Here is a 141,905-nt window from a genome sequence, read left to right as displayed (position 1 = left end):
TGCAGAGGACCTGCGTTCAGTTCCCAGTACCCATTCAGGGAACTTAAAAGCCTATAATACCTGCTCCAGAGGATCTGATGTCCTCTTCTGGACTGAGCGGGTACTGGCACCTGGTTGGACAGGACCCTGCCTGCCCTCTCATATACTTAATTAATAATAAAGTAAATCTTTAAAAAACATACCAGTTGGGGTTGGGGATTTAGCTCAGTGGTAGAGCGCTTGCCTAGCAAGTGCAAGGCCCTGGGTTCGGTCCCCAGCTCTGAAAAAAAGAAAAAAGAAGAAGAAAAAAAAAACACACCAGTTTGAATGAAAATGGCCCCTGTGGACTTCTAGGGAGTGGCACTATTAGGAGGCGTGGCCTTGGAGGAGGCGTGGCCTTGTTGGAGGAGGTGTGTCACTAGGGGTGAGCTGTGAGGTCTCAGATGCTCAAGTCAGCCCCAGTGTAACCCTCTCTCCCCGCTGCCTGCCAATCCACATTAAGAACACTGGGCTGCTTCTCCAGCACCACGTCAACATGCTTCCCGCCATGATGATAATGGACTAAACCTCTGAACTGTCAGCCAGTACCAATTAAATGTTTCCCTTTATAAGAGTTGTTGTGGTCACGGTGTCTCTTCACAGTGATAGAACACTCACTGACTAAGACACTGTAGTTCAGTACTTTTTCAGGGAAAAAGTGCATGTGCAGAAGGGTCCCTACCACCCGTTTTGAATAAGTACTCTAACTATAAGAGAAACCTGAGTGTTTAATAATTTATATGTTTTAATATTTAATCTTTTGAATAGCGAGTCCTTCCTGAGTGTAGACCTCAACTCTTTGTTGCCTGGCATTTCTCACCCCTGTCTTTAGGGAGGCAAATGGCCAGTGCACAGCTACATGTCGTCTCCTGAGGGAGCAGAGAAGCAGGCAAGGACCCCACCTTGCCATGCCACCTACCTCCCCCGGAGTCACCCGAAGGGCTGTAACTTGGAGGGGACCATTTGTTTTATCATTTCCCGTAAGAGACAAGCCATAGAGATCTCTATGGGGTGAGAAGAGTCCTGCACACGCCGCTAGGATAACTTTGGAGGCAACAGACTGATTCTCCTGAGAGACTGTCTGTCTCTCCAGAGAAGAGGGGTGGAAAGGAGCAATCAAAGGCAGAAGCTTCAGGCTGCCTGGCATGGTATTGGCAACACCCAGTGACCTTGATGGAGTCCCAGGGAGGCATTTCTGAGGGGGAAAAGAAGGGGCCTCTGGGCCAGATAGTACTGAAATGTCTGACGTGGCATTTATCCTCACAGCAGCCCAGTGGGGAGGATGGTCACAGTCTCCAGCCTGCGATAAAGACATCATGTCTCATGGGACAGCATATTGAGGTCCTATAGCTGACAGGGAGCAGAGCAGAACTCTCCCAGACATACAGAACCCCACCCCCACCTCTAGGACATGAATAGGGGCCACTCTTCAGACATCCTTTGGGTACACAGAGCAGCGGCACCCTGATATCTTTGACAGCTGATATGACAGAGAGTTGGTGAGGTTATGGACCTGCAACACAGTGTAAAACAGGTGCAGGGTGAATCGTGCTCTAAACTGATGTGGGGCTGAGTCGGAGAGCCAGACCTTTCAGCTTGGCTCCAGTGTGATCCCTGAGGTGCTGCTTCCTGACCTCCTTGACAAATGTTTCCTCTCTTGTTTAAAATCTGAAGACAAAAGTTCCCACAGGCGATCTGGCAGAGCCACACTCCCAAGCAGGCTAGTGCCATTGTTCCAGTCTTGACAGGTGACCTGCCTGAGGCCACATGGTTCATCCATCAAGCACTGAGGCTGGAGATGCCAATCCACCCTCTGGGCGGTGCTGCCCTTGTCCCACCCTCTGGGCGGTGCTGCCCTTGTCCCACCCTCTGGGCGGTGCTGCCCATGTCCCACCCGAGGTGATGCAGAAGCAACAGACAGCTTTTCTTTGGACATTTCAGAGTTTTTCCTCTTGGGGGGAAAAAAAGCCAACTGAAAAATTAGCCTCTATCCCTGGGGCCATTTGTTTAAAAAGAATAATAAAAGAAATTTTAAAAAAAGAAAAAGAAAAGTTATCCTCAAAGCATGTATTACTTTTCCCTCTTTAAAATCACAACTGATGAACTCTAACAGTCTAACGCACGTCATCTCCACCTCAAACCCCTGAGCTTACTTCCAGCAACAACTGGGAATGTGTACAAAAAAGACCACATGCGGCTGCTCATCCCAGTCATATTTAGAAGAGAAAGCCAGTGGTGTCAATAAAAAAAACAAAACAAAAAAGCAACAACAAACCAAAAAACCAAAAGCCATTTGGTAGAAACACACACACACACACACACACACACACACACACACGCACATTTTAAAAGATTACAAAAGATTTCTTCAAAACATAAAGATTCAAACAGAAGAGTCTTAACAAAGTTACAAAGGCTTCCAAAGACTGGGTCACTTGTTTTCCAAAGTTAGCCTAAACATGTCACTGAGCGGTGTTTCTTTCTAGAAGATTCTCCCTGGAATACACACATAACATCCCTGATTTCTTCCAGAGGTGGCCCTGTTCCAGCCTTGAACATGGGCAGATCCTTGTTGGCTGCTGGTGAACAGCTATCCAATCAGTGGGACTGTGGAGACCGGAACAGCAGCATCTAGCGGAAGCTCTGGGTGGCTGCCACAGGCACAGCTGTAAGCAGACACTCCTGAGAATGCAACCAGCCAGTACCAAGATCCCAGCTCCAGGGATGAGGTCTCCTTTCCCCACACGCAGTCCCACTGAAGCTCCAGCCACGACTCTGTGGTCTGTAACCCTCCTGTGTCCGTGCACAGCATAGAGATTTCTCTGGGAGAGGACACTGGGACTTCAGTTCTGTCAGACACAAGTGTTGTCCTTTTCTGTGTCCTCTGAGGATTCCCTTTGCCCATCTCCACCCATCCTTCCTCCTCAGGAAGGATGACCCTGGAGACACGCAGATCCCTGACAGGCCAGTCAGGCCAATTGAATTGGCAAGTTCTGGGTCAGTGAGAGACCATCTCCAAACAAAAGGGAACAAGTTGCATCTCTCCAGAGGGTTGACATCTACAGCTATTCCCAGATCTCCATACATACTTGCCCACACACATGTACACACATATCCACACAATGTCTGGGTGGCTTACTAATGACAGCAACTATTTGCAGGCTAGAAATCCAACGCCAAGGTATAGCATGCTTAGTGTCTAGGAAGGGCCCTGTGGCGGTCTGAATAAAAGTGCTCCCCCCACCACCCCATAGACTCATAGAGAGTATTGGAGGTATGGCCTTGTTGGAATAGGTATTGGAAGGTGCGGCTTTGTTGGAACAAATGTGCCACTGGGAGGGGGGGTGGTTTGGGCTTCAGATGCTCAAGCCAGACCTAGTGGCTCAGTCTCTTTTTGCTGCCGGCTGATCTGGATGTAGAACTCTCAGCTACCTCTCTAGCACCATGTCTGCCTGAATGCGGCCATGTCTCCTGCTGTGACAATGGACTAACCCTCTGAACTATCAGCCAGCCCCAATTCAATGCTTTCCATTATGAGTTGTTGTGGTGTCTCTTCACAGCAATAAAACCCTAAGACAGAACCCTTTGTGGTTTATAGATGGAGTCCCCAATGTTTCCTCACATGGACCTCTTAAGCACTCTCTCCACTCAGAAGGATTGTACCCTCACACCCAGTGGAAAGGCTCCTCCTGTCTACACTCTAGTGACCCTTCTCCTCTCCATCCCACTGACCAGTCATGGTGCTTAACGACCATTTGCTAAGACTCCCAGATGCTAATCCTTTTAGTTAAATGGGGTTCTAGTTTCTAATGTTAACCAATGCATTTTAATTCAGGGAAAATAGGTTTCCCTATAAATAACCAGGCCAAGAACAGACCGGCGGCCTGTCCCAGTTACAGGTAGTATTAATGGATTTTTTTCCTGTGGAACAAAACATTTCAGGTCAGTTTGTGACATTATGTCATATATCTTCAAATCCCAAAAGGAAAAAAAAATATACATCTAGTAGTTGGACCTGAGACAACAGTTGAGTGTTGCCATGTAGTTGTTGGGAATCAAACCCAGTTTCTTCTGGAAGAGCAGTCAGTGCTCTTAACCACTGAGCTATCTCTCCAGCACTGATATTTTAATAAACTTAATAAAGCATATACCTCATCAGCGTGCCAGAAACACAGGCGTCTATACAATATCAGCAAAGCTGAAATGTTCAAGTGTCTTAAAGTTTGTATTTCACTCCTCCCCATAGAATTACTCTTGACTTAGAAAAGGAAATGTAAGGTGCTTTAGACAGCAAGGCTGAAAGGGTGGGGCCATCTAAGGTCCATTCAGAGCCTTCCCTTCCTCAGCTCTAATGTTTCCTCGCTGTGCCCCAATCTCTCCCTTTCAGGATGTTGGAAGTTCGTAACTTACCTTTTGATTTTACAGATTACAGCTGAAAGACTGTCGGGAGTCACAGTTTGGATTTTTAAACGGTGTTGAACTTGTGAAGACTATGGGTGTTAGGGCACCAATATTATGAAATATAATGTGGTGAGGGGGTACCTGGTGGGCAAATGCCAAGGTGTGTCTCCGAGTAATTATGCCATGCAACAGATCTGGAAAAAAAGGGGGGGGGGTATTGAGGGAACGGAGAGGAGTGAGGACCTAGGAAGAGGTAGAGGCAGATGAGTGGCCATGTAGACAGGCAGACAGACAGAAGGGAGCAGGGCCATGAGGGCAGAGGAGGAGGTGGGGGCAGTGAAGGACAGAAAGGGGGAGGGGAAGAGATGGGCTGGAGAGAGAGAGAGAAAGAGAGAGAGAGAGAGAGAGAGAGAGAGAGAGAGAGGGAGAGGGGAAGGAAAGGGGAAGAAGAGGGAGAGAGACAGAAGAGACAGAGACACACACAGAGAGACAGACAGATAGAGAAAGAGTGGCAGGGACAGTCCTTTTATACACAGCCCACACCTGGCCCACCTGGTAGAGGAGACAGGTGATGACATAAACTGTTACTAGGTCCCTAGGGAGAGCCTCATGAAATGGCCCATAAGCTAACAATGGGAACTTTCTGAAGTAGCACTAAATGCATTTTGTATCATGATGTGGGCACAATGTCCCCCATAGGCTCAGATGTTGGAAACTTTGTCCCAGTTGGTGTTGCTCTTTGAGGGGAGGGGTTAGAAGGTGCAGTCTTGCTGTGGGAGGTCTATGTCTTGGGGCAGGATCTGAGTGCATCCCTGGGGGCGGGATCTAAGAAGTACATCGCTGGGGGCGGGATCTAGGAAGTACATCCCTGGGGGCGGGATCTAGGAAGTACATCCCTGGGGGCGGGATCTAGGAAGTACATCCCTGGGGGCGGGATCTAAGAAGTACATCCCTGGGGGCGGGAGCTGAGTGTTTGCTGTCTCGCTGTGTTCCTTTCTCTGCTTAGTACTTGCAATTTGAAAACATGAGCTCAATAGGTGTGGGTGGCACACACCTTAGCACTTGGGAGGCAGAGGCAGGCAGATCTCTGAGTTCAAGACCAGCCTAGTCTACAAAGTGAGTTCCAGGACAGCCAGGGCTACACAGAGAAACCCTGCCTGGAAAACCAGAACCAAAAGCAAAACAAACAAACAAACAAACAAACAAACAAACAAACAAACAAGCAGAAAGTGAGCTCTCAGCTTCCTGCCGTGGCCACCATGCCTGCTGCTTGCTGTCACACTTCCCCATCATAACTGACTCTTATCCCTCTGCAGTACAGCTGACATGTAATTCAGTGGTAGATGCTTGTCGAATATGTGTGTTGTGTGGTCCCTAGTGCAGCTCAGCTAATGAAGCAGTCAAACACATTCAAAGAAAAGAATACTTCTGACTATGGGGACCTGGACTTTGAATAGGTCCGAGTACAAAACACATTCTCTGGTAAGGTAGCTGGCCACTCCTTCCCCTGATGCAGAAGGCTAAAGGAGGAGTCAGAGACTCTAAGCCACTAGCGGAGTGACTTTGGGGAGGGTGAGTCTCAAAGGCATCAAGGGTCACATCCCTTATAGTGACTCACACTATAAAATAACGGCCAACACATCAAAATGCCGAACACCCTCCACATTGAAGAAAAGTTACTCATAAATGAAAACCGTCTAAATATCTAAAACAAACCGGAAACCGTGGAAATGCATTGCTCTGCTATTTATGGTCGATGTTTTGTCTCAAGTCGTTCCTCGGGTTAAGATTTGACTTCCACTGTGCCAGCCTTTCCTTCACTAAGTTTCTGGATGACTGAGTTGTTTGGTCATGAGTATGTGAGTCATTTCCTCTGTGAACAGACTGGCCTTGAAGTTAGAGTATCAGCGCTGTCTGACCAGAACGGAAGATTAAAGGCAGAGCCTGGAATCGTGGTGCGGCCATTCTGCGAAGAGATGTGTGGTTCTGGGGGTCTATAGGAGTCGCTGTAAACTCTCAGGCAGGCCATAGGCCACCTAAATCTAAGTCCCAGTTTTTCAAACAGAAAATGGGGTGGAGATAAACACTCTAGGTCTGACTTACAATGAATCTTTCACTTAAATCTGATAAGTACTTAGCAGAAGTCCCGTTCTGATAGAAGCAGGTAGCCTGCGATACTCTTCTCCCTCTCCTAGGCTAGGGATTGAACCCAGGCCCTTGGGCATGACAGGCAGGCTCTCTACCAACTAAGCCACATCCCCTGCCTAATTTCTTTCTTTTTAAAATTGTGTGTGTGTGTGTGTGTGTGTGTGTGTGTGTGTGTGTGTGTGTGCAGGTGCTTGCAAAAGCCAGAGTCCACAGGCAGATGTGAGGCCTCACACAGGCACCAGGAACTGAACTTGGGTCCTCCATAAGAGCGGTGTGTGCTCTTAACTGATGAGACATCTCTCATAGGGTGCTTCTTAATGGGCTTTTGATGGAGTCAGGCAGGAGGTAACAGCTGGCCTCTACCTAGCACTCAGTGTATTCCCCTGCTCCCTTTACCCAGGATAGCCTCGGCCACACCCTTGGAGAGCAGCCCCTAATAACCGCCACCATCCAACACCCCCCCCCTTTCCCCCATGGCAAGCCAGGCTGGGTGAAAAATCCAAAGGAATGAGGCTGTAGTTATAAATGGTACTAAACTCTAAGGCCGACTCAGAGCTGTTTCTAGATAGCGGTTGCAATTGCTTCTCTGCAGAGGCCTCCGTGGGGGAGTCAATACACAGCCTATTCCTGTTCCTTAAGACTTGGCTCAGGAAATGAGAGCCCGGGCCAGGGAGACAGGCTTCCCTCCAGGTGTTGTCTAGGGTTGCTGATCCAACAGTGAGCATATGTGGCAGGGTAAGGTCACCTGTTGGGTACTATCAATGACCCCATGTCACTACTGGGAAACCATGAGTGAGCGGGGCCACTTAGGGAGCCACCGCTGTGGCAGTCACCAGATCTATACTAAAAGGCTTCCATGTTGTAAAACTGTATCAAAGCAGGGCACGGAGCAGCACGCCCCCATCCCCCCTCATTTTCACGGCAAACCAAATAGCATTCTCCTTGGGGAGGGTGCAGATGCAGGAGAAAAGAAGTTAGAAAACGTGAGTGTGAACGGCTTTCAGAAGTACAATCGGCCAACTCTGACACCCATCTTCAAGAGTGTAATCCAAGAATGTTCAGTAAATCCATGAGTGGTGCACCATCCAATATACCCTGGTGGCAAGCCCGGCTGAGTGACAAACTCCAAACGCATGAGGCTGAGGTGACAAATGGCTCTGAACTCTAAGGCTGACTCAGAGCTATTTCTAGACAGCCACGTCTTCTGCAGAGGCCCCAGCAGGGGAGTGGGCATGTTGCCTGGCCCTGTCCACTGCACAGAGAGGTATAACGGTCCCTCCACTTCAAGAATGCAATTCAAGGATGTTTAGTAAATTCAGCAGTGCCATCTAATTCCGGATGAGCTAATTCCGGACATCTTCATCACCCCAAATGCTGCGGTTTTATGGGCTGCTCTGAGCAATCACTATAGCTAACTCACTCTCAGAAGTCTTTCAGCTCTGCCTAAAGGTTACACGGGCTGTCCTTGTGGTTTCCAAGTTTGGGTGCAGAAGCAGCCAGAACACTGCTTCCTCCCTCAGCTGCACTGATATCTCATCTCATGAGAAAGACTCCATGCTAAGTCCCTGAACAGCTTCGTCACATTCTCACCCTAAATGCTCTCCCCCAAATGCTCTTCTGAGACAAACAGTATTCCAAACACCCTCCCTCCCAGGCACTGCTGACCAAGGTTCAGTTCTCCACTTTCGTGAGTTCAGCTTTCGTTTGTTTGTTAGTTTTTGTTTTCGTTTGGTTTGTATTTTTGAGAGAGGGTTTCTTTGTGTAGCCTTGGCTGTCCTGGAACTCCCTCTGTAGACCAGGCTGGCCTTGAACTGACAGAGATCCGCCTGCCTCTGCCTCCTGAGTGCTGGGATCAAAGGTGTGCGCCACCACCACCCAGCCTATTTTGTATGGTACAAGACAAAGTCTGGGTCCTTCTTCCAGAGCACGGACATCCAGATTCGCCAACACCATGTATTAAAGAGACCATCTTTTCCCCGCAGTGCGTCTACATCAAGTGTCAGTGAACTGTGAACGCAGGAGCGTCTTTCTGCTGTTCTCTGCTGTTCCGTTCTGTCCTGCTGGTCCGTGTGTCCGGTTATGTGCCAGTATTTTGCCGATGTGGTCACTGCAGCTTTTCTGTAGGTTTTGGAACCAGGTGGTGCGAACCTCTAGCTTTGTCTGTTAGCTCAAGATTGCTTTGGATCTCCCAGGTTTGTTTGTTTGTTTTGGGGTTTTTTTGTGGTTTTAGTACACATTTTTAGGATTCTTTTTCTATTTTTGTGGAAAATGTCACTAGGCTTTTGATGGATATTGTATTGGTGCTATAAATTGCTTTGGGTAGTGTTGATATTTTAATGATATTGATTCTTAAGAAATGTTTAGATTTATTATGTGTATGAGTGTTTTGCCTACACACACACACACACACACACACTCACACACACACACACACACACACGTTTCCAGTGCATGCAGTGCTCATGAATGCCAGAAGAGGGGCGCTGGATCCCTGAAACAGGAGTTATGGATGGTTGAGCAGCACTAGACGAATGCTGGGAATTGAACGTCCTTGGCTAGTACATTAGAACTGCTGAGCTATATCTCTCCAGCCATGATTTGAATTATTTTAATCCAGGGGCACTGAAAACTTTTCCAGCCACTAGTGCCTTTCTGGAATTCTTTCCTCAATGTTTTATAGTTTTTGATGTATAGATCTTTTATTTCCTTAAACTTAACTCCTAGGTAGTTTTATGGCTTCGGGTAACATTTACACATGTGATTTTTACCATGTTTTCCCCCAGGTAACTCTGCTGAATAAATATCTCCTTAAAACATCGTCTCCAGAAGTGATATTGAGAGAATGTAAAGTGATCCTGTGTTCAAGTCTTTGAGGAAAATCTCTTTCTGTCCCGAACTTGCTTCAAGCAAATGCTCAGAGGCGCTGAACTCCAACGAGCTAACCCTCCTTCAGGTGGGACTTCAATATTCACACCTCACTCAGGGGCTGGACTCTGGGTCATTTGACACTTCTTTCTCCTCCAGCCTACATTCAGTCCCCAGCAAAGCACACAGGCTGTACTGGTGCATTCTGTGGAGGATATAACTTGCCAGCCCTCCTGCTCAACCCCACAGTGGCAGCGACCTCTTCCAGGGCCACCACACCAGCCTGGTCTCCTGCTTCAGCATTGACCACATCCCTCCCATCCTCGTACACTTAGCCTGGGCAAGGGTCATCTTCACAGTGGACAGACGGGTCATTGAAAATCAAGAACCCTCCTTTTCTTGTTTTTTGAAGCTGCTCTTTCTCTGTAGTCCACACTGGACTCAAACTCGCTTATGTAGCATGGCTGGCCTTAGACTTCCTACCTCAGCCTCCCAAGTCAGAAATTGTGTTTGCCACAGGCGCTGGCTGGGACTCCCATTGTCTTTCTATGGCTCCATGATGTTGGCGTGAGTCTAGTCAAAAGTATCTTTGTTGAATGGGAGAACAAGGGAGTAAAACAACAAACAGGTAAAAACAGAAAAGGATGCCTCATTCTGAGGGTACAGTTGAGGCTCCTGGGGCCAGGGTCATGTCAGCCTTTTGGGGTGATCTGTACTATGGCAGGGAAAGAGGACCCAAATAAAACAAGATCCAAAACCTGTGAGCATCCTTTGCAGTCAACCACTGTCAATAGCTAGAAGAAAATTCACTTTTGTTTTAGAAAACTACAACAGAATCTAGAAGATGCCTGTGCCCTGGCACCTGCACCAACCTTGACTAACTCTTAGTTACTTCCTTTGGCCTCACTTCTAAATGAGGCCACAGGGCAGTTAGGAACGCAACAGGAATCTTTGGGGCACAAAGCTTCCCACCATCTCACCACACCATTGCCGGCTTCATTGTACAGATGCAATGGGTGGGTCCCAGGGCCAGGAACATAAGCCACATGTCCTCCACTCAGTAGATAAGTGTACACCACCCTAACCCCTCAGTAGATAAGCACACTTGCCCCCACCCTCAATAGATAAGCACATATCCTCTCCCCTGAACTCGGTAGATAACACACGCCCCCCACAGTAGTTAAGCACATATCCCCCACTCAGTAGATATGGACATATTCTCCACTTAGTAAATAGATACATATCCCCTTCACAGTAGATAAACACATATTCCCCACTGAGTAGATAAGTTTATATTCCCCCATAGTAGATAACCACATATTCCCCCCCCCACAGTAGATAAGCACATATCCACTCCCTACTCAGTAGATAACACATGCCCCCCATAGTACATAAGCCCATATCTCCCACTTAGTAAATAAATACATATCCCTCCCACAGTAGATGAATACATATCCCTCACTCAGTAGATAAGTGCGTATTCTCCACTTAGTAGATAAACACATATCTCCCACAGTAGATACCCCCCCTCCCCACAGTAGGTAAACACACATCCCCAGCTCAGCAGATACAACTGCCTTGCCCTCTGCTCTGTTACCCTATTATCTGGGGATCTCAGAGGAGCGGAGAAAAAGGAAAGAGTCTCCCGTGATGGAGGCCCAGGACTGGCACTAAGGGCTCCATTCTGAGTACTCCTGGACCCTGCTAGGCTGCTAGGAGCACCTTACAAGGGGAGGGGTGAAGTCTCTGACGTCCAAGTGTGTCCTCTCTGAGGCTATGCTGCATCTGCTTGGCTCTACCTCTCATCCACTGCTCACTGTTATTTACAACTCCATTCCCTCCTTCCCACAAGACTTCCCCTTAAAGTCTTTAGTCACTGTTTTTAGCTTGTTTGTTGTTTTGAGACTGGGTTTCTCTGTGCAGGACCCTGGTGGTCCTGGAAGTCACTCTATAGACCAGGCTGGCCTTGAACTCAGAGATCCACCTGCCTCCGCCTCCTGAGTGCTGGGATTAAAGGTGGGCGCCATCACTGCCTGGTGCACTGTTTTAGTTTTTAGCTTTTCTCAACATTTATTGTATGTGTGCATGTGCATGCACGTGTCTGTGAGTGCATGTGGATGTATGCATATATTGTGGCCTGCAATGAAGGCATAGCCTGGGGAGTCAGAGGGCAACTCGGAGTCAGTCCTTTCCTTCTACTATGTGGGTCCTGGGAATTGAACCCAAATAGTAAGTTTTGACAGCAAGTGCCTTTACCCACTGAGCCATCTTGCCAACCGTTAAAAAAGATTACATACATACATTTATTTGTTTGTTTATTTATTTATTTATCTGTCTGTTTGCTTGTATGTGGAGGTTGGAGGCCAATTCCCTTCTATCATGTGGGTCTTGGAGATCAAATTAAGGTAAGTTAAAGAGATCTCTTTAAAAAAAAAACCCACTGAACCATTTCATTGTTTCTGGTTTTGTTTGTTTTGTTTTGGCTACAGGGTCTCTCTCTCTCTCTCTCTCTCTCTCTCTCTCTCTCTCTGTATGTATATGTGTGTGTGTGTGTGTGTGTGTGTGTGTGTGTGTGCGCGCGCACACACGTAACTCACTCTCAACAAACTTACCAGAAACCCCAGTCCAGGCCCCAATCCAGCAGAAATCTTCATGCGGAGATTACAAGGATGAGGCCCGGTACCATGGTGTCTTTACTCATTTTAACAACAGGAGAGGAGGTAAGAAACAAAATTATTAAAAAAAAATAGTAGTAATAAAAGTGTCCCCTGAATGGCAGTTGCACAGGTTCCCCAGGCTAATGAGCTGTGGCCCGCAAAGGTGTTCACTCTCTGCCTTTGGAGTTCTTTTTCAGCACACCCTCCCAAGAAGGCGCTGGGGTGAGGATCCGAGGCAAGCCCTTATTTAGCACGTGAAACCCTGAGTTCCATTCCCCAGCGCTGCCAATGGGAAAAGCCGGGCCACTTGAGCAGAACACTTGCGCTTTGGAAACCTGAAGTTCCATTTCGGGCTGAGTGAGTAAATGAGTGGATTATGAAGTGACAAGCTGGGAGGGTCAAGACAGCCGTCATTGTTTCCACTCATTACATATGACCTTCATTCAAACAGTGGCCCACTCCCACTCCGTGAAGAAGATGAAGTCAGCAGAATGACCTGCCAGGGCTTCTGCGCAGTGGGAGGCAGAGCTGCAGAAGCAGAAGCAGAGGCGGAAGCAGGAGAACAGAGCTCTTCCCTGCTGCTGCACGGGGCGCTTGGGGTGGGGATCGAGGAACTGAGTAGGCCTTGTAGGCAGGAAGGAGGCTGGGAACCCAGGACCACAGTGGTGAGCAGGAGCCTCCAGGGACTTGGCGAGACCCAGAGGCCCATTCACAGCCCAGCAGGGAGGAATTAGGATAAATGGTCAGGGCTGAGAGCCAGGCCCTATAGTGGCCTTCCAGGGAGTCCCTTCAATTCCCTCTCTAGTGGTGACACTAGATAACCCACTTTGGCCACTGACACTAAAGAAAAATAAAAAGCGACAGCACAGAATTACATGCAGATGAGCAGAGTGGTGCATGTCTGTAACCTCAGCCCTTGGGAGGCGAGGTAAGAGGCTGACAGCGAACTGGAGGGCAGTCTGCGATGTGTCGCTGCAGGGGTTTGTCTCAAAAAGTAGATGAAAAGGACTGGGAACTGGTTAGCTGAGCGGCAGAGCGCTTGCCTACTATGTGTAAGTTCTTAAGTTCATTCCCAACACTGAGAAACATGAATAAAAACTGTTACCGAGTCACTGGCAATGCATTCGGGTGGCACGGGCTGTTGGCACAGCCCCAGGATTGCTTTCTAAACTCACTAAACACACCACTAAGATATGAGCCTTATATCCTCTTTCCAGCCTGGGCACTGGGTCAGTAACCTGCTTCCAGGAAACGGAGTTGGGAGAGGGGCACTAACTTCACAGTCCAGGAGCTGGGCATCTGTGTGGCACTTTACTGACTGAACCATCTCCCCAGCCCTGGATTCATAACTTGATGGCACTACTGGAAGGGCATTACTGGGAGGTGATGGGCACAAGGGGCTGGGGTGGAGTCTACTTGGAAGAATACAGGGATGGGTGCCCTGAGAGGGTCCATCTTCTCCCTGGCCTCTTCTCCCAGCCCCCACTTCCTGGCTGTTATGAGTGGGGCAGAAACCCTGCAGCAAGCCTTTCTGCCTTCCTGTTATGCGGTCTGTCTTGTCCACAGGCTGAGACTCCAAGGAGCCAGCTGACTATGGGCTGCGACCTTGGAGACTGTAAGCCAACACAACCCTTTCCTTTGCTTACTCCGAGTTTTATCACTGATTTTTTAAAAAATGAGGGTTGGGGATTTAGCTCAGTGGGTTGGGGATTTAGCTCAGTGGTAGAGCGCTTGCCTAGCATGCGCAAGGCCCTGGGTTCGGTCCCCAGCTCCGGGAAAAAAAAATGAACTAGAATAATTCTAAGCTTAAAAAAGAAAAAAAAAAAAAAACAGAAAGGGGCTGGGGAGATGGCTCAGTGATTAAGAGCACTGATTGCTCTTCCAGAGGTCCTGAGTTCAATTCCCAGCAACCACATGGTGACTCACAACCATCTGTAATGGGATCCGATGCCCTCTTCTGGTGTGTCTGAAGACAGATACAGTATATATATATACATATATATGTATATATGTATATATATATGTATATATATACATATATGTGTATATATGTATATATATGTATGTATATGTGTGTGTGTAATAAATCTTAATTAAAAAAAAAAACAGAAAGAAAAAAGCATCTTGCCTAAAACAGACCGAAAGATCAGTCTGAGGCTAGGGCTTGAGGACAGAATCCTTGCCTTGTGCCAAGAGGCCCAGGATTCCATCCCCAGCACTGGGGGAGGGGAGAGACTATCCTAGCTGACTTTCCTGAGACACATCTTCAACTATATCCACTTTCTGTTTTCCTCTGAGGGGTCCAGCCCACTGCTCCCTCCTATGTATTCTCTTACTCCAGGGGTGCGCAGGGCCTCTCAGAAGCTCCACACCGTGAGAGGTGAAGGTCGGGCAAAGGCGGCTGTTTACTGCGCCTAGCGGGGGACTATTAATACACTGAAATTCCTGCACTTCAAGTGCTTCGCCCCAGCCGGGCAGTCACACAGGGGACTGTTCCATACAGGGTCCAAATGACTTCAGCCCCTGGGTGAGTGCCACCATCTGAGGCAGGAGCCTTCCTGGACACAATGAATGAATGCCTTTTTAGGGTGTGGGATCTCAGCGCTGGCAGTTTGCAAGGCAACCTGATCACCCACACAGCCCTCAGTGAGGTCACAGGCCCCTCCCCTAGATTGTTGGAAAGAATTTTTTTTTCCCCTCACGTGCAACATTACAAGAAAACCAGTGGGGCAATGCCAGGAAAGAAGTCATGAAAACGGGGTATCAGGAATTGTAGGAGTGACGGGTTCAGCGGATTTCTGTAACTATCCCCTCTCCATCCCATCACACGAAGGGGATGAGGTCACAAACTACCTGCTCAAATGCAGTGGACCGAAGCGCAGGCCTGTAGAACAAACACTGTACCTGCTTGATTTCCTAGGCGCCTGGCGCATCTTCAGCTACACACACAACAGTTTGTTCTAAGGAAGTAGAGCCTTCTTAGAGTAAAGATGTTACTTTCTAGAGTAAAGATGTTACTTTCTAGAGTAAAGATGTTACATTGAAGGCAAGGCTAAGTGCACTCATTGGGAATTCATTCCCTCACTGTGCGCTCAGGGACATCTGCTGGGTGCTGAGAACCACTCCCAGAGTGAGGGCCACCACCAGGTTCTGCCTCAGAAAGGTGCTATGATGGGGAAGTCCCTCAGCAGGCAGCTTTTGGCAGCCTCAGGCCTAAGGTCACAGCAACAATCACAACGAATGCATTGCTGAGCAAAAAGAGGCTGCATCGCTCAATGGTGATGCAGGGTGATGGGGATACAGGACGGTCCTGTCCTCCATCCAAACAGACAGCCCTGATGGTCAGGGCTCCTCATACCCAGCAGGTGTACTGCACAGGTTCCACCCCACCCAGGGCTCTGAATCCAACACGTCTAGCTGCTTCCGGGTGAGGGAGACCTTGTGCCTGGAGGCCACATTTTGAGAAGCACTGGGTTAGAAGTGGGAGCCAAGGCTCTAGGCTCCCTTGCAACATGTTTTGCTTTCTCAGAATTGGGCAAAACAACTTTCCAGGCGCTGTCTCAGAGATGCTCCTGTGGCAGCCATGAGGGATGGAACCATCTAGGAGACATACTTGCAACCCATCCCAAGTGGAACACGTGGTTTCGACATGCAATTTACATCTGTATGATACACGAGAGGAGGGAGGGAGGCAAGGAGGGAAGAAGGGAAGGAGAGAGAGAGAGAGAGAGAAAGAGAGAGAGAGAGAGAGAGCTCATGTGTGCTAGGCTCTGGTTGGTGGTGGACAGGACCCTGTGGTACTCATGTATAACACAAGACTCATGCCTTCTTCCTCCTCATTTGGTAAAGACTGAGCAGTCACACAGGAGAAGGAATCCCACCAGGCAACACTGGGGCTTAGAGAGCTTCCACAGAGGCCTGAGTGGGCTGGGGACAGCCCTTCCCTCCCTGACAAGCTGTTATAACCCTGATGTTCCTGGGCATCTGTGGTCACCATGGAGACAGCAACTCCAGTGTATTTCTTCCCCATCTCCACTTGAACCTGAAGGGACCAGGGCCTCCAAGACCAGGGAAGGCCATACGTCAGCATGTACATGGCTTTGGTGTTTCCTGCCATACTTCCAGCCAGCCCCTGCCTTCCTGAGGGACATTCCAGGCCTGGATTGGCTTTTCGGTTACAGGAAAAAGCAATGACCTTGCCAAAGAAGCCTAGAGGGTGTGCTTTGTAAAGAGCAGTGCAAGCTGGGAGTGGTGGCGCACGCTTGTACTCCAGCACTCAGGAGGCAGTGGCGGGCGAATCTCTGCGAGTTCAAGGCCAGTGTGGTCTACAGGATGAGTGCCAGGGCAGTCAGAGCTTTGAGAACAACACAACCCCTAGAGCCAGTGAGCATGCTGTGTCAAAAGACACAGGAGAGCCTGAAACCTCTGGGGCCCCTTAGGGCCCGTATGTGTTAGTCCAAATGTGTTCCCTTTCAGACCCCTGTGAATTCTGGGAGGCAAGCAGGAGGCTGATATTCCCCCTCAAAGATGCCGTTCCCTAAGCCAGTCAGCCTGAAGCCTGGAGCCAAGTCTGAAACCTAAAGCTTGGAGTCTTGAAGGGAACAAGGATTCTATAGATTCTAGAGCAGAACCTGAAGTAGCAGGGCCTGGGTCCTAGAGTAGAGCATTTAGCCAGGAGCCTGAGGGAGAACTTGGATGTAGTAACGTGGAGTCTCAAGGGGAAAGGGGAAACCTAGAATTTCCAGTCTTGAGAAGAGTTTTGACCTGAGGGCAGGAGTCAGCCCTCTACCTCTTTAAGCACGGATAACAGGCAGGTGACCGTTGGATATACACGTCTGTGGCTGGCATGATGTCTGGTGCAGTTTCTAAGGGTGTGTAAGGAGAGGTCCCCTGCTGAGCACTTATGCGTGGATGGCAAAGGGCCACATGTGACATTCACACCAGTTCACATGTACCATGATTTCATTACAGCCTCCATCCCTCAGGAGGGAGCACTGGGGCTCAGGGACCCTGGTGCATGAGAATTGTGGAGCCCAAGGTTAATAGTCAATGATACATTCCCCATGAAAGACTCAGCATGACTCAGGGAGCCTCTTAGGGGGTGTTGCTGGGCTGGGGAGCTGGGAGGAAAGGTTCTCACAGCAAGAAGAGCCCAAAGGCCTTGGCCACAGGGATGACTGTGGTCTCTGGGGTTGCTGGCCCTTTGCTGGTGAACTCTGAGGAAGCTAAAGGGCAGAGCATCTGCAGTTTCTGAGTGTGCTGAGAACTGAGGAGCTGTGACGATTAAGAAGAGGCTAGCCTTCAAAGTCACTCCATCCACCCAAGCATGGACTTTGACAGAGACTGGTAACTTGCCTGAGAAACAAACACTATATTCATAGACGCTCCCAACGGTAGTTAGTGTCCACAAACCAAATAGGAAGTCACTTAGCCTTTGACTGCTGTTCTCCCATAGGCTGCACCTTGGCAGCAGGAGGCCCACCAATCATAGACTGGACAGACTGGAGGGCTCATGGTGATGAGGGGGAGGGGCGAGAGGAGAAGCCCACTGACCAAGGAAAGGAAATTAGGGAAGGGACACATTTTGGGCTAGGTGGGAACTGGGCAGGTCATTAGGCTTTCCAAAGAAGTGCCATGGACCAGAGACCTCAAAGGAGGAAAGCCAGTGGGTAGAGGAGGGAGGGGACCGTGTATTCTTTGAGTAAGACAGACCTGGGCTGTGGATGCACATCAACCATGAACCCTCTGAGTGGCTCCTGCCTTCCGCCTACAGAGGCAGACACTGGAGCCTCCAGGTAGTCAGAGATCCAAGGTATAGACCCAGCTGGCAGAAGAGCTGGGCTCCACTCACACGCTGAGAAAAATGCATCCCCATAGGTCCCTGTGGGGGCTTGCAGAGAAAGCACCAGCTATTGAAGGTGAGGTAGAGGGAGCCTTCCTAGGGGAAGGGTGAGCCTCATCTAAAATTACTCCGAACTTCAAAGAGCAGAATAAAAGCCATGCGGGATTCAGTGACCACCCTGAGGGTTGTGGCCTGTTAACCGTAACCCCCCTCACTCCTGAGGAGCACAGTTTAGAAACTGCTATCAGAGGGCTAGCCGCTGGGATGTAGCCCTCATCCTTTCCCCACAGAACCCAGTAGCACTGATTACGAGCCCTCCCGCTCTATGGAAGGAGCCTTGGAGAAGATATTTAGCCAAGAAAAAGAAACGAAAGCTGAAACAAAATCCAAGGTTTTGTTTGTTTGTTGTTTGTTTTGTTTTGTTTTTTGTTTTTAAAGAAGGGCCAAATCAGCTTCACACTAGAGCTGGGTTTTTAGTCATTGAGATGGAGAGTTGGTGTGTTATTCCCTCTCAATTTACACACAAACACAGGAGCTAAGGGTAAAAGTGACCTGGGTAAATGCGCTAGAGCAGTGGTCCTCAACCTGAGGGTCATGACTCCTTCCACAGGGGTCCCCCAAAGACCACCAGAAAACACAGGCGTTTACATTACAACTCATAACAGCAGCAAAACTACAGTTGTGAAGTAGCAACCAAAATAATTTGGCAGTGGCGGGAGGGGTGTCACCACTGCACAAGAAACCGTATTTAAAGGGTTGTAGCATTAGAAAGGCAGCGAACCACCTTGGTAGAGCATTAAGCCTACATTAAGCACAAGGTCTTCCTGTCCCATTCAGCAGCCCAGGGTGACTGGTATCCCACTGGCTAAAGGAATGGACGGCCCTGGGTAGAGCAAGGGTGAGTCCTCAGCCAGACAGTGCTGTGTGCACAGTCCGGTCTTGGCTAACAGAAAGAGGGGTGGAGGCTGCACGGTACATTCTGGGAATAATGGAGCCATGAGGAAGTTGCCAAGATGGGAGCTGCGGGGACTTAAGGGTGATGGGGAGGGGATTCTGGGCAAGACTGTGACCCAGCATCTATTTTAAGAAGTTCAGCTCTGTAGGAGGCAATGGAGACAATTTTAATCCTGTGGAAAGGTAGATGTCATTGATCATTTGCTGTCCGGTATCTGTGCCCTGCCAATGTGGGTTGAGTATTAACGGCCCTACCCTCACATGTCACGCAGAGTTGGGATGTGTCCCACTTTCCCTCTGCAGCCGTACCTGGATTTCAAGTGGGCAGCTGATGTAGCAGCCAAGGTTGTACCTCAATATGCCTTGACCTTGAACTTGTAGCATCCAGGACTGTGAGCGGCCAACACCCAAGCCACGACCACTCAGCCTGTAGGGATTGCTCAATCGGCCACACAGGCAATGCCACCATACTTCTGAAACACAGCTAAGTGCCATCAAGTTTGCTGCTGGGGCCTCCACTTCCAGGATTCACAGCTGACTTCTAGAACTGTCCAACCTCTCTCCCATCCCACCCCACTCCCTGCCTCCAGGGTCATGGTCCTCTCTTTACAACTTTCCAGAATGTCTGACAGAGGAAATACCCAAAAATGGGTTAGCCTTTCTGCCTGCCCTCCTAGAGAACAGCCATTCACCCTGACAGAGTCAGAGCAGAGCATCCAGGCTTCTATGGTATCTGGGCTCAAGGCACTCAGCAGAGAGGAGGCGATGCCTAAATCAGTGTTCTGCTCCCCCAGGAGCCATCTGACAACGTCTGGAAACGTGTTTCCCTCTCACCACCGAGGAGGTGGAGTTACTGGCATCTGCTAATCAGAAACTAGGGATATTGCTGAGCCTTCTAGGGTATATACAAACCCCACATGAGGGTGTCAGCTGGTCCCCAAAGCCAATAGTACGGAGGCTGAGGAACCCCAAAGTATGAACAAAGACACTGGAAACCCAAATGAGGAGTTAGAAGGCCATCACCTCGTCTCAACCTGTGTGGCAACCACGCTGGCTGGCTGGAGGTGTGGGTTAAAAATAGGGAGGTAATTTGGTAGCTTCTAAGAGGTCAGATAAGCCCAAAGATAAACAGTTGTGAACAAGCCCGGTCTGTAAGGTCCAGGTCTTTAGGAAATCACTCAAGACAGGCCTACTTGAGGATGAAGTCCTACTGGAAACCTGAGTGCATCCTCCTGCTGACTTACACTGAGGACCAAGACATAAAATACTGAACGCCTTTGTGCAAAGGATAGCATCGGTGGGCTCTTGTCCCTAAGACGAAACACCTGCTGTAACAACCTGAAGGAATGAGGGAGACGTCAGGGGAGTTGGGCCATGAGCATTGGGCCATAACACTGAGGACAAGCGCACGGTGGTGGGAGTTTGTGGTCAAGGCTTCCTGCCTCACAACAGACAGGCAGCTAACAGAGAGTAAAAGGCAGAGGAAGACCCTCTGACAAAATACAGCCTCCAAAGACACACCCCATCGCTCTACTTCTTCAGCTAGGCCCCGCCTCCTAAAGCTTCTAAGAAGATCCTCCTCAAACACTACCAGCAACTGAGGACGAACCCTTCAATGTATCCGCCCTTGTGTGTGTGTGTCCATTCCATATCCATATTAAGAGCCAGGGAAGCCCACAGGTGCGTAGACACTAAGATACACACACAGTTAAACTACAGCCGTGGATGAGGCAGTACATGCCTCTAATCCCAGCATCCTGACACAGGAGGCTCCTCACTGCAAGATCACTGGTAGCGAGCGATCCTCAGTCACAAGCCAATGAAGCCACAGCCATTAGCCTTTTGACAGTGAGTTCATTTAACCAGTCCCTTACGCCATCTGCCTCTCTCTTCCTGGTCGAAGGTTACCTTCCTTGTAACTTCCCTCCCACCCTCCCTCTCTATCCTTTTACTTAGGGGGAAGAGTTTCAACCCTGGATCCTTGACCACATCCCAACTGGATGCAAAGCACCAAGGTCGCCTGCTTATCTTCCCGAGCCACATGCAAGCAGGAAATGTCCGCCACCCTTTCAGTACTAGTACCTACTAAGTGCCACACGACACACTCCGTCACATTACTATAGCTACCCGGGTGGTACTATTCCTCTTTCACAGACGAAGGGATGGGACAAAGACTGTGTCCTTTCCACGAGCGTGCTTCAGGCAAAGCGCCACCACAGGCTGCCCCCTTCCCACCTGTACACATTTCCCTCCACTTCTGCTCCACATCGGAGTGATATATGGCTTGAGGAAACTCAATTGGGATTTCAAATTATGGGCTATGCCTATTATAATATGGCTCCATAAGGGATAAATCATTGGTCCAGAGCTCTGGGGCCTTTGCCAGCACAGTGGCTACTGGCTACGTGGCTATTTCAATCAGTTTCAAAACCGATTGAGAATGAAGGTCCTCTGTTGTGCTGCCACACGGCAACTGCTCCAGTGATCAAGGATGGTGGCTCTGGTGATAGCCCTCAGACACAGACAATTCCCACATAGCCAGGATGACCCCAGGCCAGGCTGCTCGGAATGAGAGGAACAAATGTGCCAGAGGCAGTGAGAACTATCTTAGGATATTTGAGATAGCCATGTTCCCTACTCAGTCAGCTTGGGAATCCCACTTCCAGGACTGTCAACCTGGATATCCTTACTCTTCCCAGACGAGGGAAGCCATAGACGATGGTAGGAAGGAAGAATAAAAGAAATCAATGCAGCATGGGAAGGGTTAAAAAGCAGAATGGACAGTGTGTCAGCCCCCGGATGGTGTGTGAGTCCCCGGACGGTGTGTGAGCCTCTGGCCTGGACTGTGTGTGAGCCCCTGGACAGGACAGCATGTGAGCCCCTGGAAAGGACAGTGTGAGCCCCCGGACTGGACGGCGTGTGAGCCCCTGTGGTGTTCTATATAAGCAGATCAAAACTGCCTGGTGGATCATACCAAGAAGGGAGTGGAAATCCTGATGGAGGACACCAGTGGCTCAGTGCTGACTGTTCCTGGCTCTCACAGGCTGCTGCTGACTCGAGAGTTTACCCCTGCCAAGCTGGATCGCATTCTGCCTAAACAGGTGTATTTCAGGTCCTAGAGAACTTGACAAACCAATGAGTGAGTTGATGATTCTCCGTGCTTAATGTCAGAAAAATCTTTTTTTTTCCTTTGCTGGTATTTTGTTGGATTTTTCTTTTCTTTCTTCTTTCTCTCTCCCTCTCCCCCTCCCCTCCCCAATATTATTTTTTGAGACAAGGTCTTGATAGATCACCCTGACCATCCTGTAATCCAAGCTGGCCTTGAACTTGTAGCAATCCTTCTGCTTCGGCTTTTCAAAGGTGTGTGTCCTATTACAGGCGTGTGTCCCTAAATCCAGCTCAAAAATCTTACTTTTAAAACTTCAAACTAATTAGTGATTTATCTGCTTTGTAGGGAAATAGTGAGTTCAAGACAGCCTAGACTACATAGTAGACTCTGTATTTGTGGGGGAGAGAGAGAAGGAGAGGGAGAGGGAGAGGGAGAGGGAGAGGGAGAGGGAGAGGGAGAGGGAGAGGGAGAGGGAGAGGGAAGAGGGCTGGTCAGATGGCTCAGTGGGTAAACACACTTGCTCCAAGACGGACAACTTGCGTTTCACCCCTGGAATGGTGGCGAGAGAGAAGTGACTCCCACACATTAGCCTTTAACATTTGCCCCCTAGGATGCACATGTGTACATGCATGCACATACACACATATATAAATAAATCCATGTGATCTGAGAACAGTGGAACCCACTTCTAATCCCAGCCACTTGGGAAGCAGAGGCAGGACGATCTCTGTAATGTTAAGGCAGATCTGATTTATATCTCACAATAAATAAATGCCCAATAAAACAAAATTAAAAGGAAGAATCACAAAGGGGGAAAAAGGATGAGGAGTAGGAGGGAAACCTCAAGAAATTAAAATTAAATATAGTTCAGGTGTATTTAGTAGCAGTAGATTAACCTGAATTCTGTCCCAGACAATCTAGCAAAAGACAGGCATGTAGACAGGCATGTAGGCAGGCATATAGACAGGCATGTAGACAGAACCAAAGGAAGAGCAATTGTCATGCCCAGAAGAGAGAAGAGGGCTGGCTGGTGGGGTGGGGACAACAGAGACTTCACAGAACTTCTGGACAGTCATTTCCAGATTGAATGAAGCCAGTCCTGCTCAATACACACGGGGAAAGCCTAGGGTAGTAAGGACAGTGAAGGCCACAGGGCCCAGAGAAGGAAAGCAGGTTATAATGTTGAAACCGCAGAAGGGACTAAACTTCTCAGAACAACCCTAAATGGCAGAGTAAGATAGGAAGAGGCCTAAGGTGACGGCAGAAATTCATCTTTAATTTTACTTTCCCCATGGACTTACTGGCTTGGTAGGAAACACAGGCACGTCCTTGACAAACATGCTTGCGCTACCTTCCCACGCTGCTCTTCCGCTGTGGCTCTGGTGTTTGTTCAAGTGAATGCCAACAAATTACAGCCTTTCCCCCACAGAGGACCAAGTGCCACCTTCACTTTCTACACAGGGCTCTTTTCAATTAACAATGCCAATTGGAAACCGCTTCAAAGGACGCAGGGAAACCATTGACATTCTCCGAAACTTATTTTTAACCTAGACCCCTCTATACAACCAGACTACTGATCATGTGGGTGGGTGGGAGGCATTTTTAGATGCACAAATATTTGGAAAAGGTACCCTTGTTCAGAAGGACGTGTTCCAGCAAAACCAAGTTTTGAGCCAAGAAAGATAATTAGAATTCAAGAAACAGGGACTCAGCCCTCCCCCCCCCAAAAAGGCAAAAGGATCGATCCTTCAGAGCTGTAAGAAGGGAGCGAGAGCTGAGGGGGAACAAAGCCCGAGGATACCCAGACCTGACTGGGAAGGTTGTGGGGAGTAATCAGAATTGGATGATGGTCTGACTTGTCTAATTATATTACTAAATGAGACCATAAAGGGTTTGTTCGGACTTTGATGAAATACAGATCATAGATAGGGGAACAGGCAAGCAATTTAAATACGTGTGCTGGCTGGCTCCCAAAGTGACGTCTGGTGTGCAACACTGTCACTTCCACCAGCATTTCCTGAACACTGATTGTGTGCTCTTTGGCCATTGTCCCAAGACCTTTAGTTGACATCTCTGATTATTTGCCCTCATAATCGCCAACCTCATGGGAAATAGACTATTAATATTTCTCTGCTGTATTTATGGGAGGTCCAGGTGCTCATGCAATCACTTTTGTTCATGGAATAAAGGGCAAATCGGAACCCACGAAACCTGATTCTAGCACTCAATACCCTCAACCTGCCATGACAGTATACCAGTGAGTATGTTATTTAACCACAACAATAGAAATACAGGACGAGGATGTGGGGGAATGGTGACCCATCTCCATGGATACCTACTCACAATCTTCAACCCAGGAAGCTGACAGACAGCATCCAAACTAGATAAACCTATGAAGCATGCTTTTTTTTTTTTTTTTGGTTCTTTTTTTTCGGAGCTGGGGACCGAACCCAGGGCCTTGCGCTTCTAAGGTAAGCGCTCTACCACTGAGCTAAATCCCCAGCCCCGAAGCATGTTTTTATAAGTTGCACTTTAATAATGGAACATCTACTTAGATGCATAATATTTGCGAAAACCATGGCACTCGCCAGGCCACTGAGTGACTTAAGGGCCCTTTAAAATATTTGGCTTTTACAGGGCCATGGCAATGCGTTATTTATGAAAATATATATTACATTCTAGAAACTGGAACTGTTGCTGGACCTCACAGCCAATTAATAATATACCTTGAGGTCATGGAAGACCCAAGACTGGCGTCCTACTGTGGACTCCGCCTGTTTGCTTGATCTGCCTTTAAGAAAACAATGTAACGGGGTTGGGGATTTAGCTCAGTGGTAGAGCGCTTGCCTAGCAAGCGCAAGGCCCTGGGTTCGGTCCCCAGCTCCAGGGGAAAAAAAAAAAAAAAAGAAAACAATGTAACAACCAACCTGACTTGCCTTGGATTTCCCATGTGACCAGCTCTGATAACCTAAGCTAATACATAGTGATAGTCTTAAATTATGTATTCTTCCATGGCCCCAGCATGGTGTGTGTTATGCTAATCATTTGCTGAAAACAGTAAATAATAGGTTGAAAATAATCTTATAGACTGAGTACCCACCATTAATGTTGCCCCAGCATTATTGGTATATTGCTTGGTAAAAAATAATGTCTGTACTATTGTCTCTAAGTTGGGGTCAGTTGGAGCCTGTGACTTGGTCCCTTGTAGAGTGTCCTTCTTCCCTCCCCGTGTGAAGTTTTCCATGCTGGTCAATAAAAGACAGAGCGAAGCCCTTTGTGAGACACACATAGAGACCGAGACACAGGGACAGACTCACAGGACAGCATTCAGACAGGCCTAGATTCAGACATGTACCACAGGCAGACAGGGATAACAGAAGACAAGAGAGAGCAAACTAGAGAATTACAGCCTGGACTAGCTCTTGGTTAAAGGACATCAAGGGGCAGTGCTTTGATTTCTATCCTTACTGTGACACTGAGGGAATATTGGCAACTGAGTTTATTATTAGTGCTTTCAAACCAAGACACACAGTGACGTAAGAAGCTATGTTCTCACCAGAGAAGTGCCAGGGTCTGACAAGTATTAAAAGGACAGTTCAGGAAACAGAGACAGATCAGCTGTTGAGACCCCTAACTGCTTCCACAGCAAACCTGGGTTCTGTTCCCGGCACCCGGAATGGTGGCTCACAACCGTCTATAACTCCAGTTCCAGGGACTCCAAAACTTTCTGGTCTCCTCCATGCACATGGTGCACATAAATTCACATAGAAACGCATAAATAAATAAAAATAGAAAAACCCTAAATTTAAAAAACAATCGAAGGAACTGTCCAGCTGTGTTGGTAATGGCCTGCGAACATGAACCATGGTAAAACTGCATATGAGTTTGCTGAGATAAAAATTAACACTTTCCAGATGGAGGCATGAAAAGAGGAAGTCCCGGATATAGGAAGGCAGAAAGCACTAGTGTCTGCCTCATGAAAAGTTACACTGAGGGCTCACAGGTCAGCTGGGGACAGCTGTCCCAGGGATGGGAGAAGTTGGCCTGAATGGAGGCTGTCATCTCCAATGGAGTCTTAGGCCATTAAACAAGTGCTCTACTCTGCTGATGGGACTTAGTACGCTGTGGGCTGAACCTTCTGAGAAGGTTCTCACCACTGTTTCCTTCGTCCTTTTGTGTCCCACACTTTGATGACATTTACAGGTGACAATCTTGACTACAGTCCAGGACTGAGGTCTTCACCATTCAGCCTAAGGTCTCTACAGCCTTTCATAGGGAAGTCCTGACAGTGAGCGTGGAGCTAGGACTCAGTTAGACTATCCACGGACGGAGGAAGAGACAGCTGGCTCTGATAGAAATAGCTATGGGTGGGGCCTGGAGGCCACTAGAGACAGCAGGGCGGTCCCGATGAGACTCTGACTCCTCTCTAGCTTCTCCCATCTTTTGGAAATCACATCAACAGTCTAAGCACACAGGCCCAGGAACTCATTTTGACCACTCATAATCCCTTACAGATGATGCCCATCCCCCCAGATCTGTGTCACTCTTAGGAGGGCCACCCAGGATGGCTACATGAGTATTGAGGTAGGGCAGTTCTTCACATTGGACAATGAACAAACACATGTTCTCCCACCCTATGGATGGTGGGGTACCACCACTTCCTGACTGCACAGCAGTAGCCTAACCACCCTGGGTGGCACAGTCAGCCAGTGTCCACTGGGTTTTTATGAGTTGAATAGTCTCAGGAAACAAAGGCATAAAGAGGATGAATGAAAAGGCCCTGGGTTCGGTCCCCAGCTCCGAAAAAAAGAACCAAAAAAAAAAAAAAAGAGGATGAATGAAGTTAAGTGACTGGGTGGCAAAAGGCACCACCACCCTCTGTTGAATTCAGGCAGTGGCTGGCCCCAGTGTGCTGTCACAGCTGGGGAGTGAGACATGGAGATTATGACAGAGGCCAGGAGTCTGTCATGGTAGTTGAATTCTTCCCGGATCCCTCAATCCAAGAAAGCCAGGTCAGCTTGGTGTTAACAGTAGTAGAGGTAAGGGTCTAAAATGAGCTAGACCCACGAGCACACCCCAACCTATTCAAATGGCAATGGCCTTGAAGCTTGAGCAAGCAGATGCATAGACAGTCTCACTTCACACAGGCTGAGTCCTGAGGCCTGCTTGGAAGGAGAAGCAGACAGCATAGGGAAGGAAGATCTCAGTAGGACTGCCCAACATAGAAGTGGTGCTCACAGCAGGTTTCCCAGGAGAAGAACCCACAGTTGGCCTGTGGCTGCTAGCGGTTTCCTGCAGGAGCCCTAGAGGCAAGCAGGATAGAGATGGGCTCAGCAGGGTAACATAGACGTGTACCATTAGCCTGTGAGGCTAGGACTGGAAGTCACCAGAGTGCAAGAGTAACGTTCTCTGTCCTCACATGTATGAGCTAATGGCTGCCGGCTGCCTCTCCCAGGGGCTCTGCTGGGGATGGAGGAGACATCTTCTGCATACCACGAACTTTGGTCCAGTGAAGGTGAAGTTGGGGGTGAGCTCTGAGCTTTCGGCTTTCAATGCTCCTGGACCACATGCTGGGAGGATTCACTTACAGTGGGTTCCTTGGACAAGAGGCTTCAGGGAAATTAGGGGTCAGAGATCCCCCTCCCTCTTCCTGTCTTGCTCTGCTGACTATGGAGAGGCATCTCATAGAGGCCACAGAGGGAGGAACCAACTTAGGACCCAAGGAGATGGCTCTGCTACCTCATGATGGACAAACCCAAACGAAGCCAGCCGCGGTGACTGTGGCATTGGAAAGGCCCCAAGAGGACACTGAACAGCCTTGGACAGAGCGCTGAGGGGAGGTCCAGCCACCCCCACCCTCACCCCCTAACCCCCGTCCCCTGGCAAAGTCCCTGGCAGAAGGTCTGTGTGGGAGGACGGAAGACTCAGGCTTGAGATGTACCTTCTGAAGATGTCAGTGACACTTCTGCCCAGATGTGAGACCCTGCCTCCTAGAAGGCCATGTCTCACTGTCTGGAGAGTGTTGGCAGAGCCCTTCCCCCAACACCATGCTAGAATTTCGCCTCCCAAAGACGAGCCAATCAGTACTGATATTAAAGGCATATTAAATGACAACCTGTCTACTTGCTGGGTTGGAGCCAGATAGAACCTGTGCGAATGGGAAGAGACAAGGCAGGCACAGAGGAGGCACTGAAGGGCTCTGTTCCTTCTCAGAGAACTTCCGAGCCCCAGGAGGATGGGATTTCTATTCCACTCCACTGTGTGGGTCCCATGGGTGGGTCCCACGCCTCCTGATGACCTTGACCCAGAATCTCCACTCATCTTTGTGATGGCAACCTTTCTCCTGCCACTCATAAGTGCTCCACCACGTCAGACCTATACAACTTCCTAAAGGATTCGGGGAAGGGATGCCCTTGTCCTTAGTTGGTATGTGCACAGGACAACGAGCTCTCCCCAGATCCAGGCCAGGCAGGGATGGTCCTGTCTCCTTTTGCAACGGGGGCTTCGTGGGAGCCAGTCATCTGTGGTCTCAGAATTTGGAGCAGGAGAACTCTAGAGACCTGCAGGGGTTCCTCAGGAGCCGCTCCTCCCAGTTCTCTGGAGAGAGGCAGACAGAGAAGACTATAATTCATCCATCATGGAATGATCCCTTCGCTGAGGCTAAAGTCAGTGAACTTCCACACAGCACCCCTGCCTGTGGACGGGGTCAGCATATAGGAGACTGTAGTATTGGGACACAAGTACTAGCATTCTCTCCTGGGATTTCCACACTCTGCTGCTATGTGTTCCTTGTCTAGGTCAAGTGGTCAGGGCTTTTGTCCTGGTAGCCAAGCCATCTGGCTGGGAGATACATCCTTCAAGAGCTCAAGATACCCTTTCCTCCAGGAAGCAGCCTCTGATGTTAGCTGCTAGCTGGCATCCTCTCTCATTCCAAACCTTCAGGCCCTTCCATGACCTTTCCGATCAGATCGGGTCTTCTACGACGGGCACTGCTGATCTACAGGCTCCAACCCACTCGTCTTTTTTTGTGAGGTAGAGTCTCACTTTGTAGCCCAGACTGGCCTCTGAGTCTGCATGCATCCTCCCAGCTCAGTCTCTCCGGCGCTGGGTTGACAGGATAACTCTACCCATATTACCAGACCCCTTTTGATCCAAATCCTTGCCAGTTTTCCTGCTAACTCTTGGCTGTTTAGGCTGGGTGTTGGGTACCATGATCATGGATTAAAGAGTGACTTGGAAACCAAGCCCGAGATAGTTTTGCTAATGTTCATAAGAACATTTGATAATTCAGGGGATAGATATTTGCCATCTGAATACTGATTTAACTTCACAGTTGGCTGACAGAATCCAATTTGTATCGAGACAGCATCACCTGCTCCCTCTGGTCTTTTCACTGAATGCCACCAGGTCTGGGTAAGGGCCACATCTGTGGCTGAGTTCCACTAGGGGTTGGTCTTATCCAGGGCACACTCATTTCACATGTTGGTTGGAAATCTTTTGCCTGCTGTTCCTTTGTGTGTCCCCTCCAGGGCCTCAGGGAGTCTGCCCCTCTTTCAGAGATGAGAACTGGGCTGAGGGGGGCTGGGAAGCTGGCTTCCCTAGACCAGCACAGTTAGTACAGAGTGGTCCGGTCTGTCTGGAAGCTCAGGTCTGACTCCTGCCCGTCTTTATAACTGCTGACTGCAGCTCTCTGGGTGCAAGGCAGAACCATTCCCTGGCCTCTGCTTCCAATCTATTTTTATAACAACCAGCCGATAAGAGGCTGACTTATGGGACTACCAATCTTCTCATTCCTTTGTTCTGCAACCACCGGGATTTGTGGGACACTCTGGCCCTCCTGGGGACACTTGTTTGCTGGGTAGTCAGAGACCTGCAAAGGAGACTGTTGTAACCAGGAAATTATATTCAAACCACTACATTGAGCAAGTGTCTGTATTTAGCCAAAGGTCCTGTAACCAACACCATTAATCACCCACTGTGCACCTGTCTCTAATGAGCTCTTGGCATAAGATATTGCCTGCCTGGGTGATGCCTTCTATAGGCAACCGACTAATCTGCACATTCTACCAACTTGCACCAGGTACAGGCCTTATGCCTAGGGTGACACGGGAGAGCTAAGTATCAAAAGGGCTAGAAGAAGACAGAATTTGTACACCGGGCTTCAGGGGATGGGTAGGAGTTTGCTGAAAGCCCTCTCCTGTCTTGTACAGAGAAACCGTTTCTTTACACAGCGTCCTGCAAACACGGACCCACGGATCAGTAAAACTGAAGTCAGGCATTCACTACTACAAACAAGAAGGCCACAGCCACTACTTCTCCAATATAACCGCAGCCTAAACTGCTGGGAAGCTTTTCCACGCGGAAATAATATGCAGGCTAACTCTCCATCACAACCTGCTCAGAAGAGAGGGGAGGAGACTGGATTTCACCTGCATGGAGATTTTAATTTTTTTTAATTATTATTTTAGTTAGTATGTGCACAGGACGCTCAACTCAAAGGGAACAAAAAGGCAATAAAATATCTCTGATTCCTTTGTCCACCCTAGGTCTTAACCAGTCAGCCCCCTCCCCCAGAGCGGCTGCTACCAGTTTGCTCTAGTCTTTCCACGTGTCACGCATGCTGCCGCAGCCTAAAGGTTGCATCTTTGTGGGAGAAAACCGGGCGTTTGTGCAGACACGCACACCCATGCGCCCTCCTTTGCCACACGCGAAGTTCATTAGCGAACACGTTTGCCGTTGTAATGAACTGTCCAGGAAACTTTTATCAAACGTCCAAACATGCCCTAGCTTGCTTTCCGGCTGGTCCAGACACGGGACCCCTAAGTTACTCCCAAGCTGATCCCTGTTTGGCAATGGTCACCAACCAACTAGGGCCATTTCAGCAAGGCCATGTGGCTTTTAGGGCCGCCACTGGTCATCAGGATTGGCCTAACCTCCTTTCCCGGTACAAGGAAGGGTACTGGATCTCCACTCGACTGGGACCCCGCCACCTTGAGCTCCAGGTGGCCCGATTGAGTCGGTCCCCGGGACTAGCGGCCCACAAGGACCAGGGTCTAGAGCTGAAGCCAGTAGCGCCACCGGCGTGTGGCGGGTGGCGAGTGGTCCGTAGGCCGTGGATGAAAGCCGGGGCCCAGCGCTCCTGGGGCCCGGCCCAAAGCGCGGCTGCTGGGGACCACTGGGGACTGCTGGGGACCGCGGGGGACGCTGACAGCTGTGGCCGCGCCTTGCTCACCTCACGCGCGATCTGGTTGAGCGCGTCGTCCTCCGCCGTCAGCCGCTCCCGGTTGGGGAGCCGCTTGCGCCCCGATCCCTGTGTGCCCATGTCCATCGGCCACGGCGCACAGCTGCTGCGGGACCGGTCTCGGAGCCGCGCTGGTCCAGCCGCCCGCTCCGCCCCTCGCTCCGCCGCGGCGTCATGGCGTCAGCGGCGCGGGGCTGGGGACGCGGGGGACGCGGGGGACGCGGGGGACGCGGGAGGCCGGGGCCAGGACTTCGGGGATCCTCGGGTACCCGGGAGACCGCGAGGTGGGACGCAGGGATTCAGAGTAGAGATGGAGATGCTCAAGTAGTGGCGGCGGGTAGCTGGGGACAGGGACACAGGGACCCCGGGTGGTCCTCAGTGCCAAGGCTAGGCAAGACCGAGACAGAGGAAAGTGGCTGAGACCCACAAAGAGGCTCCCTCATAGGGGCAGGCCAGAAGTTAGGGACCTAGGAGTAGCAGACTGTGGAGGTGAGGTGTTGGAATACCAGGATACTGGGGACACTGGCACATGAGGGGATACTGTGAGACCAGGGGAGCTGTTGGTGTTTAGGGACGTGAGTTGTAGAGGGCAAACTGCTGGGGTCTGGCATGCCCACCATTGGAACAGTGGGTAGCTGAGTGGAAACTTCTGCTTCTGTCATACAGAGGTTTTCAGAGGATTGGATGGCCCAGAAGAGTTTGCGTCGAGGGATGGACCCAGGTTATAATTTAATCGGGCATCCCTATCTCGGCCAGTTGAGATAAAAGTCCATCCCCAAGGATTGAGAGCCTTGCTCTGGAATCAGGTCCGGGTGCCTTCTGATGGCAGCCCAGGTACCCAAGACTCCAAGCACTGCGAACCGTTCTTTGAGAGGACACAGTTCGTTCCCCTGTCTTTCTGCTCACATTGCTGGCTGCGGTGCCTCCTGACTGGCCACTTGACTCCAGCGTCTGAGAATGGGCCCGACATATTTACTGCCATTCCTGTGTCCTTGATATTTGAAGCTCTCTATGGGAACCACTGGGAAAGCTAGAAGGCTGCCCTGGGGCTAGGCAAGGTGAACAAAGTTCTCATGTCTCTCCTTGTCTTCTGGATCTTAGTTGACTGTTGGGTATTAAACAGGGCACCAGCAGGCTGGCAAAAGCACTGGAGTGTCTGACGTTTGGCTGAACTTCAAGGTGGCTGGGCGTGGGGAAGGACAGGAGGGAGGATGGCACAGAAGGAAGGACAAGCCTTATGAAGTCATGGGTAGCAGCTCTGTCCCCACTGGGATCGGAATGGTCAACATAAAATGTATTTCCAAGCAAGTTGTATGACCAAATGCGTGTGAGCCCTTAGAAACATCATGCGGAAACTTTAGGGGACAAGAAGCAGACCCCTCAGTTACAGAGAAGCTGTTGGAGGTGTAGGCCAAGGAATAGATGGTGAATGGACGGACATGGGAGGGGCGAGAGATTCTGGTTACATTGCTAGGGTTACAACCTGCTTGGCACACTGTAGGCAGGAGGGAAACACCTGTGAGCCAAATCTCCCATGCCATGATCACACCATGGGGGGAGGATACTCCTTAGTGATGTAATCCTGCCTGGAAATGTCTTAGGCATCATCATTACCCAGGCCAGCTGGGGGCTGTTCATCCTCTCCTTAGCCAAGGGGCATTGAGATGATCCTATATCCACCAAGGCTGTGTCTTGCCAACCTGTTCCTTCACTGACATCTGCTCCACACCTGCCACCTGTCAACTGATTGCCCAGGGCTCTTAGACACAAAAGTAAAGGAGGCAGACTGTGTTGCTGCCCTCTTAAGGCTAAGGAAATAATGTCTGCTTCTTATCCAAAGTCAATTCCAAGATCCAGCGTCTTCCTTCTGGGAGAAGCCTGCCTGATGCTTAAGACCTTTCTCTCTATGTAGGATTCTTAGCCCTGCCCACCTAGCATCCTAGGAATCTGGTCCTTTTTATTCTAAGGGGCATTCGATCAGCTTGGCTGTCACAACCTCCATCCAGTAGCTGTCTCCTGTACCACACAACAACACCAGAACACTGTTTCAGAGCATTGAGAGAACACTTGATGACCAGGGCTACTGTGTTCATCTCCAAGACCATCTCTGAGATCCTCCTTAAATGCAAATGCCACCTTTAGAAAGGATCCAGGGAAAGAGAAAAGGAGACAAGGGCAGTCTGGGTAAAGGACACTGTATGTACAGTTGACTGCTATAGAGTTTCCCTCCCTGGACTTATTTCTTTGTTCACAGGGCAAGCTCTGCAGGGGGCTGGGAAGTTACAAGGGATCCAGTCTGGTTAGTGTGAAGACTCAGAGCTTCTGGGGGAGAGGCCCATAGGAGCTGTCAGAGAGATCAAGCTGGACGCATTAAGTCATCATGGGGTCCTACCTGGCCTCCTCTACTGCTCTCCACCTGCAAAGGATGGAAATATATATTATTGGACTATAATGGAGAGAGCCAGGGTGAGCTACAGTCCCTCCTAGGACAACTGGCAGAAGGGAGCAAAGCCTCTTGTGGTAGAACATGGGGCCAAGATTATGGGCACCGGTGGGGACTAAGAACAAGTTCCATGTCCTGCCAGGGGGGTTGGTGGCTTGTCTCCCATGGCCAGCCAGCCATTTTCAGCAGCTTCTTTCAATGGCTCATATACATATTTCCAAAAGAGTAAGTGGTTCAACTCACTCCAAGTGGCTTTCTTAAATACCTGTGGACAACCTATTATAATTAGGATTTCTACTGCTGTAAAGAGACACCATGACCACGGCAACTCTTATAAAGGAAAACACTTCACTGGGGCCGGCTTACAGGTCAGAGGTGTAGACCGTTTTTTTTACAAGTTTAGGATTTATTTATAGTTTATGTATATGAGTGCACTGTAGCTGTCTTCAGACACACCAGAAGAGGGAATTGGATCCCATTACAGATGGTTGTGAGCCACCATGTGGTTTCTGGAATTGAACTCAGGACCTCTGGAAGAGCAATCAGTGCTTTTAACCACTGAGCCATCTCTCCAGCCCAAGACCATTATTGTAAGGGTGGGAAGCATGGTGACAAGCAGGCAGCCATGATGCTAGAAGAGCTGAGAGGTCTGTATCTGAACCCACAGGCAGCAGGAAGAGAGACACACTGGGCTTGGCTTGAGCACAGGAGATCTCAAAGCCCACCCCCAATGACACACTTCCTCCAACAAAGTCACACCAGTCCAACAAGGCCATACCTCCTAATAGCATCACTCCCTACGACCAAGTATTCAAACCTGTGAGTCTGTGAGGGCCATTCCTGTTCAAACCACCACACACCATTTCCAACAAACTTCAGGTTTGGTAGAGGAAACACTTGGGGGTTGTCTCAGGCTCTTTCTTGTATTCCCGCCTAAACCCAACCAGATGCCCACACTTGTCTTTTTCCTTCGCCTCTGATCATTTTTCCATTCTTTCCCTTCAACCACGGTTCCCAGTTCAGTTATAGCCCTCTCTTGCTGGGGTTGATAGTTTCCTGAGTGGACTGCATGAAACAACCATAGGAGGTTCTGTAAGAAAAGACTAGAAGTCCTATTAATAACCAAACTGGAATATGTGAAGAGACTACAAGGGTATGATGCAAGCTTCTGGGTTTCTCTTACAGGGCAGGCCAGGGGCCCATGGACATGGAGTCCATGTAAGACTCCAGTGACTTTATTATGAGGTCCAGCATGGCTGCCTGAATGTCACCGACACTGGTGCCATTCAATGTGCCATTTAAAGCCTTCCTCCATCAAGCTGCCCATTCGGACCTTTGGAACAACATCGCTGTGACTGTCAGAGAAATCCTGGAGGGACCCAGTACTAAATGTGACTGTGTCGCCACTAACTTGTGACTAGTTAGAATGCTGAAGTTCTCAAACTTATTTCAAGTGTTGTTCCCGTGGGATCGCACACTCCCAAGTGCCACTTAGGTCAGGAATTTTCTACCGACAAGGAGGTGGAGTGGGAGGGTGATGCTTGGACATGCCATGTGTGTTTCTGGGCACCTGTCCCACCCCCTCTGTGTGTGTGTGTGTGTGTGTGTGTGTGTGTGTGTGTATGTGATGCTTGGACATGCCATGTGTGTCTCTGGGCACCTGTCCCACCCCCTCTGTGTGTGTGTGTGTGTGTGTGTGTGTGTGTGTGTGTGTGTGTGTGTATGTGATGCTTGGACATGCCATGTGTGTCTCTGGGCACCTGTCCCACCCCCTGTGTGTGTGTGTGTGTGTGTGTGTGTGTGTGTGTATGTGATGCTTGGACATGCCATGTGTGTCTCTGGGCACCTGTCCCACCCCCTCTGTGTGTGTGTGTGTGTGTGTGTGTGTGTGTGTGTATGTGATGCTTGGACATGTGTGTCTCTGGGCACCTGTCCCACCCCCTCTGTGTGTGTGTGTGTGTGTGTGTGTGTATGTGATGCTTGGACATGCCATGTGTGTCTCTGGGCACCTGTCCCACCCCCGTGTGTGTGTGTGTGTGTGTGTGTGTGTGTGTGTGTATGTGATGCTTGGACATGCCATGTGTGTCTCTGGGCACCTGTCCCACCCCCTCTGTGTGTGTGTGTGTGTGTGTGTGTGTGTGTGTATGTGATGCTTGGACATGTGTGTCTCTGGGCACCTGTCCCACCCCCTCTGTGTGTGTGTGTGTGTGTGTGTGTGTGTGTGTATGTGATGCTTGGACATGCCATGTGTGTCTCTGGGCACCTGTCCCACCCCCTCTGTGTGTGTGTGTGTGTGTGTGTGTGTGTGTGTGTATGTGATGCTTGGACATGCCATGTGTGTCTCTGGGCACCTGTCCCACCCCCTCTGTGTGTGTGTGTGTGTGTGTGTGTGTGTGTGTGTTTGTGTGTGTGTATGTGATGCTTGGACATGTGTGTCTCTGGGCACCTGTCCCACCCCCTCTGTGTGTGTGTGTGTATGTGTGTGTGTGTGTGTGTGTGTGTGTGTATGTGATGCTTGGACATGTGTGTCTCTGGGCACCTGTCCCACCCCCTCTGTGTGTGTGTGTGTGTGTGTGTATGTATGTGATGCTTGGACATGTGTGTCTCTGGGCACCTGTCCCAACCCCTCTGTGTGTGTGTGTGTGTGTGTGTGTGTGTGTGTGTGTGTATGTGATGCTTGGACATGTGTGTCTCTGGGCACCTGTCCCACCCCGTGTGTGTGTGTGTGTGTGTGTGTGTGTGTGTGTATGTGATGCTTGGACATGTGTGTCTCTGGGCACCTGTCCCACCCCCTCTGTGTGTGTGTGTGTGTGTGTGTGTGTGTGTGTGTGTGTGTATGTGATGCTTGGACATGTGTGTCTCTGGGAGGAGGAAAACTGTGGGTGGCAGTTCTTCACAAAGCTAGCTATCCAGGAGACCTTTGTTCTTCTCTTCCCCTTCCTCTTCCTCTTCCCCTCCATCCTTCTCTTCCTCCCCTCCCTCCTCCTCCTGGGCTTTGGTCAAAGTCAAGTCCTTGTACCTACAAGACATGTTGCCTGTCACCCTTAGGGCATTCTTCTGTAGCTGTCTCAGGGCAGCTCTCTGAAGCCTAGGACCAAGCTTGCCTTCTATTCTCCCAAGAGCTTCCCTTGTTTAGGGTTGTGGCTCCACAAGTGTTTAGAAAATGTGCTTGAGGGGCTGGATAGACAACTCAGCAGTTAAGAGCATTGGCTGCTCTTGTAGAGGACCTGGATTCAGTTCCCAACACCCATGTGGTTGCTCCCAACCATTTAGGACTCCAGTTCCAGGGTTCCAATTCTCTCTTCTGACCTCCTTGGGCACCAAGAATGACCATGATGTACATACACACAAAGATACAGACAAACGGCTCATACCTATAAAACAAAATAAATCCTTTAGAAAGACAATTCACTGGACCACGTAGAGCCTTTTCTATGTTGCTGTGTAAAGTAGGATATAAAAACCAATGCTCTTTTTACTTGTGGCAAAGAAATGCTACAAATGCTTATTGATTAGACATAGAATCAACTTTCCTCAGTGTGGTATTTATTAGCTGTTGAATCAGTTGGCTTAAACACACACACACATACACACACACACACACACACACACACAGGTACACACACACAGGTACACACACACGGCAGGTACCTTCAGGTCCTAGCCATGAAGGTGAAGCTACATCAAAAACCCATTCTTCCTACAATAACGATGCTAAACCTGTCTGTATAGAAAGGAGCCATTTGTGAGTACCAGGGAGTCAGAGGCCAGACGAGAACCCAAGTAGACATTTGCATAAGGGACACAAACGAGGTGACATCTTCCCAGTGAGCCATTTGTCATCATTGAGCTATACCAGGAACAGGTCTCAAGATGGTGGACCGAAGAGTTACATGTCTGAGTCTGGGGCTACAAAATCAGTGGGGAAAAAAATGGGAAAACCATGAGGAAGGAAGTTTCAAGATGCTAAATATCCACTCTATATTGAGTCCTGAGCAGCATGTGTGGATGGTTCTCCAAGAAACCTAGAAGAAGGCAGCAGCGAGAATCCTGAAAGAGCTGAGCAGAGGTTGTTAGCACCTGCCTAGTGCTTGGGAAAGAGTTCGGGTCCAGCTGAGTTAATGGGGCATGGGGCTGTGGTTTGGAAGTATCTCCCAAAGGACCATGTTTTGAAAGCTCATCCAACAGCTTCCTACACCATTAAGGTTGTGCAGTTTTGTCAAGTTGAATCATCTGGGAAGAGGGAACCTCTGTCGAGGAACTGCCTCTATCTGATTGGCCCATAGGCTTGTTTGTCAGGCATTTTCTTGACTGGTGATTAATGTGGAAGGGCTCAGCCTACTGTGGGAAGAACCAGTGCTGGGCAGGTGGTCCTGGGTGGCATTAGAAAGGATGAACAAGACATGGAGAGCAAGCAAGTAAGAAGCATTCCTCTACGGTCTCTGCGTCGGTTTCTGCCTTCAGGTTTTTGCCCTAACTTACCTCAGTGATGAACTGTGTCCTGGGAGCTGTAAGATGAGATAAACCCTGTCCTTCTCTAAGTAGTTTTGGTCAGAGATTTATCACAGAGATGCAAACTATAATGCGGATGGTGGAATCTTTAGAAAGCCGGACCTGATGAGAGGAAGTTAGGTCATTGGTCCATGTTCTTGAAAGGAATAATGGGACTGGACCCTTCTTGTCTTTTCCTTTGCTTTTGATTACTATGAGGGGAACAGTTCTGTCTAAGCAAGATGTGACGTTGCCTTGCCACAGGCTCTAAACCAACAGAACCAAATGACTATAATTTGAAACTTCTAATACCACGAACCCTAAGAACCCTTCCTTCCTTCCTTCCAAGTTGTTTCTCTCAGTTGTTTTGCCACAGTGATAGACTGTTGGCTATTATACCTGGCAGACCTTGAGCTCTCACTGAAGTGCCAAACACTTCTAAAGAGTTATGCTACTTTTTTTGGCTTGAAAATATAATAGGAAAACCCCAATAGACACACTGTGGCAAAACCTAGAACCAAGTCTCCATAGGACCAAGTTGACAGTCATGGCTGTGGAAAGTTAACTTACTGTGGGGATTCTACACTCTTCAAAAGAAGACAACAGAACCTAGAGTCTGCAAAAACAATATCCTCACTGTACACCATCTTAAGGAATTACTGGGCTAGAAAGAGATTCCCAATTAAGAGACATATAGTCAATTGGGGGAAATTCAGAGGTGACATAAAGGTTGAATTAATCAGAGAGGCAGTATAAGATAACTATGATGGACATGGGTATAAAGGATGAAGACAGGGAATGCAGAAGATACTTGGGAATTCTAAACATGAATGCACCAAGACCCCATGCCATGTGTAGACATTCCCATTCCTCATGAGCTCAAGTGTAAGACTTGCTTGAATCTGTGCTTGTGTGCATGCATGCCAAGTAAAGTATAGGTGCCTGTGAGGGCCAAAAGAGGGTATTGGGTGCCCTGGAGTTACAGGCAGTTGTAAACCCCCTGATGTGGATCTTCTGGGAGAATAGCAAGCACTCTTAGCCACTGGGTCATCTCCTCAGCCCCAGAAAAGTATCTTTCAAAAAGGTATATGGTATAGTATTATTAATAGGCTGGATAATATCCAAGAAAGGACTTGAGGAATGATCAACACAGTTACCTGAACAGAACGACACAGACAAATTAAACTAACAAGAGTGGGTTCGGGGGATTTGGGCTCCCATAGTGGTCAATGCATTTTCAACGTAGGCACTATGGGAATTCAATGAGGAAGAGGCACTGGAGCCACAGGGAATCTATATGGGTGGGGGTGGGTGACTTGAATTTTACCTTCCCTCACAGCATACGCAATTACATTACACTGCATAATCATAGTTCAAAGTTTCTAGAAGAGAGTGTTACAGAACAGCCTTCAGAGCATATAAAGAGCCAAAATTTCATAGACAGTATCCAGAAATCGCAATCATGAAATGGAAATCGATAAAAAAAATCTTTTAAAAAGTTAATTTAAGACTTCCGTTATGACAATGAGAAGCAGAGCCACAGATCCAGAGGCAGTTTCCACGGCTCACCATGGCTCTAAACAACAGCGGCGCACCTGCTTCCAGCTGGATTTTCACACTGAAGGGATACACATGCCAAGAAGTAACCAAAAGGCGTTTGCTGTCATTGTTGTTAGAGAGGTAGAAAATAAGAAGATAGTACCAGGCTCCTTAGAACATCTGACAAGGCCAAAGGGCAGGGGTGCTGAGCCAGGGTGGGCATAAACCACGCAGCCACTTTAAAAGGCTGCCTCACGGTTACGTAGAAACACTGCATTAGTTCCTTTTCTCGCTGTTGTGACAATACACCTGGCAAGAGCAACTTAAGGGAGGAGGGGTTTATTTTGGCTCACAGCTGTAGGGATGCAGTCCGTCAGAGCTGGGGAAAGCATGGTAGCAGGGTTGGAGGCACCTGTCGTCAGTAAGGAGAGAGAGAGAGAGAGAGAGAGAGAGAGAGAGAGAGAGAGAGAGAGAGAGAGAGAGAGAGAGAGAGAGAGAGAGAGCACAGAGCTTATCTTGCTTGCTGCCTTTTCCTCAGTCAGGGAATAGAGCCACACATGTTTAGGGCGTGTCTTCCCATCTCACTTAACCCAATCTGAAAACTCCCCTGGAGACTTTCCCAGTGGTTTATCTTCTAGATCCTCTCAATTTGATGGTAGGATCACACATCAACTGTCATATGATGCAGCCTTTCTACTTCTAAGGATTTACCCAAGACACTATGCCCCCCAGAAGACACACACCAGAATGTCTGTGGCTGTTCCAGTCATAGCGGCAAGAGGCTGGGACCAACCGTCTGTTGACAGGTGAATGGACAGAATGCAATGTAGAATACACAGACCTTTTCACTAACACGAACATACTAATATAGACAATGATGATAGGTTCTAGCATGACTGCCTTGCTACTAATCCAAGGTGGTACCACACGTACAGGGATTCCCATTGTGGGCTGGCTCTCTCCATCCTTAGAGCATCACACCTATCTGCACATCTGGATACAAACCCGCCATCCCTCCAAGGCGTCTGGGTACCCATCACCAGTGAAACTGTGCCCAGGGCATCACAGTATTTACATGCAAAGGACCGTCCTTATCAGTCACACAGCCCTGTCCTCCACAATGGAAACAGAGCACAGATGTTTCAACTCTCTTTTCTGGGTCTGGAAGATGCTTCTCGTATTTTTGGCAGTGACTTTTAAAGCACGTCATGTCCTTGATTTGGCAATTTTAAAATAGCACAAACATTTCATCAAGTTTTTTTGTTCGCTGAATAATGCCCTGGAGACTTTTCTTTTTGTGAGAAAAATCACTGGAAATTTCCCTGCATTAAGATAGTTGCTGACTGTGCAACCACTCTGAGAGGCTTGCTCTGCCTGGTTTCTCTCAGCCTAACTCCAGGGAAGGTCCGAGGTGAAGCATTCCACGCCAGCATCCAATCTATTTTAAGAACATAACAAAAAAAAAATAGCTCCTGGGTCTGGAGAGATGGCTCAGCAGTTAAGAACATTGACTGCTCTTGTTCTTGTTCCCAGTACCCACAGTGGGGTGGTGGGGATCACAACTGTCTATATCTCCAGTTTCAGGGGATCTGATGTCCTTCTGGCTTCCTTGGGCACTGCATATGTATGGGCCATTTATCCACAAGATAGATAGATAGATAGATAGATAGATAGATAGATAGATAGATCTTTTAATAAAAGAAAAATAGTTTGTCAGCTATTCATTTGTACAGGATATTCAAATTGAAATTTCTTGTAGTCACATCTCCAGACCCAGAATGGCTCATAAAATCCGCAGTGATTTATCAAATTTAGAACGACTCAGAGAAGTAGGAAGGTCATGGGGGCTCTCTGCTGCAGAAGGCTTTTCTCACAGTGGAGCATGACAAAATGCAAGGTTGAATTACTGAGGGAATCTTGTGGGAGTAGAATTATCTGAAAATATCTCATGCCTTCAGAAATCGAATGTTTGCCAGATCTTGTCATTCAGCTCATAATATGCCTGAAAATCATTTAAAACTATGTACTGGGTCTGTTTAAATTGTATTTAAGGAAACAATGTAACCAACCTTACTATGCCCTGGACTTCCTATGTCATCAGCTTTTACAATCTCAGCTAAATACGTGGCTTGAATTTCTTCCATACTTACTCCTGGTTCAGAAGTGTGTGAGTGTGTGTGTGTGTGTGTGTGTGTGTGTTGTGGTAATCATTTGCTGAAAACAGCTAATGGGTTCAAAGGAACCTTAACATGTATCCACCATAACAGCTGGAAATAGGTTGGCAACATTTGTTTCCAGTTTTGAGTGCTTTTCTGTGTCAGTTGGGGGATGGTAAAATGGCTTCCTCCCTTGAGTGACTGAACAGGATATCTGTAGAAGGAGAATTCATCCTCCCCTAGCGCCATGCTTTCTATGTTGTTCAGTAAATACAGACCCCCTTTGTTGGGGACAGAGGATGGATAGACATCAGACACATGTGATTGACAACTCACAGGTCACACCACAGATGACAGACATATGGAAGGCACAGGGAAAGAAGTGAAGACTTCATATCTGGGCTCATTCTTGTTTTGAAGAACTTCCAAGAGGAAGGAAGACTCATTCTTTTTTTTTTTTTTTTGGCTCTTTTTTTCGGAGCTGGGGACCGAACCCAGGGCCTTGTGCTTCCTAGGCAAGCGCTCTACCACTGAGCTAAATCCCCAACCCCTCATTCTTTTTTTTTTAAAGATTTATTTATTATGTATACAGCGTTCTACCACCACGTGGTTGCTGGGAATTGAACTCATGACCTCTGGAAGAGCAGACAGTACTCTTAACCTCTGAGCCATCTCTCCTGCCCAAGACTCATTCTTTAATGCTGCATTAACATAGGATCTGATAAAACTAATCCTATCACATCTCACTTGACCCAGAACCTCCCACACTGTAACTGCACATCAGAGAACCTTGTGTCTGGGATGAACATGGTACATATGTGTCTTCAGTGTGTCTCAAGGTATTAAAGCAGAGTTATATATGTGGAGAATTGGAAATGAGCCCTTGCTGGGGAGAGGGTCAGGGAGACTCTGAGGTAGGAAAACATACACTGAAATCTTGGGTTTACCTGGTTCTTTGTACCTGGCTTTTCTTCCTTACAGTGGAATTCCTAAAACTTCGTGTCCCAGATCAGGTCTTGGTCTTTTCAAGAAAGCTGGTCAGAATCCTTGCTCAGCCTGACACCCCAGCTGATGCCCGCCACTTCGACTGCTCTGAAGGAGTGCAGAAGAGATGTCCTTTCAGGAAGAGAGCTGCTGGCCTTGGAGCAGAGCTAGGGTAGATGAGGAGGAGCAGGCCTGAGTCCAGGGAAGAAGATGGCCCTTCAACAAGCCAGATAAGAAGATGAAGACATAAAATTAATGAATTAATGAATTAATGAATTAATTAAATTAAAGAAAAAAGGTGAAGACATATCAGTTCCCAGATAAGAAAGAGAACACACTGGGGTGTGTGTGTTTATGTGTGTGTGTGTGTGTGTGTGTGTGTGTGTTTGTGTGTGTGTCTATGTGTGTGTGTCTATGTGTGTGTATATGTGGTGTAGGTATAGTAAGTCTGCTTCTTCTTTGTGATCAAGAGGTTGCTCTGTTGTCTCTTGGTGACTGAGGAATGAGCAGGCTGTGGGGAAACCCTGACAGTGCATGAAGCGTCACTCTTTGACCCACACACTCCCTCCTAGAGCCACTTTGCTCTGCATCAGGCCATGCACACTTCCGTGGGAATTCTAACTTTTGATATGTTTTTTACACACCCACCTGTTCGCTCACTTCCAAATTCAACAACTGTTTTCTGAATGCCCTGGGAACAAGACAGAGGCTTCATCCTCTCTCAGCCAAGTTCAAGGTGAATGGACACAAATTCGAAAACCATCTCTTCCTCCCAGTCTGTCATTAAAATCAATCCTGCCTCAGTCCTCCAAGTTCTGGGGTTACATATGCAAACAATCATTCTTAGTCTGCTTTTTTTTTTTTTGAGAGAAGCTCTCCCGTTGTAGTCCAGGTTTGCTGAGAACCCACTATGTAGCCCATGCTGGCCTCAAACTCATAGCTGTCACCCTTGACAAGCTTTCTGAGCTCTGGAAATTCAGGGGTAAACACCACACCTGGATTTTCCCCCAAGGGTCCACCTGGGCTTGGACTTGGGGGATCTTCTTCAACTCAGGACAGGTCCTGAGAAATGCAAAACCTTCTTCTCCAGCACACAAACCCTCAGAAGACAGACCTTGGGAAATGTGCACATGGGCTCATCTTCTCATGAATATTGAACACATCATGAATATTTATCAATGGAATTGTGTCTCCCTAAGATGATCTCATTTGAATTCTCAACATGCGTCCTTTAGAATGTGACCAGGACCTGAGACAGGGACTTTTCAGAGCTAACCAAGTAATGACACAGTCACTAGGGTGGCCCTCATTGAATAGGATTGGTGGTGTCTGTCACAAGAGGGGAAGTTTGGGGACAGACACCAGCACAGAAAGCTGTGTGAAGGTGAAGGTTGACTTTGCTTTGACCAGTCAAGGGTGCCAGGGTTGCTGACAGTATCCAGGGAGAAGGATGGCTGGCTACTTCCCAGATCTTCCAGACACCTTGATCTTGGGCTTCTGGCCTTCTGTCTGTGAAGGGTTGGAAGGGAAAGCACGGACTCTCTGCAGGACGTGGGGCTTCCTTTATTCCTGACCTTTTTTCCTCAGCCCTTTGTGGCTTTCTATGACCTTGGCTGTGAGCCTCTTTCTTGGAGGAGCCCTTGGGTCCACTACTGTTCTCCATGTGGCTATGGGCACAGCAGCCTTGGCTATTCAGGAGTGAATGTAGCTCTTTCTATCCATTCTCCAGGTTTGGGAGGGTCGCAGGTGTTCGAGAAGGCCCACTCCAGAGCCAGCCTGCTAGGTAGCTTGGTATGTCAGTGCCTGTGAACTGAAGGCTCAGACAGTCATCCGTTCCTCCATCTAGTTCTCAGGTGATGGCTGCCACCCAGCTGGATCCGAACTCCCACTCTGCACCCCGCTGGGCTCCCTGCACTGAGTTTCCAAAAAGGTGTTCATAATGCATGCTTTGTCAGGCTGGCATGAGGGTGAGCAGTGCTGCAGTCAGCATTAGGGAAGCTAAGAGCATCAAAAGAACCAGAGGACTGAGTCACTGTGCCTGCTGGCGCTTCCGGATGTGCTTGAGAGCTTGACCGCGGACCGAGTGATGTTCCTCCCTGGGTAACTGCTGAGTCAAAGGCTGCATTGTTGCTGGAGTCCATTGATGGACATTCCTGTGTGCCTCTCGGCAAACAGCTGCCCTGGTGTGTGAGCCGCTGCTCGTGGAAGTGCCATGTGCCCGCTCCCTTGCCAAGCTTGGATACGACCGGTCTGCTGATCCGCTTTCTGTGGGGGCTGTACCAGTACTGCGCACACTGGGAAGCTTGCGTCCTGACTGCCCGTCTCTGAGAGTTCTCAGTGAATTGGATTTTTTTTTCTTTCAGGTTTATAAATTAAGGATTCAAAGCAACATCTCTACGGAAATTATTTCACCCAGGATTTCATATGAAGATGGCTTTGATCGTCAGGAGCTCACCCTGCCCCGCCAGACCCCACCTCCTGGGTGTGGTATAGTAGCTATCAAAGGTGATGTAGCAATATAGGGATTTCTTGGAATGTTGTGAGGATTCTCTTCACAATTTATGTCAACACCGAGCTGGGGAGGTGCCAGTGGGCACGAATACACGACGCCTTCCCTATTCTCTGACCGTAATTCAGCAAGTCTCGCTGTGGATCTACCATGGTTCCCTAGGTTTCTTGCAAACAGGACTTCAAGGCAAAAGTGCTGGGTATGGAGGTAAAAGGAAGAGAAAAACCAAAGTTGCTTGGGCAGCTCGTTTGTGCCTTCTTGACAACAGCGTTGGGCAGGGGCGTTAGTGTGGAAGTGAGCGGCAAGGAAAATGAGACCATGACCAAGAACAACACAGGGTGTGATAGAGCGCTGGCCCTGCAGGGACCAGGCCCAGGGTTCCAGCTTCAGCACTGCAAGACCAAAATCAAAGCCAGAAACAAAGCAAAGGAAACAGACCCACAAACCACACAGCCACCGTTGCTGGATAAGGAATGTGAAATACCACATTCCGCACAACAGCAGTAGCAACAAATGTAAGGGAAACGTATACACAGCAGGCAAATAAGTGGATTTCGGGAGAGATTTAGCAGCCCGTGAACAGAATCGTACAGAAATAACAAGAGTGAAAGCCTGCAGTATGGTTCACCCAGGAATCCAGTAAGGAGGTGGAATGGACAGAGGGATACTTAGTTACACTAAAAGGCGAAGGAAAGGAAGAACAAAAGATTAGACTCCGAGAGGATGGTTGCTGAGCTCTGATAGTTGGAGGTCGGGTCTCCTTTGCAAGGAGAAAGGGCTCAAAGTTGGCCTTGCAAGCCTTTGTAGCCCTTGACAACCGGCAGCAGGGGACAGTGGCAACAGGCCCTAGGGAGCAGTTGCAGGTGGCTCTTTCTAGCATTAGAATGAATGCTCTTGTGTAGATCTAGGATGTCAGGACATTTTGCCATTGTGTAAGCCCAACATAGGGTTCTTCTGAGGCCAGTGTTAGATTTCTCACCTCAGGCCTGGGCTCTTTGAGGCCCTCCACCCTAAAGACTTGACAACTCTCCAGAACTGCTTCCCATTCTATTCTCTGGCTCTTTGAAGCCAGTGTCCTTCAGCTGTGTCTCTCTTCTCTGCACGCTGCCGTCCCTCTCATTCTGACGCTGGTTTCTGTCTTCAGTTGTTTGGTTTTCTCCAGTTGTTATGGCCACTGTCACAGTCACTGCCGCTTGAGCGGCTGCTGCCCGTCTGCTGGTTTTGCTGCTGTGAGTGCAGTCGGGCTGTTCCACTGTTCTCCTGCCAGCTTAGCTTTGCCCTTTAGCCATTAATTAGCCATGGCTTTACCCTTTCTGTGTCTTGGTCTGTTGTCTCATCAGCTATGGCTGACACACTACTGTCTCCACCACTTTTCTGTTTGAATGCCCCCATGCGTGCTGGCTAGTTTTATGTCAACTTGACACAAGCTAGAGTCTCTGGAGGAGCCAGTGTCTCACTTGAGAAAATGTCTCCCTAAGATCAAGCTGTAGGCAAGCCTCTAGGGCATTTTCTTAGTTGGTGATTGATGGGGAGGACCCAGTCTGATGTGGGTGGGGTCACTCCTGGGCGGGTGGTCCTGGGTTCTATAAGCAAGCAGACTGAGCAAGCCAAGGGAAGCAAGCCAGTGAGCAGCTCTCCTCCATGGCCTCTGCATCAGCTCCTGCCTCCATTTTCTTGCTGTGTTTGTTCCTGCCCTGTCTTCTTTCAATGAAGAGTAAGACAAATAAATGCCTTCTTCTTCAAATTGCTTTGGTTACAGAAGTAGAAACTTTAAGAGTAACGAGGAAAAGACCACTCCAGAGAAGCCTTGTATTGGGTTTAATGTCGTAATATCAGGGGATATGGTAGCACAGGAAAGCATCCGTCAGCCAGTTCATTCCGTCCATCAAGCACTGTGCTTGTGTAGCTAGAAAGGGACGTTTGGATCAATGGCAAACAACCCCTCGTGCAAAGGAAGGACTACGATGGTAGCAGCACAGCATTGTCCCCTTTACCTCAGTCACAACGTCCCCGTGAGTGACTGTCACAGGGAATGCTCCCCACTCTGGCTAAGATAGGATGATTTCAGAGTCATCTAGAGTTCACCAAAGGGTGTGAGAGCAGAGAGTCCTGTACGGACTGACACAGTCCTGGCTTGGACTGTGCCTTGGGAAACTGGAGCATCATTGTCGCTAGTGATAGTGACTTTAAAACAGACTTTAATGCCCCTAAACGTTGCCAAACATCTGTCCAGTGACCCAGGGAGAGATCACACTCGCTGATCGGTCTTATTGGAAGCCTTTTCAGAGACACGACGGTGGAACAGGTTCCAGAGTGACTGGGAAGACAGGCACGGGGGCTGAGGGCAGAGGTGAGTCTGAAGGCATTGGGAGGGAACTGAGGCACATGTGGCTGCTCTGGAAAGGACATTGGTCATGCAAGAGAGAGGTCAGCGCAGAGAGACAGCTTCTCTCTCAGACTGCTTGTGTAGCCTGGCTGCAGTGGAGGAGTGTGTGCACTCTGGGAGAGAGCAACCTTCTGCATCTTCTTCCACAGGCCTCACAGCAGGGCAGAGCAGGCCAGACCACCCGCAGGATCAGAGGCACCCCCTCCTCTCACTACAGGGTTCTTGCACTTTTTGTTTTTGTTTTGTTTGGGGGGGGTGGGGGCGGGCTTAGGTCAGTCTGGGTTTCCGTTTCCTCATCTGGGAAATGAGATGAAAGAGTTGACTACCGTCCTCCAGCACTGATAGGGCCTGAGTGCAAATGGCGGCCCAGACACCCAGAATGTAAAGAGTTAACAGCTGCACACAAAGCTGAAGGAACCCTAATGACGGACCACACCCCAACGCTCCCCTGCCAATATTGTTGGTTTTGATGTCAACTTGCCACAAATCAGTGCTCCCTGAGTAGGGTCCTCACCTGACGCACCGTCTTGACGTCTCAGTTGATGCGGATGGCATCATCTAATAGCAGTCCAGATTAAAAAAGAGCATGTCAGAAGGAAGACTCATCCTTAGCAGGACTGATCCTCCCTTGTCTCCTCAGATCTCCCTCTTGGAGATGACCTGATCCATTCTGTTGTTCTTGACTCTTCACCGGTATCACCGATCCCAGAACCAGCATTTCTGGGCTTCCATCATGGACAAAGGGCCAGGGGCTCTCCAGGTTTTCGGCGCTGGATTGGGACTGGCAAAACACTCATTCTTGGGGACTGAGCCACTGTGGAGTTGTCGGTCTCTCCAGTGAGAGACAGCTGCTGTGGGATGACTCCCACAGGTGAGGCACTCAGCCTCGGGGACTGAGTGACTACTGGGTTCTCTGTCTCTCAGGTGCAATTCAACTGTTGTTTGTAGGATGCTGTCATTATGCAGGTGAAGGCAGGTACAAGATAGAATGAGGCCTGTCATTGGACAAGAAGGAAGGATGGGCGGGAGGAAAGGTTTAGAGAGGAGGAGGAGACTGGAGCAAAGAGAGAGAGAGAAGCAGCAGAGAGAACATGGAGGCTGATGTTAAGATTCCTCTCTGTGTATTTACAGGTTGTTATGAATGGTCTTAAGGGATGGATGTGCACAGGGCTTTGTGTGTCTAGGTGGACAATTATATCTTATCAATTGGATCAGAGGTTATTGTGTTGTGTGTTCTTTCATGTGGCAATTTAATTCAAGAGAGTATGTGGTGGCTAAACACACTGGCCCGCCACATAATTGGGATGTGCATGTTTGGCATGGTGGCAACCTGCTTTGGGAACTAGATGGGTAGAGAGATTGCTGCCTGGCTCAGAGAGTAGCCATCGGCAGTGTGATATGGGATGGACCAAAGTGGGTGAGAGGCTTTGCTGACTGAGATTAAGATATCTACCAGGTATCTTGGGACACTATGGTGCCGGATCTAGTGAGAGATAAAGGAAAGCATTTTTTTTTTTATAATTTTACAGCAAAGGTTGCTGCTATTTTAATATACGCTGACTTAATAATTTCTCTCTCTCTCTCTCTCTCTCTCTCTCTCTCACACACACACACACACACACACACACACACACACACACCCTCTTGATTCTACTCTTCTAGAGATCCCCCTTACTACACCCATCTGCTCTCTTACCACCAAGAAGCCCAGGCTTGTATTTATAACCTTGGAGCACTGGTCTGGGTGGGCTAGGCTGGCCTTACTCCTACCTTCCTTTCTTGCCAGGTCCATCCCACACCAGGATAAACATGTAGGTGCCTTGCTGCATATCTATGCTCTAGGTACACTCTTACCCATAGCTCCTTGCTATGACTGACCATGATGATGCTTTGGGGAGGGTGAACCCAGGGTAGGGCCCCCGAAGGCGCCAGAAGTGCACTGGGAACTAGTTGCATGGGAAACTCGTTGGTTCCAGCAAGTGGAAGCATGATCTGGAATTGTGTTCTTTGGTCCCAAGTACTCTGTACCCATTTGCTCAGAGCATCCCTTGGACAAACTGTCAAGCTTGGACAAACTGTCTGGGCCCATCTTTGCCACCTGCCCTTCTGCCTGCTGCATGCTGGGATTAAAGGTGGGCGCCAGCACAGCCCAGCTGCCACCTGCCATTCTCGTTGCCCGCTCAGTTCTGCCTGTTGATGGCATCGCAGTTGGTCTTACATTACTCATTCTGCTCCCGGGAAGAGGGCACCCCTGTCCTCTTGACTACCTACATCCGCATTTCCTCCTGGGAGAGGTCTTCTCTGGCCTGGCCTGCAGTGTTCCTCTCCTGCCTAGGTCCCACCGAACCCTGGAGAATGACCTGTCACTCTTCAGGCCTCTGTCTCCCCCTGCTGGGATTACCTGGGACAGGACCTGGCTTCCTTTTCCTGGCTTCCTTCTGCTGAGCTGGCTGTTAGCCACAGGTGTCAACGTTCGGTTAGTCACAGTTAGTCAACATTCGGAAATCACTGTTGGAATTTTACAATGAGATAAGCAGGGTCAATGTTTAGGGTCAATGTTTCAGGGGGAGAGACACTCCCCAGCTCCTGTTTATCTCAAGGATAGGAGATTAGAACACTGCAGGAGAGGGGAATGCAGATGCTTATCAGACTGTCCTTAGCCACAGCTCTGCCAGGAAGCCCAAGGAGTGGCTCAGCTGCCCCCAGGGGAGCACCAGTATGCCTGGCTGACCAGAACTGGGTCATCTGATTGCTTCTGCAGGAAAACTGGATATATTGGCAGTGGGGCCCACAGTCATGGGCTGTGCACACAGACCAGGGGCACAGGTCTTTACGAGCAGTTAGCTGTTTTGTTGCCAGCCCAGAGAACTGCTTGAAAGTCACACACAGAGGTAGCCAATGAGATGGCTCAGTGGACAAAGACACCAAGCTTTGTGGACTCCATCCCTGGAATCCACGTAGGGGAAGGATTCCCGCAGGCCATCCTTTGACCTCAGTAAGTACACTGCGGCACATATGTACATAAACACGCATGTTCACGCATATATGATGAAAGAATAAAAACGTAATAAAGAGGGCTGGAGAGATGGTTTAGGGATTAAGAGTGTTTACTCCTCTTCCAGAGGGCCCGAGTTCAGATCCCAGTAACCATGTTGGGCTTATGACATCAGCTGTGGGGGACCTGAAGCCTTCTTGCTGGCCTCGGCAGAACTACATGCACATGTGCAAACCCACCCAGAGACACACATCTATTTAAAAGTACAGTAAAAAGCGCTCACAAAACTCACACATGTTTAACCAGCAGTAAGTTTGGCCGCCCCTGTGGGGAATGGGGTAGGAAGCTCTGGAGATCATAGGACAGCAAGAAGCTCTCACGGGATAGCTGCCTACGGAAATAGAAAAATCTCTGTCACGCAGTGTTTGAACAGAGGTCGAGAAGGGTTTGCTTAGGGTCCTTGTAATTATACTCAGCTCTATGATTTTGCCTTTAAAATTTCTTAAAGATTTATTTATTTATTTATTTATTTATTTATTTATTTATTTATTTATTTATTACATATAACTACACTGTAGCTGTCTTCAGACACACCAGAAGAGGGCATCAGATCCCATTACAGATGGTTGTGAGCTACCATGTGGTTGCTGGGAGTTGAACTCAGGACCTCTGGAAGAGCAGTCAGTGCTCTCAACTGCTGAGCCATCTCTCTAGCCCCTGACTTTTTTTTATTTAAAAAATAAAGATATTGTCTCACTATGAACCCAAAGCTGTCTTACTCCCCGCCCCCCAACCCTTTCTCACTCCCTATGTGCTGGGATTGCCGGCGTGTTCCACCAAGCCTGGCATAGTTCTGACTTCTTTTGAAAGGCGAATGTGTGTCCTGAGAGTTACATGCACGTTCATGTGACATGCTAACCTGGCTTAGTGAGAATTCTTGTCAGTGTCCAAGGTTGATGAGCTGTCTGGAATTCCAAAAAGTAGCAGTACTCAATAAAAACAATGCTAATTATGTCCACACACAGGAATTACTAGGGAACCGCTTTGTCTTGTTTCCATTGATAGCAGCAATAGCTCTAGTCACAATCTGAATTTTGGAGTTGTGGGTCCTCATCAACCCTGAGGTAGAGATTGTCCCATGCAAGCCGGGAAGGACACATCCTTTGGTTCATAGAGACCTGTAACTTTCTCTCTCAGCAGGCAGCTTTCGGCACCTGAATGACTTAATCACACAGGCCAGCCAGGCAGACCTGGGGCAGCCTGGTCCAACCTCTGCCTTCAGGAGTGAACAGACGGGTGTGCGGTAGGAGCTGACTGGTCCAAGAGAGGGTCTTGCAGGAGAAGACCACCCAAGTGACTTTTAGTTTGGGGTAACCCCAAACACAGAGAAGGAATACACCCCCAGATCTACTCAAGTGTCTGTATTCTGGAAATGTTCCCCTCCTGGGAGAGGATCAGGCCTGCTCAAATGTCTGGATTCTGGCTTATTCTGGTCCCCCCTGGGGAGAGGATCAGGTTGCTTGAAATCATCCGGAACACCAGTATACTCCTAGACACAAGCCCAGTGTTAATGGGGGAACCCAGACTGGAGATAGCAGAATCCTAGGAGGAGAATTTGGAGCATATAACTTCTTCCTGCTCAGAACTGGTGATTCCATGGGCTTTGGTCTTCAAGTAAGGTCGTGTTACAGAAAAAGATGTAGATGTGTTATTAAAGTCATTGGAACCCTTGTCAGGTGACCCTGAGGTGAACAAAAAGAAGATTAGGCCTGTCTCTACCAGGCAAGCCCTCTGAGAGAGGTCAGAGAGAGCCTCTTCTGACGTTGAGAAGGTGCTATGGGAGAGCAGCCAATAAAAATGGGGTCTCAGTACTTCTATCCCATGGACCTGTGGGTTCTGTCAACATCAGGTAGCTCAGAAGAACGGTCCTGATTGCCTTATTTGTGTGGGAAGACCTGCCCCAGTCATGGGCAGCTCCTTCTGGTGGCAGCCTGTACATAAAGGACACAGCAGTGGGAAGAGTTTTTGCCTTTTGCTCTACTGGCCTTCCCTCTTGTCGCTGAATTGACTCGTCTCCTTGCAGCTGTTTCCTCCACTGATGTCAGAACCAGCATTTCCAGCCTTCTGTTGTGGACTAGGCACCAGCAGTTCCCCAGGAACCTTCCAGATTTGCAGCACCACCCTGAAGATATACAGCTACTCGGCCTGCCGAACTGAGCAAATACTGGGTTGTTCGCCCCTCCAGAGAGAGACGGTCACAGTCGGGTTGCATCCCACTGTTGAGGCAGTCAGCCTCAAGGACCAAGGGCCCCTGGAGTCTCAGTCTTTCAGTGTGGTTCAGTGCCTGTTACTGTTTTTATGTAGGTTGACTTATACATTCAACAACATGTATGCTCTTCCCACTGCTTCTTGTAGGTGAGAATTTCTAGAAGGAAGCCAGCTGTGAAGGCTGAGAGAGTGATCAAAACTGCAAAGATATGGGGGAGGTCGGGATGTTGCAGTTCTGGAGCCTGATTACAATTTACCTGGGATGATCTTTAATCTGAAAACAATCCAGTCATTGCCGGCCCACCTCTGCGTCAGACCTAACACCCTGCGACTAGGCAGGCCTAATATCCAGACGACAGCTAGAACACTTTGAAATAGACCAGCACGGAAGACCTCCATTGTCTACCCATCAGAGGGCTAAGAATGCCACCAGCTGAGACTCCCCACCTTCCTGTGACTGTCCTTTTAATGTTTCCGCCAGCGCAGTTCAGAGTGGCCTTCACATGGGCTGGAGGGATGGCTCAGCAGTTCAGAGCACCGACTGCTCTTCCAGAGGTCCTGAGTTCAATTCCCAGCAACCACATGATGATCTGTAATGGGATCTGATGCCCCCTTCTGGTGTGTCTGAAGACAGCGACGGTGTACTCACATACGTAACACGAATTAATAAAAATTATTAATATTAAAAAAAGAATTGCCTTCACTGACAATCTTCTTTGTTCGGTTATAAAACTTGAGGAAAATGCTTCTATGCTGTGAGACATGGATTGTAGCCTAAACCTATGGTCCCTGGACCGATGATTACTCCTGTCAATGATTTGGCTTCTGAATAAACTATCCCTTAATCCCTTTGAGGCGAGAACTGTGTGTTTTGTATCAACACACTGTTCTTCTAGAGAAGTCTAACTAATACAACAAGTACTTCACCTTCTGGGCCACCCTCCTGGCCTTTTACCTGATATATTCTTGGTGGACAGAGGACAGATTACCTGTTGAAATGCGTCACTGAGCTTAACAGACCTCTCCTGTCCCCCAACCCTAAAGCTAAGAATGCTTGCAGTAATGTCTGTGTCCTGAGAAGGATTCCACTGCTCTGCTGCAGCCCACCTACCTGACGCTCCACCAACGTCACTGGCAAATGTTTTGACTCTATAGCCGTAAAGTTCTCATTGCCTCTTTTGTAGGGGAAGTGCCATCCAGGGTGACTTGTATATGTTTTCCTGGACCGAGTTGGTCTGGTTCCAAATAAACTTCATTTTTGCTTGTGTGTTTGATCATTGAGATAGAGTCTTACCCTTGATCCCAGGTTGTCTTAGAACTGCTGCATAGTTCAAGCAGGCCTCAGACTCTTGCCACCAGCAAGATGGGAAAAACGCAGTTCTCATCTCAAAGGGAATAAAACAAAATTCATTCTGAAGACAAATCGGAGTGACCGTGGCCTGGGAAACATGGAGCTAGGTGATCCCATGTTCCATTTTCTTATCTGAAAGCAGCTTCATGGTGCTTTTATAATGTGGTGGTTTGAATCAGAATGGCTACCACAGGCTCCTGGATTTGAATGCTTAGTCACCAGGGGGTGGAACTGTTTGAGAAGGATTAGGAGGTGTGGCCTTGTTGGGGGGAGTGTGTCATAGCAGGTGGGCTTTGTGGTTTAAAAGGCTCATACCAGCCCCCATGTCTCTTTCTGTCTGCTGCCTATGGTTCAGGAAATAAAGCTCTCCCAGCTTCTGCTCCAGCACCACTTCTGCCTGCTCCCTACCGTGTTGGTCATGAACTTACCTAGAGAAACTGTAACCCCATCTCCATTATGCTTTCTTAATGAGTTGCCTTGGTCATGGTGTCTCTTCGCAGCAAGAAAACAGTATCTAAGAGAGTATCAGAACAAAGAGTGGTGTGAATCAAGGCATTTAAAAACTACATTGTTGGAAATATTAGAGAAACTGGTTAGGCCAGGATGGGAGAACCTTTGCCATAGGCCTCAGGTACTATTTGATGACATTCTTAGTTTTTAGGTAGGGGAACTTGGTGGTCTGCTAAGCAGATAGATTTCAAACAGTGTCTATCTATTAGTGATAAGTTTCAACACAGCAGTGGGCAAGGAGTGGCTACTCAGAGATTAGAGCTAGCCTGAGGTAAGGTAATCAGCCTCTGGACTGGCAACATTCTAACCTCCCCACACCTCAGCAGAGCTGATCAATCAGCCAGTCTTTACAGAGACAGCCTCTTTCTAGAAGAATTGTTCAGTCTCCATCTTCTTGCCTTCTGCAAGTGTGATGTCTGCCTTTCCTTCCTTCAGAGCAGAGTTGCTGTTCTAAGTGGACACTGATAGGGTCCAGACCAGGTCAGGCCATGACACCTGCCACAGCTCCTCCCTTCTCACAGGTATGACAGGCCCCTGTTCACAGGACTTTCTACAGATCTCTAGCAGAAGGGCACACCAAAGGGCCAGCTGTGGCAATGGTGATCACACATCTGCTTCTCCACAAGCTTCCCTGTATCCTGCAAGGGAGTCAGAGAGCCTAGCTGCTATGCTGAGAAACCCTCCTCCTCCTCAGAACCTATAACAGGGTTCTGACTGTGGGCCTAATTCCCCCTCAGAGCCCCACACCCACTCTCTGTCATATTACTGTTGTCAGACTTGGGGGTACCCAACCTGTGTTGCAAGGCAGGTCTGGCAGCCCCCATGTCTGTCTTCATGGCACTGAAGCGAGATTGGAGTTTAAATAGAGGGCCCAGGATAGTCCCTCTCTCCAATCAGTCTCAGACAAGGTGTGGCCCGGCCCACCACTGACCTGTCATTATTACTATATGAGAGCTTCAGTGTCATATTGTAACATGGTCTCAGAATGCATGAAATCTCTTTCCAGGCGATGCACTCCCCAGTATGAGATTGCTGGGGAAATTCCCACTTCTTTGGGTTCACTGTTTCAACAGTCTGAGAGTCAAATTGAGAGCTACCTGTTACTCTGGTGCTCTGAGGCTTGAGCTCCCTTTAGAGTGCCCATCGTGCTGTTGTCTGTCTATCTGTCCATGCAATAAATAAACCCCTTTGACAACTCTCCCTTGACCCCTACAATCCACCTCGTTGTCCCTTTGAACTCAGGAGACCTTTGAGTCACTGTATTATAACAGTACCTTTGCCAGCATAAACAGAAGAGGCCATGCCCATACATCTCTACCCAGCACAAGGACAGAAGCAGTGCTGATCGTCAATTTCACATCTTGGATGCCAATCTAGGCACAGGGAATCAGAGTCCTGTTCAGAGATGGAGTGAAGTTCTTAGTCTTCAAGGCCGTGGGGGCACCCAGCCATGTGGACAGGGAGTGTGCTCTGGAGGATAGGGTGACAAGAAGAAGGCCAGTGGCCTTTGTAGAAAAAACAGGTTCTTCAGGGAGTAGTGGAAAGCCTCTTGGGAATCCAAGACAGCTGCACCTCCATTCACGATGCTGAGTTTCCCATTGCCCCGCACTACTAATTCAGGTGAGTCCTGAGCACAGAGAGAACACACTAGTTGCCTGGCACTCGAGGTTGAGCACAGTAGGACTGATTTGCATCTTTCTTCAGCCTAGAGTTTCTCCTTCTGGGGATCTTCCGGCCCTACCCAGGCAATTACCTGCTCCAGGACACACCCATCCCAGGCTCCGGCCCCTGGCCCTGCCCACCTGGCAATGCCTCTCCAGACTGGAGATGTTTACATAAAGAGTTAAGAAGTGAGCTCGCATAACCAAAGAGCTGTTCTCTAAGTCTGTGATGTTTTCCGGTCTGAGGAGCTGGGACAGGTGAGACCTGGAAAGGGCTGAAATTCTGGGCTGCAACTAGGTAAGGCGGGTAGAGAATTGGAGTATGACTTCTAGCACACTTTGTCCCAGGTGATCACATGATCGTGTGGGGACTTTGCACTGGAGTTTACGGAAAGAGAAGAGGCCTGCTTCTGCGCAGGCTGGGGCCTTGGTAGAACAGGGGGCCTGCCCACTTCCTTTGCTGGGCTGCTGGTGGTCAGTGTGCACGGCTCCTCCCGCCCTGCCCCTGGCAGGACTCTGACCACTCATCCAGCACCCAGGAGAAGCCTAGCCAGGGGAAGAAAGGGGAGCCAGCGGCCCTGTGGGATGATGGTCTGTGGAACTTTTTCAAAGTGAACAGGTGAGTTCTTTGTAAATTGTGCTGTATTGTGTGTGTGCGTGCGTGTGCGTGTGTGTGTGTGTGTGTGTATGTGTGTATGTGAATGTGTGGGTGTGTGTGGGTATGCTGTGAGCATCTGTATGTGTGGGCTGTGAGTATATGTGTGTGCTGTGAATGTGTGTGTGTGTGTGTGTGCTATGAGCATGTTGTGTATGTGAGTGTGTGTGTGTATGTGTGTATGTGAGTGTGTGGGTGTGTGTGGGTATGCTGTGAGCATCTGTATGTGTGGGCTGTGAGTATATGTGTGTGCTGTGAATGTGTGTGTGTGTGTGTGCTATGAGCATGTTGTGTATGTGAGTGTGTGTTGTGTGTCTGTGTATGTGTGTATGTGAGTGTGTGGGTGTGTGTGGGTATGCTGTGAGCATCTGTATGTGTGGGCTGTATGTGTGTGTGCTGTGAATGTGTGTGTATGTGTGTGTGTGTGGGTATGCTATGAACATGTTGTATATGTGAGTGTGTGTTGTGTGTCTGTGTATGTGTGTATGTGAGTGTGTGGGTGTGTGTGGGTATGCTGTGAGCATCTGTATGTGTGGGCTGTATGTGTGTGTGCTGTGAATGTGTGTGTATGTGTGTGTGTGTGGGTATGCTATGAACATGTTGTATATGTGAGTGTGTGGTGTGTGTGTGTGTGTGTGTGTGTGTGTGTGCGTGCTGTGAAAGTGCATATGTGTGGTATGAGCTGGTATGTGCTATGAGCTTGTGTGTATGTGTGTGTGTGTGTTGTGAGCATGTGTGTGGATGAGTGTAAATGCTGTGAACATGTGTGTGTGTCTGTGTGTCTCTGTGTGTGTGCATGTGTGTGTGTGTTCTTGGGACCTGAATCAGAGGCAGAGCTGAAACAGCAGACTCCTTGAGTTTGTTCGCAGTCAAGAGTGTTCTTGTTGGGATCACAGGTCGTATTCTGGGAAGGAAATTTCATTGAGTTTTCCTTGCAGAAAGTTCCAGTTAAGGGTTTTGCACATAAACAGCCAGTTCGAGGAGACACCTTCTAAGGAATCCTTTCCAGACGGCTGCAGAGGCTCAAGCAATGGCAGGGGAGCTGGGCAGTTTCTTCTAATTCTCTTCTAATCTGCAGCTTGGTTTTCTTCTCCTATCAAATGCCATGCTGTTCTCAAGTTCAGTGTTGGGAATGAACAGCCTGGGGGATCTGGGTGAGCAGGATGGGGTGCAGCCTCTGGGGCTCCCTCCTTCCTTGAATATTTTTTTCTTAGGTGGAAGAGAGGCAGACTTGTGACTGCTGAAGAAGGGCCAAGTCAGGATGAGAAAGAGACTCCCAATGGCAACCTGGCAGCCACTCCCTTCAGAAAGATCTAGATTCTAGAGGAGGGGGACAGGTACAGATTTTCCAACTTTCTTTCTGAACAGAGGGCTTGGGCTGGCTGTTATTGAGAGCTTGAAATGCATAGTCACTCAAAAAGTATTATGAGAATGTCTGCAGTGGTCTTATCTATTACAGAGGGAAATGATTAATACCAGGAAAAAATTCAGTCAGGGGAATGAACCATCAAAGCAAGATAATTGCAGAAATCTGACAAAGCCATGTGGACCCTGCATTTGGTGTTAGGACCGTTAGGGCAAGTATATGATCACATTAAAGCTGAGGGGTTATTATTACTATTAATTACTAATTATTATTATCATATTGTTATTATTTTGAGATAGGTTCTTACTCTGTAGACCAGAATGATGTGAAACTTATCCCTTGCTTAAGCATCCCTAGTGCTGGGATTATAGGCTTACAACAACTATTTGGAGGTGTAAAGGCAGAGTTGCCCTGTGTTATTCCTGAGGTATGTTCTACCATGATCAGCAGCTGGATGGAGCTAGTGCCTATGGGGATCCCTAGGAGCATAAAAACATCAGATTCCAGCCCTGGATTTCGTGTCTTTGCCTTGGGAAGTTTCTGGGCCTTTAGCATTGGTGCTAGGCCCTTAGACTTCCGGTTCAGCTTTTGCAGATGTCTGTGCAGGAGCAGGTCGGCCCAGGGAACTTACCCACTCTGCTTTTCTCTGGAGGGCCCTGGAAGCTGCACTCTTGACAGCTTTGCATGAACCACATACAGGTTGGCCCCACAGTGACCCGTGAAGGTCCTTCAATGCCAGCCAGCAGCCCTGCCTCCCTTTCCGTAAGCACACCAGGCATGCTTCCAACAAGCATCAGGGTGTGACTGGCATGGGAGCCCCGGGGCAGAAAGCACACTGATCCAGATCCAGTTAGAATCTGTGGAGCCGCTTCCGGGTTCATTCGGGAGGTAGCGGGCACTGGCTGCTCCCTCCGTGGCTTCGGCGTCCTCAGTGGCTACGGCAAGCTTACTGAAGGAAATTCAGCTTTGGGGTGCTGGTGATAGCCCAGTGAGAAAGCTGAGCCACTGATCATACAGGCATACTTATTTACATGCAATCAAAAGCCAAGGTCGGTCCAATCAAGGGAGACAGGGAATGAGGCTCCATGATGGTGGGGCCTGCACTCTATGCTGTTGGCTGTCCGGGGTTGGACCCATGATGGAGGGGCTAGGGTGGCAGAGGTGACGTCAGGCAGGAAGCTACTGCTGAAGAGAGTTGCAGTGACTCCCATGGTAGGAAGTAATAGTTTTACTGTGGAAGGGACCCGGCCTGTTTGCTGTGGAGTTGACGGATGGCCTTTGGCAGTGTCCCTCCTGGTCCCTATTCAAGATTCTGAACTCTGGTTTGCCCTTAGGTTCAAAGGGCGGAGTCTCTGGGAGGAGGCTGCACATATCCCCAGAGACACCATTTCTCTGTCTCTGTCTCTATCTATCTCTGCTTCTGTCTCTCTGTCTCTGTTTCTCTCTGTCTCTCTCTGTCTCTCTCTGTCTGTCTCTCTGTCTCTGTCTCTGTCTCTGTCTCTGTCTCTGTCTCTCTCTCTCTCTCTCTCTCTCTCTGTTTAGTCATATATTTCACAAACACAGGTGCTGGATAAAGTGTTCATCCTGCTCGTCCACCCTTCAATCAATTATTCAGTTGATTAATCCATCCATCCATCCATCCATCCATCCATCCATCCATCCATCCACCTACTATCTACCTATTTATTCATCTTCTGATTTATTGATTTACACACGCATCCTTACACACTCATCCACTCCCCTTCTCACTTACCTCCACCTCTGCACCTATGCACTGGTCCATCGACTTTCCGAATACCATCCGTCTACCCGCCCGTAGATCTATTCACTCACCCGTGCACCTGCCCGCTAACCCATCCATTGTGAGGTGTGTGCTGAGCAGCTACTGTGTGCTAGGTGGGCACTGTTGCCAGCCCTGAAGAAACACGGGCTACCCTAGGAGTGGCTTTTGAATGTAAACTTCAGGCTTTAGTTATCTGTATTTTAATTTATAGTCAATTAATGTGTGATGTTGGGTGAATAGAGCTTTAAAAAGCTTGAAATGGACAACTTCTTTCTTTCTCTCTTTCTTTCTTCCTTCCTTCCTTCTTTTCTTTCTTTTTCTCTTTCTTCCTTTCTTCCTTTTTTCCTTTCTTCCGTTCTTTCTTTTTGTGACCCTGCTCTGCGATCAATACATGGGAGAAACTCTAGAGGTCCCTTTGGGGTGGGCCATGCTGTGCTGTTGGTCATTGTTGTGCTGCTGGCCTGAGGAACCCTGGAGCCTTCTCTCCTGGACCCCAGCTATTTCTCTCTAGAATAGCACCTTGGTATTAGGCCCGTGTGTGAGACCTGGTGTCTATGCTACATTCTTATCTTCTGTCACCACGGTCTCAAGTGTTCTGTGTTACGGTTCCTGTCCATCTTTCCTTTACCCCTTCTCTGTTCTCAGCCAGTCTTTCCCGCTGTGGTGATGGTAGGGAAAGGCTCTATTTGAGAGTCTAGTTGCCCATACTCTCCCTTTCCTCCTGCTTCCTTCCCTCCTTTCATTTTCACCTCCTTGTTTGATGGAGTCTTACTGTGTAGACTCCAATGTGCGATCCTCCTGCTTCAGCCTCTGTCTGGGATTATAGGTGTGCCCCCACCCTCCTGGCCCTAGGAAGATTACACACCTCCCACTGCAGAGCTTGAGGAAAAAAGAACTGCTGAATCTTGAGAAGCCTTGGCTGATGCTGGCGGGAAGAGAGCAACACCTCCCTGGGGTCTGGAAGGTCTGGGCTGTGGATGAGGTTGGGTTTTGTTTTCAAAAATCCCTTCCTTATGGCTTGAGGGAATTTTCCCCGGGAACAATTTGGAAACACCAAGTTTAATCCAGGAACAACTGAGAGGTGCCCAGGTGCTTTGGACCTCTGTTGGGTGGCTTGCAATAAACAAGTTTGTAAGCAGTGAGAAACAGGGCAGTGAATTAGGATAAAGACCTGCATGATGCTGGTGCAGGCAGTTGTAGAGAGGGTTCAGAGCTCCTTGTCACCCATTAAACTGTTTCTTCTGTTCGTCCCAGTTTATAGATGGGGAGCTGGGGCTGGGGTACAGAGTGGAGCAGGTGTTGGGCAGGACCTCTTGCTTGGATCTCTGATCAACAGGTCTGCATTCTACCTAGGAAGCAGCCTGTGTGTGTGTGTGTGTGTGTGTGTGTGTGTGTGTGTGTGTGTGTGATGTGTATATATGCTGCGTATATATGTGGTGTGTGTGTATGTGGTGTGCATGTATGTGGTATGTGTGTATGTGCTGTGTGTGTGGTATGTGTGTATGTGCTGTGTGTGTGGTATATGTAGTGTGTGCTGTGTGTACATATGTGTGGTATGTGTGTATATATGTGGTGTTTGTGTGTATGAGGGTTGTGTGATATATGTGTGTGATATGTATGTGTGTGTGGTATGTGTGAGATGTATGTGTGTGGGGTATATGTGTATATGTATGTATGTGTATGTGTGTTATAAGTGTATATATATATATATATGTCCTGTGTGTTTGTATGTGGTATGTGTGTACATGTGATATGTGTATGTATATGTGTGCATGTGTGTGGGTGGTGTGTGTATATATGGTGTATGTGTGTGTATGTGGTGTGTGTATGTGTGTGTGTGTGGTGTGTGTGTGGTATATGTGTATGTGTGTATGAGGTGTGTGTATTTGTGTGTGGTATGTGTGTATATGTGGTATATGTGTGTGGTTTGTGTGTGGTGTGTGTGTATATGTGGTATGTGTCTGTATGTGTGTGTGATGTGTGTCTGTATGTGTTTGTAGTGTATGTGTATTTGTGCTATATTGTGTATGTGTGTATGTGTGTGTGTATGTGGTATGTGTGTACATATGGTGTGTGTGTACGTATATGTGTGTATGTGTGTTTGTATGTGGTATGTGTGTACATATGGTGTGTGTGTACGTATATGTGTGTATGTGTGTTTGTATGTGGTATGTGTGTACATATGGTGTGTATGTATGTACATGTGTGTATGTGTATGTGTGTGTTAGACTCACTGAGGTGATTTGACCACAGGTTTTTCACTCACCTCTGTCTCCTGTGGTTGTTTGCAGGCCATGGCACAGGCTGGCGGGCTGCCACAGGCCAGCCCTTCTTCTGGCCAGCCCTACGTGAGCAAGCTGGTTCTGCTTGGAAGCAGTTCTGTGGGCAAGACCAGCCTGGCCCTCCGGTACATGAAGCAGGACTTCAGCAACGTCTTGCCAACTGTGGGGTGTAAGTGAGGAGAGAGAGCCCTGGTAGGGGCAGATGGGGATGTGGTCTACCTCAGGATGGCCCCTGCCCTGCAGCCTGAGGCTGGATATGCCCGATGGCAGGGAGGGGCTAGGTGTTCATCAAGGGCAGGGAGGCACACTCTTCTGGAAATGCACATAAACTACCTTCCTAGGGCTCAGGGCTCAGGTTAGGGTCAGGTTTCATCCCAGCTGACATTTGTGAGTATATAGACACAAGGGGCAGGGTCTCTTTTCCTAGAAAGCTTGAGTTTGGAGGGCTGGCAGTGAGGTCCGGGATGCTATAAGGGAAGAGAGAGAAAACAACTGTGTGTGTGCTTGCTTATGTGTGTATGTATGTATGCATGCATGTATGTATGCATGTTTATATGTATGATGTATGTATGTATATATGTGTGTGTGTATATGTATAGACACATGTATGTATTTGAGACAAGGGCTCACTATGTAGCTCAGGCTGGCCTGGGACCCTCCATCTCATGTCTCTGCTTCCCTTGTGCTATGATGACGAGCATTTGCTACCACACACGGCATGTTTTAATTTAGAGCAAGGACAGATTAGAGAGTGACCCCTACCCCATGCCTGTCGTTTTTGTTATACCCATCACGGTTTCTCCCTAAATGGATGCTCCTCCTGCTTCTAGACATCTTGCCCTGATTTTTTCCCCAATCTCAGAAGTGACAGCAAGCTTTGTCCTCAGTGGACTTGAAACTTGGGCCTCTCCTTTCATGCTCTATTTTAGTATGTGTCCATCCCTTTCCCCCCAAAACTCAGCCTCAGGGATGGCCAATCTGTGCAGACTGGTCTAGTGAGGGTAAATGCTCCCTTCTCTTCAGGAAGGCTCAGCTCTGTGTTGTATAAACATCTCAACCCTGGCTAATGGGTCCTGTGTGCCCTGCCCTTGAACCTCTGTTGGGATTTGAGAACTCAGCCATCATGTTTAAACTGGAAAAGAAAGACAAGGGAGAGCAAGAATGTATGTGAAGAAAGTAGGCCTGAGCTTTACACCGTGTTTCACCTCCCCTTCTTCTCTCCCTCCCAGCGTTCTCTTCTCTGTGTGTACTTAGGATGTGTGCACATATATGCATGGGTGCATGCCCACATAGGGGGAACAGGAGGACATCTGGTGTCCTGCTCTATCCCTCTTTACCACATCCTCTTGAGAAAGGGTCTCTCACTGCCCCTGGAGCTAGGCTGGCAGTAAGAGACACTATCTGCCCCCAGTCTGCACCTCCAACACTGAGATTACAGGACAGCATGAGGTTATGCCTTGCTTTTTATATGTGCTAGGACTTGAACTTGGTCCTCATACCTGTGGCAGAAAGTACTCTTACCACTGAGTTATCTTCCCAGCCTTTGAGAGAATGTCTATCAGAATATCCCCGAATGGCTCCAGAGGCAGAAGCATGATCCAAAGTGAGAAAGAACAGACCAGAGTGTAGGTTAAACAACCCACGTTGCTATGGCAACGAGTCTAGAGCGGTGCAAAGAAGAAAGAGGAAGTAGAAGTTGGTACGACTGACCTGGCAGTGTATGTGTTTTCTCATGAGGGTTCTTACAAACACTACTAGGTCATATTAAACAGGAGGAAATGAGATATTTATTGGAGGTTAAATGACTTATTAAGGCCCACAAAGCTGAGAGGGACCTATGTCCAAGGCCACCTGCACAGAATGGTGGCTGCATCAGGTGGCCACTGCCCAGCAGGTGCCATGGGAAGTGCGAGTCCCCTTTCCTATTGTCCACACAAAGGCTGCTGCTTTATGTGAAAAAAGCAACTTAGACTTCAAACTCGTGGATTCTCAACTTGTCTACTCAGCCTGTGCCGGGATCGGCCAAGATGCTGCCCCAATTTATAGGGAGAATCCATACTTTCCTAGAAGGTTCTGTCCAGCCCTGTCTCTGCTGTTTCCAAAGTGGATGGGAATGTGTCTCCAGAGATGACCAAGCCCTAGGTCACAGAGCCTGTAAATCATGATGCCTGCTATGGAGATGAGGCCACTTTGGCCTTGGCTCCCCAAATTCTGTGACCGTTATCCTCAAGAGAAGAGGCGAGAGCTCTGATTCCTGAGGAGAGGCAGGTGCTACATAATTTAATTTCTATTCCTGTGGTGAAACACTAGGACCAAGGGGACTTGTCCTAGTTCACCAGGGGAGGGGTTCACCTGGCTTGCACTTCTAGATCGTAATCCGTGACTGAAGGACTCAGATAGGAACCGGAGGCAGGAAACATGGAGGTGCCGCCCATGTTTTGCTCTCTGGCTCACTCAGGCTCCTACATAGCTTCCCTTCTTTCTTCAAAACTATTTTATTTTTATTCTTAATTTACACATACGGTATTTTGCCGGCGTGTGTGTCTGTGCACCACATGCATGTGGAGCTCGCGGAGGTCAGAAGACGGTGTGGAAGACCTGGAGTTATACATGGCTGTTAGCTACCATGTGGACCCTGGGAATCAAACTCTGGGCAGTGCTGTTAAGCCCTGAGCCATCTCTCCGGGCCCTCAGCTTGCCTGCTTAGACAGCCCAGACCCTCCCGCTTAGGGATAGTGGTCTCACAGTGGGCTGGGCTCTTCCAAATCAATCATCAGCTGAGACAATCCCTTACAGGCGTGACCACAGGGTAGTATGATCTGGACAGTCCCTCGGTTGAGACTCTTTCAAATAACTCTAGACTGTGCCACGTTGACAGTTGAGGCTAACCAAGGCGTCAGGTGAGGCCAGAGGCCAGACTGAGGTGGTAAGTCCACAGCTGAGGAACACCAAAGGTGGCCGGAGTCATTGGAAGTTGGAAAGAGGTGGGGCAGGTTCTCTCTCAGATCCCTTAGAAGGAGCTAACCTTGTTCACAGCTTGACCTGGGGCTCCTGGTTTCTAGATGTTTCCAGAACTGAAAGAATGTATTTCCTGTTTTAAGGCACTCAGAGGCCACTTGTTATACTTATGCACTGTCCTTGAGCTGGAAGCTTCATTTCATACATGGAGGTCTGTTTGCCAGAATCTCCCCCAGTTGGTTCCAAATCCACCCTGGGTCTGTGTAGGGAAGTGGCTGTGGGTGAAGCCCTTGGTCTCTGCTGACCCTTCATGTCCTGGGCTCCCTGACTGTCCCTGGCTTCTAGTGCCCTACTAGTTCACACACTTAAAATAGAAGTTGTTGGGACCATAACTATTTTAAAATTTGTTTAAAAATTTATTTGAGATCACATTAGGGCAGAGAGATGAACCATCAGTTAAGAACACAAACTGCTTTTCCTGAAGACCTGAGTTCTGTTCCCAGCACCCACATTAGACAGCTCATAACCATCTGTAGCTCTGGCCCCAGAGGACTCCATGCTCTCTTCTTGTCTTCATAGGCACTGCACGAATGTGCCCAAACCTCACCCCACAGCTACACCTACACACATAATTAAAAATAGGAATTCAATAGTGGGAAACAAAGTTCAAGGAAAAATATCTTCAGAGTAAAGGTGGATTGTGTAGGTGGTTACTGGAGTCAGTCTTTGTGACTCGGTTAAGGGGGTGCCTGAATGAGGAAGGGAACCCCAGGGGTTGCACAGAACATTCAGGGGAAGGTAGAAACACTGCAGGCGCTCCCATGGCTAACACATGCAGAATTAAGTAACTCATGAGAGATTTCTAGGTGCAGAAGGGAGGACGGCATCAGAGGAGTGAGCGAGGGAAGGAGCTGGGAAGGGTGGCTTCTGGTGACTGAGGGTAGCTTCAGAATGGGACAGGTGGCTGAGTGGTCAGTGTGCCAGAGGGACTGAGGCACAAGAATTCTCAGAGCTCAGTGGCACTAGTGGACACTGTAGAGACGTGAGAGATCATTCATTCCTGGAGGTCCACCCCATGTCATCCTTGAATCAGGGTCTTATACTTCATCCCAAGAGTTTAGCATCAGCCCAAGGAGAAACCTCTAAGGGACATGAAACAGATTTCCAGCTGCACTTCGCTTTATAGAGAAGCTCCAGTTTTATTCATTCAGCCTCTGTCAGCATGTGCTTAGCTACCTCTCGGTGAGCTGCTGAGCATAGACCGGGATGACACACTAGGCACCCAGATGACTACCTTATCCCGAGCAAACACTCTCTCGGTCTCCTTATTTCAGGTGCCTTCTTCACAAAGGTGGTGGACTTGGGTTCCTCGTCTCTGAAGCTTGAGATCTGGGACACAGCCGGCCAGGAGAAGTACCACAGCGTCTGCCACCTCTACTTCCGGGGTGCTAATGCTGCGCTCCTGGTTTATGACATCACTAGGAAGGTAGGGTCACCTCCCACCTCCTTGCCCAGGCAATTATATGTTTACAGCCTTCTATAGGGACCACTGGCAAGGAAACTGGACCGGAGCCTTGGTTTATAGTAACTACTACATCAACCGAAGGGGCCAGGGAGCCCGAGCTGCTTGTCTCATACAGAGAGTCCTCTTGGCCACCCCTCACACCCAAAGCCGGGCTGTTTCTCTGCAATCTCCTGGTACACTCCTTACACACACAGCACTGCCATCAATGGTTCTAGTGTGCTGAGAGATGGTAAAGGGATGTTTCAGAGCCAGCCTATTTCCGCAAGCCATATAGCGTGTGTCATCAGGGGTTGCAGAACACTGAGCATGCGTGGAATTGATATAGAAGGACTGGACTCGCATGCCCAAGCGTGTTCAACCTGGTCTAAGTCAGGGAGAGCTTGCTGTCCCAGGACCTCTCACAGGAGGCAGGGAAGTGGGGACTAGTAGGGTAGCAGGTATAAGAGGTCCCGGATAAAAGATTGCAGTAGATCCAAAAAGTATGGGTTGGGCACAGGTCCAGGGGTATGGAGAGATGGGAGCCCATATCAGCCTTGATGCCAGGGGTCAGGAGACAGGTCCCAAAGGACACAGGGTCAAGCCCCTCATCTGGCCAATGAGGAGCTACAGTTAGGAAGTGGGTTTGGGGAGATAACAGTTCCCTCAAACTCTTCTGACCAAATGGTGTCCGGAGTGGAGCTCATGACCCCAAACTGCCTGTGGCATCCAGGTTCCTGACTCTTTGGTGTGCTGCTTGATTGCACAGCCATCCCTTGGCAGGGCCAGCCCATCCTGGATACCCTCCCAGGGGACCAGAGTGGCCCCTTGGCATTGCATTCTGGAACAAGGTCTTGATGTGGCTATGTACCCACAAGGGAGCTTTGCTCTTCCGGTTCAGCAGGGAGAACCCCAGCATGGTTTCTATTCTGTCTCTTTAGGATTCCTTTCACAAGGCCCAGCAGTGGCTGGAGGACCTGGAGAAGGAGTTCCATCCAGGAGAGGTGGTGGTGATGCTGGTCGGCAACAAAACGGATCTCGGCGAGGAGCGGGAAGTGACCTTCCAGGTGCTATGTGGTGGCAGGCAGCAGGAGGGAGTTCTTGTCTTTGTGAACTCAGGGGCTTTTGAGACCTTGAAACACACACACACACACACACACACACACACACACACACACACACACGCACGCACGCACACACATGCACACGCACATGCACACGCACACGCACATTCACGATATACAGCCCTGTGCCTGAGGTACTCACAAACCCACCCACATACTTGCCCTTGTGTGTACAACCTATGATCCTTCTACCTACATATATGCTCATACCTTCTAAGCACACATGCTCACACATGTGCGTAGTCATTCTTCATGAATATACATTAATGAGCACACACATGTGCCCCCAAAGTCACACATGCTAATATCTCCACATGTAAACCCCCATGCACTTGTGTGCAGAAATGCACAAAGATTCCATCTTAGATCCTCTTAGAAATCCATGTAGGAGGTGTACGTACACATATGTACAGAGGGTGTGTGTATATCAGTAGTCTGTGTGAAGAATATGTGCACATATGTGTGACCCACCACAACTAGTGTTTTTTCTACTGTTTTGAGGCAAGGTCCTATGTGTTCAAGGCTGGCCTTGAACTCATAATCCTTCCACCCCATCTTCCTGAGTGCTGGGATTATAGGTGTATTCCCATTTCCTGTGAGTCGACCACGTGCTTTTGGAGGGACTTCCATTAAACACACTGACCTTTTCCTTCAGGAAGGAAAAGAGTTTGCGGAGAGCAAAAGCCTGCTGTTCATGGAATCCTCTGCCAAGCTGAACTACCAGGTATCCGAGATCTTCAACACCATTGGTGAGTTGTGGCCCTCCACAGGAAGGTGGGAGCTGCTATGCCTCCTCTCTTTGTCTTCTTCTGGTGTCTTTGGGGCAGGGAGGGGCGTGAGGAAGACTAATAGGGAGTGCTTGGGCTAGGGTTCTGGGTGATGCGATTCCCTCTCCAGTAAAGCCCCTGTTTTCCACAGCCCAGGAGCTGCTACAGAGAGCAGGAGATGGGCAGAGCAGCAGCCCACAGGAGGGTGAGGCTGTGGTTCTGAACCAGGGACCTACAGTCAGGCCGCGCCAGTGCTGTGCATGACAGCCGCTGCCACTGCAGGAGAGCGAGTGGAGGATAGCTCAGCCTGTGCTTCCGAGGGTCCCCAGCCCAAGCTACATCTTCAAGAGTCTGCTGGCTCTTTGTCCATTCATGTTCTCTGTCGAAGATGGCTTGTGGGTGAGCTCTGGAGGCTACCAGAAGTTGCTTTCCTTTGTAATAACCGCTTGCCAAAGCTGATGGGAACTGTCTCAGGGAGGATCCAGTGTCAAGTGGCTTCCAGAAGACTGTCAGCCCTACCTTACCAGATACACAGATACCTGAATGCTCTGAGCCAAGTGTGCCTGCCCCGCCTGGGCTGTCCCTTTCAGCTTCTTTACAGCCATCGCAGAAGAATTAAAGGAAGCAGAGCGGTGTGGACTGGAACAATTCTTTGATCCATGGAATAGGACGACAGATGCTTCATCCCGGGTCAGCTGGTCCGTAATGACACCACTTTCGTTCTGGGAACTGTCAGGGGAAGAGAAGGGACATCAATGCAAGGAAAAATGTAGAGATGAGCCAAGGAAAAAATGAGCCCAAGGTACTAAGTCTCAGTGAGGTGGCGCTGGAGACAGAGTCTGGAAGGGTGGCTGGGATGGATGGTCCTTTCCATCTGTGGCTGGGCAGAGCCAGGTTTCTCTCTCGTGATTCGAGGACTCTGAAACCCCTGTCCTGAGATCAACACCGGGCTGTCTCACCTTCTCTCCAAATATTAAATGTCTTGACAATCTGACCACTTCATGAGGTTTCACTAGGACCCATGGCCCGACAGCTCACACCGTTCAGTCTTTCTGCATGCATTCTAGATGGGTTTGTGGGTGTTAGACACGGTGAGGCTTCATGGGGCGAGGGTAGTGAGGGTGGGCGCGGGCACTGGGCTGGGTGGGCTGTCTCTTCTGATGATGACTGTGTGAGTTCCTATCCTTATAGAGAATCCCAGGTCCTAGTCCAGGGAGGAAAGCCCCAGAGGAAGTGCTCCTGTTGGGTCTTCTCTCTTGACACTTGCTAGGGCAAGATGTGGCCATTTAGGGGGCAAAGCTGTTCTTCTAAATCCTTGCTTCTGGGAGTGTGATAAGCTCTTGGATCTGAATAATGAGACATTGTTGTTGGGTGTGGTGATGTAGGCCTCTCATCAAGACACATTCAAAGCTGATGCAGGAGAATGGCGGGCTTCTTCTGGGCTACACAGTGAGAAAACAAACAGGCAAACAACAAACAGACAAAAAGACTAAACAAACAACAAAACTAACAGAATAAAACAAACCCTGAAGAACACCTCAAACGAACAAACATGAAATCCTTTACAGGGACCTCTCAACCAAAGTGGTCTCACAGCTCGTCTGTGTGTATGACTTCTGCTCTCATTGGCTCTGCTCTTACTGGCTCTGCTCATACTGGCTCTGCTCTCATTGGTTCTGCTCTCATTGGACCACACTAGTGATATCCCTTCAAGTTCATGTAGGGCTCAGGCCAGGGACCGCAGGGGGCTTTGTGGCCCTGCTGCACTTCTAGAGGGCTTCAGTTCTGAGGCCTGGAAACAATTGTGAGTTTCTGGGTGCTGATATAGTCCTGACCTGACCTGAAGGAAATCCTGTGACCACTGGACAGATGTAAGGCGGACACCGAACTGCTTGTTCTCGTCAGGGAATGTCAGAGGCCGATAGAGAGGTTTTCACTCACTCTTCCCTGGTCCATTTCCTCATGAGGCCTGTTGATGTTGGACAGTGCTTTTGTGACAGCTAGGGAAGATAGATAGTGGCCACCTGATGACTCTCTCACAAGTGAAACAGGGGAAATGAATATTCTGGCGCCCCAGGCTGTTCTATCATCCCCAAAGGGCTGGGGAATCATTAGCCGGTAGGCATGACCAGGTGATGAGGGGCTGGGTTACATATGACCACTAGGTGGCGATGCAGTATCACTTTTTAGACAAATCCTTCTGTTGGCTCCTGGGTGCCTAGAGATTCAGGTGCATCTCTTTTTTTTTTTTTTTTTTTTTTTCCGGAGCTGGGGACCGAACCCAGGGCCTTGCGCTCGCTAGGCAAGCGCTCTACCGCTGAGCTAAATCCCTAACCCCTCAGGTGCATCTCTTAAGGACAAAGTCACTGCTTTGAGGAAATAGGGAAACACCAGGAAGATTTGCAGGTACCTGTCTGTCTGGTTGCCAATTTCTGCTCCATCTTGACTGATTAGTATTGCTCCCTTTGACACACTCCAGCAGAAAGCCCAAGACTGGATGGATCTGGTACCACCCAGGTTCACCAGGCAGGTGAAACTCAGTGGTTTCCTGAAGTCACACTTACAGCTGAGAGGCAGGGCCCCGAGGTCAAGGTTAAGATGTCAAGGTGGGACCCGGACTCCATCAGAGGACCCAGGACATTTGGGCAGCAGAGAAAAGCCCCGGATTCTTTTCTATGACAGGAAGTGCGAGAGCAGAGCCAGGCACACCACCGGGTGGCATAATCAGCATGGATCATTTTAAAGAACAGCCCATTGGGTGCTTCAGAAGGTCAATGTCATGACAGAAAGCAGTAAGATCTGGGACTGAGAAAAATACACACACACACACACACACAAGCACATGTACACACATGCATGTGCACACATATACACCATATACACACAAACACACCACATACAACACACACGAGCACGTGTACACATATGCATGTGCACACACACATACCACACACACCACACATGAGCACATGCACACACATGCATGTGCACACATATACACCACACACAAATATACCACATACAACACATACCAGCACACGCATACACGTGCACACACACATATGAACACAACACACACAGCACACACGAGCACATGCACACACATGCATGTGCATATACACACATACCAGCACATGCACACACATGCATGTGGGCATACACACAAATGCAGCACATACAACACACACACCAGCACATCCACACATGCGCGCGCGCGCGCACACACACACACACACACACACACATATACAAAACACACAGAAAGAGAGAGAGAGAGAGAGAGAGAGAGAGAGAGAGAGAGAGAGAGAGAGAATAGAATTACCGACTTTTCCAGGCTTATACTTGGCCTTATTCTTGGGAGAAAGGCGCTGAACTCTTGGTGTCTGCAGCTTGCCACCAAGCGTAGGTTGGCAAGGACAGGAAGTGGGAAGCCGGCAGACAGGATGGCTGAGTCCATGCAGGTTGAGATAGTCCTTACAATGACTTGTGAAATTTTCCGTATGTTTGAACACTGTTCCAAGACGGAGTAAAAATGAGTATGCCTCCATCCATCTTTTTGGGTGAGGAGATGGTTTGTTTCTAGAGAACGACTGTGGGAGGACGACCTCCAGGCACGGCAGTGACTATATCTGTAAGAGCGGCTGCTGTTGCCTGCGAGCCTGCCTGTTGATGTTCCTGCATGGGGGGAGGGGTGGGGGAGGTCATTAGACCTTCATCTCAGATCCCAGCTGATCCCACCTTGTGCCCCTCGCCCCTGCTGCATGCCACCTCAGGTGAAAGTGGCTTTGGAAGGTGCTAGAGTACTCAGGGAGTGGAAAGAACTGAAGGGGAGTCCGTATGTTACTACAGTCACAGCCGCCTGTGACAACAGTCACAGCAGCCTGAGGGTAGCCTGAGGGGACAGCTTAGACAGCTGCCAGCCAGATGGCCCTCGAGCTGAGAACCTTGATATGTGGGTAAGATGGCACCTTCTGAGCCGGGAGGGGGCTAGCTCAGGCTTCTCTGCTGGTGGATGAGGCTGCTGGCAGCCACTGGTACTCCTCTGTGCAGGTGACTGTCGGCTGCCCTAGCTGCCCATGGAGTCTCCCTAAGCTCCTGTCTGACTTCCCCCCTTTTCTGAGGGCCCCAGCTGTGTATGTTACCATTCACTTTACTCTGACTCAGGTACCCAAACAGAGTAGGTGTGTGCCCTGACTCCAAAGGAGCTTTGTGTTTGATGAAGGACACAGACACTCCAAGCGACTTTAAAGGAGGCCTGTAGGATCAGATTGGGGTCAGGTCTCTCTGGGATTCTCCTCTGAGCAGGGCGAGGTTAACATGATCATGTGTGTTGGTGGCTGCCAGGATTTTGCAAGGGATAAGGAATGGGGTGTATTCAGGGTGGTGAGGGACACCACATTGTCACTGAACTTATGGAGCCAAGTAATGCGTTTGCCCAAACAGCAGACACAGTACCAAACACGAACCTAATGGACATCGCAGGTGTTGGTTGGCCGATGACATTTGGTAGCTTCATAGACTGTAGTGAGCGTTCTGTGTCCTGGGTGCTGGGAGCAGAGCCCTGGGGGCAGGGCTCCAGCGACCATCTTGGTAGCATCTAATTTTTGCAACAAACCCCCAAACAGCTCTAAAAGTTAATCTTAAAAATGCCCACATTCGGAGCACGTCAAATACAGAGGTGAATGCTAGCAGCAAACCACTGAACTGAGAACAGGACCCCCTTGGGGGAAATTAGAGAAAGGATTGAAAGAGCTGAAGGGGTTTGCAACCCCATAAGAACAACAATGCCAACCAACCAGAGCTCCCAGGGACTAAACCACCATCCAAAGTGTACATGGACAGACCCATGGCTCCAGCTGCATATGTAGTAGAGATAGCCTTGTTGGGGCACCAGTGGAAGGGGAAGCCTTTGGTTCTGCCAAGGTTGGACTCCCCCCAGTGCAGGGGAACGTTGGGGGGCTGATAAGGGGGATTGATGGGGGGACACCCTATGGGGGAGGGGGAGGGGAGGGGCTTATGGACAGGAAACCAGGAAAGGGAATAACATTTGAAATGTAAATAAAGAAATATATCGAATAAAAAAATGCCAAGAGAAGGATGTGGGTCATGTGAAGGGCATTGTGCAGCCTTTCTCTGGGACCAAGTCTTTTACACAGTACAGTGTGTGGTCACCATGGCTTTATGCAGTCTGCCACCTGAGTATGTGTTCAGGGTACCTTGGGTGGGTGGAAGCTTGTGGGAGCAAGTGACCAAGGAAAGAGCATCCCATTTCTGGGCAGTGGTATGACTTTGGGGAACAGGACTTTACAGAAACACTGAATCAACATTCCCTTCCCCCAGTGCAGGGTCTCAAGGGACCAGGCCAACTTCTGCCTGGCCTGGTAATGAGTGGTCTCAGTTGTTCTGCTGGGGCAGGTGGGAGCCTCTTCTTTTCAAAGAGGCTGCTGGGTTCTGAGCTGCCATCATGGTTAACCTCCCCGGGGAGAGACAACATCTTCCAGTTGTTACCGCGCAGTTACAGGTGTAGAGTAAACAAAGCCAACACTTTTATTAGATTAGAGAGAAAGCAGAGGAGAGGGAGGGTAGAGGAGGGTCTGCAGGGGACAGGGAGTGTGGGCTTGGGCTCAGCAGCACTGTCTTCTCGAGCTGGGGTGTTATCCACGCTGAGAGAACTTGGTGCGTCCATCCAGTGGGAGGCAGCTGAGTTGGCCAAGTCCAGTGACATCCCTCGGGGTTGCCCTTCTCCTGCCGAAGCGGCCCACAGGCCTGATCCCGCGGCCCGTGTACCAGGCAGGATTGATATCAGGGGCTGGAAATGAAAGAACCAGATCAGCGTATGGGACGCCTGACACACGGGTGCAGTGTTCCCCACACAGAGCCCCTAAGCTGGTGGAAACCTGGGCACCAGGCCATATTGGCACCCACTCGGATGAGACTGACCAGTTCATATCTGGGCAGTGATGTGGCTTTAGGAAATGAATTTAGATGTATACCAGGACCAGCATTCTCTTCCTGTCCAACCCTCACCCCCCAAATTCTTTAGGGACCTGGCCAAGATGGGCAGGGGAATGGTGAGGACAGAGGACAGGACCATTCTGGGGAGAGACCCCTTTGTCAGGACCAACCTCCCTGACTACATGGCCAGGTAGCTTTTTTATAGGTCCCAGTAGTTCTCTGCCTATGGGTTGTGACCCTTTTGGAGTGCAGACGTCCTGCACTTCAGGTATTAACATTCCGATTCGTCACAGTAGCAAAGTTACAGCTGTGAAAATAACAACAAAATGATTTTGTGGCCGGGATCACCACATGAGGATCTGCATTAAAAGGTTGCAGCCTTAGAAGGGTTGGGAACAACTGGCTTAGGAGATGGCCAAGCCCCATGCCTTGGACACTCACGGCATCTGGGAAGTGAATGGATGGAAGGATGTCAGAGGCTGTTTTCCATAAGTCAGGCACTCACTTCTTGTCTCCATGGAGTGCTGGTGGGCTCGGCTGGAAGCCCCTGGGAGGACCAAGCTTAGCAGCAGCAAGCACAGAAGCCACGTCTTCAGGGCCATGCTCCGTCTTCCTGGATGATGCCCGGGAGTTCGGATCCCACAGGGGATGGTGCAGCCTGGGGGTAGAGGTGCAAGGGTGAGCTGTATACACAAAGCCAGGAGGGACCCTAGGTGGTTTGCACAGATATATAGGTGTGCATGGTGTGTGTCTGCGCTTATGAGGTGTGCAAATGCATATTAGTGCACATAGCTACAATTGTCAGGGGAGAGTGAGTGAGCTGTGCATAGGTGGCTGTCTTGGGACATCCTTGGGCCTGTCTGTCCATCTATGCCAGGAGCTGGGAGGAAGGCACCCAGGCCTTAGTGGGAAGCAGATTTATGGGATACCCTGTGGTTAGCAGAGGTGGAGAACAATTTGCTCAGCCTCAGAGGTAGCTAGAGATCGGGGAGTAGAGATTGGGGACCTCAGTGCCCAGTCCTTCCCCACACTTGGTCTGGGCCCTTCTGACACTGAGAGCCAGGCAGTCAATGGAGGACACTTAGCACCCCCATCCCTAGTGAGCTCACTCACGGCTCCTACAGTAACCGGGGACTTCAGCCCTAGTTTGCTAACACTCCAGAGTGAGCCTGCGGCACCTGCCTCTCCTCCCAGAGCCCCCTTGAATAACAAGAGAGGGCTGCTGCTGTTGTGTGTGGGAACTGGTGCCCTGCTGAGGGAGAGTGACATAACACATAGCGTCCATCTGTGATACTTCCTGCAGGGGACCCTTTTCTCCTCCTCTACCCGTGACATTTCAGGTCCTATTAGAAGGTGCTCAAGGAAGAGCTCCCCAAGCCCCCACTCTGAGCTGATTTTGATCTCCAGCTCCTCCTTGTCCACACAGAGCCGTCTGTCAGAGCTCTCTAAAATGCCTACCCGCTACAGTCCTGCTGGGATGTACCACACAGTGCAGGGGAACCCCAACCAGAGGAAATGAACATGCCACCATGAATCACTGTAAAGACTGCACCCACTCAGGCTAGGTGATGGGTACCTAGAATCCCAGCCAACCCTGGTTCCTGAGCCTTGGGTACCCACTTTCTGGAGTGCTGCAGACCTGTCTGCCCAGGGTGCCTTCCGGGCTCTGCTTGAGGTGTCCCACTGAAGGGCATCTTACTTGTCCTCCATTGAGGACAGCCCTTGAGTGTCAGAGACCGCAGAAGCGTGTGGTCCTAGACCACAGACCACAGGCAGCTCTCTCTGCTTGTCCTGTTTGGGGCCGGCACCTGGCTACCCAGTAAGCCGGGCAGAAGTCACAGCAACACCCACCCCTCTCCAGCACTGCCAAGTTACTCACCCTCTGTCCCTTGAGTGGTGATAAGGCTGCCTGGGCGTGAGGTGAGGCCTGCCTGGCTGTGCACCTTTTATAGGCCAACAAGGAGCAAAAGACGCCCCCGGTCCCCTCCTTGAGATGGCGTCTTTGCTTATAGCCTGCAGTTCCCACTGCGCCTCTTCTCTCATGAAGACACTCCGTCTTTTTTTTTCTTCTTCTTTTCCTTTCTTTTTACCTTAAAAAAAAAAAAAACACCCAACAAAAACCCCTCTCGTCAGTGATGTGATTTGTTCCTTCCTGAATTATATAATTTCATTTGGGCCAAGTGCTTTAAAACACATTAACCTCCCCCTCTTCACGCTCGCCTTTGGGCAGACGCCACAGTGACGTGTCCACCGGTCCTCTAATGTGAACGTGGCCATCAAACTGGAATATGGCCTCTTCTGAATACGTGCCCCCCCTTCTCTGCCTCACTTGAGCCATGACTTCCGGGAATGGTGGCCAGGAAGTCCCTCAAACCCAGGTGGGTGCTTCCTACTCTGGTTGTCCCCTCAGGTTGCTTCTCCACCTGTGTGGCCTCTAGACACATTCCTTTTATTCATCCTGACTCTGTGACTTAGAACAGGCCAGATTGTTGATACAAAACAAACAGAAGCCTGACGTTGTGGTACATTACTGTAACCCCAGCACTGTGGAAAGTGAAGCAGGAGGATGGCTGTGAATTCAAGACCAGGCTGCCTCCATAACGCAGAAACAAATTAAAAAAATTGAAAACAGAGAGTGTTACTTTTATTGTAAAGAAGGTTTAAAGGTTGGACGTGGCAGCGCTGGTCCTTAACCCCAGCGCTGAGGTTGCGAGAGCAGAGGTGTGGAAGATCTGTGACGATCACTGGCCAGTCAGCTTAGCCAAATTGACAACCTCCAGGATCAGTGATTCAAAAACAGAAAGTGGAAAAATGAGTGAGGAAGACTCCACATTAATCTCTGGTCTTCATGCACAAGTGCACAGGGTCCCCTCATAGATGTATACATACATCACCCCATAATACATGGCTGCACGCATGCACACACACACACACACACACACACACACACACACACTCTTTTATACACACACCTTTAAAAAGGAAGTCTATTGTGTTGTAAAGGCAATTTACATGTGATGAGAAAAAAAACAGAAGAGCCTGGATAATGTGAAAAGGCCAGTGTTCGCGTGTCGGGTGTTTACGTCTGGGAGTTCCCTGTGCCTTCTGTAGACTCATTCTGCTTTACAGGTGCTGAGCCTCATTCTTTTGTCACCATATCCTGGAAGGGTTAAAATATCTGTAGGTCTGTGCTGTCGAAAATGACTGTGCAATATTTTGCCATTTAACTGGCCCTGTCATCCCCACGTCAATAGTTACAGATTATACAAAATGTCATCTAAATGCAGTAGAACATTCTTGAAGGAGCTGTGCATGAGAAGAGACAAAGCAAGCATCTCCCCCGGATCACCATTTCCTGTAGAAAAGCTTCAGGCTGCCACTTCACCCTTTGGTCACCTGGTCAGTGCAACATTTGCGTTCTCTTCCTTGGAGAGAGAATGGGTGCCTCTTCCCTTAGAAGAGGGCTCTGGCCAGTGGGCTTCTTGGGAGATCTGGTAGGGGGTGGGTATGGTAAGGATGAGGAGGAGGGCATAGCCTGAAGATTAGGGTCAAGGGGAGTCTTAAACTTTTGCTTGGTGCCTTGACTCCGTCTGTGGCTAGCTCGGGCATTAGCAATGGTGAAAGCCTGGTCTCCTACCTTGGTGAGAACTGCCTTGGTAGAACATGCTCCTGTCTTGTGGGAAATTCCCCTGGATGTGTCTGCTCAGTCCTAGGGTCCATGGGGACTGCTGTGAGACTTTGGGAGCTGGAGTGGGTATCCTGAACATCATCGTGGGTCTAGGTCTATCTGCCCGTCTATCTGTCCATCTATCTGTCCATTTGTCTCTGTCTGTCTGTTTGTCTCTATTTTTATCTCCCTCTCCTTCTCCCTCTCTCCTCCCTCTCTCTGTCTGTCTCTCTGTCTCTCTCTGTCTCTCTCTCTCTGTCTCTCTCTCGAATCCCAAGTCCTTTTGGCAAAGTAGCTTTATCCAAGTGTAGTATGGGCATATTGTCCCTTTGAGGGTCCAAGTGGGAGCCAGCAGGCAGAGTGGGAGGCAGCACAAGGATCTTGGTCTCAGCCTAGTCTCCTTACTGCACATTTGATGACACCAGGCAAAGGGTCTGCAGACCTGAGGGCTGTTTTGGATAGTTGGGGATGTTCCAAAGGCAGGTGGCAAAGTGCAGGCAAGGTGTGACCCACACAGCTTCAGGCACTGCCTAGGTCCCTCAGGGCTGAGAAGTGGGTTACATGGAGGGTTTGACCAGAGGTCAGGGAGCCTTTCCTGTTTCATATTAGTGGGCCATAGATCTCAGGGCGGGGGAGCTAGCTTTGGGCACAGCAAAGGCAGTTCTCATTTGGCATAGGCCTGTTCTAGGTGACCAGTGTGGAGGAAGCACATGGCTTTAAGTAACTGCACCCTGGGTTCTGAGTTAGAGAGCTGTGGCTGTCAGAGTGACCTAATCACGGAGCTGCGGCTGAAGAGATCACAACCATGGGGCATTGTCTGTGATTCTGAACAGCTGACAAACTAAAGAGCAGGGTGATGTAGGGAGGCATAGGCTGTGAGGGTGTCCCCACCCCTATCATCTGAACCCCTGAAGGTGGATTGCTTATGTCCCTGGGCTGCAGGAGAAAACATTGTGCCTTTCCCAACACTCCTACTTAAATGGGCTTCTGCTCCTTGCAGTGAAGGGAGCCCTATTAACAGGACTCCCTGGCCAGTGCCCACCCCTTGGTCTTCCTCGGGCTTTCAGCAGAGCCACGAGACCCTTCTGTTTGGGGGGAGGGTTGCACCGCAAAGTTTTGAGGTCTTTGAACTCTTATGCTGCTCTGTAGTGGTCAGACAGTATCTCCCCAGTTCACACCCATCGAGAGCCCCAGGAGTCATTTATGGAGATGGGGCCTTGGCAAGTGTATGGACAGGGTAAAGGTGGCCCTACATGCAGTAAATGTTGCCCTGACAAGAGGACAGCTGTTCAGAGAGGTACATGGCAAGGTGACATGATGGCACGTATAGAGACTGCAGTGACGCTGCCTGAAGCCAAGTTACACTGGGATGGCTGCAGTCCCCAGAAGCAGGCAGAGGCACCACCCCTTAGAACCGCAGACTCCACTGATCCCTTGATTGGACTTTTGTCCTTTGAAATGCAGGAACACTGGGGGCCCAGGAAGTCACAAAAGTCTCTCCTGCAGGAGGACCTAACTGAAGACCTGCCTGAGAGATCAAGGGTTGCTGACAGCCAATCAGGAACTGCTGTTTAGAAGCGATGCTTTCTTGGGACCAATGGGGCGCAGGTGGAGGATATTAAAGGAAGTTACAGCAGCGTTCAGATAACTTGCTGTGGCTTTTCTCTCCTACTCCTGGAGTCTGTGTCATTGACTCTGTGCCACCTCACCTCCGACCCCCAAGGGCAAGTAGGGTCAGGTGACTAGTAGTTCAGGGCACAGGCAACACAGAAGGACACATTTCCCATATTAGCTTGTTTCGCAGGACTTTGCCAGGAGGACATAGGAAACAAATGTAGAGATACACATCTCTACATGAATGAATGAGAGACTTCTTCCTGGAGTTTATTCTCAGAAGACACTAGGATATATGTGGCTCTGACCCGTGTGTTCTCTAGACTCCCAGAGCAGGATACAAGCTGACAGGAAAGAGGCAGCCCTGGGTGTGGGAAACAGCCCTCCTGTAGCGGTGGGGTGGCTGTGAAGGCAGACCGTGCAGACACCAGCAAAACTGGCCCTGACACACTTGACTCTGGAAGATCTGAGTTCTTGATAAATCCTAGAGCAGTCATCTGTGTGTGTTAGACACCTGCATTTGAAGCACGAGCTATCTAGAAAGCAAGCTCCCTATGTAGTGTACACCAAAAGCCTGTATTGGAGGCTTGGTCTCAATGTGGTGGTCATTGTGATGGGAATGCTGGGGTGGGGGACAGTGTTATTTGCTCCCATCTGTAACACACAAGGACATTTGAAGAACAAGATCTGTGGGGTGGGGGAGGAATCCATCCCTCCTCATTCACCACCTGAACTGCACACTGTCCCATCATGCCCACAGACACTCTCGATTCTGCCTCCCGCTCCCCTGCCCACTCGGGAGTGTGTGCACCTTCAGGACCTCCCCTGAACCAGCTCTTCCCATCCCAGCTGTGAGCGTGGCTAGGCAAGGCTGATGATGGGGTTAGAGAATCACAGTGAGAGGGAATCTGAGAGTCCTTCAGCAGGCAGAGAACATCAACTGAGGGGAAGTCACATAGTTTGTATTTCCTGGGTCAGAGGCTGGCAGGTTCCCTGGCTTGGGCTGGTGACCTGGTGACAGCTGGAGGCTTGAGATCCACAGTCTGAGTTCTTACTTCTCACTGGGATGATGACTACAAGCAGGTCTGAGCATCAAGAGGCTCAGAGCCCAGGGGGCTATGACGGTCACGTGGAGGAAACTGTGGGGCGCTTGTAGTACTGTCCTGTGCCATGAGCCTCTCCTTCAGGGCTGCTGGGCCATCACGGGTTTCTGTCGAGCACAAACACACACATTCGTTTAGGTGTGCGCATGGGTTCATGTGCAAAGTGTTCACACAGAAGAAACAAATATACTCACACTTATGTGACAGATACAGATATAACAGAGAAACATACTAGTGTGTGTGTGTGTTTATATAGGTGGGGATGTAGACTTATATATGTAATGTACACGTGCATGCACATGTGTCAGCACACACAGATATACACACCAGCATGTGCCTATAGAAATAGGTATGTATATATAGAGAACTTCGTGCTGTGCACACAGACGCACATGGGTATGCACACTGAGACCCATTTGGGCATGCACAGACACACACACCAGCATGTACATGACACATGGGTGCACACATAGACATAGGTATGTATGAAGAAAGACGTGGGCATGTATATAGTCTCAGCTATGTTAATGCACACACAGTACACAGGCACACAGGCAAGGCCCTGGCCCTGGGGGGTTCATATGTACACTCATAACTCAGTTGCTTGTGTTTTCTCTTCACTAGCTTGTTTGGTTGTTTTTTTGTTTTGTTTAGTGTTTTGAGACAGGGTCTTTCTATAGAACCCTGGCTGTCCTGGAACTCACTGGGTAGAGCAGGCTGGCCTTGAACTCACAGAGATCTGCCAGCCTCTGCCTCTGGAATGCTGGGATTAAAGAAAGGTGTGCACCATCATTCCTGGCTTTCTTGTTTCTGTATTTTATTTTTTAAGTGTAACGTCTTTGTAAGTTTATTTTTCTCAGATATGAGTTTCCATCCTCTAAGGTATGTTAATGGGAAATATTTGAAAATCCATATATATATTATATATATATTAATGCAGGGAGCTTGATTTGAAAGATGACAGATGGGGTTGGGGATTTAGCTCAGTGGTAGAGCGCTTGCCTAGGAAGCGCAAGGCCCTGGGTTCGGTCCCCAGCTCCAAAAAAAAAAAAAAAGAAAGAAAGAAAGACGACAGATGGTTAAGATCTCCTCAGCAGGTATGCCCTTCATTGTCCTCAGCTCTCCTGGAGGGGTGGCCACCTCCAGCTATGAGGGTGGGGTAGACTCTTCCTGGCCTCAGTATGGGGTATAGGGTGTCACAGCCCTAACACTTACTGTAGTAGGTATACAATCTCCTGCAAAGGCACGGTCCCCAGTCTCAGGAGTATCTTTCCACTGTTCTTACATCCCTACTTTGTGATGCCGTCCTCGAAACACGGAGTTCATGACCATGAGAGGCCATGATTTGTGTGGTCCCCCAGTAGGGCCTATTCCTGAGAGGGTAGTTTGGGAGCACTGACTTCCTTGTGTCTCTTGAGGAAGATGAGCTTGCAGGGTGTGGCTGGTTTACTGAGCTCCCATGTGGAAGCTCACTGTGGCTTCTGCTCTTGGCTGCAGCTCTGCCCAAGATGGGGAAGGGAATTTAGAAGATGCTTCAGATGATCTTACTCATCCCATTCTGAACATAAGTTTATAGAATACAGAGGAACAGTGTGAGCAGAGGCCCCCAGGGCACAGAGGTCCAGGACACCCAGGACCCAGATACAGCGTCTCCTGGAAAGGGCTCAGAGCCTTTAGGCCCAAGCACTCACCTCCTTAGTGGCATGGAAGGGCTGGCTGGAGGCTTGAGGGCTGCACCCCTTTCAACATGTGATACCTATGTGGAAATGATTAGGACCAGTACTAGGGGCAGAATTCAGCTAAAATTCGCCCACTGAGCACGAATTACATTCTAGGTGACAGCAAAGAGCTGGATACACACCGAGACCCATCCTTGGAGGAGGTTCAATTTGGGATCCAAGATACAGAGAGACAGTGTTGTCATGAGCTACAAGGATGGCACATGACCTATACGAAGACCGCTGTTGTGAGGGGCTGAGAGCAGAGGACAATGGCGTAGGCTACCCCCAATGCTAACCAATGAAACACCTTTCCCAAGCATTCATTAATATTCATCCTAGAGAGCAGATATCCATTTTAAAGAAATATTAAGACCATCCTAAGATAACTACTGCTTTCCCTATGGTGTGGGTGACGAACTCCAGGGCCTTGTGCATGTTTAACTGACAGCCTGCCACCAAGGTATGCCTCCAGGTCAAGGCAACGTTTAAAGAAAAGAATACGTCTGGAACTTAGTCTTCCCAGACAAGGTTTGAAGAATTGAGCTGGGCAGATCTCTGCTCACCCTTGGAACCGGAAGTAAGCTGGGATAAACAGACAGTGGGCCGAATTGGTAACATGGGGATGGGAGACATATGGGGGACAGAGGGTTGCATGGCTTGGATGTAGGGTTCCCCAATGTTTATATATACGAAGTTTGGTCCCAGTGTGGTGGTTGTCCTTGATGGGACAGGATTTAGTGGGAGCTCTGTAGGTCACTGGGGACATGCCTTTGAAAAGGATGAAAGACATTCTCTTGGGACGGGATATGTTCTCACTATAGCATGGGGATGGAGAGATGGCTCAGTGGTTAAGAGTGCTTCCAGCTCTTCAAGAAGGCCCAGTGTGGCTTTCAACACCCACATCCAGGTGGCTCACCGGGTGTAGCCCCAGCTCCAGGGGATCTAATGGTCTTCTCTACTGGTGCCTACATACATGGCACATGCTGGCACGTGTGCGCGCACACACACACACACACACACACACACGCACACACGCAGTCACATAGATACACACCTTTTAAAGTCTGTATCTGACTTCTATGACTCCTCACTGTTCCTTGTCCTCCTCACAGATATTCCCACCTTTCCGCTCCCACCCCCAGAAATGAAATGACAGCAACATAAAATGTGTTTGGGCCTTGACCAAGGGTACTTGTCACCAACACCGTGTGCACCTCCAGAATGAAGGCCATAGTCTTGCCTCCTGAGATGTCACCGTGTCGTGTCTGAGTAGAACCACTGGGCATGCCCGTGGCTCAGGCAGAGGCGTGAGGTAGTTCACACTTGTCCTTGTGTTTAATGCTCATGTTGCTGAACTTGAGGGCCTCAAAGGTCAAATGAGGTCTTCAGGGTCTACCCTCTGTATCTAGTGGCCCTGTCTGGTCTGAGGGTTCAGCCTTATAGCACCTTGGTTGGCTCCTGTTCAGAGCTGAGCCTGCCCCTTTTGTGCTTAGTGAGATTGTACTCCCCCCATTTTTTTGTATATGTGCTCGCTCTGGGAGCACGCACATTTAAGAAATGTTTTCAATTCTCTTTTTGCAGATTGATGACCACCATCTCCATCCCAACCCCCCCCCTCCAATCTCTTTTGCTTTTGACTCAATATCAAAATGTGAAGTTGACAGGGCATAGAGAAAGAGAGGAAACATTACCGCGAAGATGTGTCTGGCTGTCCCTTTCCTCCCATTAGGGTTCCTCTGTGTCAGCGAGCCACGGTACACTGATTTCCGATCAAAAGAACCACCGTCAATGCCTTTGGGAAAGTAGAGGGGAGACAATGAACCAAAGACCTAGCCAAACGAGTTCTTGTCTATCTCAGACATTAGACAGCGTCATAGATGTGGGCATGTCTTTGTCGAGGTTTCACACTGCGGCACACGTTGCAAGAAGCACTCAGTGATGGTGTAGAAAAGGAGTTCAGAAAGCTTCTACCTCTTTTTTTTTTTTTTAAGAGGTGGAGCCACTGAGAAAGGAGGCGGGGCCAGTAGGAAAGGGTGAGACCAAAAAAAGGGGTGGGGCTAGTAGTGTTCAGGAGGCGGGGCCAGTAGGAAAGGGTGAGACCAAAAAAGGGGTGGGGCTAGTGTTCAGGAGGCAGGGCCAGTAGGAAAGGGTGAGACCAAAAAAGGGGGTGGGGCTAGTGTTCAGGAGGCGGGGCCAGTAGGAAAGGGTGAGACCAAGAAAAGGGGTGGGGCTAGTGTTCAGGAGGTGGGACCAGCAGGAAAGAGATGGGGTCCGTGAATAGGCGGCAGGGCCAAAGCTTTTAGGTCACTGGAAGTAGAGTTTGTCTTCTTCTCTGTGGCCCTGGAAGAATAACAGGGGGCTTAGGATACTGGGGTCAGGAGCATATGTATCTTGTGTCATGTAATTTTGTGACAGGACAATGGGCCTGAGGTGCTGGCACTCTGATCCTCAGGGCAGAAGTCTCTTAGGCTTGTGGCTGCAGAGTTGGGGGCCTTGGCCACCATCCTTAATCAACCGTTTGTGTTTAGATGCAGGGGTTGGACAAAAGCCTACACCTGCATGGTTCCAGTAGGAATCTCTAGAGCTGGAGGGAAGTGGGGTTGGCCTACAGTGTTCCAGAGTGCTGGCTATCTTTCCAGACCCATATTCAGTGATGTGCTCCAATCAGGCCTGACGCTGCTCTCCTCCCACTTCCCTCCCCTCCCCTCCCTTACTTTCCCCTCCCCTTCCCTTGCTTTTTGAGAGCTGACTTATGGACACATGACTATGATGTTATTCCATTCCCAGGAGGGAATTCCACCTGATAGAGTTGTCCCAGGGATCACAGCACTGAGTGGGGAGGATGCAGCTCACTTTGCAGGCCTATAGACAGCCTTGTGGACCCGCTAGGGTGCCATGCTGACCCTGCTAGACCTAGTGATGAAACCACGTTGGCTTCATGAGGGCACTGAGATGGTGGTAGTATAGAACCAGAAAGAAACCCCTAGGCCCACAATGGCCTGGCAGAGAGACACTCTGGCTTTGGGTTGAATGTGAGTGGCTTCTTGATGGGTATCAGTCTGTCCTTGAAGCCAGACACAAAGAGGACTCAGGCTCACCTCTGTCTTCTTGTTCCAGAAGCCCCCAAATTTCAACAGCCATTCCTTGGCATCCCCTCTCTAAGTTAACCCTGACCCTGAGGGTTCCTGTAAACTTGTCTGAGGAGCTGGGGTATCATCCTTCTCCTTCCAGTGAACCTAATGTGTGCTAAGACCTCAGTGGACACAAAGAGGAGTCTTCCTGCTCTCTGCTTCCCGTCTGGCAGGAGGTAAGGACTCTTTTTCCATCGCACACTCCTACTACCCTGGTATGCTACCCAAGTGTGAGGGGGGCACACAAACTTGACTGCCTAAACTGTCAGCCAGAATTAATCTTTTTCCTTTGAGTTTCTCAAAGGGAACTTTCATAGTGACAGAAAAAGTAACTAGTGCATATCCACGTGCCCAGGGCAAAGCTGACGTCCTTGTCACCAGAGCGACTTCAAGGTTTTCTGATGGCCAGATATTCTGTGCTTTCTATAGGGACCCTTTATGCTGGAACCATGGGGACATTAGCACCACCAGCACTGCCTGCACTTGCTCAAAGCCACCCTGAACACCGTGCGTGGGCCTTCTGGGTGCTCTTCAGAGACAGAGCCTAGGGTGGGTCCCACGGTTTAGGAGGAGTGTACAGGGCCTGGCCGGCTGTGTTCCTCCCCCGAGCACATTTCTCAGCTACAGCGAAGCAGGAGGGGGAGCGAATGGCTCTTACCTTGGCTGCTGGGAGAATACTTCCTCCTCATGAGACAGGGCACAGCCGTCGCCTAGGAGGAAGAGAACATCTCTGGATATTCCTGCCATGTAATTTGAACTAATCTGGGACTTTAGTTACCCAGGTCACCCGTTTCCTGTTCTCTGCTAAGATACAGGGATGCACACTGTCTGTGAATTATGACCAGACCCTACTAAGACGAGACGCCAGGGAACTGCTGCTTCCAGCAGCGGATGGGAAGAGTGGTGGGTTCAAATTACAGTGCTGCCCATCGCTACTGCACGCTCTGAACTCACCCTTGGTGACACCGACTTGCGGCTGTAAATCGAGCTCCTCCCTACCATTGTTGTTAGCCACTACCTCCTCCCTCCTTTCCGAGCAAACACCTCTCTTCAACACAGGAAGAAATTCATTCTCTGTTTGCCCTTTGCAGGAGTGGAGAGTCCGAACGGCCCAATTACCACAGAAATCTTTCCCAGTGTCTGGGATTCTCCGTGTGTCCGGCAGCAGTTTCTGCAGGTAGAGCTTGGAGGCGGGGCTTTGGAGGACTTGGGGGGATCCTCCGGATATCAGGACCCAGGGCCCAGTCAGGACCCTGCCGTTATTTTCATACATTTGACTTTGGCCAGACACTGACTCTCTGAGCCTCAGTTCTTGTGTCACTATTACAAGATGTCACTGTCCACCCAACTGGGTTCTGTAACACAGGTGAAGCGTGGACAGAAAACAGCACTTGGGACCCATAAACTGATGGCTGGACTTGCCCTGTGGCTTAGTGGGTACCTGGGCCAGGGTTGGCAGGGCCTGGAGCAGGCCTGGGAACAGCTCCCCAGTCCTGTTCCTAACACCCCTTAGACACGTGGACCTTCCTCCCAGGCCTCCTTCACTCACACCCAGTCTTCCGTGTGCTGACCTCATCCTTGGCCATTTTCCCAATGCTGTTCCCAAACACCACTTGGCTCCTCTGTGTTTTCACCCCTAACAACCAGCAACAGGTCAGAGGGCAGGCTGATGCCTAAGGCGGGTGGGAAAGTATCTGGGAACACATGTGGCTCTAGCAAGACCCTTACTGACCCTTTACCTATGGAAGAGTAAAAGCCCCACCTATGTTATCCCCGAGTAAGTAAGTGGGGTGTTACATTCCTGTCCTCAGAGCTGCTTTATTTTTTCCGTATGTATGTATGTATGTATGTTGTATGTATAATACATCATACAGCTTTCTCCCTGCATGTATGCCTGCAGCCCAGAAGAGGGAATCAGATCCCATTACAGATGGTCGTGAGCCACCATGTGGTTACTGGGAATTGAACTCAGGACCTCTGGAAGAGCAAACAGTGCTCTTAACTTCTGAGCTGTCTCTCCAGCCCCCAGAGCTGGTTTAAGAACTGAGCCAAGGAGCCTGAGTGTGCTTGACAGAAGTTCCTTCCACCTGTCCCTGTGTCTGCACCTTGCTGGGATCTCTGGGGTTTCCCCATTAGGAGCTGCCCTGCCCCACCTCTGTGGCTGTCCGGTCACTCTCCCCACCATCTCTCAGCACCCGCTGTTCTATGAGAGTTGCCTTGAAGGTGGTGGTGGAACATACCTTGGGCACCTTGGCTTGGTTCTCAGGGTCTGCAGGTGGAGTCTTTGGGATCCTGTCAAGTTTCTCAGTAATCCGGGGAAGAAAGATCTGGAGACCAAGGAAGAAATTATCACCACCTTGTTGAATGAACCATGACACCCAGAGTGGGAGTCAAGCAGGGCTGGGAGGATCCAGGACAGTGATCTCTGTAGATACTGGTCAAGTTGGGACAGAGCATGTCCCCCACCTCTCAAACTGCAACCTGTGGTTCTAGGCAAGGCTATGGACTCAGCAAATTAAAACAGACTTTCCACTTCAGGTACCAACAAGCAGTTTCTGCCATAGTATGGACTTGAGGTCACACAGGGTATACTTACATGCGTAAGTCAGTTTTATATTTTTAATCTGAAACACCACATTGACCAGACAGTAAGGAGTTAACCACTAATCCTACCTACCTAGATAGGTCCTACCTAGGGACCTCACAAATCATTCTTCACTCTTCTACCCCGATACCCTCAGCATCACTTTCAGAAACCTCTGACTGGCCTTGGGGATGGATGCTGGGTTCTGGTCACCACTGTAAGGACAGGTCCAGTGGCACAAGCCTGTCCTTCAGTTTATTCTAGCCACGCCCATTTCAAAATGCCAATGTGTCAAGTCCTCAGTCACCAGGCGAGGTTTGCCTACCAGGCCTGCGGTTCCACATACGGAGCTTTATTTATGATGGGCACGCGTGCACTATGTGTATAGGACAGAGAGCAACCTTGGGTGTCACGTCTCAGATGCGACCTAACATTTAACTAGCTAGCTAACTAACTAGCTAACTAACTAACTAACTAACTAACTAACTAACTAACTAACTATAAGTATAACTAACTAACTATAACTAACTAACTAACTATAACTAACTAACTATAACCAACTAACTATAACTAACTAACTAACTAATTAACTAACACTAACTAACTTATTGACAGACGTAGGGTCTCTTACTGTGCTGTAACTCTCCATGTTGATGAGGGGGGCTGGCCAAGGAGCCCCAGAGTTCTTCCTGTCTCTGTTTCCTCAGTGTTGGGATTATAGTGTGCACCAGTACTACTGTCCCTGGCTTTTATTTTCTTCTTGTTCTTGCAAATTCTGGGGATTGAACGCATGCCATTATACCTGTGTGTCAGGCACTTTATAGATTTCCTATCTTCTCAGCCTATAAGGAGTTTATTATTAATTTTTTTTTCTTTTTTTTTTTCTCTTTTTTTTCGGAGCTGGGGACCAAACCCAGGGCCTTGCGCTTGCTAGGTAAGTGCTCTACCACTGAGCTAAATCCCCAACCCCTTATTATTAATTATTAATAGTCATAATATTATTAATGAATAAGTAACAGATGATTTAAAAGCTCCCACAGGAGTCCAGCTCACCAACTGGCTGTGGCAAACATGATTAGCGGTATCAAGAAAATCAGGACTTTCCCTTTCTGTGTTCCTGGGAGCTCTTGAGGGGGCCACTGTAGGCTACCAAGGAGGTCCTTGGGGCTCACAAATGTGGTGCTCCATTCCTCCACCCAACTCACCGGGATGCCTGACCTTCTCCGAGGCTTTCCCGAGGGCTTCACTGTGAGTCCTGCTGCCCTCAGAGCTGCAATTCTGGACTCAATGTCTGAGACCTAGGAAAGAGAGATGACAGATGAAAGATGACAGAAGACAGGTAGACAGACAGATGCCATCATCCAGTGTCCCATCTCAGATCATAAAGATCCCCAGCTCAGAATCCTAACCACAGCCTGGCCCTGGGGTTCCCTCTGCCTTCCTCCCTGGTTGTCAGAGACTCCCTGGATGTCTCAGGGTGCTGGGCACTTTCTGGAGGCACAGCTGAAAGGCTGACTCCCACATGTAGGACGATGTGTATGTGGGGGTCAGCTCAGATTGATCCTGACCTGGTCACTTCCTCCTACCACTACCAGAGCCTTCCTTGGCCTGTCCTCACCTCCTTGGCCACTCTTCCCACCGAAGCCAGAGGAAGCATCTAGATGCGGAAACCAAGTTAACTGCTTCCTCCTCCGTTTCATTTTATCATGGAACTAGGGCTGAACGGGAGCCTTGTACACGCTAAGCACATGCTGCACCACTGAATGACATCACCTGTCACTCCCCTCATTTCTTTTCTGTGCTCCTTAGGGCTCTCCATCCACCTCCTTCCTCTTCTTCACTTTCCCATCACTCTGTTTGCATTTTGGGGTCTCACGGCCAATCCATGAACTTACTAAGCATGATACTACCCCAGTGCCTTTCTATGGTCTGTTCTCTCTGCCTGGACTTCCATCCCCTAAGGCAACCCTTTGAGGTCAGGACTCACAGGTTGAGGATCTAAGATCATGGGAAAACATTGATATTTACATTACAGTTCATAACAGTAGCAACATTACAGCTATGAAGTAGCAATGAGAACATTTTGTGGCTGGGGGGGTCACCACAACATCAGGAACTGTGTTAAAGGGTCACAGCATTAGGAAGGTGACAAACACTGCCATAGAGCTTCAGTGTCAGTTTCTCTTAACAGTGTCCCTCCCACCACCGTCTCTAAGTAGCCCTCCCTGGGCGCTCTGTGGGATAAACCGCCATATTGTCCTCCTCACTGGATCAAGAAACTTTGTTTCTTTTCATGTTTCGTTGTGGGAAGAGACTCATTTTGTTGTTGTGGTGGTGGTATATTTCCTCCCACAAAGGATCTAAGCTCCAGAGTCAAGCTCTTGTGCTGAGGTCTTCACAGCTGTTGCCCGTGTGACTACACATGTCAGCCACATGTCAGAAGGGAACTCTTGAAGAAAAGGCCATAGCCTAGGTTCAGACCTCTTCTCTTTCCAGGACTCCAGGGAGAAGATACTGCAGTTGTCTCTGGAGAAGACACTCCATCTGTCCCTGGAGGGCCTGAACATGCCGGCTTGCCCGGGGCCTGCACACTGTTGATTTATCTCTTCCCCAAACCCTGCAGTCATTGCTCAGGCTCCTGAGGACCCTCTGCCGAGTCCAGTCATGGACCCTGCTATCCTAACCTCTCAGCTGGTGTCTAGGCTCCACTCATGGGATGGGAATGATGACAATGCATGCCTTTCTCATGGCTGAGAAGCTTGCCGGCTCTCCCCAGGTTGAGCAGGGGAGTGGAGAGGTGGGAAGAACCCCCAAACTTGCACTCTGCTCCTCTCCTCGCTACCAGGGAGGCCAGTGAGCCTGAAGGTGGGCTGAAGGGTTGTCAGGCTGCTGACTGGGTCCCATTGTCAGAACATGGGGGAAACTCCACAGGGGTGGGGTGAGCTACCTCACTTTCAGCTTGCTGAACTTCCGAGGCTGTCATGGCCACTCTATCCTCCATCTCAGAGAGCTCCTCATCCGTGCTTTTTGTAGGTTGAGCAGGGTTCCCGGGGCTCCGAGGGCTCCTTTCCTGTGCCTCCATGTGCCCTGTGTCTGTGCACACCTAGGGACAAGAAGGGTGCCACCGGTCATCAATGAAGGAGAGCACAGGCTGCTGCTGCACTGCTGAGTTCCTGTGACTGGTCTCCAACCTCTTTACCTGTGTGGTCTTCCCAAGCCCCATCCCCAAAGCCTGCAGCTAATTAGCTGCTCTCACTGCAAGGGCAGATGGCTTCCTTTGGATTGTCCCTCTTGCCCCATGCTTTGTGTGGGACCGTAAGGGAGGTCTCACCTTTGGGGACACTCCACGGAAGGGGGCATCTGGCTTGGTCTCATCTTCTGATGAGATTTCAGAACCACTGACGTTACTGGTCAGCTCCTCCAGCCTCCTCCTGAGTGTCTCCTCCTCTGTGTCAGCACTGGGGTGTGTCTCCACAGCTGGTTCCTGACAGGGCCAGGTAGGGCTTAGAGGCAGCCTTGGGAGGTGAGCCAGCCTGAGAGGACTCCAGCTCTGGTGCCCATTTAAGACCCACCCTTTGTCCTGCTTCCCCATTCTCAAAAATGTTCACGTGGATGTAAGATTTATCATCTTCACCGTTTTAAGACGTGCAGCTCAGTTTCTTATGTATGTAGCACTACCCTCTCCCATGGAACCTTCCTTCTCGCTATACCGAGACTCCATCCCCATTGAACACTCACTCCCTATCTTCCCTCTAGTCCTCCACATCTATCTATCCCTCCCCTTTCTGTCTCAGTGAATCTGCCCTTCCTGGGCTCCTTATATGAGTAGCATCAGATGGTCTGTGCTCTCTGTGGGCAACTGCTTTCACTCAGTCTAATTCCTCCAAGTTGACCCAGCTTGTAGCATTGGACAGAACATCTTTCTTGTTATGGGTGGCCCATCAGACCACAGGCTTTGAACAAGACATTGAGCTTTCTCTGGGAAAAGTGTTCAGAAGCAGAGGGCCTATCCTCCTCCACCACCCCTACTCCCCTGAGCCCACAACCCCTTCCATTTGTGTCCAAGCTCCAGTCCTATGTTTGTGTCACTGGGTGTTTGGCTGGGCTCAGGGGTCTGAGGACAAGGGTCTCTGTTTCTCTGAATTCTCCCTTTGTGAGACTGAGGTGAGACGCAGCAGTGTTATTTCAGCTCTACCTAGAAACTATGTTCCTGTGGGGCTTCAGTGTCTGTCCTGGACTCGCCTAGCAACAAGGACCCTCCCATTTTCCAGTTATTATGAGTCCAGGGACAAGGTTGAGGTGTCATATCATATACTCATGACACTTTTGCAACAGGGACTAATCCCTTGCAGGCCAGCAGCAAGTGGCAGAATGTTGCTGCTGTAGGAAAGAAGACAGCAGCGTGTGATGACTCAGTGGTACCATGATTCATGACCAGTCTTCTTGAGTTCCAATCAAGGGAGGCAGGCTACATGGAAGCCCATCTCTCTGCCTTAGATGAGATTTTTGAAGGACACAGAATAGCTATTTGCTTTGGCCTGTAGTACGCATACATTTCTTAGGTGGGCTTTGGACACCAGACAGTCGCCATTTCTTGGATGCCTGAAGCCATTCTCTAACATGATGTACTTGGGCCACAGAACCTGTAAGTGGTGTTATGACTTGGAATGAAGTTGGATCATAAAGGGCTGGAAAGGAACTATCAAGAACGATGTGACAACTAGCGGCTAGCTGCTGTCATTTGTCCTGGGCTGCGCTTGACTTAGGGATGAGGAAGAGGTTCGAGAATCAGGAATTTCTTCAGTGAGGCAGTGCAGGCTGGGGACGCTGGTCCAGTTTCAGCACCCATGATGTCTACATGTGTCTGAGTATCATCTCACAGCAGTTTATGTGACATCTGCCCATAATCGACCATACTGTATCACCTTGTTATTGGCCACGGAGGGCTTTATGTGGATGGGCTATGCAGGAGACCTCATCCACCCATCCATGGAGCACTGTGCATGAACCAGCTGCAAGATCTCTGAGACTCTTCCCTTGAAGCTATACTTAGGACTTCAGCCTCCCTAAATGGAAGGCTGTGGGGCTGATCTTGCTTAGCCCGGGGGATTACCTGGTCTGAGGGAGGCAGAACCACATTTTCCAGGTGGACCAGCAGATGCTCCACAGCTGACATTCGCTTGTTCAACTCCGAGATCTGTGGCAGAGGGAGAGGAGTGGTCTTTGGGTTATAGTGGACGGCCTCACCACAACCCCTACCACAAGTGTCTTCCTCCTCTGAAACCCCAAGTCCAGCTAAGGCCATTACCTATGACACGACCCCGGAAGTTACCTGTGAAACAACCTCTTTCTGACACCAAGGATACTGGAATCAAGAGAGGAGGTCAGTGGGGGTGAGAGGACTGCGTAGGAGAGGTGAGAAACCGGGCCAGATGAGGTGACAGAAAGCACTGGCCGTGCCTGTCACCAGGCGCCTCCTGGTCACTTAATGCACAGGAAGATGTGCATTAAGCAGGACACAGTGACCAAAGTCATTAGGTAGCAAGAGCCCTGGGTCACTTGTGACCCAAAGCGCAACTTTCCGATTCTTTGAGTCACCAGACTCTTGAGTCAGCCAGTCTATTAGCTCCCAGACGGAGCCAGGAAAATCAATTCCTCTTTGCTCAGCCTCCTTGCAGGTGGCCTCTCTGTATTACATTATCTCATTTACCGCTCGCCTGGCCTCATGAGAGGGAAATGACACTCACAGGGGCGGGAAGCTGCCATTGTTGGTGGGTAATTACCACAGCACTGAGAACTTAGAGTGAAGGAAGACGGGCGGGCGCACTGGAAATGTCAACACGGGTGTCTCTGAGCCCTCTGCCCATGCTTGCCCTCTATGGACAGCCGTGACTCGGGGTTCATACGGCCTGGCCCACTTGCTGTTGGTTGTGGCGGCACTGATCAATATTCTTAGTAGGTTGCTCAGCACGTCGCTTTGTCTACTCGCCCATGAGGTACAGGTGGGGGCTCAGAGAGAGGAAAAGCCATTGCCTACCCAGTGACATTACTGTCATTGTGAGCCCCACATGGAGGGAACAAGAAGGGAAGCCGCTAAGGAGCCTGGGAAAGTGGGGCCAAAGAGGAAGGCAGAGGCTGGGAGGGACCATCAAAATAATAGACTGGGCTGTTGGCTTAGGGTTCGGTGTGGCTTTCTGATGAGGCCCTGGCTACAGCTAGGTCCCGTGGAGAAGTGAGGACCACCAGGCCAGTGAGACGCACAAGGAACACAGTCAACTCCAGCTTCTGTCTGGTGTCGCCTGGAACCTGGAGCCTCTGGTCCTTTGCAGACAAACTCATAGCACAAAGGGTCTCCTGAGGGACCACAGTTTCAAGGAAGGCTGGAGTCCCCCATGCTTGCCAAAATGGAGGCAAACACAAGAGGAAGATAAGTAACCTCATTTTCCCTGTGCAAAATAAAAGACCCGGGTACTGAAGGGACATTGTGTCCCCTGCCACACACACTTGGGAGGCTGAGGTGGGAGGATGGCAAGCTTCAGACCAGACTGACATACACAGGGAGAGCCTGTCTGGCTGGGGCTATGTATGGCTCAGTTTTCAAGAGCTCACCCAGCATGCTTGAGGCCTAGTGTGGGATTTTTCCCACCCTCTCACTTCAGAACTTCTCTATCCATTTCATATGTGTGTAAACCATCATAGAAGGTTAATTAAGTCCAGGCTCCGAACTCTGCATCAATCCCTTTCCAATACAAATGTCACCATCCTCTGCAGGCAGGAGCCAGCTGAGTGTGGCCCAAACCTTGTTTGAACATGGAAATCTCTCTCTCTTCTCTCTCTCTGTCTCTCTGTCTCTCTGTCTCTCTGTCTCTCTGTCTCTGTCTCTGTCTCTCTCTCTCTCTCCTCTGTCTGTCTTTTAATTGCTTTATTAGTTAACTAATTAAAAATTTTGGAAATCTATCTCTTGTTTTAAAGACAGAGCACACGCGGTTCATCTCTGACTATACAGTTCGTAAGTTTGTCTCTTGGGAAGCTCTGCCTTCAATCAAAGTTAATTATAATTCTGTGTATTGTCACAGAAGAACCAGGTGGTTACTATATTTTAACTTTAGTCTTAGAGACAGATTCTGGATATGGAGTCTTAGCCAGCTTTGAGCCTGAGTTCCTTCGACAGTCGTCTCTCAAGCCATCTGATTAGCCACAACCACAGTTCTTTCCTTTATTCTCCCCATTAACATTTTGAGGAACTGCCATGCTTAAGTAGTTAACTTTATGTTATACAGATTCACTCCAATAAAGCATATACATATATATACATATGTATGTATATATATATTGACATATGCCTATGCTATAGGCAATTTTATGTCTAAAAGTGCTAAAAGTTTTAATGTTTCTAAACTGAAAGAGAGAGAGAGAGAGAGAGAGAGAGAGAGAGAGAGAGAGAGAGAGATCCAGAGAAGCACAAAGATAGAATTCTCCCAAGCCTCGTTACCTGAGTCTCAGGCACAGTCCGTGCCCTCCGCTTGGTGTGCTGGGAGGCTGCCCTGGGGCCCGGGATGCTGTCTTCATCAGAGGTGTCCACATCAGCCAGGTACTGTGAGGGCAGCTGTTTGCCCTTGTTATCATCTATCCCTTTGGAGAAAGATAGGGTTTGAATTGGAGTCAAGAGTCAAGAGCCCAGGAACATGTTTGCCCCGGGGAAGCAAAGTTAGCCATAGCCATGGGGCCCTGGAATGGCATTTCCACCAACGGAGGAAGAAGCTTTTCAAACCCTTTCCACACACACCTGTGTGGCCACTGAGGGTTGTTTCTCATTCACAGAGTTTTGTGGGTGAGAGTCCCCTGCAGAGTGGCTTGAATAACAATCCTGAGTCCTAGGGGCAGGTGACCCCTCATATTGTGTCCTCACCAATAATTATCCACCACCTTTGCTTGGCCCAAATGATACCTCACGCAACAACAGAGAGACCAGGAAGGACGTATGCAGTGACGCCTTCTCCCTCCAGAAAGTTCAGAGCCCACGCCATGCCCTGTGTCTGATGCGCAACAGGTCCCATCCTGCATTATGAATCCTGCCCAGAAACTGCCTGAGTAACATTGCACCCCTTCCAACACAGCCTGGGAGACCCTCTGCCAAAGACACTCCGAACCCAGCCCATACTCTGACTCCCTGTGAGCTGTATGTTGCTTTAAGATGTTGAGTTGGTCACATTTGTCAGCAGATGTGACCAGCTCATTTAGTCCCTACAAGGTTGGGGTTAGCTGCTTGTCCTAACAAGGATGATGAGAGACAGAGAAGCCATTATGACATGGTGACACCCTAGTGTCACATCCCTGCTCCATCAAGAGAAGACCTGGCCACACTCTTGACACTCCTTACTTTACTGTCACTGTCATAACAACCCTCTTGCCCCCACTCCCTATCTAGGAAATGTTGTGTGAAAACTCGTGCGTGAGAATCACTGGCTGCAGAAGCCTAAGTTCTAATCTTGAAACTTCCCAAATGTAAGGGCCTTGGCTTGGCATTGCTAGGTCTCTAGCTCCTGGCTTGGCTCTTCCACGTGCTCCAGGGTCATAGCATCGTGGGAGGGAATATAAAGTAGTATCACCGGGTCAACTTATTTACTCATAGTTTGGGGAACAAGCAGAAGCCCACTTCTATCCAAAGTCCCCAAGACCCTAATCACTGGAAGGAACATGAGGTTACAGTCTCTAAAGACCTCCAGGGAGCAGTCAGATCTTCCTGAAGCAGCTGCCCATGTGTGGCCTCATTTACTCTGATCTGTGCCTAACTTAACTGTTGAACCCAGGACTCAGCTCTTTGGGGCATAGGCTTGGGGATTCCGCTTGGAAGCTGACATTTCTGATAAAATCTAATGGAACCAGTTTCCTTCTCTTGCTCCTCCTTGTCTCCTGATGAGTAGCTACAGGCCCCTAGGTGGGACCGGCTCTACTGATCTTCCAGTGGAGCTTTTTGGACTTGGTGGTACTGTAGACGTTCTGAGGGAAATTGACAGTTCTCTACCCTATACCAGCAGCAGTGGGCTAGGGATAGCTTAACCCCTTTCCTGATAGTTCTAGGTATCGGAGAGAAGCACTGATCCCAGGGAGGAAAGGGTCTATGGGGTTTCCTGAAGGACAATTACATTAAAAGAATTAATCAGTCTATGTAAACTGGGGGAAAGGCTTGCTTCTTAGGCACGCCTCCCCCCATCAATGCTCCTCCCCATATCTCTGAAAGAGGCAGGCTGGAGTACCTACCAGGCATAGCTGTGGTCCCAAAGGTACTCTTGCAGGATGTTGCAGGCGAGTGCAGTTCAGTGTGAGCATCCTCTCCAGAGGGTAAAGGGCTGTATGGCTGCTCCTCAGGACTGGGGTAACACCCTGAAGCCCCTGCACCAGTCTCCTCCATGCCCTCGGGCTCCAGAGAGGTGGTGTCCTCAGAGTAGGGCTCACCTGAGAGGGACTGAGGACATAGGCTGTCATTTTTGGCTGCTCCACTAGCTGAACACTAGATGGCCGTGTGGTCTGGTACTGTGCTAGTCATCTGTTTTCAAACACTGCCAAGAACGCTTAACACCCTTCTGCTTCATGTCTGGGACACTGGGGTTCCCTGGGACACTGTGCCCAGGCATGATACAGGAGACAGAAATATTTCTGAACAGCTAGGGACCCAGGTTTACTCAGGCTAAAGCCTCAAAAACACTCCCATGAAGATTTTTACTTCTTGGGAGAGAGGACATGGTAACTGTGTCTACTTTAGCAATCCTTGACGGTCAGAGGTCAAAGGGTGGAGGTGAGGTTTTCTGAGCAGCCTGCCCTTGGGCTGAGGGGGTCTGCGTGGTGCTGTCATCCCCAAGGGATCTTGATGTTCAGGGTTCCCAGAGGCTACTATCCCAGCATCTCCACAGTCTGGTCTTGGCTGGTGGAGTGGCATTGTTTCTAGGGGAGGGGGAGAGTTGTAGGGACAGGGCCTATGGTCCAAGGCTCCTTAGGGGCTGACTTCTCTGGCCCAGCTGAATCCAGTAATGTTTGAGCCCAAGAGCTACTGGAGGGTTCACAACAAAACAACGTGCCATGGCCTATCAGAGTGCCTCCGCGTGCTGGGCATGGACTCTCCTCTTAAAATCAACCCCGAAGGGCAGAAATGAGGGGATAAGGTTTCAAAGAATTCTAAGGACCAAGGTCACGTGGTTAGCAAGTAGTGTGCAGTAAAAGGGGCGTGTTCATGTATGAGACTAGCCTATGAAGTGCATGAGGCCCAGGTAAGGTCCAGGCATAGCTCAGTGCTGGGTCCCGACTGACTCCTTGGTGGATGCCACTGTCCATTCTGCCCTCCCGAGTCCTTATTTCTAGGCTGAGCATTGACCGACCACTTTCCAGGTTCCAGACTCACCTGCCCCGCCTTACATTCCTGTCTGCCCCAATCTTTCCAAGTGTTCTGCTCAGTAACCTGAGAAGCTGTTCCTGGGAAGATGTGAAGCTTTTGAACCCTATGATCCCACGGCCTGTCCCCAATAGTCCCCTCACCTTGAGAGTCTGATGTGACCACCTGTCTATATGACACTGCGGCCGGCCCCAAGTGCAACTCCAACTAGGGCCCAAGCACTTCCCTCTCAACTCAGGTTCCTAAGAGGGGTGAGGGGGATGGGCAGACACCAGAGTGCACTGACCTGCAGGCTCTGGGCAGACTCAGGGACTGAGGACAGGCCCAGGGTGTGGCTGCAAGGCTGTATCGAGTGGTCTGAGTCTTCTTCAAAGTCCACGTCCCGGAAGGAGAGCAGGCGTTTTTTCTTCTTGGGTATAAGGTAAACAAGACTGATCAGACCCCAGCCCCACACTCAGCCTCCAGACAGTAGGCAGCCATCCCTGGGGACACTCACCTCTAGCTAGAAACTGACCTAAAGGAGCTCTGAGGTGGCTGTGTGGTCTCTACCTCATCAGAAGTAATGTTGTACCCAGGGACCTAGCTGTGCTCTAAGGAAAATGAGTTCTTGGCCTGCTAAGTCTGTCTAGGGTGGGAGCTGCTGCAGGGCTAAAGGTACCCCAGACAGAAGGCATCCTGGGACTTTAGGTATCTGTACTCACTGACTGAGGGGTGGAGGTAGGTCACCACTCCATTTTCTTTAGATGTATGATTATTACTTTATAAACCCCACCCCTCAGTACAATTACTCTGATCCTTTAAATGCGTGTTTTATTGTAGAATGGTCTAGACATTGGCTGGGTTGCATGCTGTGGGCTCAGCAAATGGTGTGAGTTGGATCCTGTGCAGAAGATGGCTGTGTGCCTGGGGCCTTTCTCAGATCTGATTCCACAGCCCTGTCACCTTCAAAGGGTTCAAGGCCCAGCTCCCATTCTCCAGCTTACTTCCCTCTCTCTGACTCTTATTGTCATCCTGTCCCCAAACCAAGGCCCTGCCTGGCTTGTCTCCACCACCCAAAATAATTGAATGAGAAGAGAAACAACCACTTATAAAGACAAGGCTTATAATCTGAAAGGTGCAAGGGCGGCTTCCATGCATATCCCTTGAGCCATCTGGGCACAGGTCTGCCCTCCTGTACACTCTGTCAGAGCACCTGGGTGTCCCAGAATGCCGGTCAGTCACGATTGGCCTTGCAGTGGGTTTTGTCCATCTGTACCTTTTTTTTTTTTTTTATAGTTCGGAAGTGAACACTGGGCTCCCATGCTTAGGAGCCAGGGGCTCGGGAGGGAAGAGTTCAGGAGGGAGGAGCTTATGGAGGAGAGAGGAGCTCAGGAGGGTAGGGCTTGGGGAGGAAGGAGGATACCAGGAGGGAGGGGCTTATGGAGGAGCAAGGAGCTCAGGAGGGAGGGGCTTAGGGAGGAGGAAAGAGCTCAAGAGGGAGGGGCTTATGGAGGAGAGAGGAGTTCAGGAGGGAGGGTCTTATGGAGGAGAGAGGAGCTCAGGAGGGAGGGGCTTAGGGAGGAGGAAAGAGCTCAAGAGGGAGGGGCTTAGGGAGGAGGGAACCCCATGGTCAGGGATGAGGAGCCACTGAGGACACAGAAGTTTTCAGGTGGGTATGGGGTGGGAGCAAGGGAGAAATGCAGATGCCTGAGGTATGGCATGTCTGGGAGAGGCATGAGGATGGGCAGGAGACCTATGGAATTTATGGAGACAGACAGTGCCTGGGCAGGACTTACTTTGCTGTTGAGGGACTGGTCTTTGGCCTTTGTGTCCAGCTCTCCATCCTCATCTGTCTGCTCACTGTCTCCATTTCCTTCTTCCAAGCTTGGCTCAGATCCACCTGCAATTTACAGGTGTTTGGCTCCGCCCACAGAAGGCCAAAATGGGGACAACTTAACTGTCTCTGAACTCATTTTTCCACGCGCCTGCCAACCACCATCTGTGGAGGTTTGAATGAGAGTGGCTCCCATAACCTCATGTGTTTGAATACCTAGTTGCCAGTTGGTGGAACTGTTTGGGAAGGATTAGGAGGTGTGGCCTTGAAGGAGGAGGTGTGTCAAGGACTTTGAGGTTTCAAATGACTCCTGCCATTCCCAGCCGCCTCCTTGCTTGTGTCTCAAGATGTGAGTTCTTAGCTCCTGTCCTAGTATCAAGCCTGCCTGCCTTCCTGCTCTCATAATCTCCTGCCATGATGGTCATGGACTCCAACCCTCTGAAACCATAAGCCCCAGATAAAGTCTTCTATAAGATGGTGTCTCCTCACAGCCAAGATATCCTCTCTCCTTCCCTTTCTCCTTTCTTCTATTTATATATGCTTCTACCTAGCTAGCCTGTTAACCACTGTATACCTGCTCATCTTTTTTTCCAATCCTTCCGTCTACCACTGACCCATTGAGCCATCCAGAAACCCTGCCTAGCATCTTTGTCACTTTCTTTTTTTTTTAAAGGTCATTTTGGTAGCTTCCATATAGCATTGGAATAACACTTACAGCTCTATTCTTTTTTTTTTTTAAGATTTATTTACTTTTATTTATGAGTACACTGCAGCTGTCTTCAGAAGACACCAGAAGAGGGCATCGGATCCCATTACAGATGGTTGTGAGCCACCATGTGGTTGCTGGGAATTGAACTCAGGACCTCTGGAAGAGCAGTCAGTGCTTTTAACCGCTGAACCATCTCTCCAGCCCTCTTTGTCACTTTCACAACAGTGCACTACTGTCCTAAGGTGAACCAGGGCTTGAATGGCTATGGTGTCTCAGGTTTTGTCACTACAGTGGCCTTGGTCACTTGACAGACATTTTCATCCATCTTCCTGCCTGATGCTCTGCTGCCTATGAACAATCACCTGCTCGAGGGACAGAGGGACCAGATTCCTGGTCTTGTATAGCTGGGCTGCTGGGGCACGGACCTGGGAGGCCCTCAGATGGACTTTCTCCATCCCATGGCCACCCTGAGCCTTCAGAGAGCATGGGGCAGAGGTGTATTGCAGGGTGGCGGAGTGGGAGGGGTCTGTGTCAGCAGAAGTAAGCATTCAGGTTTTGGAGGCATCAGCTGACTTCCTGGGGTGACATCAAAAGCTAAGCCATCCCCCCTCCCTGCTCAGCCTTCAAGATCCTTTCAGATATGGCATTTGACCTCTCTCTACACTGAGGATATTGGTCCCAGCCTCCCTAGTCACCTGTCTCCTCTGGCAGTCATGTTATGTGGTTTTCCACGTTCCTGCCTCAAAACAGAAATGTTTTCATTTCACTTGATTGGGAGAAAAGAAAGCAAACAAACAACAAACAGACAACAAAAATGGAAGGCAGTAAATACTGCCAATCGGCCAGGAAAACCTGCATGCAAATATAGGGCCTCGGTAAGGAGGGGGGCGGCTGGGTACCTAGCAACAGGTGAGAATCATTTTCACACCAAGGCTGCTCCCCACAAAGAACCCATGGGTGGAAGGCCCCAGAGACAAGCCTCATTCTTAAGGTCTGCAGTGACACTGTGCCCAGGCTGGGTCAGTTCTCAGAACAGTACTTTGCTATTTAAGTTGGTTTTCCCTTTGTCTTTAAGAAAGTCCCCTCTAGGAGGACAAGAAAATGGCTCAACTGCTTGCATAGGGTCTGAGAGTTCCCAACACCCACACTGGGTCGTGGTGTGTTTCCCGAGTACCCATAACTCTAGCTCCAGGCTGCCTAATGGTCTTCTTTAACCTCCACAAACCTGCACTCGTATGTACAGTCCCCACCCCACCCCAATGGTTAATTTTTAAAAATCTTAAAAAGAACAAGAAAGAAGAACGTGCCTTCTCCTTCCTTGTACGGGAGCCAGCTAGGGAGACTGAAGCCTTTGTGCTGAGAATCCCTGCAAGGAAGTGCTGCTAAGTTGTTTTCTGTTGTCCCACAGCGCCACCTGCTGGTCTTAAGGGCAGTAATTTTTTGAAATTGGCAGGTTAACGCAGTCAGGAAGCTTTAATTCCCACAGTTTTCAAGATAGCCAAACTTCTGAAACTCAGTAAACTTCTAAGTGATAGCTCCTTGGTCTTCAAAATGGAGTAAAATTTTAGAAGCACACACACACACACACACACACACACACACACACACACACACACACACACACACACACACCTAATGACTTCACATATTGGAGATGTTTACAGCAAGCTGGAAACCCCAGGGAGCTGGAACAGCACAAGGGCACCAGAGAACTGCGCCCCCCACAGGCGCCAACCAACACCGTTCTAAGGGTTCTTCAACATTAAAGCGTGCCTGGAACTTCCCCAGGCCAGTTCCCCCCTTACCTCCACCCTGCAGCCGCCCGCAGAGAGACCGGATCACTTTGGCACTCCCAAAACGCTTGAAGCGAGCTCTCACGTGCTGGTAGTACCATTCCAGGGAGCCAATCTTCAAGACTCTGCGGGGGAGATGGGTGCAGCCTGAGGCAGTGTCTTCCCTCCCCCAGTCCCCAGCCACACCCGCCAAAGGGACACACCGGGCTCAGACACCATTAGGGGCGCTCTATCTCCCTCTCCTCACCTGGCCAAGTGGCAGGGGTCGCAGAGCCAGCCCTGCTCTTCTGGGTGGACGTGGCTGCAGCTTTTGCAGACGAAGAGACCACATTCTAGACACTGCCGTCTGCTGTTCACGAGTAGCCGGTAAGGCTGCAGGCAGCGGGCACAGTGGGTCTCATTCAAATGGGCTGTGTCCGACAGCAACTCCCTCTTGGAGCTCTCCTTTTGGATCTTGCCCTTCAGCCCCCTTGGAAAAAATGACATAAGAGATACATCAGACGGCTTGTTTCTACAACCGCTGTGTGAATGCACGCAGTGTGAATGGGCACTTCGCATGCAGAGGACAGTGGCTGAAGCTGAGAGAAAGCACCCACGGGCTCATGGAAGGGACAAATAGGTCGGACTTAAATCATACACAATTTTGATAGGCTAGAGACGAAACCTATGATTTTCACAGAAAAGGCATTGCCTTTAAAACATTTCTGTGGCATTTACGATTGAACCCTGTGCCCTCTCTTGTGGATAACAGAATCCTGAGGAAAAGTCAGGTGACATTTCCCCAGCAAGTGGTTTAGGGTGTCTCCAGCAAGGACCAAACTGAGGCCCAGGACTCTCCTTGCAGAGCCTGATTGAGGTGCTTGGCTTGGAGAGGCTCCAGACAGGAATCACCCTGTAGCCAGAAGTTCCAGGAGAAACCTGTTCTTCGAGACTATCTGGTTTGAAGTAACACAACTTCCTGGTGAGCCGTCCAGGTGGGACCAGCTGCCACCACTGAAGATGGAAAAATGTCCCCCAGATCCCAATGAATGTACCCCTTTTGTTCCAAGCTTCACCCAATATTTGCCAAACATAATATTTTTAGTTTTAAATGGGATAATGGTAATCTGTCCTTAGTGAGAAAAATTAGCAAGACACTGGGTCCACTGTCTCCTGAGGACATTCAAGCTTTTAATTTCTATGGGGTTTGAAGTGGCAATGGCCCACTTCAATGGGCCAACAAGAAAAAGAAGGGTATGCATAGGAGAGACAGAAAGACAGAGAGAGACAGACAGACAGACAGACACACACACACACACACACACACACACAGAAGGACAGAGGGACAGAGACACAGACACAGAATAGCCATAATTTTAACTGTTACATTGTTTTTATACAGTTTTGAATTAGAATACAATGTATTGGGTGTCATCATGGTTTCTTCACTCCTGCCATGATACTCTGTTCTCTGCTGTGTCTTCCCCTCCTCCCTGGAATCTGCTTCCTTTCCCTTTCTTAGTTAATCCCTATGTACACTTTTCTTTAATGGACTCCAACACCCTTTCTATTTCCCACCTCCCTCAAGATCACTTCCTCCAGCCAGGCAGGCAAAGTGGTGCACACATCTTTAATTCCAGCACTTGGGAGGCAGAGGCAGGCAGAGCTCTGAGTTCAAGGTCAGCCTGGTCTACAGAGCAAGATCCAGGACAGTCAGAGCTACACAGAGAAACTCTTTCTTGAAACAAAACAAAACAAAACAAAACAAAAACAAAAATAAACCAACCAACCAAACAAAACCACAAAACAAAACAAAACAACAAAACCAAGAAACCAAACCCCTCTCCCAGACCCCAAACAAATAAACAACAAAAGAGTTCTCTCTCTTTCTCCCCTCTCAGGATCCCTTTTCTAGTTTTGTGACCTATAAACACCCAAATGTAAACGCAAATAGTTGCATAAAAATGTAAGCCCTTGTCTTTCTGAGTGTGACTGGTTTCACTTAACATAAAGATTTATGGTTGCATCCATTTTTCTGCAAACAACATGCTTGCCGTGTTCTTCATGGCTGCCTAAAATTCTACTGTGTACACACACCACATAATCTTTGTTGCTTCATCTGTTGACGGCCATCTAAACTGGTTCCATTTTCTGGGGATTTCTAACACTGCAGCAGTAATCAGGGATGTACAGGACCTTCTGTGGTGTGCTGACTCAGAATCCTTTGGATGTGTGTCCAGGCTTGGCACAGCTAGCTGAGGTCTTATTTTTGGAACCTCCATATTGCCTTCCACAGTGGCTGCAACCAGTCTATATTTTATGCCAGCAGTGAACCAGGGATCCTGTTTTCCACATCTTTGCCAGCACTGGCTGTCAGTTGTTTTCTCAGTGGTAGCCGTTAAGACTGGGTGAGATGGGATCTCAAAGCAGTTTTTGTTTGCATTTCCCTGATGCTCAAGGATGCTGATCACCCTTTGAAGTATCTACTGTGTTTATAGTTCTTCTGAGAGCTCTCTCTATTAAATTCATCAGTCCACTTATTGATCTCCGATTCGGTTTTTGGTATTTAATTTTTATAGTTCTTATGATGTACTTTTCTAACCTATTCTATTCTATTCTATTCTATTCTATTCTATTCTATTCTTAGCTGTGCTGTTAATCTCGTCCTGCCCCTAGTCTATGGGCTCAATTTTGTCTTAGGTAGGAACATATAAGAAGAGGCCCAGTGTCTACAGACTTGGCTGCACCCACCATTTCAGACATCAGAACAAAACATCACTGAATAGGACCAACTAGCTACTTGCCCTGGCTAGTTTTTATGTCACCTTGACACATACTAGAGTTATCTGAACTGAGGGAACCTCAATTGAGAAAATGCTTGCATAAGATTCGGCTGTGGGACATTTTCTTAATTACTGATTGAAGAGGGAGGGCCCAGCCCATGTGGGCGGTGCCATCCCTTGGATGGTGGTCCTGGGTTCTATAAGAAAGCAGGCTGAGCAAGCTACGGAGAGCAAGCCAATAAGCGGCACTCCCCCTCATCCCCCATGGTTTGTGTATTAGTTCCTTCCTCCAGGTTCTTGCCCTGTTTGAATTCTTGTCCTGACTTTCTTCCATGATGAACAGTGCTGTGGAAGTGTAGGTCAAATAAACCCTTTTCCCCCCGAAGTTACTTTTGTCCTAATGTTTCATCAAGCAATATAAACTGTAAGACAACTTGTTACCAGGAGTGGGGTGTTGCATTGCTGTGACAGACCTAACCATGTTCTGGGGAAGTCTGGGGAAGGACTTTCGAACTAAAAGTGTTGAGAACTCAGCTGTTCTGTTTCACAGGAGACCGAGCTTGGAAGTATGAATGCTGAAGGAAATGCGGGAGATGGTGGCCTGCCTTGTGAATAGTTTAAAGACTATTGGGGGCCATTTGTTCTTTTGAATTAAGAATACGATTATGTGGTTCTGGTTAGGTGGGGCTGAAGAATGAAGAGTGACTAACGAGATATCAGAACGATTGAAGTGAAACCGTTGTTTTGCTGGGCCTCTTGATGCTGGTCAGCTGAAGTGATAAATTAGCAGTGATTAAGAGGAGGCCAGTATGGTTGAGGTGAAATCTGCTGGGGGAGTGTTTCCAGAGAGTCAGCACATAAAAGCAGTGCTACAGAGGCAATCAAGGTTTTGCCTTGCACTAGCAGCTGAACCCCATGACTGAAGAGGGAGTCTAAGGCTAGACTGAATAATGTAACTCAAAGTCACTCAAAGGAATAGTGATCCTTAGGAGGCAACAGAAAGGAAAGAGTTAAGGGGTAGAGGTAGAGGCTTGAAGGTAGTAAGTAGGTAAGGAATCCCTGTCAGGGATGTGAGTGAAGGGGTGTGGCAGCCTTCCTGAAGACTCTGGGAAAGGAATGGTCCAGGTGGAAAGGGAACTGTTGGGGAGAACGTGGGGAAGGGGATGTGTGAATACAGGAGACAGAGGCCAATCAGAATCCCACTGATGTCTCATCCTGATGCTAATAATCTCCAGCCCTGGCAGGCAAATGACTTCCTCTGTCAGCAATTGCTCTGGGCTATCATTGTCTGCAGGGATGCTGGACCAGCCGAGGGTGATTTTTAATTTTAATGTTATTTTAAGTGTAGGGTTGTTTTTACCTCAGTGTTTGTCTGTGCACCATGTCCATAGGCCTGGTGACCATGAAGGCCCGAAGAAGGTATTGGACCCTTGGAACTGGAGCTACAGATGGTTGCAAGCCATCATGTAGGTGCTGGGAATCGAACCCAGTTCCTCTGGAAGAGCAACGAGTGCTCTTAACTGTTCAGCCGGCTCTCCAGCCCCTTCTGCTGACTTTTAAATATGCCCCTTTGCCTGTCTGTGTCTCATGATGACAGGTCTTTCATAGATTATCTCAGGAATTCCTGTGTATTTGCAGAGATCAGAACTGCACACCTATTTGCCTTTCTGGGAAGGTTAGCAGGTCTAATATTTGGTTAGTGGGCTGCGCCCTTTGGACAGGATGTGCCATTTAAGTGTATTTCAGTTACTCCCTTCCCTAGGACACGAGTCCCTGAGGCTGGCTATGCATCACTTGGTTGCTCTTTGTGGGTTTTGAGGCTGTCCAGTGATTCCCACCACAGCCTCAGCTGAGCGTTGGACCTGACACACAGAGGAAGAGATATTGAGAGGACTTTAAAGACTCAGACACAAGGCAAGGCAGAGTGCAGGCTCTCAGTCCCGCTGAGGTCTCCTTTGTACATAGTGTCAGGTGACTCAGGTCCAGGATGGGGTGTCCCAGGAGGGAGGGGCTCACAAGTGGAGACTAAGTTGGCTGTTCTCGGCAAGGTTTGCTTTGGCAATGCTATGTTTGTGTAGTATAAAAATAATAACATGATTATATTTTCTGTCCTTTAAAGACCCAGGTGACTCATGCAAATAGGGAATGCATGGAAGATAAGAGACACACCTCTGGAATTCTCTATCAGTTTAGGAAAATGGGACAAGGGAACTGTACTGCAGAGGTCAGAGGGATGTCAGAGGCATGTGGCTGGGAGACGTCAGGTTGTGGGAGACCATGGAATTAAGCAGCCAGCTCCTACAGCATGTTTCAAGAGAGAGAGGGAGTGAGGGAGGGAGAGGGAAGGAGAGAGAGGGAGGGAGGGAGGGAGAGAGAGAGAGAGAGAGAGGTGTCTCTTGTCTCTCTGTGCGTCTCTGTGTGTGGTATGTGTATATATGTGTGGTGCGTGGAGTCTGTGTGTGTGTGTGTGTGTGTGTGTATGTATGTATGTATGTAGTTTATAGACTAAAGGAGACTAAAAAGATAGACAATTGAGCTGGGAATCCTATAATTCCAACACTGGAGAGCCTGAGGCAGGAGGATCTTGATTTTGAGGCTGGCTTGAGCTACATGGTGATACTACCATCAGATGTAAGAGAAGGGGAAAGGGGGCAGGAGGAGCAGGAAGGAAAAGGAGGAAGGGAGGGAGGGAGGAAGGAAGAAAAGAGGAAGAAGAGGAGGAGGAGGGAAGGAAGGAGGAAGAAGAGGAGGAGGAAGAGGAGGAGGGGGAGAAAACAAATCGCCTGGCCCTTATTTGAAGATGGGACCCTCTTACAATACTCCCAGCTTTAAATTCTGGGGTCTGACGAGCCATGCCCCCCAATCTCAAGACCTCCACATGTTAATCCCCAGAGCCCATGTGGTCCTAACCCTCGTGTTTTTCCGGCTTGCCCTCAGTTGTCTTCCTTTGCTCAGAGCCCTTGCCTCACTCCTTGATACACCGACCCGACCCCCAGAAGACACAGAGGGAAGAGAACAGGCACCAGACAGACCAACTGCCTTTCCATGTGTGAAGAGGCAGAAGAGACACAGAGGGAGGTGTGAGCAATGAGAGATAAATCTTGGCTCAGGTTGGGGAGAGTGAGGTGCACTAGCTGGGCTCACCCAGGAAGAGGGGTGCCCCTCACATCCCTGAACAGGACGGAAGCCAACTTCTGCCTGAATCCCTTCAGAGTCAAACCACATTCACCAAGTCACAAAGTGAGCTCCTTTTCTCTCTGCAAGGTGGAGCCTCAGGACCATGGGACTTATAAGACAGCTCCCAGGAGTAGAGTCAAGTTCTCTTCAGAGAACAGAACCTCATTCCACAACAAGGAAGCCAAAGCTTGAAAGGAAAGCCAGTTCCCAGATCATGGCTTCCCATCCACTCTGTTCACCCTGCACCTCTGGCCACATACCCACTTGCCACACCAGAGGTGACAGCCGCTTGGGACATCAGGGGGCCTGAACTCTATGGCTCAGCCAGACACTTACTGGAGTCTTTCTTCTTCTCGCCTCCTGAGGTCGAAGTCCCGCTGAACCACTGCCCAAACATGTTCGGCCTCCTCGTCTGTGAGCTTGGAAAGGTCCAGCTTTCTCCCCATCTCTGCGCCTCCTCCAGGCCACCCTGGAAAGTCACAGGGCCACAGCTGATCAACCCCAGAGAGCCCCTGGGATACCCAGTAAGTCACAAAGGGAGATTAGCAAAAACACCCACGTGTATGCATTGGGCCAGGTGGTTTTCTTAAACCTACAAATACCTGTCTGGGAGCTAGGGCCATTTAATAAATTTCACACAGTTAAATGAATGGAAGTAGGGATGTGAGAAGTTAGTTCTTGCCCCCACCGCCCTCCAGGGTATGCGTACAGCTCACTTTCCTGCTGTAAAAAGAGTGCCTTGTTGCATTTGCTCGTAAAAGAGAAAATCGTGTCTAAACCCACTCCAGCTCTGAGTCCCAAGGGCCATTGCCCATGACCTTCAGAGCGACAGGCCCGGATTCAGAGAGCAAGGGTGCTTCGGAGACTGGCTCCGTGGGTAGGCATGATGGCTAATCTCCACTGTCAATGTGACTGGATTTAGAATTATCTAGGTGATATGCCTCTGGGTGTATCTTTAGGAGGTTTGTCTGAGAAGGAAGGACCCATCCTGAGTGTGAACAACACCATCCCACAGGCTAGGGTCCCTGGCTGAAGAAAAAGGGTAGAAGAGAAAGAGCAGAGAACCAGCATTCATCTCTCTCTGCTTCATGCCGGTGGAGTTCATGTGACCGGCCCCCTCATGCTCCTGCCACCATACTTGTCACCCGTGTCCTTTGTGTGACAAAGAGCAATCTTTCCCTCCTTAGGTTACCTTTGCCAAGGGTCTTGTCATGGCTACCAGGAAAGTAGCAACCACCATAGGCAAGGTTCGAGATGATCCCTCACTGTCTGAAAGGTCTACAGTCTTCTTGGGTGGGGGCTTCCTGCTTAGGGCTGTCACATGGTAGAAAGACCCTGGGGACATTATACTAGCATGATGTCAAATGTGCTTGCTCCAAGAATATTCTTGCAAGGCTCAGCCTCCTCAAGCAGTTTCTGTGCATGTTTGAGTGGATCCGTGGCTGGTCCGAGGATCCCTGTGGGTGGCAATACTGCGGGGGTGGATGGGGTGGGGGGATATTTATTCCCTTCGTAGTCACTAACAGCTTTGATCTGTATGCTCTTACAGTGAGCAGTGGATGTGAGGCAGGCCAGTGAAAGTCGTGATGTAGATGAGCAGAGAAAGATAGGCTCTCTTATTGAGTTTTTGTACAGAGATGTCACATGGTTCTCATAGGGCATATCTATGTGACACTATATCTGGGTATAAAACTAAAGGCATCATTGACAATGGTTGACTATCCCTCAGGTATCTTCCCTGAGAACATGGCATAGCACCACCTCCCAATGGAGGATTTTTCTCAACACAGTGGGCTCTATTCTTTTGCTGGTCACTCCTTTCTGAAGTTTCTTCATCCTTCTTAGTGGTCACTGAGGTTATGTTACTTTTAAGCTCCCCGTGGACAGTAAAGCTGTTTGACCCTGGTACATAGGTCCTTTCTATGCTCGTCAATGTTTGCAGCAGGTCATGCAGGGAGGCTGATGGGTGACTCCTACTCCAGCTAGCTCCAGAAACCATATGGTTCTAGGAACGACAGAGTTTAGATGCTAGAAAGACCTGCTTTGGGTGACTGCAAGTTGACTAGCACTGAGAGACCTCAGCAGTCTTTTTTGGGGATTTGACTTAATTTCTTGGGAACATGGAGAAGGGGACCAGCCAGGTGCTCTCATGAGGAGCCTAGAAAGGACCTATGTACCAGGGTCAAACAGAGTTACTGACCTTAGGGAGCTTAACTGTAACACAATCTCACTGACCACTAGGGATGAAGAAACTTCAGAAGGGTGGAAGTAGGGAGGGACCAGCAAAGGAATAGCGCCCACTGTGTGGTGAGAGAAGTCCTCCATTGGGAGGTGGTGCTGTGCCATGTTCTCAGTGGAGATACCTGAGGGAAAGGCCTCCACTGTCAATACATTCCTACGAATCTGGAAGTCTCTAACTTGCTTTCAAATCCCGAGATTCGCCCTCTACAGCCACCAGTTAGAAGCAGTCAGTACGAACATTTGAGAAGAACAAGCTCTGTGTCAGAGAAGCACTTTACTTTGGCCACACAGAGGTTAACTGTGGCCCCTAGCCTCGGAACTCATTAGCTCCGGGAAGGAGGATCTCTGCTTGGAGGTTAACCTCGGTTACGTAGTGGGACCACATCGCAAGAACAATTTCAAAACTAAGAACAAGAAATGTTGTGATGATTAATCTTCCTTGTCAGACCTGACTGGATTCGGGACCACCTAGGAGATACAACTCTGCATTTCTGTGAACGAGTTTTCAGAGAGGTTTAATGGAGAAAGGAAGACTCACCCTGAACGTGGGGAGCACCATCCCATGGGCTGGGGTCATTAAAAGGAGAAACTGAACGGAGTGCCAGCACGCATCTGCTTCCTGACTGAGGGTGCAGTGTGACCAGCTGCCTCACACTCCTGCTGCCACGGCCCGCGTCACAAACCACCACCCCGCTTTCCCCACCTTGACTGCATCCTAAAACTGTGGGCGAAAGTAAACCCTTCCTTCAGTGGCTTCTGTCAGGTATTTTTCTTTTCCACAGCAAGAAGAAAAGTGAGTAATAACAGGGTAATAGCAGTAAGTTAATAACTTCCAGGCAGATGCTATTAAAGTGAATTTCCAGAGTCCACCACTGCCAACCAGCATAGCCCCCAACCCTGTGCCTTCAAATCGGTGAGAGGTAACTTCTCGATATTGTTTCACTTGCCCCTTAATAGTCCCAACCTCTGGCACAGATTTTGAGGAATGCACTCAGAGGGTGCCTCGGGGGTGGGCAAGAAAGTATCACAGGACAAGTGCACTCTCTGGGCTGTCCCCTCAGGACACGTGGTGTCTGGCTTCTAAAGAACAGAACAAGACGTTCTTATTTGGTGGGTGACTGGGGCTCATTCATCCCGAATTCTCATCGTTTTAGAGCAAGTGTCTTACGGGTCACTCAAGCGCTATTCTTGGAGCAGACAAGCAGCGTGACCCTCAGCTGAGGGCTCTCACCCTCTCGCCCCCTGAAGTAGAAATCGAAGTCCATGGGCGCTTAAATCTTCAGTGTAAAGGAAAAGCCAAAGGAGAAACCACCTCTTGTCTTATCCTCAGAGTTTGACTTGACTAATAATTTTTAAAATTTATTTTTAAAATTTTTAAAAATTTATTAAGTTTTTAAATTATTAGCTTTTGAGGTTCGTCTACAAACTAACAGGCTTCATCAAGGCACCCTCATGAATATTTTGTCATTCTACAGATGAAGAATAATGCTCAGTGGCATTTTGAGGACACGCTGATGGCTTCACTGCCCAGCTCAGTCCAGCATAGGGTGTGCTCAGTTGAAGTGGGTTTGAAAGGGTAGCCCCTTGTCCGGGCATGGTCTGCAGCTCCCACCAAGCCAGTGCTCCTAGGTCATCCCTTACTTGCTCCTCACCAATGGCTCTGCTCTTGTACGTCTGTACTTATAACACAGTTGTAAGTGCAAAGGGCAGGGCATGTGCCAGACCGCTGGAAGGCTCAGGGCTGCCCCGAGTCTGGCCATGCAGGGGGGATGGGTACTTGTTGGGCAGGGTGATGCCTCCAGGCTCTGGCTGTTCCTTGTCTGTGCTGATAACCCAGTCACGAGCTTCCTGAGCCCCCAAGCACTCTCAAGTTCTCTTTGCTCCACTGCTTAGCTTTAATCCTGTTTCAAACCGCTGAGGTGCCAGCTGTCCCCATTACTTAATGATTACCATGGGGAGCGGGGAGGCATCGGAATGAGTGGCCAGCAGGAAGGAGAGAGGAGAGCTAAGAGGGAACCACCCAGACCTGGCTGCAGGGTTTCAAGCGAGTGCTGCCTTTATGTATTAAAGGCTTGAATGATCACTTTGGCCTCGCTGGAGGGAAACTTGTAGATAAAGACCTGGTTTATCTGCTTCTGGGGCCACCTATCCCAGAACCAGGTGCATCTGTGACCGTGAGCAAACAAACCGGGAAACAACTCATCGATGGCAGCCGACTCGGGCAGGCAGGTCCTGCTGATAAAGGTGTTAACAGGGGTGCCAGCTATGACTCCTTTGGAGCTGTCTCCAGAGCTTCTGGGTGTGTGTGTGTGTGTGTGTGTGTGTGTGTGTGTGTGTGTGTGTGTCTTACACCAAGGGGGTACTGGGGCCTCCAGACTCTAGGAGAGGGATGAGCATACCGCCACTCAGAAGCACCCCCCCACCCCCCACAGAAGTGCCAGGTGCCACCACGAAAGGCTTCTACAAGTCAGGCTGCCTGGCAGCACTTCCAGCTTGATTCTCATTGGTTCTGGGGGAGCCACACTTATCCATGGCTATCGGTTCTGATCTACATGCCGAGCTTCTACTCCAGGCCACGGCAAGACCTGAACCAAGGGCAGCTACAGAGTCTGCAGCTGGGCTTCCAAACCAGTTCGAGCCTAGGCAGCTTGGATCCAGACAGGTCCCTCCTGCTCTCAAGATCTCTGTGTCCCTGTCTCTACTGTGAGAGGTCGGGGCCCATGGGTAATCCTGCCACTGTCAGCTGGCATATGCTGAGTTGTTCCCCAGTCTGTTTACTCACAGCCATGGATGTGCCAGGTTCTGGGACGGGTGGCACTAGAAGCAGATAAGCCAATCTTTATCGACAAAGGTCTCCGGTCATCTCTAACCCAGTATGATGCTGGCATCTTAGACTTAAGAGGCACCACGGTGGTAGGGGGCAGTGTATATACATGTCAGGGATGTGTGTGTCTTCTTTCAAAAGTCGCTTTTGAAAAGAACAAGACAGTGAGCCCCTAAAAGCTGCTTTAACTGTACGGCCAGGACACATGGCCGTCCTGCATCAACTCTGAGGGGAGGGAAAATTATCACAAGCCTGTAGGCTTTGGGATCCTCTTTGCCCCTTCCTGACCTCACCTCTCTCAGCAGCTTTTCAGGGTCACTAGTGCTTCAGGAAAGCCAGTTTCTCGTGCGTGTGCTGGGTCCGGGTTCTCAGTGGGTACCGACCTTGGAGATGGGACACTGATCCCCCATCCTGCCTGGTGCTGATTTGATTCTAAGAAGTGACACCTTGGAGACTTGGGAATGGTGGTGGTGGTGGTGGTGATGTGGGGGTGGGGCGTGGGGTGTGATGCTCCTGGCCAGGAAAGCTGTTTGGTGTGTCTCAGTAAGGCCCTGTAATCAATTGGGGGATGGGTGGGTGTCAAATGACAAACATCTGGGCCAGGGAGCCATCAGGCCCAGGGGTGCAACAACCTCACTGCCCTGCTACCCCTGGTCTTTAGCCCATCCCTTTTCCCAAGACGTATGTCCTGGGAACTAGGGGAGTCTTGAACCCTCATTATCACTCAAAGCCCTCAGAAGTCCGCCCAGCATAAAAACATAACAGACAACCGAGTCTTCCTAGATCTGTGAGACTCAGCTCCCTCACAGGCTTGGACACAGTGGGGTGACAACCGAGGTGCCAACAGCCCACCCACCTTCTCACATTCTCATAATAAGGAGGAGGGCCCAGGGAAACGATGGTCCAACTAAAAATGATTCCACTAAGTCTGGTGCTTTCAGAGGTCTGGAGGAGGGCAGGTGCCTCCTTCGTGCACCAAGACTAGCTGGGCAGCCAGGAGGAAGTTTCTGTACAAATAACCTCTCACCCTGGGCTCCAGTCCAAGTCTCCAGTGGGCACCAGCTCTTAGCTCTAAGGAAGCTTTTGATTAAAACCAACCATTTAGCCCCAAATGAGCTCCCCAGTGGTTTAGCCCACTGTGACTGAGGCATCCAGAAGAAGCCCGGAGTTGGGGGTTCAGTGTCGCTACACCCTCCCGGGAACCAGATTCCCTCTCCTGGGAGCTCTGCAAGTCCCAGGTCTTTGGTGCACTCACCAGCCTCTCTCCTGGGATTGCTCAGCCTCTGGCTCTGGCTCTGTGAGTCCTGGCCTCTGCTCCTTTCTCTTAGGTCGTGAGAGAGAAACCCCAGGCACTGAGGCCAGTGTCCAGTCAGGGAGCACTGAGCTAGACAGAGCTGAGTGCAGGGATCCAGTCAGCTGTGGCACCAGTCCTGCCCAGCTTGCGGCTCAGATCACGTGGGCTACTCCTGTCCCGCCCAGCTCCGGGTTCACCGTGCACCCCAGGGTGCCTGGACAGGCCAAGAGCGGAGCAGACACCGGTGGCCCTCCTGAAAGGCGCTGAAGTGGGTGTGGAGGACAAAGCCTCCTTGTCCTGAGCGGGTTGAGAGCTGCACACACCTCGGATTTGTGCGCTCAGTTCCCTCACTGAGCTCTGGTCCCCCTTAGGAGGAACCTGTTGGCAAACCACACCCTCCGGGAACGCGGTACCTCCTCGAATACCCATTTTAACTCATTACTTAGACAGCTTCACAGAGAAACTGAGGATCAGAAAAGCGCCCTACCCAAAGTCACCAACTAGTCAGTGAGACTGCAAGCCCAAGGTTTCCAGTCGCGAGTCCTCCAGGGCCTCAGATGGATTCCCAAGCATCCCCCACCCCCAAATGAGCAGCCTGGCCAGGGCTTTCACTACTGAAAAAAGCTCGGAAGTTCTGTGGTCTGATAACTCTCCACCCAGAGATCTGCCCGGACGTTGAAAGAACCATACCTCGCCCAATGCGCCAGCGTACGAGAATCTTAACCCTGTTACAAAAGCACACTTAGCCAAGTGTGTGCTAGTTCACACACAAAATCCCAACGCTTGGGAGGCAGAAGCAGGAAGATTGCTGAAATTTTCAGACCAACCTGTGCTAGTATTGAGTTCCAGCCAGGCCAGCCTGAGCTACAGAGAGAGCCCTCTACTCTTTAGGGATGAGTTTTACAACTCAGTTCTGGCATCTGCAAAATAGAGACAGGGACATAAGTAATAAATAGCTCCAGGGAGGACAGAGTGATAGTAGCATTTATTCCCCATCAGCAGAAGAGGAAAGGGAGCCTTAGAAGGCATGCATTAGGTCATCTGCAGATGTGTGTGTGTGTGTGTGTGTGTGTGTGTGTGTGTATGACTGAATATGTGATTGTGTGTGTGTTTATGTGTGTTTACATATGACTGAGTACATGATTGTGTGTATGCATATGACTGAGTATGTGATTCTGTGTGCCTGCATGACTGAGTATGTGATTGTGTGTGTGTGTGTGTGTGTGCATATGACTATGTGATTGTGTGTGTGCATATGACTGATTATGTGATTGTGTGTATGTGTATGTGTGTATATGACTGAATATGTGACTGTGTGTGTGTGTGTGACTGTGTGTGTGTGATTAAGCAGCTGTCTGACTTGGGGTTCCTGGGAGAAGCATGACTTTTTGGCTGCCTCACCCTGGGCAGGCTGCCTGCCTCCCTCAGGTTCACTGCTCTCCGGCACCTGTGTTAGTAATAAAGTCAACGCAGTCAGTTGTTTTGGACTCAATCCTCACAGTCCAGCGTGGAGTCCGTCACATGGTGAGCTTCTGACAAAAACTCACTAAGGCCAGCAGAAATTTGTTGCATCCTGTCTGAGGACATAGGCCTTGTACTTCATGGTTGCTTGATGTCTACTGGTGGACAGATTCTTTTTGTAAAGATAATTTCTCCACAGATATCATTGTAGCTACTAATGTCAACATTGTGTATTGAGTGTGATTTATATGGTACAGATATGATTGCACCTCCACTAATATACTCAGAACAATTATCCCCAGAATAAAAACGAAGTGTGGAATTTCAATTTGAGTCAAAGAGTATATAGAATTTGGAAGCAATTTTAAAATTGGGGAAGTAATCTCAAAGTTATAGAAAGTTGTGAGTGTGACACAAAGGACTCCCCGTTTCCCTCAGGCACTTGTGGGGGACTTACGGATGGACATGTGCCAGTGTGTACTGAGCCAGGATGACCTTCTACAGAACTGAAATTCAATCAGTGAAACTTGACACTTTTGGGAGCTTTTGCCTTTTGTAGACTTCCTGACTCCATGACATTCTCACGGACATGCCAAAGGGTCTGGTCCAGAATCAGTCGTGCTAGCAGCCATCACCCATGTACATATATGTATGTGTACTTTGATGTATGCTAGTGTGGTACAAACATGTATGTGTATATGAGTGTGCATGAGGAGGCCAAGAATGTACACTTTTCTATCACTCTCCACCATATTCCCACGAGACAGCAACTTTTACTGACCCAGAACCTAGGCTGATATCCAGCAAGCTTAGACACACACACACACACAGACATACACACACACACAGACACCCGTGCACACACACACACAGACACACACACACACACACAAGATACATACACACACACACGCACGCACACATACACACACACACTAGATACATACACACACACCCGCACATACACACCCGCACACCCGCACACACACATACACTAGATAGATACACACACACCGCACACACACACACACACACACACACGGATATAATATATATAAGTATGTATATTGTATGTAAATGATGAATGGACACATCCCTCCCCACAAAGAATTTATTTATTGCAAACAGGAAGAAAGGGGTTTGACCACAGAGAAGCCTAGAATGACAGAGTCTTCATGCAGGAGTCAAAATGAGCATTGTAATGGGACAAGTTGAATCACTCTCTATGTCTATATTATAGGGTGTGATTCAATTTGTATATGATTTAACATACACATACATGTTTATTACACAAGGTCTCTCTATGTAGTCCTAGATGGCCTGGAACTCGTTGTGTAGAGCAGTCTGGCCTCTGAACTCACAGACATTCACCTGCTTCTGCCTCCCAAGTGATGCGATTAAACTGTGTGCCACCAAGTGATGTCTTTAAATTGTGCTACCATGCTGGGGATTTGGACTCAGGCCCTCAGGCTTGCTCTGCAAGTGATGCTACCCACTGAGCCATCTCTCTATCCCCACTGTCTCTTAATATTAGGATAGAATTTCCTTCTCAGATTTTCCCTGGCTTCTGGGTTATATAATGTGTAAATTGTATTGGTTGTTCATTTTGTAGATTGTCCCTAATTTTGGATTTGCCTGGCATTGCTTGTAATTTGGAAGGAGCTGTCGGAAGGAACCTTTCAGAGGCAAGGCTGGCTTCTCTCTGGTGCCTGTCAGGTGGTGTGTAGTTAGACTTCTCTCAGTACTCTGGTTCTGGGGATGTTAGGCAGTAGGGCCTAGCAGAGGAGGAAGTGGGGCCCCAGGTGTGGGCCTCTGCTCTCAGTCTATAAGGTGGACGGCTTTAAAACATTTTCCCCACCACAGTGATCGGCCTCCTGGAGCGATGGAGTCCAACCGTGCAGTCAACCTGGAACTTTGAGTCACACTGAATTGTCTTAAGTTACTTAAGTCACAATGACAGATTTCACTAACACAGACTTTGCGGCAGTTATCATAAATGTGTTTCACAAACCCATCTCATAAAATATCCCAACAGCCAATTTTTAAATCACCATCCATTAATTTTACATCATCCATTAATCCCTAAAGTCAGGAGGCTGGAGTGGCACCATTAGCCGTGCCATCTTGGGGGAGAATTTCAACATAGCCTGTGCCTTATTTGTGCTGTTTATATAGTGGAAGTCTCGGCCTTTGCCTAGGAGGCAAGGCCCAGCATAGAATAGCACCATGTAGTACACACCAATGACCATGTCCCTTCTGGACTAGTGAGTCCTGATTCCATGCAGGGGAGGGACACAGCCGGTCGAGAATCTGTGTGTTTCCCTCTCCCTTAAGGGAGGATACACGAGATACCTTCTGTTCGGTGAAGGTGAGGGAGAGACCTCCCAATGCCAGTGTCCCTTCAGTAGCAGAAAGTTCTTTGATATTCTGTGTGTTTACATTTTTTTGACCTGGAATACAGATGGTGGGGGTGAGGTAGGGGTGTGGGGTGTGGTGGGAATGTGGGCAGGTCTGGAGCTGCCTAGAGTGTTGCCTGGCAACTCGGAGGAGACAAGTGAGAGACTCCCCTAGGAGAAAGAAGGTGGAAAGACAGGCTCGAACCCCTACAATATCACTGATCTATCAGTGCACACTCTTATCCTAGACCCCTTGCTACGGGAACAATATTTACAGCCTGTGTAAGCCACTGTCGGATGGGTTCCATGTTGTGAAACATGGCGGCTCCGTGAGGATGGGAAGGAGGAAGGGAATCTGTGTGTTCCCTCGGGGTCTCGCAACTTGCAAGTACAGTGGACTCCAAAGCAATCCCCTGTGAAGACAGAACTTCCTGACGCTTCCTGCGCTTTAAGACACAAGGGGTTCATATTTTCTTTTATTGAAAGTATTGTTTCGATCTTCCTGCCTCAACCTTCCCAAGGCTGGAATTGCAGATTCCCCTAACTTGCTTTGGTCTTCTAATTGCTGTGTACCAGGAGATGAGGGTCTGGGACACCCTGCAGGGCTGGTTCCGCCATTCCTAGGTGGCTATAGGGACAGGCTCCTTTGACATCCCTTCCTGGCAGCGTGCTCCAGGGATAATAGGGAGGGGATTCTCCCGGCCAGCCTCTGGGACCCAGTCCTGTACAGGATGAAAGCAGTGTCCTGCTGTGACTCCTTCACACCGAGAGGGGGCGACAGAACCACAGCTGGTGGACCTGGGCGCAGTACCAAACCAACACCCGCAAGAGCGGGCGGTCACCTGTCATACTCAGCTGAGCTAGACCGTTCAGTCTCCCTGCATTTAATTCAGGGACCCCTTTGCAGGCCCCGACACCGTTTTTCCCCAATGAGGGTGGAGTTTAGCTTCTCGCTCTCTGCCTCCCTCATCTCCCAGGATCCCCTTATTCGTGCCCCCCTCCTTCCCAGCCTGGCTTCCCTCGAAGCGTCTTGGGGTACTGCCAGCCATTGTGACTCACGCAGTCCGAAGGGCAGGGCTGCTGCGGCTTCTGTGCAGGGCATCCGCCCTGTCTGTCCCCACGGCGGTGGCCCGGAGCCCACCCAAGAGGGTGGGGGAAGACACTGAGGTTCAGGCCACCCACTCCTGGGGCACTGTTGCCTTTTGTTAGAAGACCTTCATCGGGGAACCCAGCTCCACCACCCTGTGGCCTGTCCTCTCTGCCCATACTTCAAAAGCAGAACCATTACGAGCCACAACTGGGTTACTAGTTTGGGACCCCTATGCACAGTTTTCATCCACACACTTCTTAATGCTCAATTTTGTTCTCCTCCCTCTTCTTTCCTTCTATCCCCTTTCTCCCTCCCCCCCCTCCTTTCGTCTCTCCCTCCCTCCTCTTTCTCCTCCTCCCAATACTAAATTAAATAACGTAACTACACTCCTGGTGCCCTGGTCTTGGTTGTCGGCCAGGCGTGGGGACTGTTGCAGAGCCTGGGAACTGGCCCCACTCCAGTTTTCTTGGGGAGTCCCTTGGTAGGGGTGGAATGCTGGGATTTCCCACCACCAGGATTCCTAGCTCTTTGCCTATCTAGACTCTAGGACCTCTAGGTCTGCAGGGACCCACCCACATACAGCCTCCTGGGACCTAAGGTCAGGAAAACCCCCATCTCACCGGACTCCAGCCGGGCTCTGGACCCTGGGAAAGTCCTGCCCCCTACAGGTCAGCCTTTGGGGCATCACTTCTGGCAACATTGTGTCAGGTAGGACATCACCGTGAGAGGGCTGATGTCGGGATAGGTGCAGTGGGCTGTGTGTGGGAGGGGAGGGGCAGGTGTTTTCCAGCAGGAGGAGGGGTAGAGTGTGGGGTGGGGCCTAGATTGCCATCCCTAGGAGGCAATAAGAGATTATGCGAAGGATTATGTGGCTTTGGGACAGCCCAGGAGCCACCATGGCTTTGGAGATGTTCTTTCTGAGTATCGCGTGTTGAAGAGTACACATTGGTAATACTCCTCTGGGCTGCTCACGCCTATAGGGGCTTTCCAGTGAGCACTTATGTCTGGGTCTGAGGTCTGGAAGGTCCAGCCTTCCTTCTGGATGCTCTGGGGTTTTTCTCCTTTTCTAGTATCCAGCTTGATGTAGCGGATAGAGTCAGGCCCTCATGGAAATGAGCACCCTGGGTGGGGGGAGCGGGTTGGTGGGTGGAGCCAAGACCATTCAATGTTTACCTCCTGGGGACCTGGGTCTGTGCATCCCAGCTACAGCCTGAGATGGAGACAGGGTAAAAGAGTGGCCAGGTTCTCCTGACAAAGGCGTGGTGGAGTTAAGCCGAGAAAGAGAGGGCATCCCTCCATCTGGTCACAGCAAAATCCACCTACCTTAAGGCCGGAAAAACAGAGGATGTGGCTTCAGGACTGTAGTTCTGAGGCTGCCACTACAGAGTTTGAGGCACACTGCATCCATACCTAGTTCCTATCAAACCCCCCACCCCCCAATAAGTCCTTTTTGGTCCTCACTGGCTGAGCGCAGTGAGAAGACAGGGAGGCCAAGGATGGTGGTGTTGGTACTGCCTGCAAACAGTTGGTGTCAGGGAGACAGAAGAGAGTAGAGAAGAGTTCTGACTCCAGGAACACCCGGGCCTTGGATTTCTTGGGCCTTTGGGGCTTCACGTCCTCCTGATTAGGAAGCAGCAGACAGTGTTAACTGTCCTGGCAGGAGTGTGGATATTCCAGAGAGACATTCGAGCCCCTCCACCAGACTGTTAAAACAGAACCCCACAAAATAAAAGTTTTCTTGGGAATCTCATGCTAGGTAAAGCAAAAGGCTGGGATCCCAGTGCCAGCCAGAGGAGGACCTCGTGTCCTAGGAAGAGATTTCAGTTTGAACAATTACTCAGGCCACCTTCTGGGACACTGAAGCCCAGATGATGACTGCCCACCTTGATGGAGATGGCTTAGTTATGCGTGCTTCTCGATGTCTGCTTAAACCTACATCTCATGCCAGCAGCACCTCAAAGCTGGACTTTCAGGGGCCAGTACACCTCTTTATCTCTTCATCTTTCCTAGTGTGGCCATACTGAGTGAGTCTTTCTTTCTGCCATACATTCTTTTTTTCGGAGCTGGGGACCGAACCCAAGGCCTTGCGTTTGCTAGGCAAGCGCTCTACCACTGAGCTAAATCCCCAACCCCTTTGCCATACATTCTTAAGTGTCTCTTTAAATAGCCAATTGATGAGAAGTGGTGGAGCCCGGCTTGCTAGGGCTGCCAGGGCTCAGCCTTGGGCCCTGAAAGCTCCAGAGTGTAGCAATGGTGTGAACAGCCGTCAACTTTGCCCCAGGCTACCTACCCCACAGGCCGTGTGGGCTCTTGGCATTTGGGGGGAAGAAGGTGAGTCTAAGGGGATTTTCAGCACCACAGAGTTACAGTCTCGGCACCCGTGTCTGGCCTCCGCCATGGCTATTGAGTAAGTGTAGAGAGTCCTGAGCCTCTGTGGTTACTCCTAAGTCAGGTGGGTTCTGGGTGGCACAGCTGTAGACCCAGCAGTTATTAATCCTAGGAGAAGGGCCTCCTCTTCAGCCGTGGAAAAGGGACCTTGAACTCTGGGAGATGGTGTGCGTTTAAAGGGCAGCAGTACCTAGGACCTCTAGTGGGGGATGCTAGCCACCTTGGTGTCATGCCAAACCCATCCTCTGCACTGCAGCCCCAGCTGAGAGTTGCTTCCCTCCTGGTGGTGATGCTAACACTGACTTCTGATGACATGGAGATGCTATAAGCCTTATATCATTTGAGGCTCCGCACTAGGCATCCATTCTGTGACTCAAACCAGTCTCTAAAACTACAGCGGTGCTTCTGATATCCTTACTGGACTGACAGAGGAGGGCCTGAGGCTCATGGAGGTGGAGACTTTACAAAGGGGCCATGGACAGTGCATGGTGAAGAGGGGTTCCATCCGGGCTAGTCTGAGGCAAGCAAGGCTTAAAGGCCACCAGGCTACTGAGGTCTCCGAGTGGCTGGAGGCCATTGATTTAGTGATGCTGACCTAGGCTCTTGGGTGGAGTCACCTGAACTCCTTCAGACACCAGAAGTCCTTTGGATCTCTAATATTTCTGCCTTCTGAGATGCCATTTCTTCTCTTGGCCCAGGCAAGGATATGCATTTCACTTCTGTTCTCTTCCTGCAGCCAAACATCCCCCTCACCTCACCAGATACCTGCTTATCCCCAGGGGAAGTTGGCCAGGAGAGCCAGGGCTCTAGGGTCAACAACCCTGGAGCGCCCCCCCCCCCCTTACAGGTTTCCTGGTGCACACCTTTACTGACAGGTTTCCCCAAGCAGGATGGATGGTTTCTTCAGGCGTCTGGTGCCCTCTTCTGTCTGGTTTAGGTTACTGCAGGACTCTAAGGGCCCAAGGGACCTAAGGTGACATGCAATGGATAGTAGCAAATTAATGCAGAGTTGGCCATGTCTGCTAGTGAAACTTTCACGGTGGAGCTAGGTGTCCAGCCCCTAGCTATCACCGTCCAGCTAGGTGATAGCCCTGCTTAGCCTCCTGTGGTAAGTGGGAATCCCACTGAGGTCTCTTGTTTCTCTCAAGATTTGACACCCCCTTCCTGTTGTTTTCCAACACGGCTGGGTTCTGGGCCAGCCGTTGTTACCTTCTTGATGCTACCTTGCGCTTCATCTTCAAAAGCGTGATGGAAGAGAAGTTGCTCCCTTATAAATGAGCAGGTTACAATGTTAGGGGTTAGGGCCACAGGAATCAAGATGCTGAGCTTGATGTCAGGATAGACAGGTCATGATTCCATTCAGAAAGTGAAAAGTTTACAGAGTGTCCAGGCTACTTTTATGCCAGCTTGACACAAACTAAAGTCATCTGAGAGGAGGGAACACCAGTTAGGAAGATGGTCTCCAGAAGATCTGGGCTGTAGGCAAGCTTACAAGGCAATTTCTTAATTGGTGATTGATTAGGGAGAGCCCCGCCTACTGTTGACGAGGAGCCCATTGTTGATTTCATCCCTGGGCTGGTGGTCCTGGGCTCTCTAAGAAAGCAAGCTGAACAAGCCATGAGGAGCAAGCCAGTAAGCAGCACCCCTCCATGACCTCTGCATCAGCTCCTGCCTCCAGGTTCCTGCCCTGCGTGAGCTTTTGGTAACAAACCATTTTATACGGAACTGTGAGCAAAACAAACCATCTCCTCCCAAATTGTTTTTGGTCATGGTGTTTCATCACAGCGATAGTAACCCTGGCTAAGACAAGGAGGTTTGTAGAGCTGCCTGGACTACGAACGGGAAAGAATTAAGGCGCTGTGGCGGTATAGTTCCTTGAAGGATCTTTGTGACTGATCTGGGTCTTAACTCAGGTGGCGAACATATGAATTACACCTGCAATAAAACCGCTAAGAACTCGACACGTGTGTGCATGCACACACGCACACATAGACACACAGGTACACAAACACCCAGACACACACATACACACGAGGGGAGGGCAAGAGATGCACACAGAGATACCTAGACATACGGATACCCAGTCCCTCTCTCTCTGTCTCTCTCTCTGTCTCTGTCTCTCTGTCTCTCTCTGTCTCTCTGTCTCTCTCTCTCTGTCTCTGTCTCTCTGTCTCTCTCTCTCTCTCTCACATACACAGAGCTGTGTATTATGTAAGACATTGCCATTTAGAGAAGCTTTTCTGCTATTTACCACACACGAGTTTACAATTATCTCAAAGTAGAAAGCTAAAATGTCAAAGAGCTAAAATGTAAGGGGGTTCTGAGAGAAATGAAGCTTGTGCACAGTTGTTTGTGGAAACCCAGCAAGAGACTGTGTACAAGTTAGTAGATAAACATGGTGTCGTGTATGTTTACCACAGAGTTTGTTTTGCAATAGAAACTGAGGGCTTGCAGAGCAGAGGAGTGAGCCCCACCGTGTGAAGGAGACACAAGGCTTCATAGAGAATGGTTCCGTGCATGGGTTTCCAGAGAGGCAAATCTGATTCACAGTTTAGATACATGGCTGCCTGGGGTCAGGGTCAAGAATGACTGCCACAGAAGTGCAAGCATCTCTTAGGCTGAGGGAAGCGCCTTGCCCCTTGCTGCGGTGGTGGCTGTGTGTTTTAAGGCATTTGCTAGGCTCACATGCAGGAGGGTCAGGATTCACTGAGCTAGACATTCGAACAAGCGCCTCTTGCTGTATATGAATAATATCCACTTGGGAAGAAGAGTTTATCCAAAATCCAAGTGGGAGGTTTTGCTTAGCGCTGGAGCAGGTAACGGATGGTAATTTTATAGGAAACTTTCCCATGTTCCGTGGACGACCGCTGGAGATTTATTGCTTCAAGTATTTCTCTGTCCCGTGTAGATAATTTAACTCATCCCAGCTGGGCCCTAACAAGCTCATCCGCTGTGGTCTCGTGCGGCTCATCAGCTATTTAAAAATGTCCACAGCCAAGAGACTTCTGGCGCTGAAATTATATACATCAGTATCCCGGGGCGAGCCCCCAACCCCCTTCTTGTTCATTTCTCACTCACACGAAGTTCCTTCAGGATAGAATCAAGATGTGTGTGACTTAAGCTCCTTCTTCCCCCCAGGGAGGAGTCTGCTAAGGCGGATATGGCGGAACACCACTTAGATCTTTCTTCCAAAAGAACATGCTGGAAAGCTGGAGGCGGGAGTTGGCTGGCAGCCTCTGCTTCATCACCCTCAGTATCTTTTGTGGTGTGCGAGCCTTAGCCTCTTTCTCAGGCAGCTCCATAATAGTACTTCTCTGGAAACACTGGGACCAGACAGAGTCTGGTGGCTTCGGCCCAGTGCCCCTCCTCCGTAGGGCTGCTTGCATATCTCATACGCGGCCTGAGGCTCTCTTTCCAGGGTCAGACTCCATGCTACCAGAAGCCCTCTCTCCCTACACCAGCTCTCTTTTCTTCTCTTCTGGGCTCTGCCCACTACACATCTCTACCAGAGTTATCTACCTTTGCTGGGCTTCCCAAATGACCAAAACCATTTGCCTGTTAGATACTCTTTGTAGCCAAGTCTGAATGGAACAATAAAACATGACCCAGAAGGTCACCTGGAGGCCCAGGATGCAGAGGTGTTTCCACAGGGTGTGGAAGGAGATGATATCTAAGGGAGGGGAGAAGAGAGAGGAGGGAAGAACAGAAAGACAGATACACGTGCATAAGAGATAGGGGTAGAGAATGTGAGAGGAAAGGGAGAGAGAGAGAGGGAGAGGGAGAGGGAGAGTCAGACAGAGTCTTCTTCATTGGTCTTCCCCAGACCTCCTCCAATGCCTGTGTGTCCGAGCCACCCAGAAGCTAGAAGACAATGGTTTGGGAATGGTTACTGTTCACTGCCAGGCATGGGAAGGGAAGCCCAGATGTAAATCTAAGTGAATCCCAGGGATCAGGACATTTCCCAGTTTCTCATCCTGCTAATCGACTCGAACCTCCCAGGATACTGCATGAGGTTGGTGGCAAGCAGTCAAGAGGGAGTCATGAATAGAGAAAATGCTGTGCAATGCCCACACTGAATCCAGCAGAGCAGAGGGGGTGCTCCTTCCTCGGTAGCTCTCTTCCCTCTGCTCTGTGCTTGAACATTTTCATGATAAACATCCCAAACCGGGGGTGGGGGTGGAATGGGAACTCCAAACCTTTAGCTAGAATGCTCCTCTGTAGGAGGACACCGGCAGGATTCTGCCTGCCTCACTTCTTCCCAGAACACAACCAAACAGCCTCCTCTTTATCCCTGCAGTCAGCAGTCGGGATGATGGGACCCCCGCCACCCCAGCCTACAGCATCCAGCTCCTTCTGCCATCTTGGTGGAGATGGAGGCTTATGTCCGTGGCAGGCTTTCATTCATGATTTGCCATCTGTGGCCTATCCTGTCTTACAGCTCCTGAGGGAGCCTCTCAAGTTTAAACGTCTGACCCTGGGTATGGTGACACGTCCAGCTACTTGGGTTGGTTGAAGTAGGAGGACCGTTGAGCCCAAAAGTTTAAGGACCATCTGGGAACATAATGAGACCCTGGAGAGAGGCAGGGGGTGGTGGTGGTGGAGGAGCTGCGGGGGGAGGAGAGAAGGAGAGGGGTAGGAGGAGGGGAGAAACACTCCACAACATACACATGTCCTGTGTTTGTTTATTCATTTATTTATTTAATTTTATTTAGCATGGCAGGCTTAGGGCGTTGTGACTTCCTTGCTGTGGTTGGGTGACCATGACCTAGCTCACAGTGCCCTCCACATGGTCCTGCAGCCTCTACTGCTGCTCCCCACTGGTTTCTGGAAACATCTGGACTTGGAAGGGTGAGCTCAGCCACTTACCTCGAGAGCTCTGGCTATCTCACAGCTGTTTTTTTCAGGACAGGCTAACCCATGACTCATTCTGCTGTTTGCCTTATCTGAAGGCCCGATCTATTTGCTTATAAACTTTGACTTGGATTCCTCAGAAGCAGAGTCCTATGCTGCATGTTCTCTTGGGAGCGGTTGCAAAGCTAAGCACTTGGATTGCTCAGCAAAGCTTCCTGCGACACAGAATCAAATGTCCTATGCCTACAACCTCAAAGACTGAATGCATTTCTTCTGCTGTCTTAGTTAGGATTTCAATGCTGTGAAGAGACATCCTGACCACAGCAAAGGGAACCATTTCATTGGGGCTGTCTTACAGTTAGGAGGTTTAGTTCATTATCATGGCAGGAAGCACGGCAGTGTGTAGTCAGACATGGTGCTGGAGGAGCAGTGGAGAGCTCTACATCCACACTGGTAGGCAGAAGGAAGAAAGACTGTGAGCGATTAAGCTTGGCTTGAGTTTCTGAGAACCTAAAGGCCAACCCCCAAGTGACGTACTTCCTCCAACAAGGCCACACCTCCTGTGGGGCTATGGCAGCCATTTTTATTCAGATCTCCCTAAGTTCCATTACAGCGCTGACTCACTGGTACTTAGGTTGATTACCAGAGGTACCAATCCTGTTTCATTGCCTGGTCTCTCCTTCCCCAAAGCACCCCACCTGCCTTCCAACAATCCCAGGCCACACGTTCTGCTGAGCCAAGCTGTCTTCTAAGAGACATGGGTATACTCGGAGCAGGAAGCATGTCCTTTACTCTGTCTACCTCTTCAGGAACTTCCGGGCCGTTGCTCTTCCTGTCTCAGCTCTTCAGCACCTTCTTGGACTCGGTACCTCCCTGGGCTGCTTAAGCTTGCTCAGGCTGCTTGTAGATTGTACGGACGTTCCACAATCAGCTAAACTCAGAGGCATGCATCCATAGGTGGGTATGTGGTATGAGGCACGTACACGATGGAAGTGAGAGGCATGGCTGAAGCTATGGCACCTCCTTGTCCCATAAGGTTTGGGCTGCTGTGTCATTGACTATTATGGTTTCTCCCCTCAGTTAACCCAATCATACCATTCCAACGGAGGCAAGCATCGGAATCTGTCATCGGACTGTGTTCTTCATTCCGTGGTCTAGAAAACTGAGTGGGAGTGGGGAGGGAACAAAGAAAGGACACACACACACACACACACACACACACACACACACACACGAGCATGCGCGCGAAGTCTGGGTCTAGGTAGGCTGCACAAATCTGACAGAGCAACAACAATGAGGCAGCAACCTGGAACCTCCTTGTTTATTATGTACAGCACATGGGGAAGGAGTTAGCCATTCTCAGTAGGAGGTGCAATTTCAGGCTGTATACTCCCATGGAGGAGGAAGCTGACATTGCTAGCTTTTGCACACACTAGTCAGTCAATCATTTATAAACACTTAGACCAGAGGAAGACTTCAGCAATTCTTGAGCTCAACCCATATGGCTTTGCTGATCACCCATGGGTCTGAGACATCAGGTGTTTAACATGTCCACGCCCATTTCAGCAATACACACTCACTCTGGCTCCCTTGGCTTCCCTGGCAGACATTGACCAGGCACCTACCTATAGCCTGGCACCCACTTTATCTTTTCTGATCAGGAGAACACTGAGGAAGATGATTTTATAGATGAGAAAAGTAGTATTCAGGGACACATGACGAAGGCCCATGGCTGGGAAGTGGAGTCAGTGCCCATATACAGGCACATTAGCCTTCATGTCCTAGATGGTCTGGGACATCTGATCCTGAGTCATTTCCTGTGCCTTTGGCCTGTTAATCCTGCTTCCTTCCACCTTCACTTATAGGTCAAGTGTCTTGTTGTTCTTGGATTTCCTTCTCTGCCTTTGCTCTAGTATGGGTCCCTGAATTGGGCCTCGTGTTGTAAAAAGAGTGTACCAGTAGACCTGCCCACAGTGACCAAATATGCCACCCACAATGACACCGTGTGTTCTCCTTAGCTAGGTGGGAACCGTGGCCCTCAGACAAGTCTCTCTCACACAGCAGCCTCCACCCTTGAGTGGAATGAATTCCTTCCCCTTCAGCCAACACCACAGAAATTGGGAAGCTGGTATTCTGAGGTTACTAGACCTTTATTTTTCTCTGGCTGAGTAATACCGAATCTTTGAGTCAAAAGTCCCTGAGTCTTATGTGGTCCCCATGCTCAGTCTAGCAAGCACAAAGCTGGGAGACCATCCTGTCTGTTCTGGATTCATTTCTGTTGCTGTGATGAAATGATCTGACAGAAAGCAGCTCAGAAGGAAAAGCTTATAATTCCATCACCGTGGAGACTTTACAGTGGCAGGAGCTTAAATCAAGTCAAGTCACATCCATGGTCAAGAGTTGAAGGAGAAGGCATGCATCCTTACCTGTCCACTCACTTATTTTCAGCTAGATTTCTTCTTTCTTATACTATTCCAAGTAACCTGACTAGGGGATGGTGCCACCCACCATGGACACTCCCACAGGACAATCTGGTAACTTCTCATTAAGATTCTCTTCCCAGGTGATTCTACATCTTATCAAGTTGACAGAACTAACAAGCACACTGCCTTCTGGGAGAGGGTGCTCTAGTGCCTACTCTCACCTATAAGGTGTGAGGGTGTTGCTTGTGCTCAACAATACTTGGCTATACTTCTGAATGGGAAGTAGGAAGTTGACAAGAGACAGGTCACTTCTAAGGCCTTCTGTAGTCAAGTGAATGGAATGTGAGTAGAATTGATGTGTATTTCTCAGCAGAGACTCTCTCTCTCTCTCTTTCTCTCTTTCTCTCTCTTTCTCCTCTCTTTTCTTTCAGACTGACTTTGAACTCCACATTTTAAAAATGTTAACGGCTATGGGCAGCTCTGGCTGCTTGAGGCTGCATGGATTGTATGGAAGCTGTATGGAAGGATGGCCCAGTGAATCACACAATTCCTGATTCCCCTGGCCTTGTAAAACTTCCTCCTGCTCAGTTCTCCTTTGAACCAATTTCCATTGTGGTTGAAATGATGGTGTTTCTGTTATGGTCACAGTTATAGTTGATGCTTTCCTACCTTTTGGAAGCTCTAAGCCACCACACAGAGAAGAGAGAAGCTCAGACTACAAAGGGAAGGGCAGAGGCTTCGCTCAGCAAGGGTTTCAGACGTGTGTGAGCCATCTTAGATGTTCTTGGGCACTCAGTTCCCAGGTGACTGTTCTAGAAGAAAACCACACAGCCAAACCCCCAGAATCACAGATCATAGAATGAAGGCTGGTCTTAGCCACTGAATGTTGAAGTGGTTTTCAGCAGCAACAGACAAAACTGTGAACAAGAAGTTGGTAACATGCCGTCGGGTACTGTGACTGGGGAGTTTGTTGGGTGGTGCTATTAATTTTTCTTTTTTTTGTGGAACGAGATCAGTGAATTAGAACCAGCAGGAGACAAAGTTGAACTGGGGCAACGTGGAAGGAGATGCAATACAATGTGGCTACCTTTATTTCTGACTAATCAGATGGGAGAGAATCAGAGGAAAGGAAGGAATAGGGACATTCTTCCTAAGAACCTGCTATTGGGAGGGGATCATAGTTGTTAGGGAATGGAGATCAGGGAGGAAACGCTTGAGGCAGGAAACACCTACAAAAAGGACTCTGGGTTTGGACTTAAGGTACTGGTGGGGTCTGAAAATGAAAATTGTCACCAGGAAGACTCAATTTCGTCTCTCAGACAAGAGAGGCTGGAGGTGTGTGGGGAAATGAGAGCTAAGTTCGTGGGAAAATGACATTGAGGATGCTGGAGGGAAAGAGATAACTGCGTTAAGGGATAACGATGGACCAGTGGTGAGGTAAACAGCCTAGAGGGAGGCTGGGGCACAGAGATGACTCCTTAGGCAACTGTAATTAATAGATAGGCTTTAAGGCCTGCAGCCGGGTGGGGAGTAAGTCTGTGGTTAGTATCTGCAACTTGATGGGATCTAAAATCACCATGGAAACAAACCACTGAGCACATCTGTGAAGGATTAGGTAGTCCCTGACACAGTAGGTTAATGGAGGAGGGAAGACCTACCCTCAGCGTGGGCAGCACCATTCCATAGGGCTAGGGTCAAAGACTGGATTAAAAAGAGAAAGCAATTCACAGATTGCCTAAGTGGAAATAAGAAATAAAACCAAGTTCTTGCCAGAGAGGGAGAGAGAGAGAGAGAGAGAGAGAGAGAGAGAGAGAGAGAGAGAGAGAGAGAGAGAGAGAGGGAGGGCTGAGTCTGAAGCTTCATTGGCTACTTCCTCTCTGTGGGTGAAATGTGACCAGATCAAGTTCCTGAAACCACGATTCCCCATCATGATGGGTAACACTCTGAGCTAAACCGTACCCTCCCTTCCTTCTGTAATTATTATTGTTTTGTCTCAGCAAGGAGAGAAACAACTGATAAGGGTCTAAGAGAAGGGTACTAAACTCAGGTTAGCAGCAGTGGCTCAGAAGACAGTATGTGCATGATCTACACCCACCTGTCTATTCTTCTATCCATCCGTCCATCCATCTGTCCATCCATCCACCCATCTGTCCATGCATCCATGCATCCATGCATCCATGCATCCATGCATCCATCCATCCATGCATCCATCCATCCATCCATCCATCCATGCATCCATCCATCTATCCATCCATCCATCCATCCATTTATTCATCATTAGATCCTCATTAGAGAATGCCATAAACCAGACGTGATGATAAGATTAAGAAAAAAAATAGACACGGTTCTTCTTTTTGTTAGTTGCTCTCCTTGAATTCTCTCCTCTGGGCATAAAAGTAGAGGCAACAGCCAGCATTAGTTAATTGCTGTTTGGGACCAAGCACTGTTCCTTGGGCACTATAGACTCTAGCACTTAATAACATCGAGGGGAATAGCACAAGTGGGGATTGTTGGTGGGTGAGGTGACTAAGGTTCAGAGATGGTGAATGTCTTAACAGAGAATCACATGGCCTTGGCATTCACAGTCAGCTCAAGCCATCTCCACGTACCTGCTCCTGGGAACCCACCCTAAATTCTACTCACTGAGTTGGGGGGGTACAGCATGAGCATTAATTTACCACTGAAGCAGTGGTATGTATGATGGAGAAGGATTGGGGAAAGTGAAGTAATGATGTCTTCAGTTTCTTGTGTATTGGAGAAAGCTATCAATGGGTTAAGTTTACCACAGTGAGCAGCTTCTATGGGAAAATCCATCCTAAACTCCAAACAATTACCTTGGAAACAGCCCTGGAAAGAAGCCCGTGTGTAAATCAGAGCATGTGTAACTATGAAATCTGGTCTTTGTGAATACACATCCAATGGGGCTATTTTCCCTCACTTTTGCTTTCTCGAATCTTTCTCTGCATTGTGCTGTGCAAAGACCCTCAGCTTCCTGTTCTAGTAAGCCGGCAAACTCCCTCCCTTAGCCCTGCACACATTTTTGTAACTACCCCCTAGAGGCTTCCTTCATGGAGTAAGGAAAACCGAATTCTGTTTTCCTAAGTGACGGGATGTGTTTATCCAGGGACTCCAAGTGGGCTCCAGCGCCTGGCCAGATGGTTCCAGATACGCTCAGCAGAACTCGAGGCGCCGGCCCCAGGGCCCTCCACAACCATGTGACTCACAGGAGACCGGTGCCAAAGACGTGCACTGAGTGTCCTGCCCATGCTGGGCTGCACATAGGGTACACACAGGCTTCTGCGCCTTGGCTGCCTTAGGTGGTGCTGGGGCGGGGGAAAGGGGAGGGTGTGCTCTTGCTGGAACTGTGATCCACCCTCCCAGCCCAGTGTGAGTCACGTCTATTTTTAGCTTACCACTCACCCAGGTGGGCCAGGTTCCATGCTAACTGCTCCACATTTTGCGTCTCTATCGTTTACGTGGAGTGACTGGTAGGCTTCAGTGCCTGTATTTCAGCACATGTGCCTCTGGCAAAGGGGAAATGAGCTTTTGGGGACCTAGGGGACTTATGGCAGGGACATCTACTGATGGCTTTGTGAGCCTGTTGAGCCCATGGGCTGAGGGGCAGGGACGGCAACCAGGACCGTGCCTGTAATTATGTCCAGTGCGCTTTGTTGGGTAGACATGACTGATGGGTCTTGATAGTCTCTCACTGGCTTGAACATTGCTTCGGGGGAAAGTTCATTGGCTAGTAGCCACTTCTGTCTCTGAAGCTGTGTGAGGGGGGGATGTGGTCAGGGTCGCTGTGCACTGCCTTCTGCTCTCCTGGGTTGATGGGCATCACATATGATTTACCTGTTAGAGAAAATTTACTCAGATCTTTTTATGGCCAGAATGTGCCAGATTTCCACAGGCTAAAGCAGGGTCAGGCCTGCTTAGTACTTGCGTGTGAGACTTTACTCACACCTGCTTGCTTGGCTTCAGTTGTTTTCTGCTGCCCCTCCCCCTCTCACCCCTCCTCCTCCTCCTCTTCTCTTTCTACTCCTCTTCCTCTTCCTCCTCTTCCCCCACTTCCTCCTTCTCCCCTTCCTCTTCCTCTTCTTCCTCCTCTTCCTCTTTGTCCTCTTCCTCCTTTTCCTCTTCCTCTTTCCTTCCTCCTCCTCTTCCTTTTCCTCCTCTTCCTCTTCCCCTTCTTCCTCCTTGTCCTCTTTCTCTCCCTCTTCTTCCTCCTTGTCCTCTTCCTCCTCCTCTTCCTCCTCCTCCTCCCCCTTGAGATATGGTCTCATGTATCTCAGGCTAACCTCCATGGCTTTGACCTTCTGGTTCCACTCCTTGAGCCTCCTGCGTGCTAGGATTACAGGTAGGCACTACCACACCTGGTTCGATGCTGCAATGTGGATGGAACTAGGGCCGTTTGCCTGCTCGACAAGCACTCTATTAAGAGAATTACATCCTCATCCCATGACTGACTAGTTTAGTAGTATGGATAGATAATCTAATTTGGAATTCCTTAGACTCAGACTGAGAGAAAGTGAGTTTAAGTAATGCATTTGGGAGGTGGTCTTGGGAAGAACCTTGTTGGAACAGTAAGATGTGTGAATAAGCAGTGGCCACCGTGGCCTCACTGGGGGACCTCTTGGTGACTGTCTAGGTATTCTGTGAAGTTGTCAAGGGAGAGACAGTGGATTGCTTGCTTTCTGGCCTACTGTTGAGTGATAGATGCTCAGGGGTCCTTATTCCCTACATCTTTGTCTGACCAGCTTGCCAACTGTGTGGTCCGGAGCATCAGAGAATCCCCTAGGCTTAGAGCTCCAGGCTCTTCAGCAGGGAGAGAGGGAAAGGGGACGGTGGGTTCTGGGGCTAGTTTCTCAGTCTCATGTCTAGCATCTAGCAGAGGAGAGAGGCCCTGGCCTGGCTCCATCCCCGCATCCTGCTTTGCTCTTGTCCTAGACACACTGTCCAACTTCTCTGAGAGCTGTAGTTCTTGTCCAGAACTGTCCTCTAAGGGTTCGCTACAGAGTGACATGAGGTAATGTCTATGAAAGGCTGTGTGAATTTCAGAGGTCTTGGGAAGTCTGTGCTATTGGCCTCCTTCCCTCCTTTTCCTCCCTCCCACCCTTCCTCCTTCTCCTCTTCCATTCTCCCTCCCTCATCCTTCCTTCCTTCCTTCCCTTCTTTCCTCTCAATACAGGAGATATTTGAGTCTCTTCTTCGGGTTCTATGCATCATTAATAAAACAATTTAAGAACGGACTCAAACAGAAGCTCAAGGACAACTTTATTAGAGTTTAAAGGAAAACAGCTGTATCTGAGGTGCCACACAGAGAAGAATGGAGGAGAGAAGGAAGAAAGCCATGTCACTGAAGTCGCATGGAAGGCAGACACATGGCGGATAAGCAGCCACGTGGTGTAGAGGGGAGCTTTAGAGAAAGCGAGGAAACCCAAACGTTGGGAAAACCAACTTATTAAGTATACTTAGAAAAGAAATAGAAGAAAAGTTTCTGAAGGATTCAGAAAAGCAAGCAGACTGGGAGTGGGATTCTGGGAAGGACAAGTATGGTGTCTAATGAAAGGACTAACTATTCTATCTCTTTAGTATGGCTTAAGGTGAATTTACCTTCCCTAGGGTGGGCCTTTGTCCAAGTGAACATCCAGATGGACTAGACTGTTTTGTCTCTACTCAGGCCTGAGATTCCATGTCCTGATGAGAAGTATTTTACTATAACTTATGTAGAGACTCTCTCTCCTCCCCTCCCCACCCCTCTCTTTCTTCTTCCCATCCTCCATATAGTTCCAGGAAATCACTGACTTCATCCCTCCTTTTCCATTCAGTTACATGGAGGCATATGACCAGGTTGTTCCAGAAGAGAATTCCCTCCTGGCCACAGTAACTGGCTCTGAAGGGGCACATGACCCTTGCAGGGTCAATTGGAGTGTTTCTTGAGATTTATCTATTGGCCCAGGAGGTAAGATCTAGAAGAAGGGGTTTACTGTTTTGTATTAGAGAGAGGGGGCGGTCTTTCCTAGAGAGTATATTAAGGGGTTAGACACAAGCGTGGGCGCACACACATAAACACACACACACACAGACAGAGACAGAGACAGAGACAGAGAGAGACAGAGTGAGAGACAGAGAGAGACAGAAACAGAGAGAGAGACAGAGAGAGACAGAGTGAGAGACAGAGAGAGAGAGACAAAGACAGAGGCACACACATAGAGACACACACATACAGATACAGAGAGTCAGAGACAGAAAGGCAGAAAGAGACACAGATGGTGAGGGACAGAGACAGAGAGTGGGCAAACTAGTTGATCCTTTTCACTGTGTCCCTGGACACAACGGTTATTACGTGTGTGTGTGTGAGAAAATACAAATGTAACCCACAAAGACACACACACACACACACACACACACACACACACACACACACACACACACACACACGTACCCTTAAGTCCTTTGGCAGTAGGAACATCCACTAATAAATTGCCTCCTTTAGATTGGCCCGAAGGCAAGTATGCAGGGGCATTTTCTTAATTAATGATTAATAGAGGAGGGTCCAGTCCACTGTGGGCAGTACTGCCTCTGGACAGGTGGTCCTGGGTTATATAAGAAGGTTCCTGAGAAAATCATGGGGAGTGTGGTGATTTGAATGAGAATGGCCCCAGAGATTCATATGTTTGAATACTTGGTCTCTTGTTGGTGGAACTGTTTGGGAAGGATTAGGAGGTGTAGCCTTGTTGGAAGAGGTATGTCACTGAGTGTGGGCTGCCTGCTGCCATGTTTGCCACTATGGTGGTTATGGACTCTAACCCTCTGGAACTGTAAGCCCCCAGTAGACTCTTCCATAAGTTGCTTTGGTCATAGTATCTTTTCACAGCAATAAAAAAGTAAACAAGCCAGGGAGCAAGCCATTAAATAGCTTTTCTCCATGATCTTGGCTATGGCTCCTTCTTCTAGGTTCCTGCCCTGACTTCCCTTATGGCGGACCATAAGGTATAATAACCCCTTCCCTCCCAAGTTGCTTTGGGTCATGATGTTCATTAAAGCAACAGGCAGCAAACTCAGATCCCACAACAGCGCTGTCTGAGGACTTTCTTGCTCTGTAAATGGCTTTGTTTCAACTAGACGGTGGGTTTCTCTCATCTGTAGTGGGAAGCTGGGGACATACACAGTTGAAAGGCCTTGTGAGTGGCTTTGGGGGTTACATTTGTATTTTCAAAGCATCTGAAAGCATCTACCAGATGAAACTGCCCAGGAACAGTAGGGACGTCTTTGCCACCTGTCTGCTTGAAGCCCCTCTCCAGCCACTAAGGAGCCCTGGCCACCCAGGATTATCCAAATCACTCAATACATCTCTACACGTCCACTCTACACGTGCACTCTACACGTCCACTCTACACGTGCACTCTACACGTCCACTCTACACGTCCACTCTAACGTCCACTCTACACGTGCACTCTACACCTCCACTCTAACGTCCACTCTACACGTCCACTCTACACGTGCACTCTAACGTCCACTCTACACGTCCACTCTACACGTCCACTCTACAGTCCACTCTACACGTCCACTCTACACGTCCACTCTACACGTCCACTCTAACGTCCACTCTACACGTCCACTCTAACGTCCACTCTACACGTGCACTCTACACCTCCACTCTAACGTCCACTCTACACGTCCACTCTAACGTCCACTCTACACGTCCACTCTACACGTGCACTCTAACGTCCACTCTACACGTCCACTCTACACGTCCACTCTACACGTCCACTCTACACGTGCACTCTACACGTCCACTCTACACCTCCACTCTACACGTCCACTCTACACGTCCACTCTACAGTCCACTCTACACGTCCACTCTACACGTCCACTCTACACGTCCACTCTAACGTCCACTCTAACGTCCACTCTACACGTCCACTCTACACGTCCACTCTACACGTGCACTCTACACGTCCACTCTACACCTCCACTCTACACGTCCACTCTACACGTCCACTCTACACCTCCACTCTACACGTCCACTCTAACGTCCACTCTACACGTCCACTCTAACGTCCACTCTACACGTCCACTCTACACCTCCACTCTACACGTGCACTCTACACCTCCACTCTACACGTCCACTCTAACGTCCACTCTACACGTGCACTCTACACGTCCACTCTACACGTCCACTCTACACGTCCACTCTACACGTCCACTCTACACGTGCACTCTACACGTGCACTCTACACCTCCACTCTACACGTCCACTCTAACGTCCACTCTAACGTCCACTCTACACGTCCACTCTACACGTCCACTCTACACGTCCACTCTACATGTCCACTCTACACGTCCACTCTACACGTCCACTCTACACGTCCACTCTACACCTCCACTCTACATGTCCACTCTACACGTCCACTCTACACGTCCACTCTACACGTGCACTCTACACGTCCACTCTACACGTGCACTCTACACGTGCACTCTACACCTCCACTCTACATGTCCACTCTACACGTCCACTCTACACGTCCACTCTACACGTCCACTCTACACGTGCACTCTACACGTGCACTCTACACCTCCACTCTACACGTCCACTCTAACGTCCACTCTAACGTCCACTCTACACGTCCACTCTACACCTCCACTCTAACGTCCACTCTACATGTCCACTCTACACGTCCACTCTACACGTCCACTCTACATGTCCACTCTACACGTCCACTCTACACCTCCACTCTACACGTCCACTCTACACGTCCACTCTACACGTCCACTCTACACGTCCACTCTACACCTCCACTCTACATGTCCACTCTACACGTCCACTCTCTACACGTCCACTCTACACGTCCACTCTACACGTCCACTCTACACGTCCACTCTACACGTGCACTCTACACGTCCACTCTACACGTCCACTCTACACGTCCACTCTACACGTCCACTCTACACGTCCACTCTACACGTCCACTCTACACGTCCACTCTACACGTCCACTCTACACGTCCACTCTACACGTCCACTCTAACGTCCACTCTACACGTCCACTCTACACGTCCACTCTACACGTCCACTCTACACGTCCACTCTACACGTCCACTCTACACGTCCACTCTAACGTCCACTCTAACGTCCACTCTACACGTCCACTCTACACGTCCACTCTACACGTCCACTCTACACGTCCACTCTACACGTCCACTCTACACGTCCACTCTACACGTCCACTCTACACGTCCACTCTACACGTCCACCACTGAAGAGCCTGGCCTGCTGTTCCATTTTGGCTGTAGGCAGGACACATTGGTCACTGCAGTAAAGTTGGATATTCTTATGTTTCCTTCCCCGGTCATGTAAATGCACGGTACAGATGCCCAGATGTTGGGCAGGCTCAGTGAGACCTCTCTGGTGTCTTGTCATCTTTATGGTGGACATAATATTTGCTCTTTTCTACATCAGTTTTAGGACCAGTCAGCCCTTCCCTAACCTTTGAGCTCCCTGACATTGCAGAGAGAGAGAGAGAGAGTCAAGGTCAAAGTGTAGCCAGGGATCCTTCATCCTGTCTTGTCCTTGTCCCACAGGGATACAAGGGACACATTAAGGTAGAGGGTAAAGGTTGACTTCTTCCTCAGGGCTCAGTAAGTACTGTGAAGGTGAGAAGGAAAGCCACCCTAGGGCCATTGAAGAGGATGGCCCGTCTCCACTCAGCTCCTTAATACTGGGGGAGGGGCGCATTGCCCCTTAAGAGCCTTATGTGCACTGTGAGTTTGCAGATGTTTTCCAGCTGTTTTTCATTATCAGCAGGGGACTGAAGAGGAAATGGGTGTCTGCAGCATGGGTGGGGGGAGCGTAACACATTGCTTCAGAGACAGGACAGGCTCCTTTGAGGACATTGGGACTCAGATCCCGAGGGGGGGGGTCAGAAAACACAAGAGGGGCTGACATTAGACCATGTGGACTGACAGGGAGCTCAAGTACATCTTCTCCTAGTACTGTCTTGTCCTCTCCCTCACCCCACACATGCCTTGCAACCCCACCCTCCACAGCAAAGGCCTTGCACCTCAATTGTGGCAGTGTGTGTGGGTTCAGACAGCTTTGGCTGATCTGGGTGGTTCTGGAGGGCTTGTGTAGGCCCAGCCACCAAGAGAAGAAACGGCCTGGGGCTGTAAATGGCTATGGCAGACCTAGAGGACTTGAATTTTCTTCTACAGTCCCAAGACTCCCGTGGGCCAGCACACAGCTAAGAGCACCACACTGCTCATGAATGCTCCCACAGCCTGTCAGGGTGAGTATGAACCTGGACTGGGTCTGCAGAAGCCATCTATGGAGGTTAAATGTACCCACAGGCAGTAAATGAACCAAAGCTTAAACCTCGTCTTATAACATGTGACCCCAAAGAGGCCGTATCATTGAATGTAGAGCTTAACCGCATGAGACACTAGGAAATAGACACAGGATGAAATCCCCAGGACCCAAGACAAAGTAAAGAACCGGGCACCAAGGCACACTCTACTGTTCTCTCATTCGTTATGTGTGGGTTGTACCCTCTGGTAGAGCCTCACTGAGGGTGGTCTTCACCTGTTCACTCCCTTCTCCCAGGACATGGAGCAGAGCTAGAATGTAGTAACATCCTGGCATCATGAACGATGGTGACTAGAAGCCACTCAGAAGAGTGTGTGAGCTTCTGGCATCAGAGGAATGGACTTGATCACTGTTGAAGTGAAGGTAGGGGATGGAGTCTGAGTTAGTGTAGGCTTTGAGGCGAGGCAGCTGAGACCATCAGGCCTTGCTTTACAATGAGCAAAGACCCTCTATAGGGCTCTTCTGCTCGGCTTCTGCAATCTTGCTTCCAGCCACCCTCCTGGCAGCACAGTGGTGGCTTCAGTGGGAACAGTACAGCAGAAAGTACCAGCATTTCCTGAAGAGACTTTTTCATGGTCTTTGATAGAACTGTAAGGTAGGGAATTTCACTGTGGAGGTTGAGAAATGAGCGAAGAGCCAAAGATTCTATGGGAGTCTCCACCATAGATGGATTTCTCCCAGGCTAGCTAAGGATACACAAGAAAGAGGTTAAGCCCAGGTCTCAAAGGAGAAGGAGGAGGAAGAGGAAGAGGAAGAGGAAGAGGAAGAGGAAGAGGAAGAGGAGGAGGGCACACAAATGCTGTGCTCTTCAGGATAGACAACAGGGAAGACAGAAGGGGGAAGGAGCTGAAGGAAAGGGGGGGAGAGTGAGGGAGAATGGAAGGTGAGAGGAGAGAGGAGGAAGGAGGGAAAGAGGATGAGGGTGAAAGGAGGGGAAGGAGGAGAGAAAGGGGTGGGGGAAGGAAAAAGAGGAAGGGGGAAGGTAGAGAAATGGATAAAAAGGAGGGGAAGGGAAGAGGAGCAAGGAGGAGGGAGAGGAAGGAGAGGAGGGGAGGAGGAAGAAGAGGGAAAAGGGAGGGAGGACAGAGGAGAGGAAGGGGAGGATGGAGAAAAGAGATGAGGGGAGGAGGGAGAGCAGGGGAGGAAGGAGAGGAAGGGGAGGGATAGGAAGTAAGGAGGAGGGAGAGAGGAA

At 49.4% G+C, this 141,905-nt stretch overlaps 4 protein-coding genes across 48 annotated transcripts in view; 1 reads left to right on the top strand and 3 right to left on the bottom strand.

Moving 5' to 3' along the window:
• Positions 1–31,386, bottom strand: part of Lrrfip1 (LRR binding FLII interacting protein 1) — a 128,199-nt gene extending 96,813 nt beyond the window's left edge. For 34 of the 35 annotated variants that reach the window (XR_015628797.1, XR_015628802.1, XR_015628804.1 and 31 more), the window contains exon 1: positions 31,227–31,343. Coding sequence is in view for 18 of the 35 variants with exons in the window: in XM_087567098.1 (XP_087423224.1) it covers positions 31,227–31,322 (96 nt within the window). In the remaining 17 variants the exon portion in view is untranslated. Of the gene's footprint in view, positions 1–31,226 lie in introns of all 35 variants that reach the window. The other variant, NM_001429351.1, reaches the window with a different exon arrangement.
• A 25,261-nt stretch (positions 31,387–56,647) lies between these two features.
• On the top strand, positions 56,648–69,958 carry Rab17 (RAB17, member RAS oncogene family). Of its 5 annotated transcripts, XM_087567456.1 has the most exons (9): positions 56,664–56,786; positions 56,877–57,147; positions 58,122–58,301; positions 58,398–58,520; positions 62,624–62,783; positions 66,907–67,058; positions 68,015–68,140; positions 68,853–68,946; positions 69,116–69,958. In XM_087567456.1, exons 5-9 carry the CDS (start codon positions 62,627–62,629, stop codon positions 69,226–69,228), a joined length of 642 nt encoding a protein of 213 aa, XP_087423582.1. In that variant the 5' UTR covers positions 56,664–56,786; positions 56,877–57,147; positions 58,122–58,301; positions 58,398–58,520; positions 62,624–62,626; the 3' UTR covers positions 69,229–69,958. The 5 variants fall into 5 exon arrangements, with proteins under 5 accessions (XP_087423580.1, XP_087423583.1, XP_087423582.1 ...); XM_087567455.1 differs by lacking the exon at positions 58,122–58,301 and having other exon boundaries at positions 56,686–56,786; XM_087567454.1 differs by lacking the exons at positions 58,122–58,301; positions 58,398–58,520 and having other exon boundaries at positions 56,648–56,786.
• Positions 69,959–74,488: 4,530 nt separating this feature from the next.
• Prlh (prolactin releasing hormone) lies at positions 74,489–77,009 on the bottom strand. Of its 2 annotated transcripts, none has more exons than XM_087567497.1 (3): positions 76,799–77,009; positions 75,425–75,577; positions 74,489–74,773 (listed from the first exon to the last, which is right to left on the bottom strand). In XM_087567497.1, exons 2-3 carry the CDS (start codon positions 75,519–75,521, stop codon positions 74,619–74,621), a joined length of 252 nt encoding a protein of 83 aa, XP_087423623.1. In that variant the 5' UTR covers positions 75,522–75,577; positions 76,799–77,009; the 3' UTR covers positions 74,489–74,618. The 2 variants fall into 2 exon arrangements, with proteins under 2 accessions (XP_087423623.1, NP_071558.1); NM_022222.2 differs by having other exon boundaries at positions 76,795–76,841.
• Positions 77,010–80,361: 3,352 nt separating this feature from the next.
• Positions 80,362–116,364, bottom strand: Mlph (melanophilin). 6 transcript variants are annotated; one of them, NM_001432140.1, is made up of 16 exons: positions 115,701–115,825; positions 109,717–109,849; positions 103,689–103,910; positions 103,454–103,566; positions 100,902–101,005; positions 99,413–99,535; positions 98,001–98,205; positions 96,232–96,371; positions 93,853–93,936; positions 92,071–92,223; positions 91,687–91,842; positions 89,945–90,037; positions 88,396–88,482; positions 86,814–86,865; positions 84,716–84,816; positions 80,362–81,410 (listed from the first exon to the last, which is right to left on the bottom strand). In NM_001432140.1, exons 2-16 carry the CDS (start codon positions 109,824–109,826, stop codon positions 81,384–81,386), a joined length of 1,770 nt encoding a protein of 589 aa, NP_001419069.1. In that variant the 5' UTR covers positions 109,827–109,849; positions 115,701–115,825; the 3' UTR covers positions 80,362–81,383. The 6 variants fall into 6 exon arrangements, 4 of the variants coding, with proteins under 4 accessions (NP_001419069.1, NP_001012135.1, NP_001419070.1 ...); NM_001012135.2 differs by having other exon boundaries at positions 99,413–99,532; XR_015628682.1 differs by having other exon boundaries at positions 80,450–81,410; positions 91,692–91,842; positions 115,701–116,364.
• Between the last annotated feature and the right edge of the window lie 25,541 nt (positions 116,365–141,905).

The sequence above is a fragment of the Rattus norvegicus genome, chromosome 9, assembly GCF_021556685.1.
Source record: "Rattus norvegicus strain SHRSP/BbbUtx chromosome 9, alternate assembly SHRSP_T2T, whole genome shotgun sequence".
Lineage (NCBI taxonomy): Eukaryota > Metazoa > Chordata > Mammalia > Rodentia > Muridae > Rattus > Rattus norvegicus.
The sequence above is the reverse complement of the archived record's forward strand: the minus strand, read 5'-3'. Positions and strand labels throughout refer to the sequence as shown.

What these genes read in the sequence shown, in the direction of transcription:
- Rab17 (XM_087567457.1), top strand. Translation starts at nt 62,627, where the DNA reads ATGGCACAGGCTGGCGGGCTGCCACAGGCCAGCCCTTCTTCTGGCCAG. An exon ending in CGTCTTGCCAACTGTGGGGT is followed by an intron (nt 62,784 to 66,906) that starts GTAAGTGAGGAG and finishes TCCTTATTTCAG; the next exon opens with GTGCCTTCTTCACAAAGGTG. An exon ending in CGAGATCTTCAACACCATTG is followed by an intron (nt 68,947 to 69,115) that starts GTGAGTTGTGGC and finishes TGTTTTCCACAG; the next exon opens with CCCAGGAGCTGCTACAGAGA.
- Prlh (XM_087567497.1), bottom strand. Translation starts at nt 75,521, where the DNA reads ATGGCCCTGAAGACGTGGCTTCTGTGCTTGCTGCTGCTAAGCTTGGTC. An exon ending in GCACTCCATGGAGACAAGAA is followed by an intron (nt 74,774 to 75,424) that starts GTGAGTGCCTGA and finishes TTTCATTTCCAG; the next exon opens with CCCCTGATATCAATCCTGCC.
- Mlph (NM_001432140.1), bottom strand. Translation starts at nt 109,826, where the DNA reads ATGGGGAGAAAGCTGGACCTTTCCAAGCTCACAGACGAGGAGGCCGAA. An exon ending in GGAGAAGGTCAGGCATCCCG is followed by an intron (nt 88,483 to 89,944) that starts GTGAGTTGGGTG and finishes CTTGGTCTCCAG; the next exon opens with ATCTTTCTTCCCCGGATTAC. An exon ending in ACCAAGCCAAGGTGCCCAAG is followed by an intron (nt 86,866 to 88,395) that starts GTATGTTCCACC and finishes TCTTCCTCCTAG; the next exon opens with GCGACGGCTGTGCCCTGTCT.